The sequence below is a fragment of the Sceloporus occidentalis genome, unplaced genomic scaffold, assembly GCF_023333645.1.
Source record: "Sceloporus occidentalis isolate IW3139 unplaced genomic scaffold, rSceOcc1.0.p SCAF_1, whole genome shotgun sequence".
Classification (NCBI taxonomy): domain Eukaryota; kingdom Metazoa; phylum Chordata; class Lepidosauria; order Squamata; family Phrynosomatidae; genus Sceloporus; species Sceloporus occidentalis.
The window spans coordinates 22,051,172-22,195,350 of NW_028316981.1; the positions used below are offsets into that span (position 1 = coordinate 22,051,172).

Consider the following 144,179-nt stretch of genomic DNA (forward strand, 5'->3'; position numbering starts at 1 on the left):
GTTCCCCTTCTTTCTTATTTTTTTAAGGAGGAAGGCCATATATCTCATCTGTTAAGTCTCCTGAGCATCTTTGAGAGGAGGAGGAGTACTGTGGGTCATGGTTTCATGGATCTAATTGGCTTCTAAAGAATTTTCTAATTCAGGTTGTCTGAATTATTATTGTGCAATATTTACCACATATCTCTGCTACAGAAGAATGAATGAGACAGAGAACCAGTCACAGGGAATGAAATACCTGAGATATAATAGACCTGTTCTTGTTTTGATGTGTAGAATTGTCCAGGAGTATGTTAAAAATATGGTGTGAAATTAAAACAGTGCTCAGATGGCATTGACAATGCATGGTACCTGCTGAACAATATCCAGGCCACAGTCAAAGATGTGGAGAAGAATCCAAACATTCTTTGGTATCGTGTTGATCCCTCAGAATGGAAAGTGTGCTGTAGTACATCTGTATTACAAAGCATTGAAAGCGGTAAGTTTGTCTGTGTGTGTCTTTTGAACAGAGTTTTGGAAAGGTGCCCCATCTGGAAAGCCACACAAGTCCTTCAGAGTTTTCCTCCATAACATATTTATAGTTAGCATTTATCATTCATTGTACTGCCCAGTGCTTAGTCTTTGAGGGTGATGGAGCCAAATTGAAGATCTCAAATTCTGGGCAGCCGATATAAGAGGAAATGGTCTTTCAGATACTCTGTCCCCATGTGGCTTAGAATTTTTAGGCGAACGTCCGCACTTGAAATTTTGCTTAGAAGCAGACTGGAAGCTACTTCAGTTGGTCTGACCTAGAGATAATCAGCAAACCCTTAGACTCATAGAGTTGGTGGGAGGTCTTGTAGGTCAACTGATGCAACCCACTAGTGCCCTCTGTCTGGTCAGCTCAATGCTGAGAAGCACCACCATACTTTCAGAAACCTATCATTCTGTAGATGTGAGTCCAGATACACATTCTCATCTTATCTGCACACATTTGTCTGAATTCTACAAGAACAGGCCCATTGAATCAACTGTTTAATGGTGAATAAACACTTATGTAAATCCCATGAATTCAGCTTGGCATAATGGTTTGAGTGTTGGCCAATAACTCTGGAGACCAAGATTCGATTCCCCACTCGACTGTGAAACTCACTGGTTGACTTTGGGCAAGTTGCATGCTCTTAGTCTCAGGGGAAGGCAGTGGCAAACCTTCTCTGAACAAATCTTGCCAAGAAAACCCCACAATGGGTTCCTCTTAGGGTCACCCATAAGTCAGGAACAACTTGAAGGCAAACAACTACAACAAGTTTACTTGGGTTTATTTCAGGCCATTATGCCCAATGTAGAAAAGGTTCAGAATCTAGAAATCCTTATTCTTATGGGACTAGAGCACATAGTTTCCTTTCTTGTTTCGGCCTGTCAATTGTTAGACCCATGTTTGGTGGAATAATCCCATTTTGGAAAGGAAAGGCATAATCTGCCAGTGCAGTAACCTCAAATAACCATAGAAGATGACTTGGAGAGCTCAGACTGTAACTATGTGCTTGAAAAATACGATGCCTTTTCTGTCAAGGTACAGAACATTCCCGCCATTTTGTTATTATAAATGGGTGGTGCTTAGTAAGTAAATCATGGCATGTATTTACTTCTTGTTCTCTTTTGTACATAATTGCATCAGTTTCTGGGACTGAGTGCTAAATTTATTAATACATGCAAAACACAGAACTGCCACTGCTCTGAAATTTAATTTTTCAATTCATAAAATACCCTTTTGCTCACTCAGTACATGTTTATTTGTAGTCCTATTGCATTAGGCTTTGAAAGGAGAGAAAAAACTACACTATATAGAGTATAAATTCTGCATACTGTTATGCATCCCAAGAGAATTAATGGAGTTACTGTTGTCAGCATTTGCTTCGATTTTGTGTTCCTGCATGGCAGAGGGTTGGACTGCATGTCCCTTGTAGACTCTTCCATGTCTATGGACATTACTACATTTAAACTCCAATTATACCAGGAAAGAAGTGGCATTTGCCATACTTATCACACGACAACATCTCCAACTTGTAGCTGCTCTGTCCTTGGCCCATACCTTTTCATTGACAAGGAAAACCTGTCAATGACCCAGCAAGCCTGCAAGTCCCCCGGTGTGAAATGCTGCTCCCGGGGCAGTTGCGCAATTGTGAGTCATGTGGTGTCAGTGTCCCCTGGATTACTCAATTACCTTTATTTTTTTCTATGCCTTTAATTTCTTTCTTTTGACTTTAGTTGCAGTAGAGCTAAAACATGAGGGTGAATAAACATAAAGGCATGCTGGATAGGGCATAAGGCAGGGGGTGGGGTTAAAGGAGAGTCAGAAAAAGAGCCTCAGTTGTGCAAATGAGAGGAGAGGTGGTGATGGCTCCCTTGAAAGCAGTGTCTTCCCATTTTACTTTTAGTAGTATGGCTGCTGCAAGAACAGGGCTGATGCAGAAGACTCTTATGATTCTATGAAGAAGGATTCAACTGCTGGTCCATTTGTCAATGGAATAGGGAGGAGTTAATATCTTGTCATTTGCCCTACGGAGCAAAATGTTTTGGGCCAAGGCTTCCAGCCCTCTTACCATATGGAGTCAGCCCTCCATATCTATAGATTTTTTTAATCCATGGATTCAAGCATCCATGGATTGAAAATATTTTAAAAACATATAAATTCCAAAAAGGAAACCTTGATTTTGCCAATGTATATAAGGGACACCATTTTACTGTGCCACTATATTTAAAGGAACTTGAGATCCACAGAATTTCATATCCACTGGGGGTCCCGGAACCAAACCCCAGCGGATACTAAGGGCCCACTGTATATACCATAAACAGAACCAAGCCTTTTAAAGCTCTGGATTGGAGAGCACAATTAGTCAGGAAAAGTGTGAATTAATAGGTTTGCCTTTAATGGGCTCCTAAAACATGACACATTTGGCACCTACTCAATCCGGGGATGGGGGAGATATTTTTAAACAAGGGGCCACCACCGGGAAGGCTGGCTTCCATGTTGTTACCAGAATGCAATTGCAGCTGGCAGAACCACCAGCAAAGCTACTTCTGATTTTAGGGAAGGATTCTGAGCCTCCTTGCTATTTGCAGGTCAAATGTAGCAGAAATAGGATCCATTGGCAACTCTAAGATTTCCGACAAAGTTGTTGGGAAAGGTATAATAGAAGTGAATCACAAGAATAGGAGAATATCTCTCCAGTCTAAAGAATAGAAGAGTGGGAGCATCTTTGGTGATCATTTTGTAGAAATGCAACATTCTACAGCAGATTTCTAGTTCTGGCTAATAGAAAGAATTTATAATAACAAATAATATATTTTAAAGAAAAAAAGAGGTGGAATGGATTCTAAAATTAAAATCCCTGGTGCCTTCAGGTCTAAATGAAGATTTGGACCTTCAATCTTTAATTTGAACGTAATAGAGAAAGATTGTATTACAACATATGTATGAATATGATTGAAACATAATGACATGACTACTGAGTAATCACCTGGAGAGATTACATCAGATGTCCCTCTGTCTCATTCCAAGACATATTGGTTATGCCTTTTCAAGGTCCAGCTGGAATATATGCTGCAGTTTCTGTTCCCTTTAATCTTCATAGTCCCATATTTTGGAGAGTGTTCACAACTCCATTGATTTCTTTTAAAGGGTACAGTATGTATAATTCTGAAAAGAACAATATGGGTATTTTTATGTTATAGTTCACTAAGTGTTGTTCATTGAGTGTTGTTCTGTCTTTCTGTTTGCGGAGTCGCATCCAGCAGAGTTGTTCAGGGTAGTCAGGGAGCTAACTCAGCTCCCTCCTGCCCCGAACCAGATCCTTGAACCTTCTAAGGCCTGCTGTGACCAATTTAATAACTTCTTCGCGGATAAAATTTCTCGGATAAGCGAAGGTCTTAACGCTGACATTCAAGCAGAACCTAGGGTAGAGGCATCCAGAGCCTCCGTGGACTTTGTTAAACTGGATCGGTTTGAGTTGCTAAGTACCGATGATGTGGACAAGATCCTCGGAAGTGTTCGGAAAACGACCTGCTCTCTCGATCCCTGTCCCTCGTGGCTAGCGGCCCAGGGGGGACCGGCTGTGACTTTATTGTTACGCCGGATTATTAATACATCCTTGAGGGAAGGGCATTTCCCATCTGATCTTAAATTGGCCATTGTAAAACCTTTATTAAAAAAGCCCTCCCTCAACCCCCTGGTACATAATAATTATCGGCCAGTTTCACTGCTGCCATTTTTGGGGAAGGTGATCGAGAGGGCGGTTGCAATCCAGCTTCAGGCGGTCTTGGATGAAACGAATTATCTGGACCCATTTCAAACTGGCTTTCGGGCAGGTTACGGGGTTGAGACGGCCATGGTCGCCTTGGTCGATGACCTCCGTCTGGGCATCGACAGGGGAAGCGTGTCCCTGTTGGTGCTCTTGGACATCTCAGCGGCTTTCGATACCATAGACCATGGTATCCTTCTGGGGCGCCTGGCAGAGGTGGGAATCGGGGGCACTGCGCTCCAGTGGTTCCGGTCCTACCTCTCTGGGAGGTCCCAGATGGTGCAGCTGGGAGACGTGTGCTCTGATGAGAGGGCCCTTAAAACTGGGGTCCCTCAAGGAGCCATTTTGTCTCCCATGCTATTTAACATTTACATGAAACCGCTGGGAGAGATCATCCGGAGACATGGGGCGCGGGGTTATCAGTACGCTGATGACACCCAAATAATCTTCTCTATGTCTCCGACTGATGCAGTGACTGAGGATGGCGTCTCTCCTCTCGTGGCCTGTCTGGAGTCAGTAATGGGCTGGATGAGGGAAAACCGACTCAAGCTGAATCCATAGAAAACGGAGGTACTTGTGATAGGTTCCCCTGGTCCAGGAATGGCGGTGGTTCCACCTGTCCTGAATGGGGTCACGCTCCCTGTGAAGGACTCCGTGCGCAGTCTGGGGGTACTTCTTGACTCGTCCCTTCACCTGACTGCTCAGGTGAATGCGACGGTCAAGAACACCTGTCATCAGCTTCGGCTTATTCACCAGCTGCGTCCATACCTGGCCCAGAGGGACCTTGAAACTGTGGTACATGCTCTGGTAACCTCGAGACTGGATTTCTGCAACTCACTCTACATGGGGCAACCCTTATACCAAACCCGGAAGCTACAAATGGTACAAAACATGGTAGCCAGGCTGGTCACTGGTACCTCCAGGGCCAGCCACATTACACCGGTGTTAAAAGATCTGCATTGGCTGCCGATTCGCTTCCGGGCGCAATATAAGGTGTTGGTGATGACCTATAAAGCCCTAAATGGCTTGGCCCAGGATACCTGAAGGACCGCCTCTCCCCATACATTCCGTCCCGCACCCTCAGAACATCTGGGCAGCAACTACTTAGGGCCCCCGGGGCTAGGCTTGTCTCCACCACTAGGAAGACATTTTCCATCGCCGCCCCGGCCCTTTGGAATACGCTGCCCATAGAGCTCCGCTCGGCCACCTCCCTGGCCCAATTCAGGAGGGAGTTAAAGACCTTCCTTTTTAGAGTTGCATTCCCCGATTAAAGTCCAACGGGCCTCCCTCCTCTTCACTGGCAAGGGGATTGGCTAACTCGGGGCTTTTCTGTTTTTATTGAATTTGTATTGTACTGATGCTTTTATTGTTTTGTTTTAATGTGTTGTTAACCGCCCTGATCTGCTGGAAGGGCGGTATATAAATAAAAAAAAATTTTTTTTTTTTAATAATTATATTATATGTGTATTTATATTTATTTTCAGCCTCTGAAGAAGGCCTTTCGCATTGTGACCGAAAGGTGTTAGGCTTTTTAAACACTGAATAAACAGTTGACCATCCTAGAGCACGTGGAGCTTGCCTCTCCTTTGTTTCCTCCTTATATAAAATAGCAAAATCAAGGTTTGCTTTTCAGAACTTGTGGATTATTTTCAAGCTGTGGACAATTGAATCCATGGATAAAGAATCCATGGGTATGGATGGCCAACTGTACCTGCTATTGCTGATGTTATGATATTTGATGTTATGAATTTGATGTTTGATGTTACAAATGAGAACAATACCTGTATACATGTTTTTAAGGTTGTAGATATTTTGAATAAAGATATATTTTTTAAAAAAAACTGTAGCAGTAATAACCTATCTGATCTTTTCTTGACCTCTAGGTCCGATGAGATCATTAGGGGCTTTGATACATTGCTGAATGCTGTTCACCAGTCCCTGCCATCTGCTACCATGAGATTCAACAGCACTGTTGTGGAGATCCTCAGGGAAGGAGACATGGTTTCAGTGTTTCACCATCCTTTGGACTCCACAGACTCATCAAGCACCATCGTGGCTATTTATGTCATTATCACCTCCACAGCAGAATCCACATGTCTCATTCACTTCCACCCAGCCCTCTCACCTACCAAGAACCAGGTGCTGCGTTCACTGTGATCCATGGGGCAACCAAAGTGGCACTGGCCTGCACCAAAAAAAAAAAAAAAAAAAAATGGGAAGAAGAAGGGAAGGAGATCTATGGTGGAACTTCCATGAGTGATCTCCCTTCAAGAATCACCACCTACCGAAGCCAAAACTTCTCCAGTGACCTAGGGTCATAATAGGCTCCCAGACACATGGGGATGACTCTGAGGTTTTCACCCATCTTAGCCCACAAAAAAACTGTGGAGGTAGTCTTAAGGGATTTAGCTGACATCCATCAGTGCCCTTTGGAAGAGCTGAGACATAATTGCAGTCAATGGGTGGTCAAGAAGTGGAATCTGGATCCCCGTGCAATGGGGGCCTTCACCCTCTTCAGGCCCTACCAGCTGACTGAAAACACCAAGGCCCTAGCCTCAAAGGAAGGGAGGGTCTAGTTTGCTAGACAGCTTTGCCCCATGGGTGGATCAGTACTGCAATGAAATCTGCCTTGAAGGCAGTGAGGGCTGTTCATCAGCATGCAGGGACATAGGTCACCGTAGAGGCAATATTGGTGATGTAGGAGACTTCTGGGAAGCTGTTCATCTCCTTAAGGATACTCTGAGCTAGGGATGGACAAGAAGTAAATTTAGTTGTTCACTTCTGAAATGGACACTTATCAAATCTGCACTTCTTGAATGTATACATGACCCAGAACTCGAGTTATACGATAGTTGTATGAAAGTCATATGATAACTGATAGTCACTTTTCCAAATTCTGTGAGGCAGTTTTCAGATGAAAAATGTGGGAGATGGGTAGCATGTACTGAGGAACGTATGTACAAAAAAATGTAAATATTACAGAAAAATGCACACAAAAGGTTTGTTTTTGGGGGAGGAGTGGCTTGCAAGATATATGTACATTAACGAAAAGTGTGTAAAAATGTGTACATTTTGAGAAATGCACATGAAAATGCACACACTTAAAAATAGAACAAATTTGCAAAGTGATGTGGAAACAGAATGGAATGAATCTAGATTTTGGAAAGTGGGACACTGGGCAATACTGAGCTTGATAGACAGACTCCTCTCTTTACTCCCTTGCATTAAAACATTAGAAGAGCTGACCAAATAAGGGCAAGTCCACAAAGTAGAATCTGTGCATTTTAGCAAGCTAGAGTGGTACAATAAATAACCTGTCTCTCAAGGCCTTCAGACACTTAGTAATGAAAGCAAACTTGTCCTTTCAGTTTTAAAGAAGTTGCTTAGAGCTGTACCTTCATTCTACCAATAAAGTAGAGAAATGTTTCCAGTGTCATTTGCAGAATGTACTATTATGGTTAAAGCTCAAAGGATAAAATTACAATGAGGCTGAAATTGCATAAATTTTATTGTAAATATTTTCAGTTGGTTACAAAGATTCATCAAAGATTTTTCTAACCTGTTAGGAAACTGCCTATTAAAATTGTTCTCTCTTACTCTCACTTTGGGTATACAAAAGGCTCATTCCATCAGTTATGAAAGGAGGTGAATCAACACATGGAGTAGAGAGGATGTTGGCCCCACCATGTGCCATCTCCAGTTCTGTTGCTGTCCTCAGAGAACTATAGAGACCTGGGTCTGAATAAGAGAGCTTCCACTACAGATGAATACTCTGTGCAATTGGGAAACTCATTTATTCAATTTCTCTGTCTTGTGTTGAACATTCTCATGTTGGGAGAGGCCTACTCTTCAGACTAGTTACTCTCTGTGTGAGAAATGTGACAGAACGGGAGAGGGAGGAAAGCAAGGTTACCATTCCTTCCTATTTGTACATCGATTCATCACACATTGGAAACAAATGGATAAGGCTAGAATCTCTTAGCCCAAATGATTAAACTGATGCTATCAGGACCACATGTTCCTCATCCCAGCCCTAGAGGTTACTCCTTAACATGTGATCATTTTATCAACACCCTGCTATGGTTGACACAGTGGCACATGTTAACTGATTGTAGACCACGCTGGGCATAACTTCATGCATTTGCCATTTCATAGTGTGCAAGTAGGTATTATGGTAACCTAAGAATGTTAGCCTGAATCCTGTTGGTTAATCCCAACTAGAAGAGACCCATTGAATCTATTGTTGAATAATGAGCCAACACATAGATAGATTCATTTGATTCTCTGACTTTGCTCTAGTTGAGAGTATCTATTCTATAGGATACTTTCTTGGTTTTGATTTCTCTACAGTGATTAGCAGAGGCTTGAAACTACCGTATATACGCAACTATAAGTCAAGAAATTTTTGCCCCAAAATAGTCTCCAGAATCCTGGGTAGACTTATGCACAGGGCAATGGTCTTTTGACCATGCTTCTCCCCAGCTGGGCTGCCACCGCAGAGGAAGCCCAGCGAGGGACAGGCTTCCAAGGGCGCGTGTTCACCCTAGAGTCTCTCCTTTGTTGGGCTGCCTCCGTGGGGGAAAGCCTAGCTGGGGAAAGGCTTCCAAGGGCACACGTTTGCCAGCAGCCTTTCCCCAGCTGGACTGCCCCCTTAAGTCGGGCCCTTGACGTATCCATGGGGCATATAAATACCCACATTTTTGGCCCCAAAAGTTGACCTCGACTTATACATGAGGTCGACTTATAGATATACGGTATGTGGATGATGTCTGGATAGAGAAAGCTTAAGAAACCGGTTGAGTACACTTCGACATCAGCACCTAGGATTGCATTTGAAATTACCATCTTTATTGACCATCAATTAAAAGATGGCAACTCCTTACAGAGATGACGTAATAGAGAAAGCTTAATTTGATGGATTGCTAGCTACCCAGGAGTTAAAATGCATGCTAAAGTGTGTAATTTTATGTGCAGAGTTCAAGGTTTGTATAGAGTTTTTAACATGTTACATTTTAATACATAACTGTTTTAACTTTTAAAATGGTTTAATTGTTTTTTTAAAATATATATTTATACATTTTAGTGCTTTTGTACTGTTTTAAAATAGTATTATTTTAAATTTGCTGCTCGCTTCCTTGAGTCCCTATACTGGGAAAAATGTGGGATATAAGTAAACAAAATAATAATAATAATAATAATAATAATAATAAATAATGCCACATCAAATAGATAGTGTGGAGCTCAGAGTTAGTTTCTTTTTTATTCATAAGAAGGCAAGGGACAGATCCAGATCAGCCCAGAAGCGGAGGCTTAAATGCTCTTTGGACCTAAACCTAAATCTAAATTCAGCTCCTCTCCATTGATGCCAATGGGAGTTGTTTTAGTGTGTGGGGTGGCCATTAAAACTAAAAATGTTGTTGAGGGGAAAGTTTAAGTGTCCTTTAATCCGGGTCAGGAGCCTGTATGTGCTTAACTGTATATTTGAAGAAAAAAAAATTGAAGCTGCATGTAACACATTGAACATGGAGTGTGTCACCAAGGAATGACTAGCATAGGAATCTGGTATTCCAAGAAACCGAAGGGTGACTGCATGACCAAAGTATGCAAAGGGCTCGTGCAGCACCTTTGAGACTAGCATGACCAAAGGACTCTTTCAAGAGCAAGAATGTAGCTCCCATCAAAGTAATTTGACCTCTCATGAGTCATATGTAAACCAGAATAGATTGTTAATTAGCTTTAGCAAACCTCAGGTAAGAGCTCAGGAAGGCGTACACCCCTGGTTGCTCCAGATGAATTAGCACCCTTATTATCACACTAATTGTTCCTCCCCACACACAAGGCAGGTGTGTATACCCTTCCCAAGGCTTCAGCCTTATTAACTCACTGTATCAGAAATCAAACCGGGGGAGGAAGCCATGACTGGGCAATGGAATGTTTGCACCCTTTCAATTGCATTATTATGCAATTATGTAATTACATTCCAAAAGTGTAACTTTTCTGGTTCTTCCAGAATGGCCTAGACAAAACACACCTCTTGTAGAAGATCCAGTGAGAGTGTTTCAACCACTGGACAAAAAGGCCAGTATTAAGAAGGTGGTTGGGTCAGATTTATTTAATTTACATGGGATTGAAGGGAACATTGATGAAAACAAGCACGGCTAAAACAGCAATGATTATAATAAAATTATAGTGAAAGAATTCTCATACCAGGGATCAAATATTGATAGAAATGGAGACTGCAGTCAGGAAATCAAGAAGATTAAGAATGGGAAGGACAGCTATGAAAGAACTAGAGAAGATCCTAAAATGCAAGGATATACAACTGAGCACAAAAGTTAGAATCATACAAGCCATTGTATTTCTTATTGCCATGTATGGATGTGAGGCCTGGATAGTTAAGAAGGAGGATAGGAGGAAAATCAACTCATTTGCGATGTGGTGCTGGAGAAGAGTGCTGAGGATCCCATGGACAGTGAAAAAGACCAACAAATGGGCCCTGGAGCAGATCAAGCCAGAAATCTCCCTAGAAGCCAAGATGACAAAACTCAGGTTGTTGTACTTTGGACACATCATGAGAAGGCATGAATCACTGGTAAAAACAGTTATGCTAAGAAAAGTAGAGGGAAGTAGAAAGACAGGAAGGCCGCATGCAAGATAGATGGTTCTGTTAAAGAGATCATGAGTATGAGTTTGCAGGAGCTGAGCAGAGCAATGGAGGACAGAGGGTCTTGGAGATGTCTCATCAGCAGGGGCACCATGGGTCAAGATCGACTCGAGGGCAGTTAACAACAGCAAAAAAAAAAAAAATGGTTTAAAAAAATTAAACTTCAATTTTTTTTAAAAAAAGGAGTAATTTAAAATAGTTTAAAAGCATTTAAAACATACCTGAGTATAGCACACACAGACTATTAAAAGACCCTTTTGCAACAAGCAGTTAATTGACCAAAGCCAGTCTAAATTAAAAAGTCTTTTGTTCCTCTTTTGAGGGGAAAAAGGAGCCTGGAACCAAATGAGAAGAACAAATGCAAACATTACACCTGCGGGAAAGGTAGTTGTTGTGTCCCAGCTCAAACAGGAAGCCATTATAGCTTTTGCTGCACAAGGGATTGAGATGATAGCCTGGATGAACAATGAATCCCGTATGTGTTCAGGAAAATCCTCCCAAAGTGGAGCCCTACAGGTTCACCATAGGAAGTGGGGTGTTATGGCAGCTGCCTGTTACAGAACATGTCACTGCTGAGAAAGGGCTGGGGGCATCATTGCACACTGCTCTACTCTTCAGTGCCTAGGAACTGGCCACTCGGCCATGGAAACTTACTGGATGACATTGAGAAGGGTGATCAGGCCTTGTTTTGCAGGACATCACATACATTTCAGCTGTCTGTCCAGGAGGAATTCCAAAATGTCCTCCATTTTGGGTATGCCTAAGAAGCATGAATTTATATTTATATGAGTGTTTTTAGCTTTTATTTTGGAATGTCCTATATTTTTATGGAATGCCCTACATTTTGTGGTGCCTTATCCTCCTTTGCAGTTAGGGCATCTGGTCAACCTGACCTTGGAGAAGTCACACTCTCCCAGCCACAGAGGAACACAAAGGTAAAAGCCCTCTGAACAAATCTTGTCAAGAAAACCCCACAATAGGTTCTTCTGAGAGTCGCCATAAGTCGGGAACGACTTGAAGGCACACAGCAACTACAGAGATGCCCTGGCAGAGCTTTATGGTTTGCTGGATCACCAACAACCTAAGGTGCCAGAGGAACCTCTACTGCAACAAATTATGATCTCTTTCATACTATAGCACTTTGATACCACTTTAGCTGCCAAGGCTGTTAACCCATAGGAAGCAATGCTAAGACTCACGTTCTAATAGTAATTAATTGTCTCTTCTAATACTAACGCAAGCCTTCTCATACCTATAGAGCAAAAATGATCCATGTAATCCTTGGATTTGTAGTTTAGGGAGGCACGAGCTCTCTGGTGAATTAAAACATATATCTGGTGAATTAAAATATGTATGTATCATGAAAATATATATCCTGAAATTCCATAAAATGCAGCCACAGCAGTTAGAGTGGAATTATAGTGCTACTGTGGCATAGTGTGAAACAGACCTTTCACAGTCAACCCTCTTGAAATTTGCTCTTTCAAAGAACCCTATGCTATGAGTCACTGCTCTTTTCAAAATATTACTGAAACCATCCAGACTTCCTCTACCCAGAATTGTTGCTTCCATCTCCTGAGCCAACATCTGATATTCTGGCTGGGCTGGTTACTTCCTCCGCCATATAAAAAGTGCATAAAGCTATTGTCTGAGCATGGCAGATTAGCTAATTGGCTGGTATGCACACTGAGACAGAAATAGCTCTGGGTTATTATGGTTGCCTTCTCTCAAAGGAACTATGATGCTAAAGGACTGATCCCTTTTGTGGCATTTCAGGGATATGATACACAAGAAAACTATTTCTATCTCGGAAGGAAGTAACTTCAAGGAAGTTCAAAAGCCACCTCTTGGGCTCCTTGTAAAATGATGGGCTACACAAAGGGCTTTGACATGAACTAATCCAATGCTTATTATTAGATTTCTAAAGCAGAGACAGAAAGAGAAGGTAGGCCTATTTCAGGCATCTGCATACAGAGATAGATATTTTCTATTCATCAGCTGTGTCCCACACTGCAACCCAGAGGAGATGATGCTACGATTCAAGTTACAATAGTAATTAATTGTCTCTTCTAATACTAACTCAAGCCTTCCCATACCTATAGAGCTGAAACTGCATCACTCACATATAAGCGGGAGGTATCAGCAAACCTAATCTTTGCAGAAACCGCAAAAAATCCTGGAGGGAAAAAATCCAAAGGATGCAAAAGAAATCAAAAAGACCGTCAAAACATCTCAGTGGCAGAAAAATGTAATTGAGATGTTAGACTACACTCCCAGCATTCCTCACCACCATTCGCAATGTTGGCTAAGCCTGATGGAATTCAGTTCTGGGCACCACAATTCAAAAAGGATGTTGACAAGCTGGAGCATGTCCAGAAGAGGGCAGCCAAAATGGTGAAGGGTCTGGAAACCATGCCCTATGAGAGATGATTTAGGGAGCTAGGTTTGTTTAGCCTGGAGAACAGAAGGAGGTGATGGTAACCCTATTTAAATATTTGAAGGGTTGTCCTATTGAGTACAGAGCAAGCATGTTTTCTGCTGCTCCAAAGACTAGGACATGGAGCAATGGATGCAAACTACAGGAAAAGAGAATCCACCTCAACATTAGGAAGAACTTCCTGACAGTAAGGGCTGTTCGACAGTGGAACACACTCCCTTGGAGTGAGATGGAGCCTCCTTTGTAAGTTTTAAACAATAGCAAGTACATTTCTATACCCCTTACTGATGTACTAAGCAGTTTACAAAGTGTAAGCTAATTGCCCAAAACAAGCTGGGTCCTCATTTTAGCAACCTCGGAAGGATGCCAGGCTGAGTTGATCCAGAGCCCCTGGCTGGTATTGAATTCACAACCTTGTGGTTAGTGAGTGTGTGGGTGCAGTACAGGCATTTAACCACTGCGCCACCAGGGACTGGATGGCCATCTGTCAGGAATGCTTTGATTTTGTATTCCTGCATGGCAGGGGGGTTGGACGGGATGACCTTTGAAGTCTCTTCCAACTCCTGACTTCCCAACTCTCTGTGACAATGCACAAGCACATACGGTAGGCCTAGGTGCAGTTGGGAATGGGGATTAACTGTTCACCCAAAGAGTTTGTAGAAATTATGAAATCTGAGGAGTGAATTGAAGAAGAGAGACATGGCTCAAACCAAGCTTCTGTCTAGGCATAAGCATCAGAAAAGGAGAATGGCTGCAGCCATAAAAGGAATCAAAAGCCCTGGGGGAAGCTAACAATGAGTTTTAGCTGTGTCAATGAATGGAGAAAGGTGCACTTTAAAGAGTCTATAAAGATGGAACTAGAAGAGAAAAAGTGATAGACAAGCCCATCACAAGCAAAAAGATCGGGAAGAGGAGCAAATTGTGGAGAGCTTTGAAGGTGTAGATAAGGAGTTTATGTTGGATACAGAAGGTTTGAGAAGCAAATGAGATGTTTACCTGACCTATCTCTTTCTTATCTCTGATATTTTTCTCTGGATAATATCTAATGTTTTTAAAATGGAAGTTTGTAAAACTGAGTCTCTCTTCCATCCTTCCCCTTCTCCTCTTCTTTCTCTCTCTTTTTAAGCTAGTGGGCAATTCTACTGTTTCTTCTGCAATTCATAATCTCAAGTGCTATCATTAACTTTGAGTTGCCGCATCTTCTCACTTTCACCTGTTCACCCATTTCTCTCTGATGCTATTAAAGTTCACACTTTCATTCTCTCCCAGAAAACCTTTCCTTAAACTACCTATTTCTTCTCTCAAAACTCTTTCTTCTTCTCTCCCTCTTTTTCTCTGTGTATAAAACTAAGCTTTTGTAAGCAAAACATTTCCAACAGATGCTCCTATACCCTTTTAAAAAAAATCAGATTGATTCCTTTTTAAATGCAGAAGATCCCATTTGCAGATCCCCTGTGGCACTTCAACACAGTTTTGCCATTTGATTTGATTGTGTGTCTTAGGGCAGGGCTTGTGTGCTATTTTCATTTTCATCAAAAGCTTCTAGGTCCCGTCCACACCATGAGTCTCTAGAAATAATATTTAAATGCTGCAATACAAAGCCAGTGAAATTTGAGCAGGACAGTCATAGAGATGTCAGTATTTACTTTGTTCCACCCTCAATTATATTTAATAGGCAATCCAGCTACATTGTGACAGGCCCTGGAAATGGCTTTGATAAGTATTGACCATTGTTATGATAGCAAACTGACTGCTGTTATGATGAATGAAGTTTCTGTAGAAGGAAGGAGGCTGCAAATGCATGTATGGCATTTGTTGTTATTGTGTGCCTCCAGGTCTTTTTTTTTTTTTAATCTATGGCGGCTGTAAGGCAAACCTATCATATTTCTTGGCATGTTTCTCCAGCCGGCTTTGCCACTGCCATCTTCTGAGACTGAGAGAGTGTGACTTGCCCAAGGTCACCCAGTGGGCTTTTTTTATGCTCAAGCAGGGAATCGAACCCTGTATCTTAAGAATCATAGTCTAACACTCAAACCACTATGGAGTTTATCAAACGGGAGGAATTTCTCTTAAATTCGAATGAAAAGAAAGTGGGGCCAGAACACATTCACTTAAAGTTGCTAGTTTCGGGCAATTACGTGAATACGCATTGCTTTCAAACTGACTGCCCATTTCCCAAAATAGCATGCCATTGCCCGAATTTGCGTGTGGCAGTCTATCACACAATAACATGAAACCACATGATTGCATTCGGACTGACATCCCATTGCCCGAATTTGTGTGTAGTGGGTTATCATGCAATAACGTGAAACTTCATGATTGCGTTCAGATTGCCATCGGATTATACTTCCAATTCCCCTTGTCTGATAAACTCCTATGCCTTACACATCCAAATATACTGTCAGTCCCATCTTGAAACTGCAAAAAACTTCCTTATTTCCCCAATAATATATAAAACTACATGCTTTTCAAACTACAGTGGCCCCTTGGTATCCACTGGGGTTTGTTTCCAGGACCATCCCCTACCCTTGTGGATATTAAAATCCATGGATACTCAAGTCCCATTATATGCAATGAGGTAGTAAATGGTGTCCTTTATTTTAAAAATGGTAAAATCAAGGTTTGCTTTTTGGATTTTATTTTTATGGGAATATTTTCAAGCTGTGGATGGTGGAATTCATGGATGTAGAATCCATGAGTAGCGAGGGCTGCTTTATCTTCTTCCTGCATTAAAAATACTACTGTTGCTGCTGTTTAGCATCTAGCCTGCAGATACTGAGGAGAAACCAGGTCTTCTGAAAGCGTGCATACAATGTCATGAACCATGATCTAACAACATTTTAACTTTATGGCTTTTGGAATTTTTTCAGGATGTTAAATCCTGGCCCTGCTTCTAACAGAAGTAGAATATATGCCTTTGTGCTTACACTTTTTTGTTTGATCTGTACATTGTAAAAGCAGGTAATACCCACCTCAGCTGAAACAAGGCTGGGCCACTTGTACCCCATCAGCTGTTGTTGGACTGAAGCTCCCGTCAGACCTGAACAATGTAGCCAAAGGTGAAGGATGATGGGAAATGTTGCTGCAGTCCCAACAATCTCTGGAGCAGAACAAGGGAAAATAAAGCTTGCAAAAGCTCCTACTCAGCAGTCATGCTGTTGAAAGAATTCTGGGAGGTGTAGTCCAAACAATAACTTTGTCAAGCTTTGTCCTAGATGGCCATCACGGGTTCATGTTGTGTGCCTTCAAGTTGTTTCACAGGGTTTTCTTGGCAAGATGTAACTTCCACTGAAGCTGAGAGAGTGTGATTTGCTCAAGGTCACCCAGTGGGTTTCCATGGCCAAGTGAGCATTTGAACCCTGGTCTCCCGCTATCCTAGTCCAACACTCAAACCACTACACCATCCATCCATTAAAACTGTAATTAAATGAAACAGGGTGTATTCCACACATCTTGTGTGAATGTCTGCTTATGCTGCAGTACCCCTTTACTACTCCCTGGAAAAGGTGTTGACTTTTGGTCCTCCTAAGAAGGAAAACATCTGTCCTTCGAGCCGGAATCGAACCAGCGACCTAAGGATGACTCAAATAGCACTCTACAGTCCTCCGCTCTACCAGCTGAGCTATCGAAGGGATGAAGACAAGATTGTGAGTCATTCCTTTTCACTGCAAAGTTGTGGCTTGCCTAATGCCAACAGCTCATCTAGTTCTTATTTAAGTGCCTCCTTAGCTCATTTCCTATAATGTAGCAGCCTCTGTTAAAAGCAAGTGTTATCACCAAGAAAGGGATGCTGTAATCTGTACAAGGTTTGATTTATTGCCACTGTCTACATTGTGGGCATGTTCGATGGGGCAAAACACACAGGTTTCGAAGAAAATCTCAACAGCTGTCCAGGAAACATCAATGAGATCTGTGCTTGTGGATCTACTTCTGTGAAAGATACCTTAGACAAGACTGCTACTTTATTTAATGCATTGGGGTAATCTGGCACATTCTTGTATGCCTTCCTCATGCCTCTAGAGAAACAGACATTTTGAACATACACTTTAGTTGAAAACAGCTACCAGAGCAACTTACTTAAGAACGATAAAAGACTGCCTTTTCATATGTCTGCAATTTCAATGGCACAATACAAAACGAAAAAGGCATGGTGTTGATAGAAAGAACACTAATGTATGCACCAGTTCATAAAATTGAATTAGTTCTTATTACAACTGGCTGGAATGGACACATTGCTAGGGGAGGAGTATTATGAGGGGGTTTTTCCCCCCACCAGACCATGTTTCCTAACTCTCCATCTGCTGAAGCCTGCCAAAAAGTAGCCAATAGCAGAAAAAGATTAACATTCCTGTAGATCTAACACACCCTACACAGCATCTCAGCCCACTTAAACTGAGAGACAATATTTGCAATATTTGGTCTTGGCATTGCTTCTTGTTGCCCTATAGCCATCTGTCAGTGGGGAAGAGCTAAAATATCATGGTTTGCAGTTGTAACTTTACCATGGCTCCCAGTTGAGACTGGGACCACAGTGTGTTTACACCAGAACTCAGAAAGGTTCCCTATTTTGTCCAATGTCAGACAGTGTGGCTACTTGCGGCAGCATTCTAGGAGTTATACTCCAAAAGAAGAATTTTTCATGCTCCAGGATATACTTTGGCTACATATACACTTTAGAATGAATGCAGTCTGACACAGTTTTGTCCCCATCAGCATCACATTGCATTAACAAACTTGGGTGGCAGGGCAGCAAATTTAGTGCATAGGGTCAGTGAGAGTTCTAAAACCAGAAGGGCACTTCCGCCCCATAGATGAATGTTACCCACCACTGTCGTATGCAGTACTTAGAAAAATTACCTTTTCACATTACCACTCCCCAAATCCCCCAGCCAGCATGGACACTGGCAGTCCAAAAAAGTAACCACCCAAAGCTCTGATCCTGCATTATCCCCCAGTACATTCTTTTCATCCTGACCAATCTTGAAAACTAGGCAGGGTCAGTTAGCCCTGGTTATTACTTGGATAGAAAACTGCTAATGAATACCAGGTTCTGTAGGCTACGTTTCAGAGGAAGGCATTGGCAAACTACCTCTGAGTATTCCTTGTCTAGGAAAATCTTAAGAAGTCCATGCGGTCACCATAAGTTGACAGGCGGCATTCCTTTCAAAGATCCCAAAGGAAATGATACCACAAACTCTTTGAACTGAATTTCTGAGCAAATTCCAAAGAACCGAACTGCTGTCAACTAAAGTAACTGTATTGGGAGGTTCCTCATCCTCAGTGATTCCAAGGAATAGATCTGCTTATGGGTGAATTTGGGCAAGTCACACACTCTCAGCCTCAGAGAGAAGGCAAAGCAACCCTCCGCTGAACAAATCTTGCCAAGAAAACCCTGCGATAGCTTCACTTTAGGATCACTATAGGTCAAAAACGACTTAAATGCACGCAACAATAACAATGTAGGTTTGTGCCCATTCTTTGGTTCTTAAGAATCTGGGGTTATTGTGGGGTTAAAAATATTAACACCAACCCGCTCCTCTTTCTTTCAACACTTGCAAATTAACACTGAGAAGAGAGATGAGGACAAATTATGCCTTTGGGATAGAGTGGGCTATATATAGCACATAATAATGGCAATTTGCTAATCCCAAGCAAAGTGCTTAATTACTCCTGCACACGCTTTCTGCTAATTCACTGGAAAGGGCAATTTTCTAGAATTGCACAAATGTGAAAAGACAGTGTTTGCTTCCCATGAGGAGCCCAACAGAAAAGTGTAATTATAGAAGTCCTTATGAAGTAAACAAAATCTTCTCTGTTCCATTGCTCTGTTAATTCTTGGAAGCTAAGGGCACTTTCAGATATTACCAGAGCTTGGAGAAGTTGCATTTGGAATGAAATAATAATAATAATAATAATAATAATAATAATAACCCCACCTCTCCATTAAAATTAAGGTGGCTAACAACATTAAAATATATAAAATACAATGTCCCAGAAACCCACCCACCCATCATAACTAATAATCCCAGAACCTTCTAGGCAGCATGGGGGATTATGGGAGTTGTTATTCAATATCACTATCAAGCTCCACTGCATTATAATGAACCTTTTTTCCTTACTGTCCCTCTCTCCTTGCTTTCATACTTCTGGTTCACAAAATAATACAACATTCGGCTCAATTGTCTCCTCTGCTTCTGCTTGTTTTTCTTTTTCAACATATACATCAAAGCTTGAATTCTACTGGTTTGTCCCAACTCAAGTAGACCATTGAATTAACTGTTTAATGGTGAGTCAACACTTATATAAATCCTATTGATTCAATCGGGTGATTCTTGTTGGATCTAGAAACAAAGTTCAGGCTCAAGTCTGACTCAAGCAGAAAAATGCCATAGATTTCAACACAAAACTACTGAACTACAATTCACCAGAAATCTGAGTATTTTGATTATGAACAGAGTTTGTTTGTCACTTAGGTCCATGTATTCAAAGGGATATTGTAGCACTTTTCAGGCTAACTGAAATAAGTTGGCAGCATGAATTTTCGTAGACTTTAGCATCCAAACATGCATCTGAGGAAGTAGACTCAAGTTTACGAAAGCTCATGCTACCAACTTCTTCCTGTTAGTCTCAAACATGCTACAAGATCCCTTTGCATATTGATTTTCCAGACAAATACAGCTATGAAAAAGTGGTGAGAAAATAAAAATAAAAATAAAATAAAATAAAATAAAATAAAATAAAATAAAATAAAATAAAAACTTCCCTTAGGGCAGGGAAGGAGGGTTAAGAGAGATTCAGTAAGAGAGTAAAATGGGAACAGCAGCCCCAGTTGCACTACTGAGAAGACAAGCAGTTATGGCTGCTTTGAAAATAGTGCTGTTGCTGTATCCCTTCAAGTTGTTTCTGACTTAGGGACTGTACAGACAGCCTGTAAGAGGTGGCTGTATGCCGCCCCTGGAAGCGCTGGGTTGAGGATGCAGCAACCGCATGGCACACCCCCAACCCACTGCAAAAAGAACCCACAGACAGTGGGTTCTTTTCCGTCCCAGAAAGGGCGTCATAGGCACTGAGACACAGCATAATGATGCCTCTTTGGCACAGCATCATGTAGCTGCAGCGCCAGAGTAGCATCATCGTGGCACACACCTTTTAAATGGATGCACACCAAAATGGCGTCACGGAGACAGGGTCATGGCATTGAGCATGTGGACGCGCTGCCATGACTCTGCCTACAGGCCAGCACAAAGTGCCAGTATGTATCCCCCCCCCCCTTTATAGTAACTCTAAGGCGAACCTACACCTTATGTACTAGGCCAGAGGTGGACAAAGCATGGCTTATAACTTCTTGCCAAAGTAGGCAAGGCCAACCTTCTTTCCACTTTTCTTTGACTGGTAAGGAAACAGACCTTTTGAAGCAGATCAGACTTTAAGCTGGGTTACAGTTGGAAGATGGCTATAGCGTCTTTTCAGTCGTGTGTTTTAAATCTTTTTAATCTGTTTGCAACCATGGGGGAAAGCTGTAATTGTTTGAGTTAATAAAATGTTCTTTTATTATTAAATTATTATTATTATTTCAATATTATTATGAGTATAATATCAGTATCATCATTATTAAATTTACATTCCACCTCTCTGTCTCCTCAGACAGCACACAAGACAGTCAACAACTGTAAAATTCAAAATAAGCAATGCAATTAGAGTATTTATTTTTAATTGAGTTCTACTATTAGTAAACCTCCCTGTCCCTGACTGTTGTTTTTGGAAGGCAGAACAGTGGGTGTGTAATTCATTCATTAATGAGAGCCAACATGGTGTAGCAGTTTGAGCATTGAAATTTGACTCTGGAGACCAGGGTTCAAATCCATGCTTGAACATGGAAACATTAGTGCCCTTTGGCAAGTCCTATGCTCTCAGCTTCAGAGGAAGGCAAAGGCAAACCGCTTCTGAACAAATCTTGCTAAGACCCCCCCCCCCAGCTTCACCTTAGAGTTGCCAAAAATCAGGAATGACTTGAAAGACACACAACAACAATAACTGATTAATTAACCAACCAACCAACCAACCACCTATTGATCCAAATAGTGATACCTCATCCCCTGCGGTCATGTATTTCTCTCCACTGGCCCTCATTTCAGAAACATGAGTCAGAATACGAGCAGCATTTTTTGCTGAGGATGTCTTTCAGAACATATCAGGCTGGAGGACGTCAGAATGACGGCACCACATTCCCTACTTAAGGAAGGAGTCATGCTCTTCCCAGTCACCAGCACCGTGAAAGGCAGAAGAAGCTTCACCTCTATCATGTTATGAAAGTGTAATACTCATCTCACAGGAATGCTTAACAAGATTCCTGACGGAACCACAATCGCTTCCCATTCTGTCAAAGCCTGCTGGCCAAACTCCTTCATGCAAATCTTTTATTCAGCCTCTGTATAACCATATAGGGCAATATCATGGTCGGAAAAACCATGCTCTAGGGTCCGGTGGATGACTTCACCTTTGGATTACAACGCTCACCAGCCCTTTGTGACTGGGGATTCTGGGAATTGTCATTCAAAAAAGTAACTTCTTTAGGCTTTGGTTATCATGTCCACACTTGCTATCGTGACCACAGGAAACAAAACGTAGGTCTAATCTGCACAGCAGAAATAATGTAGTTTGACTCCGCTTTAATCGCCATGGCTCCGTCCAATGGAATTCTAGGTCTTGTAGTTTTGTGAGGTATTTAGCCTTCTCTGTCAGAAGCCTCTTGGTGTTACAACAAAACTAGAAATCCCAGGATTCCATAGCACTGAGCCATGGCAGTTAAAGCAGTGTCAAACTGCATTCATTCTGCAGCATGGAAACATGCATCATTGGAAAGTCCTGTTCTGTTCTAAAACTTCTCTCAACCCTCCAAGCTGACTATTTAACCACTTCAGCTCCCTCCATAGCCATTCATTTGCTAGTGGAGAGTTGGGAGAAGGAATCACAAAAATATCTGGTTATGTCCCCATAGCCAGATGTGGACAAATGGCAAGGGTACCCAAAGGTACCAGAGAGATTTGAAAGAGTGAACATGGTGAGAGAGCATCTCTGGAGGAAGTGATGCCATAAACACTCTGTGAAGTAGTAAAGCACTGGGGAATTTTAAAGTGCTCCCCTTCTTGAGAGAAAATTCCATTCTGTTGCATTCAGAACATAGTGTTGGCAGAACAAATAGTTTCACAGCTGCCAAATAGCTGAGGGGGGATGGAAGAATGTGACAAGAGGCAGGTATAAGAATACCCCACCTTGGGTGGGGTTTGTTTCCTAGCTATTGCTGTCAATTATTCATAGAATGGTGTCGGGTTGCAAATTAACCCTGTGAAATGCAACCTTAGTGATCACATCACTACGTACTTTCCTTTCTGTACAAGTTTTACCTTTCTGTCCAAGCTCAGCCATGAAGCCCACTGGGTAATCTTGGGCAAGTCACATTGGGCAATGGCAAACCTCCTCTGAACAAATCTTGCCAGGAATACCCAGTGATGGGGTCACTATGAGTCAGAAATGACTTGAAGTCACACAACAACAACAACAACAACAACAACAACCCCATTATAACAAATCCTCTGCCTGTTCCCTTTAACAAAGCCTAAAAAGCCTTTTTATGCCCCCAGCCATACCTCTCTTCCTTGTCCTTTGTCTTCTTGTTATTGTTGTGTTGCCTTCAAGTCTACCACAGTCAAGGGCCACAGAAATAGACTTGGAAGCTCCATGTGACATTGTCATACCATGATAAGGTAAACATTTCTCCTTTGACAAGGTTGTCAAGTCGTGTCCAACTGTGGTGCTCATCTTCATTACTGAGCGAAAGAGCCAGCATTGTCAAAGACAACTCTGTGGTCATGTGGCCAGCAGGACTGGCCAGAACGCTGTTACCTTCCCACCAAAGTGATACCTATTTATCGACCTGCACTTTTACATTCTTTCGTACCGCTAGGTTGGCAGAAGCTGGGATTAGTGACAGGAGCTCACCCTATCACACGGCACTTCGGCCTCAAAGTGCCAACCTGCAGATGTTGCAGTTGTCAGATTTAGTGTCTTAACCACTGAGCCACTGCGTCCCTTGAAATAGATTCTAATTTCTACCAAGCACTCTTGTTCCCAGTACCATCGACCTGAGTCTGCTGCCCAAAAAGTACTGTCCCTTACAAATCTCACTGGGTGTAAAAGCAAACCAGTCTGCCTCTTTCTGGTGCTACAGAGATGCCTGTTGGCTGATTAAGTTAATAATAAATGAGATGAGGATGATGATCTATAAATGATATATGTGTTGAACTACTGAGAAGATATCATGACATTTCCATTTAATGGTTTGCTTGACCAATATGAAAGAAATGGGCAATAAAATAATAGTATGTGTAGTATGCAATAATAGTATACATGCTTTGCTAATAAAATAAAAGTGCTTACAGGCAGACTAGTTCTGAGAAGAACTAAGACAATGCCTAACCACAAATAGGGTTAATTGGGGATTTGGGATGAGTTTCATTACCTAAAACACAAACAGACTTGCATGCAATAAACAGATTACTATTCAGATTAACGAATGAACCAGAACGGCAAGCAAAGATGGTTACTCACATTAACAAAACAAAGAAGTGGAAAATGAATAGAGAAACAAAAGCCATAACCACCACAGCCCTCACCACAGCTTTTTCAACTATCTGCTACTAACAGCTAAATCTTGCAAATGAATGAAGAGCTACATGAGATAACTGACTGTATAATTTTAATGATCTCACATAATCCTTCCCCATAAACACTGTGACTGAGGAGTGTTAGTACGATGTTTGCTCCAGATTGCATTATTAAACCTGTAAAGAAGAAAAACTCATCTCCTCTCTTCCCTCCCTCTATCATACTACCTTGGTACAGTATTTTCCTTGTATGGTCATGTTGGGAAAACATTGTTTTTGTTTCTCCCCACTTGGTTTTAACTCCTGAAACTCTCTGGGCTCTCTGCCTATCTCCTCTGGAACCAAATCTGCCCAGTCTGATCTGTTCCAAGTCCTTTGGCTCGATTCAGTTCAGGATTCAGCCAAATCAATTTCACAGCCCAAATATTATTTATTTAATTGATTGATTTATATCCTGTCTTTCTTCTGGGAGGAGCCCCAATGTGGCTTACAATAAATAAATAAAAGCAAAGTACAGTTAAAACCCATTGGATACAAAACATCAATGTAAAAAAATAAATCTATAAATTTCGCCAATGCAACAGGAATGTGCTCTGGAACGCCTTCATCTCTGACTTTGTATATGCTGCTATTATGCTTTTATGTATGTGCACACCTATTTGAGAAAAAGTTTGAGAGGTTCCAGACCTCCCCTAGGAAAGAAGTTGCAAGAAATGTCTAATATTTCTGTGATCATTTCTTGATAATATTTATTTATTACTTTTCTGCCCACCAGAGTTTCCAAAACAATGTACAATAAAACAGATAAAACATTATTTATATATGATTTACAGTGGGCCCTTCCATTGTGCGGGGGATACGTTCTGGACCCCCCACCTAAGGGAAATACTGCATATGGTGGAGACCCATTGAAAACTGAAAGCTGCGTATGGCGCACTCACATATGACACGGGTGCACTGTATTTAACATTTCTGTTTCAAATATGTTGTTCACATAGATATGCAGGTTAAACATGAGATAACACCCTTAACAGTTTCCTTCATCCCCATCTGATGTCTTCTTGTTATTGTGTGCCTTCAAGTAAGTTCTGATTTATCCCAACCCTAAGGTGAAACTATCATGAGGTTTCTGAGGCTGGCAATGTGTGACTTGTCCAAGGTCACCACCCAGTGAGTTTCCATGGCTGAGCATGGATTTGAACCCTGGTCTCTCGAGTAGTAATCCAATGCTCAAACCACTACACCACAATGTCTAAGGTATTCTACGATTACATATACCGTATATATGAGACATAATTCCACAAAGAGCAAACTCCGTTCTTCACCTTTTTCTTTGTCTCAATTCCAGCACGCACTGATTCATATTGTGCAGGGGAGCAGAAAGAGGAGTACTTTTTGCTCATCACTCATATCTTTTTAGGCCATCCCAACAGTTCACTGAAATTTTACCAACTAACAACTGTTTTTTCAGAGCTTAAGATCCATTGCCTCAAGGCAACTGCACTGATAGTTCCGTTTAATTATGGAAATCTCAGAGTCAAGAATTGCAGGTGTGGAAGAGATGCTGAATCTCTCTGGGGCCCTTTCACACCACACAATTATAGTGCTATGATTCATTTTAACTATTATGGCTGACTTCTTGTGAAGTCCTGGGATTTGTAATTTGGTGAGGTGAGGGACTAGAGCTCTATGGCTGAGAACTGTAAATATCACTCCCTTAACTGCAAATCCCAGAATTTCATAGGACATTGCTGTAGCACTTAAAGTGGAATTATACTGCTGTATATGAAAGGGCTTTTAGAATCAAGGCTGTATGAGATCCTGAGAGATATTTTAGAATAACCCCCAATGTATCACAATACATGGCGGAAGACTATGTACTGACTTCTGACTGGATATATTTGCTTTCCAGTAGCTCCATTCTCCAGATAGAGTTAAAAGCCTTGAAAGTGAGAGCTCTTTTGGAGAGCCAGTGTGGCTTAGTGCTTTTTGTATCGAACTATGACTCTGGAGACCAGGGTTAGATTCCCGCTGGGCCATGAAATCCACTGGTGATCTTGGGTCACATGCTTTAAGCCTCAGGGGAAGGCAATGGCCAACCTTCTCTAAACAAATCTTGTCAAGAAAACCCCATGATAGGTTTCCCTTAGGGCGACCATAAGTCAGAAATGACTTGAAGGCACACTTGAAAACATAAGACACCAGCAGCTGCAGTGCAAGACATGTAGAGCTGTATTCAAGAAGATTAACACTTTCCAAATTCTGATGAAATGGCAGGCATGCATTCATGACTTAGCAGTCATACAGTCAAGCCTTAGCATTTGTAAGGATGCATTCATTTATTTGAGTTGTCATGGTGTAGTGGTTTGAGAGTTGGACTACAACCCTGGAGACCAGGGTTTGATTCCCTGCTCAGCCACCATAAAAACCCACTGGGTGACTTTGCGCAACTCACAAACTCTCAGCCTCAGAAAACCCTGTGAGAGGTTCAACTGAGGATTGCCATAAGTTAGAAACGACTTGAAGGCACACAACAGCAACAAAATTCAGTTATCACAGCTCCTTATATCAGGGGCAGAAAATCCGTGACCCTCCAGTAGGGTTGCTGCCAAATCCCAGGATCTACTCTGAATCTCCAGTTTTCATGCATGGTCTCCAGGTGGGATATGAAGGTGTAAATTCTCCATTTTGAGGTTGGGGTGGGTTTCAGCTCCAAGCAAGAGGAAGGGGCTGTGTGCACATCTTCAGCTTGCTACAATTTTGCAAGGCAACTTTCTAAAACTTTCCAGGGAGGCCTATGTATTTACATAGTTGGCTTCCTCCTTTCTTCACAGGCCTTGTGGTGCAGCAATTCATCCTCCACTCTCCTCTGCATCTACCTTCTAGCAAGAATCAGGGTGGCCAGATTAAATGGTTCTTATGCCATCTCCCCAAATAAATGATGAGGAATAATACCTTCATTTCACTTTGATTTGGGAACAGCTCTTTTGCATGTGTATGTCACCTGTCAATTTAAGGTGACCCCATTAATTTCATAGGGTTTTCTTAGGCAAGGGATATGCAGAGGTGTTTTGTCTCTGAAATATATCCTACACAACCTGGTATTCATTAGTGGTCTCCAATCCAAGTATTAGTCAGAGCTGATCCTGCTTAGCTTCCAAGATCAGATGGGATCTGGTGTCTTCAGAATATTTAGGCTTGCAACACAGATTACTCTTAATTTCTAAAGTGGAAAATATGTTGGGTTTATATGAGTGTGTTTAAATGACAAGCTGTGGTATTTCATGCACAACACTTACCAGTAATGATATCACCAGCCAGGGGCTGTTCCTAGGACTCAGATTTTGCCTCAGAAACCTTGAGGTGTGGGGTGATCCTGAACTGGCAACCCTATTCTCCAGATCTTTCAAAACTCTAACTTCCATCAACCCCAGTCAGGGAAATACTGGGAAGTGAAATTCCACAACAACTGGTTCCTCACCCCTTTCTTGAATGTATTTTCTGTGTGGGGCAAATCTACAAATCTCAAGACGGAGAGTGACGCTGGGAATCTAGATTCCTGTCCCAATTTGGGGGGGGGGGGGGAATGGCACTTCAGCTCCCCTGCCTTCTTTAATTCCCTCTCATAACCAGTGTAACCTATCAGACTACAAAGCAGACTACAAAACAGAACAAGATCCATCCTCTATCCCTAGCTTTGCTGTTTTTGTGCCTTCAAGTCATTTCCAACTTATGGTGACACCAAGGCAACCCTATTACAGAGTTTTCTTGACAAGTATTGTTTAGAGGTGGCCTTGCTCCAAGGCTGAGGACATGTGACTGCCCAAGCTGGCAATCGAATCTTGGTACCCAGAGTTGTAGACCACTACGCCACGCTGATTCTCTCATTCCTAGGTAGCTCCAGTCATATTTTGGCTTGGGAAGCCAAGTGTTCAAGAGTGGAAAAACTGGCTGGTTATGCAAGTCTTGTTTACCTGTGGCTGGAGGGATGCTCCTCCCCTGTACCTCCACCCCTCCTATAAAGCTACTCATCTTAGCTGGCTGTCAAAGCACAGAATGCAGCATCTGACACACACACAGGCCATGGAAGGCAAAGGGCTGGTAGCTGAGCTCCAGAGGGCAGCTACTTGCCCTGCCTGCAGGGGACACTTCAAGGACCCAGTGATCCTGGATTGCGATCACAGCTACTGCAGGGCCTGTATCACCCGCTACTGGGATGAGGCATCAGCAGCTGGGAGGGTGCTGTCTTGTCCCCAGTGCAAAAAAGTTTTTGAGAGGAAGAACCTTCGGACCAATGTCAAACTGGCTGTTGAAGTCAAGATCACACAGCACCTCAATGCCAAGACAGCACAGGTGCCCCTCGTACCCAAGTCCAGGAGGCGCCGTGGAGGATGGACCCCAGCTGCCAGCATCCAGAAAGGAAAGGTAACAACTTAAGGGACAATTTTTAAATAAATAAATAAATATACACAAAAATGGTTATTGATCTATTGATAATAACATGGGGATTAATTCAAAGATATAGCCATGTTAGTCTGTAGAATCAGTATGCAGAAAAGTCTTGTAGTACCTTTGAGACTAACTAAAAAAAAGAAATTGGCAGCATGAGCTTTCCGTCTGAAGCCTAGTGACCAAATGCATCTGAGGAAGAAGACATGGGGGTTTAATGTGAGTCTCTTTAAAATAGGGAGTGAATTGCTTCAATTAACCAGGCAACAGTCATGTTCATGTTAAGTAATAATAAAGGAATCGGCATCTCTGAACATGTACAGAGTGCCTCTCATATTGAATAACAGCAAGCAATTCCTAAATATCTTCATCTCTACAAGCAACTCTTTCAGTGTAAAATGCGGAATTCCAAGCCAAGCATATGCACTGGCATTTTTTGTTTTAGGAAACCCAAAAGGGAGACAAATTGGCCCGTGTTTGACACCTTTTTCTTTCTGTGAAAATCCACTGCTATATCTGCATTTCATTTCTATTTTGAGTCTTTACCTTTTGTTAAATTTTAAAGTATAGACATCACAAGATATTTGTGTGTGAAAGAGAGTGTATGCATGGTGCATGAAGGTTCCCAGGGTGCCACCTTTTGCAGGGTGGAACAGGTAGAAATTCAGCAGGCAGAAATTAACCTGTAACAGTGGTGGAACAGGCAGAAACAAAACAGATGAAACTTCCCTCCAGCACTGGAATTTGCTCATGAAAGAGAGAACACTGCACGTTAAATTTTTGTCTCATATATCAGCACTGACAGGCAAAGGAAAAATGGACGGGGGAAATGGCAATATCTTCTCTTTGTCGGACTATGTATATCAGGCAGTTCAAGATCAAGGGAGTAGCTGCCATGAAGAGCTTCTATATGTTTCCTTCTTCTTCTGTATGGACTAAGGATCCGGTGAAGAAAGCACCAAGCAGCAGGTGGCTGAAATGGAAGACCTCTAAGATTCCTTCTGAATCTAAAATGCTAGGATGACAGGACATATGACAGGAATATATGCCTAATTGTCAACAACAGAGCTGGGGAACCTGTGGTTTTGCAGATGTTATTAGACTACATCACTCTGGCTAACAACCTCAAAGGTCAGGGTCAGGGATAATGAGAGTTAGAGTCATAGAACCATATAGTTTGAAGGGGCCATATGGGCCATTGAAGCCCTGCTCAGTATAGGATCACCAGGTGAAGTTTCCCCAGCCTCTTTTTAAAGACATCTAGAGAAGGAGACCCCACCATATCTCAAGACAATTAGTTCTGTTGCCAAACTGTTCTTCCTGTCAAGACGTTCCTTCAAATATTCCATTGAAATTTATTCTGCTGCAACCTCAAACCATGAGAACCTCTGGCGCAGCAGAAAACAAACATGCACCCTCCTCTCCTTGTCAGCCATCACTCTTCTCTTCACCAAGCTGCACATGCCCAGCTACTTCAACCTTTCTTCATATGTTTTGTTGTAGTTCAACTTGGGCTTAGTGAGATGATGGAGATCTTGGATAGGATCTTCTTCAGTTTTGGTGACTAACAGCAGAGCAATTTGACATATGCTTACTCAGAAATAGCATCCATTGACGCAGGCAGATCCTACTCCAAGGCAAGTGGACATAGGGTTGCAACTTAAAATTCACTCTGTGTCAGGTTACAATTAAGAGGCACTAAAAAAGGGTTCCTTTCCCTCTTTCTCAGTATTTTCCCACTCAAACAATGTGGTTTTTGATGGTGCACAATTATAGTGCTATGATACCTCTTTCATTACCATGGCTCTGTCTTATGGAATCCTGGGATTTATAGTTTGGTGGGTGTTTAGAATTGTCTGTCAGAGAGTTCTGTTTCTGTAGTACACTCCTCTGTACTTTATGGTTGTTAAGATTGGCTTTGTACTGTCCCTCACCAAACTATAAATCCCATGATTCAGTGGGAGAGAGCCATGACACTTAAACTGGCATCAAACTGCTGTAACTGTGCAGTATGGACACTCCTTAGAAGGCTCAACCGTTTTTGTTGTTCTGCTCTTCTTTCTCTGTTTTAGGTTAGTGTAGGGTTGCCATAATGGAGGACCTCCAAATCGGGACAAATGTAGGACCAGGTTTGAAAATGTAGGACTTTTTTTTTTATTTCCTGGCTAGGAAATTTTTAAAAAGTCCTACATTTTCAAACCCTGTCCTCCTCCTCCTCCTCCCGGCTTCGGAGGACGCCTAGGCCGGCTCCCAAGCCGGAAGGAGGAACGGGGGCCACTTGGAATCGCGGCGATTGCCGCGGTTCCAGCAGCCTCTTCCTCCTCCCCGGCCTCGCGGAGGCCTTGGAGGACCCCGCGATTGCGGAGCCGCCTCCAAGGCCTCGCTGTGGCCTGGGAGGGAGCGTCTCCACGGCCGAAGCGCCGACCGCGGAGAGCTCTCCCAGGCCTCAGCGAGGCCTTGGAGGACCCTGCGGAGCACGGAGGTGGCCGCGGGTGGTGCCATCCTGGTCTGGGCGCCAAACCGGACTGGGACCGGGACAGCACTGCCCAAACCGGGATTGTCCCGCCTACAGGCGGGATATGGCATCCCTAGGTTAGTGCTACTGCAAATACAAATGGTGGAGGGGTATAAAAGATATGCCCATTGCTGTTTCTGCTGGAGGAAATGTGTATTCCATATATGGAAATTCTGTGACCTTTCTGCCCAAGAGAGAAGACTTGAGAAGCTTTGGGGAATATTTTATGGCACATTTCTGCATCAGTTAGCTCTCCTCAGTCTTGGCGGCCTCCAGATGTGTTGAACTACAGCTCTCACTGGCCATGAAGTATGAAGATGGTAAGAGTTCTAGATCCTCACACCTGGAAGAAGCCAGATTGGGAGAAGGTACATCAGCAGTATAAGACATTCAAATGACACCATATCACTAGCAGAAAATGACAGAGTAAAACAACTAGTGAGGAAAGTCAAAGACGAAAGTGCTAGAGAAGGGTAATTTACAGCTGGATATTGAGAAAACATAAATAATTATCACAAGCCATTTACATAACTTTAAAAAGACCAATGAAGACATTGAAATATTTATTGTTGTTGTTGTTAACTGCCATCAAGTTGCCTTGGGCCTATGAACCTATGAATGAGGGCCCTCCAAGCCACACACCCATATCTTGGCTCAATCCTAAATCAAAATGGAGACTTTAGTCAAGAAATGAAAAGAAGACTAAAGATTTAGAAGGGTAGCTATGAAGGAACTACCAGTAGGTATGCTTCTCAAGAGTAGAGATATATTATTACATCGTAAAGTCAGAATCCTCTATGCCATAGTATTTACACTTTCTATGTTTGGTTGTGAAAGCTGGACAGTGAAGAAAGATGCCAAGAACAGGATCAAACCATTTGGATGCTGTCCGGTTGTAAGAGAGGTCTATGTATACCAGAACTGCTAAAAAAGAATGATTCCTAGAGCAAATCAAGGCTGGACTCTTTCTACAAACCAAGATAGCTTAACTGAAGCTGTTGTACTTTAGACACATCATGAAATAAAGGGACTCACTGGAAAAGACCATAACACAGGGAAAAGAGGAACGCAGTAGGGGAAAAGGAAGATTGCATTATAGATGGATTGATTTAATCAGGGAAGCCATGACTCAAAGTTTGCAAGACCTTAACAGGCTGTTCAGAAGAGAATGCCTAGGAAGTTTTCTATTCATAGGGTTGCCATAAGTCAAGGCTAACTTGATGGCAATGAACATGTGTTATAAACTAGCACTTTGCCTTCTTTTGCATGTGCAGGTGAAAGTTTCTAGCACAACTCTGTGAGTGTGTTTATGCAGAACTTGCTGTTGTTATTATACAGTAGTCTGGCGCAAGTGATCTATTTGCATCGGTAATGAATCTGATTTGATTGCAAACTCAGATCTGAGTTTCAACACCCTTGTTTTCTGCTTTACATTGTTATTTTCCCAGATGGGAAGCCTTGCCAGACTTAACGCTTGCACATTCTTGCAAAAAGGAAAAGGGAGAGATTATCTGACAAGATACAGCCTTCTTTAAAAACAGAACCCAGGAAGAAACATGTAGGGCTAGAACAGCCTAAAATCCCCCTGAGTTTGAATAGACGAAATCCTGTACTATGAAAATTGCATAAATCTGATTCACATTTGAACCTGTGGATGCTTTGCTCTCTGTTGCCACACACATTCTCTTCCATAGTAAAGAAGGAAACTATATCTTGACAGACAAGATATAAAGTGATACTGGTGGGGCAGGAAGATGGTAGATGTACATGAGTGATGTTGATGATGCTGAAATTGAACTGATTTGAACCTTTTGGGTAGGAACACCTGAAAGGCCTCCCTTGTGATTTTGTTTCTCAAGGCTACATGCTGACAACCTACAGAACAAAAAGGGTTGGGCTCAGGCCTTTCAGGAGATCTCCTGGATTAGAAATGGGTGGGTGCGCACTACATATCATCTGACTGTCGCGATTTGGCAGAGATGGTCTGGTCCCAATTAATCCTGTTTCTGTCTCCACCTCCCACTTTCCCCCTTTGCCCTCAGCCTACCTCAGTTGCTGCAAACTGAGTTCAAAGTGCAAAAGTAGCTTAAAGTGCAAAAGTAGCTTGCATTCAATTAACATGGAGGAGAGGGGGAAGAATCTTGCCCTTCCCAAAAGGCTCAAGCCAAAGCAAGCTGCTTCATCCTCTTCTAGTTTGTGTGTTTTTCATTAATAACATTAGCTGTCTTGACATCTGTTGTTACTTGGGCACATGTGCCCCAGGTTTCACCTGTGAAATGTTGAAGGATCTGGCACTATAGAGGGAAAGAAAGTGTGGGGTGTCTTGTGGCACCTTTAATACCAATGTTGGGAGTGCTCCTTGATTCGTCCCTCCAGCTAACATCTCAGGTGGATGCGACGGTCAGGAGTGCTTGCTATCAGCTTCGGCTGATACGCCAGCTGCGTCCCTACCTGGACCGACGGGACCTTGAAACTGTTGTACATGCTTTGGTAACCTCTCGGTTGGATTTCTGCAATGCGCTCTACATGGGGCAACCCTTGTACCAAACCCGGAAGCTACAATTGGTGCAGAATATGGCAGCCAGATTGGTCGCTGGTAGTTCCTGGACAGACCACATAACCCCTGTTTTAAAAGATCTACACTGGCTGCCTGTTCGCTTCCGAGCTCAGTACAAGGTGTTGGTTTTGACCTATAAAGCCCTAAATGGCTTGGGCCCAGGGTACTTGGAGGACCGCCTCTCCCCATATAATCCGCCCCGCACACTCCGATCATCTGGGACAAACTTGTTAGAGGTCCCTAAATTTCATCTGGCAAGGACCTCACAGAGGGCTTTTACCGCTGTTGCCCCCTTATTGTGGAACAAGCTTCCCATAGAGCTCCGCTCCTCTGCATCATTGGTTTCTTTTAAGAAACAATTAAAAACATACTTATTTCAGCTGGCTTTTTCACTTTAGCTAGTAGTGTTCTTCTCTTTCTGCCCCTGTTTTCTGTCCTTCTGTCCCCAGAGTACTGTAAATAGTGCTGCTTATTTTCCCCCTGATGAATGTGATTTGTATAGATTCCTGTTTATATCCCCCTGTAATGCTGTTTTAAATTTTATACTTTGATGTTTTAACTGTATTTTATTGTCCTTTAATTTTGCAAGCCGCCTTGATCGCACTTGTGGAAAGGCGGGGTAGAAATAAAAATTATTATCATTATTATTATTATTACTATTATATGCCTTCAAAACAACTCTTTATTCAGAGGAGGATTGCCCTTGCCTTCTCTAAGGCTGAGAGACTTGTCCAAGATCACTCAAGTGTTTTTTCCTACTGAGTAGGGATTCAAACCTTGGTCTCCCATAGTCTTAGTACAACATTCAACTCTGTACACCTCACTGGCTCTATTTTTTAATATAGATTTTTGTTGTTAGTACATTCACGTTCACTCTGACTTCATGGCAATCCTATCAAAAGGGTTTCTGAGCAAGATTTATTCAGAGGAGTTTTGCACTTGCCTTCCTCTGGGGCTGAAATAATGGATTCCTCAAGGTCCCCTAGAGGGTTCCCATGGCTGAGTTGGGATTTGAACCCTGGTCTCCTCAGGTTTTGAGTCCAACACTCAACCCCACGCTAGTTTTTCTGGTTAATACTAATCAATTTATTTTAACACAAACTTTTGTGGATTTCAATCTGTTTCCTTGGATGTATTGGCAGAGGGACCTCATCCGAGTTGAATGTAATCTTCTTAAATAAATAAATAAATAATAGATTTTATTTATATCCCACTGTTCCAGAAGGATCAAGGCAGTACCACAACATTCCTTTTTCTTAAGTCCTTTTTCTATCATAAATTCAATAGCCAGGCTGGTCAGTCTAACTTACCCCACAGAGGTACTGTTGTAAAACTAAAAAGTATCTGCACTCCCTTGAGCATCTGTCAGGGAAGGACAAGGTTAAAATGATGGTTTATGCCTCTGGTATGTTAATCTAATCTGTGCCAGATTTCCAGTACTTCACGGGAGCAGTGGGAAAAGCTGCTTGGATATTGTTCTGGTTTCAAGCTTAGCTCAACTGGCCCTTTCAACCATCTATAGGTCTTGCCCAAACCTCCCAGAGTCCCCAAGCCAGCATGGCCCGTGCTTCTATCAGCTTTTTCAATAACCTCTCTTGGGAACTCTGTATGCTCCCCAGCCTTTTGCTGTTGTAGCTTTAGTCTACTTTTCTTTAGTAGACTGTTATGTTTAATTTTGGACATGCACAGTTTGCTACCCTATGTGTTAATATCTTTTTTAATTAATGTAATGCTTTATGTAGTGAATAGTTTTTAAAGGGGTTGGTTATTCATTCTGTATTTTAAAGAATATTGTAATCAGCATTGTGAGGGCTAGTCACCTGAAAAATGGATAATATACCTCTAATACTTGGGAAACAATGGTATCTAACAAAGGCTAAGCAGGCCATTGCACAAGTAGGAAAACCAGCCTGGGATTAGGATTGCAGCCTATTCTGAATGGAGTTGCTCTCCCTTTGAAAGACCAGGTTTGTAGTGTGTGTCTGTGTGTGCTTTTGGACCCAGCAGTGCTCCTGGAAAACCAGATTCCTGCAGTGGCCAGGAGAGCTTTGGTTGGTGTGCCAGCTCTGCCCTTTCTTGAGGAAGGTAGATCTAGCCACAGTGGTTCATGCCTGAATTACCTCTAGATTAGACCACTGTAATGCGCTCGACATAGGGCTGCCCTTGAAAAGTGATGGGAAGCGGCAGCTAGTACAAAATGCAGCAGTCACACTAGTGTCAGGCATGCATTTTAGAGACACATGTGTGTGTTGTGTGCCTTCAAGTCATTTTCAATTTATGGTGACCCTAAAATGAACCTATCATGGGGTTTTCTTGGCAAGGTTTTTTTTCCAGAGGAGGCTGAAAGCATGTGACTTGCCCAAGGTCACCCAATGAGTTTCATGACCAAGCTGGGAACTGAACCCTGGCCTTCAAAGTCGGAGTCAATACTGGCTTCCAGTTTGCTTCTGAGCTAAATTCAAGGTGTTTGTTTTGATGTGCAAAGCCTTCAATAGCTTGGGGCCAGGATATTGGAAAGACTCCCACCTCCCATATGAGCCTGCCAGAAATCTGAGATCTTCAGAGAAGGACCTCTTGTATTTTCCAATACCTCATAATATTAGGTTGGTGGGTATGTGTAACAGGGCTTTCTCTGTAGCTGCGCATCAATTGTGGAACTCCCTCCCCAAGGAAGTTAGGCTGGCCCCATCTTTTTTAAATAAAATAGTGGTGTACTGCAGCAGACCACAAGTTGAACATGAGTCAACAGTGTGATGCGGCAACTAAAAAGGCCAATGTGATTCTAGGCTGCATCAATAAAAGTATAGAGTCTAGATTAAGAGAAGTAATAGTGCCACTCCATTCTGTTTTGGTCAGGTCTCACCTGGAATACTGTGTCCAGTTGTGGGCACCACAATTCGAAAAGGATGTTGAGAAGCTGGAGCATGCCCAGAGAAGGGCAACCAAAATGGTGAAGAGTCTGGAAACCATGCCCTATAAGGAACGCCTTAGGGAGCTGGGTATTTTTAGCCTGGAGAAGGTTAAAAGGTGATATGATAGCCTTGTTTCAGTATTTGAAGGGATGTCAAAGTGAGGATGGAGCAAGCTTGTTTTCTGCTGCTCTAGGGAATAGCACCTGGAACATTGGATGCAAGCTACAGGAAAAGAGATTCCACCTCAACATTCGGAGGAACTTCCAGACAGTAAGGGCTGTTCAACAGTGGAACACACTCCCTCAGGGAGTGGTGAAGTCTCCTACTTTGGAGGTCTTTAAACAGAGGCTGGATGGCCATCTGTCGGGTATGCTTTGATTGTGAGTTCCTGCATGGCAGGGGGTTGGGTTCGATGGCCCTTGGGTTCTCTTCCAGCTCTGTAATTCTATGAAAATGTTTATATCTTTGTATTGTTTTAATTGGTTTTTATTTGTTCATTGTCTCAGGAACCCTTGTGGGAGGCAATACAGAAAGACTATACATACATATATGCATACAGTATTTATTTATTTATTTATAGTATTTCTGTATCTGAGGTCCTTCAGTTGTGTTCAGCCACAACTCCCATCATTTCCAGCTAGTATGGTCATTGGGGATGTACTGCCTCAGGGGATAGTGGACTCTCCTTCATTGGAGCCCTTTAAACAGAATGCTTCAGTAGTCTATATAACCTGCAACATCTCAGAGATGGGAACCAGGAAACATGTAGCCAAGCAAGAACAAAGTATGGTCAAAATGGCAAAAAGTTATTAATGAGGAATAACAGAAAAGCTAGGAGCTGCAGTTTGCTTTTACCTGAGCCTGCTGTGCTTTGAATTCAGTTTGCAGCAATGGAAATGAGGACAAATGGAGAAAGCAGGACAAGGAGCTATAAACGGGGACCTTGTAAAAGCAGCTGCAAAAGTGATTTAAAGATTAATCAGAACTAGCCTTTCCAGTCTGGGACAACTGGAGAGTATGTGTCTATTCCTGTATAGCAGGGGGTTGGACTAGGTGGCTCTTGGGTCCCCTTCCAACTATATGATTCTGTGATTTGGGGTTATGAAGACTGTAGTTCCAGACACCTGGACAACACCAAAGTGGGGGAAGGTTTTCTTGGAAGGAAGATGCAAAAGGACTAAAAAAGATAAGAAAGGAGATATGTTTTAATAATTTAGATAGAAATTTGGGAACATTTGAGGTGACTCCGGGAATTTTTAATACCATAAAACAAGGGTGGGAATAATGCAACATACCAGCTGTTGTTGGACTGCAGTGCCCAACAGCCCCAACCAGCATCGCTAATGGTGAGAGCAATGAATTACAGTTCAAGAACATCTGGAAGGCTGCACAGTTCCCAACCCTGCATCATACTGACTGTGAGCAATATTATTAAATGCACTTCCTCACAACAATGCAATTTATGGCTTGGTGTACATGCCTGGTGCATAGGCCCATTTTAATTATCTATAATGAGAGTTGCTCTGGTGTACAAAACTAATAAGTGGGTTATACAAGAAGTTGGTGTTTCTGAGAAGTAAACACAGCTGTTTTGAAAGACAGGATGTGCATGTAAGTGCTGCTTCTCTCCTCTGTCATCCCTTTTTGAGCATTTAAGAGGTCTTTGTTAGTAATTCAGGTCTGAAGTAACGCTGGGACAACCGCTTCAGGGCAGAGCCAACCTTCTTGCTAGCAATGTTGGCTGATGGCATCAATGTCACTGGGGCTGGAGAATCCGCTCCAGGTTTTAGCTTGAAATATAAAGGCACTATCCAAGGAAAATAGCCCCAAAATGAGTTCATTACTGTGCACACTTATTTTAATATTTGGACTAAAACTCAGAATGGATCCACCATAATAATGATTGGATATCAGAGCCAGTGTACCCTCTTATGGTCCCCAGTCACTTAGTTCTGTGAGGCATAGATCCTGTGATACTGGAGGCAATATGTCACCATTATGGCCTGTCCATCTTCAGTGTCACTCTGACAGATCGCAGATCTGGAAAGAAGGAGGAGTGACTGTTTTGCATGCATAAGGAACTTCAATGTTCACCATTGGAAGTAAGAAATGCCAAGTGATAGGAAAAACCCCTGCCTGTGCAGGAGGTCCTGGAAAGTTGCTACCAAGAACATAAGATATTCTGTCCTGGCACAAAGCAGCAGCCAAGGTCCTTCTGTTGGCACCCCACACACACCTTCCAATAATTCCAAAAACCTGGCTGACCCATGTCTTACTATGAAAGACAAAGGACAAAATGGTGTCTCCTTATCATTCCATGTACAAAGATGGACTGAACTGGCAGATGAATCTTATTTCAGTGCTGGGGATGGGACCACACCATTTGAACCTGAGCCCACGACAGGCTAGTTTAGAGGATCTAGGACAGGCTGTGTGGCATCCAGAACTCTGTTCTTTAGCAGACAGGCATAAATGGGAATTTCCCACCATATTCCAGCATCTATCATTGAGGTGGTCACCTCACTTGGCCTAATGGTTGAGCCAGCCTTCATAACATATGCACATTGTTCAAGACATTTCGCTTAGTGTAATGGTGGCTTTTCTCTCATTGTTAAGGAGAGGAAGGACAGAAGAGTAAGTAAGCACAAAGAAACACACACCCAGTAGAAAAGAGGGAAAGTGCAGAGGAGTTGGAAGTCAATGAGGAAAAAGAACGTCTGGCAAAATGACAGATCTGTAGGAGGACGGAGACTGGGTTGGGATTTGGATCCCTTTGATTACAGCTAATTTCCTGAGCTTGTTGAGCCTGTCCAGAGCTGCTCTGCAAATCTAATGCTGGGAATGGATTAATTCTACAAATTATGATATCATATATTTGAAGACAGGTTGAATGGCCTTAGATCATTTGTTTGTCAAGGCAGAGAGAACATCTAATAAATGAGTCAACAAAAGCTTGTGGCAGATGGGACTCTGGGTCCACTTAAAGAAGGGGATTTGGGGCATCAATAATGAACAAAAACAGATGGCACACCCACTGTCCTCATGACAAGATGGCAAAACTGTGAAATGGCACAGAGGGCAACATGTGTGAATGTGTGCGGAAAACACTGTTTTATGTTCCACAAATATGTCAGATCTCAACCACTGTCATTTCCTAGATCAGAGATGTGGATTTCATGTGGTTCTCCAAGGCCATTTTTACAACACCCCAAAATGTAAGATTTTTTGGCCAGTGAAGTGGCATTAATGACTCCAGGGTATATAATCAGCCATTTGAGACAATCTTTGATGGCCACTTTGCTTTTAAGGCCTGAGGGGTCCCTGTTTGAGGAAGGAAAAAAGCTTCCCTGGGCCTAATATAGGTCCATCCACTCTCATGGTCAGGAAAGGCCAATTGTGCCTCCTTGTCCTTCAAGGTTTCAGGCTGTCAATTTTGGCTTGAGTTTTTTGTTTGTTTGTTTTGGAAGGGGAAATGTGGGATGCTTCAAGATCTGAAATCTACATACTTTTGTCTTGTATGCTTTTAATTGTATTGTTCTTTTAAACTGTGAGCCATTTTCAGTTCTGATTTCGGGAGAAAAAGTGGGATAAAGATGATGTTTTTATTGTTGTGTATTGTACAAACTTTGTTGTTACCTGCATGGAAGAGGAAGGATATAAAGAAACCCCATGCTCAGGAAGCTTGAGTGCTTGATTATTCAGTGATGCTACTACTGCACCTGTTCAGGATTGTGTCCATTTGCAAGTGATCAAAATGTGCAGATGTAAAGCTAGTTTCACAGGCCTAAATACCCCAAAGGCACCAGATCCCATCTGATCTTGGAACCAAAGGAGCATCAGCGCTGCTTAGTACTTGGATGGGAGACTGGCAATAAATTCTGGGTGCCCATAGGCTTTATTCAGAGGAAGGAACTGGCAAAACACTCGAAGGCAGATAGATAGATAGATAGATAGATAGATAGATAGATAGATAGATAGAGCTAGTGCCAGCCAGATTCTCAGCTGAATCTAGAATAAGCTGATGTCCCAACTCCCACAAGCCTCATGATAAGCTAAAGTAATGTATTTTCATTGACAAGAACACCCTCAGGCCAAGATTTGAAAAAGGGCATAGAGCTGTACAGAAGAGAACAGTGTATGCAGCCATAGGAGTACATTCTGTTTTTAATGAAGATATCCCCAGTACTCCCAAAGAGACCCACCCATGCTAAAACTGGAGAGCAGAAAGTTATATAGCTCAGGTAGATCATGTGGCAGAATATGGGATTCTTAATCTTCAGTTTGGGGACTCAAGCGCCATACTGGGTGTGGTACTGTATAGTTTTACTGCCCTTATTCTAATCCATGGAGCAACCACGTCTGGAAGATGGCATACAGATCTGGTCACCACACCCCAAAATGATATTGTAAAGCTGGAAAAGTTGCAGAAAAGGGCACCTAAAACAACTGGGAAGCTGGAGCAATTCTTCTGTGAGGGAAAGTTACAACATATGGGGCTATCTGTCTTAGACTACCAATAAGAGGAGACATAATAGAAATGTATACTACAAATGGTATATTATGGGGCCATTCAGACTACCTTTTACCCTGGTTCAGAAACTGGATTAACCACGGGAAGTTCATATTGGCCCTGATTCTTCCACAAGCAAAATCAAGGCTTTCACACCTGTTCAGGGGCAAATGCCCCTTGGCTCAGGTCTTTTGAAAGCAGAGTTTTACCTGTATCTTTTCAGAAAACCCGGGTCCTGGCAAATATGAACTTGGCCCTGGTCATGATCGGGTCAATTTCAGGGGAGGGATTAGGTCAGAGGGAGGGCAGAGGGCGGAACATGCCTCCCCTTCATCGGGGTGACGGAGGAGGAGGAGAAGATAGGAGCCAGGGGAAAGAAGGGTGTCATGGAGGGCAGCATCGGAAGGAGGAGGAGGAGAAGGAGGAGGAGGAGGAGGGAGCAGGGCGAAGGGTGCCATGGAGGGCAGCATCGGGGTGAAGGAGGAGGAGGGAGAGGAAGGAGAAGGATGAAGGGTCAAGTTCAGGGGAGGGATTAGGTCAGAGGGAGGGCAGAGAACGGAACATGCCTCCCTCTCGCAGACAGCTTTCTCTCTCTCTCTCTTTTTTGGTAATTTGCGAATGCTTTTTCTACAGGATGATATATTTTGATAGAATGTGTCTGTTTGTGCTATATTTCCCTTTCATTTCCTTGCTGCTGGAATGGCACCTCACTTTGCAAGAGGCTTTTTAAAAAAAAAATTAATATGCGAATGCTACAATGTGAATGTTACAAATGTTTCCCTTTCAATTTGGCAAATTGATACAGAATGCTTGTGCTACATATGTGTATGTGTATGTGAGGCATTCCGGGGTTGCAAGGAGGGAGGATGCAGAGATGGCATTCTGGGGTGAGGAATTATTATTATTATTATTATTATTATTATGACAGGAACGGGATGGCATGGGGGGAGGCAAGGGCTGTAGCATTTGGCTGGAAGCAAAGGGGAAGCTAGAGGTTGGAAGGCTGTGGAAACCCATGACTTTGGGGAAGGCAGGAGGCACACAACACACACACACACACACACACACACACACACACACCTGGAGGTTTTTAAATTTGACAGAATATGCGCACACTGCCACCATTTTTTCCAAAAAAAAGGAGGGGGGAAAGCACCATTTGGTTGGCCAATGGCTGTAGGATACGTCACCTTTGACGAAAGCAGAAGTAAATTTGATTGACAACAAGGAGGCTCCATTTTAAACCGGTACTGCAAATGTGAACTTTGGAGGGGTAAATTACCCCAATGGAAGTAATGGGTAGTACGAATTTGTTTCCGAGGAGATTTGAGATGGGGGGGGGGACCTGGATCTGCCCAGTTCTATCCAGGACAAATGAGCGAGTGGGAATGGAGCCTATACATAGTATAAGCCAGCGTATCATAGTGCTTCGAGCATTGATTGGACATTGACTTTGGAGACCAGGATATGAATCCCCGCTCATCCATGGAAACCCACTGGCTGACCTTGGGTAAGTCACACTCTCTCAGCTTCAGAAAATCCCATGATATGATTGCCTTAGGGTTGCCATAAGCCGGAAACGACTTAAAGGCACACAACAGCAGCAGCAGCAGCAGCAACAAGGTATGAAGAAAACAGGGAGAGGCTTTTCATCCTGTCTAATACTAGAACATGGTTTTATCTACTTAAATTAAACAAGACAAGTCTTGAATACAATCTAGCTATGTTCTGCTTTCATTCTCATATTGTTGATCTGTTTGGCAATGCAAATAAGAAAAAAAGATTTTCACATATGTTGAACTCTGCTGTTCTTTGAGCCACTACAGTTTGGATCAGAGCAGATCCTTACTATCTCTTGGGTACTATCCATCATCTTGCATTATATACAGCTCATGGATCATTTCCTTAGGGATGGTACTAAGAGCCATAAGGGTAATAATCAAAGTAACTTTTGCAGGAGCCGTGCTGCTGCATTAAAGTATAAGCCCTTCATAACAAACATGTTAATTAACCATAAATGAGAAAAGATGTATTATTTAAAATAGGAACAACGATAATTAAGGAGCTTAAAAAAACAGGAAACAAACTTATGGAAGCCAGATGGAAAGGTGTTGAAACATTAGAGTGCTGCTCTTTTTGCGCTGCACTCCAATCTTTACGTGGTAAATCTCACTATTCGCAGTATGACTTTTGTTGTTGTTGTTGTTGCTGTTGTTGTGTGCCTTCAAGTCATTTCAGACTTATGGCAATCCTAAGGTGAACCTATCATGGGTTTTTCTTGGCAAGAGTTTGTTCAGAGGAGGTTTTGCCATTGCTTTCCCCTGAGGCTGAGAGTATGTGACTTGCCCAGGGTCATCTAGTGGGTTTCCATGCCAGAACAGAGATTTGATCTCTGTTCTGCAGAGTCGTAGTCCAGCACTCAAACCACAGCGCCACATGCTGGCTTACTCTCTAGTAGATATTCATGTAACTCAGTATCACCTGAAAGAGAGGTTAGCAACCTTGCCCCCCAGATATTTTGGACTTCATCTGCCAGAATCCCTGACCTTTGTCCAAAAGTCCAAAAGAATCAGAAGCCCAAAAGCTAAGAACCACAACACAAGCTACCAACCATTGTCCAGAAGTGTTTCCCTGGCTGCATCTGCAAGCTTTGACACCGCTTTAACTGCCATGGCTTCATTATTTACTGTATTGCTTTCCTAGGCTGCTGCCACATTGCAGAATTAATGCAGTTTGACATCGTTTTAATTGCCATGGCTCTATCCTATGGCATCCTGAGATTTGTTCTTTATTGTGGCACAGAACACTGTGAGGAAAAAACAAAAATATCTCACAAACTTGGAAACCCCAGAATTCTATAGCATTGAGCCATGACAGTTAAGGCAGTATCAACCTGCATTATTTCTGCAGTGCAGATGCAGCCCTTCTCTTGGAGATCCTGGGAATTGAACTTGGTTGTGGGCTGTACTCCTTTCCAAGCAATTTTTGATCACAGCCTTAACAGCTGGGCAGAAAGGAAGAAAGATATAGATCTCTTGCTAGGATGTAAATAATTGGATTCCTCATTCTTCAATTTCCATGTAGACTCCTGTCAGGCCTAAATGCCCTGAAGGCACCAGTTCCTATCTTATCTTGGAAGCTGAGCAGGGTCAGCCTGGAGAGAGAGCCAAGGAACACCAGATGTTGTAGGCTAGATATTTCAGAGGAAGAAACTGTCAAAAACGACTCTGAGCATTTCTTGGCTAAGAAAGCACTATGGAATTCATGGGATCGCCATAAGTCGATAGGTGACTTGAAGGCATATACACACACACAGAAGGACTTCCATATACCATGTCAAGAAGGGCTGGGAAAACCAGTGAAATCACCTCTTCACAGCAGTTTTACCAGATGTAAATCTTCCTTTTCCTTTGGCCCAAGATAGAGATGGGCCAGTTTGTTGCTCCTTGATCCATTTTTGCTGGAGATGTCAGGGTTGAACTTGGGAACTTCTGCATCTAAAGCAAGAATAGGGAATGTACAGCACTTCTTTAAAATATATATATATAAATTTTATTGATATTGTTATTTAAAAACAACATTAAAAAGAAATCACACCACATTAGTAAAACATAGAAATCACATATATATTCACTATACAACTTACATAAATGTTACATTACACAAATCATCCGTACCCCATCCATTACTTCTTTGCTTGCACCTTTCAATAAGTTTTACTTGTCTGCACTTGTTCTTTTAAGAGGCTATCCTGATGTAGTGAAAATATCATGTTCTCTTTCCTTTCTTTTCCCAACTGTAATTATCACCAATGTATACATTTTATTCTTTCACTTCCAAATTGAGTCGACATTTTAATTTCCTTTTATATCTTATTCAGTTTGCACTTTCTGGGTTAAATAGCCTAGAATCTTTTTCCAGTCTTCAATATAACCTTTAGAATGTTCATTTCTTAATCCTTTGGTTATTTTATCCTTTTCCAATAAGTCTAATAACGTTAGTAGCCATTCTTCCTTCGTTCAAATATTCTCTTGTGCAGCCCTTCTGATTTGGGTCTGCAAATCCCAGCAGCCCTTCCCAGCATAGCCAATGGTAAGGAATGCTGGGAGCTGAAATCTAACAATATCTGGAAGGTTGGATGGTTACCCCTGCTGTAAAGTCATCTCTGCCACTTTGCTGTGGTCCCATAGAAATACGGACATCCTTTTGCCATCTGCTGTACTGAGCAGGCCTCGCCTGTGCTATCCAACAGATGGGTTTGCATAGCCACATAGCAATCCAAACATCAAAGATAAACTTTTGAAGATCTCATATACCAGAAATTGCAGATCTCCTCTCTGGTTCTGTCATCTATCCCCTCCAGACCTGCTGTGGAACAGGATTTCAGGTATGTTGCACAGGTGTGTTTTCAGGTGAGAGATGGCTGGCATCCTCAGCTCAGGGACGTAGACAGGATTTTAGGAAGGGGGGGTCCAGACTAAGCACCACCATTATAATGGGGCTTGGGCGCAGCGGCGCAGCAGCACGCACCATTCATTTTTTTAATGGAAGGGGGGGTCTGGACCCCAAGAACCCCCCCCTTGGCTACGTCCCTGCTCAGCTGCTGCCTCTCCTACTGCATTTTGGTGATTTGAAGGTATGTGCACCATGTCAGGTAAGAGATGACAAATCCTGTCAAGATTCAGTAAAAATAAGTGTGGGATCCTGGAAATTAATAATAATAATAATAATAATATATTTATTTATATCCCGCCTCTTCTGCTTTGAGGATCGAGGCGGGTAACAGCAGAGTTTATACAATATAGAACAATAAAAACAACAAGCCCCACAAGACCCCGGCCCAACCCTCCCTCCCAAGTATAAAATTAAACAATAAAACATGGTTAAAAATACATAACAATATGACAAAATTAATAAACAAACCACAAATAGGAAATATAATAAAACCCAGGACTTTACATCTCCCAAAACTTAGCTTCCCCCTTTCCTTTGTGATATTTCTCTTTTTAACTGTTCTATGTATTTATTTTATTTTATTGATAGTGTAATCATTTTTTAATGTTTGTATTTTGTGAGTTTTTAACTTTTTTTTTAAAGAAAAACTATTGCAAGCTGAGAGCCTGTGACTTGCCTAAGGTCACACAGTGGGTTTCATGGCCAAGCAGGGAATCAAACTCTGGTTTCCAGAGTTGCAGTCCAGCACTTAAGACTACTACACCTTGTTTATTCACAGTCATACTCTCTCAGCCTCAAGGGAAGGTAGTGGCAAACCTCTTCTGAATAAATCTTGCCAAGAAAACCCCATCATAGAGTCACCTTAGGGTTGCTATAAGTTGGAAATGATTTGAAGGCACACAACAACAACATTGTAAACTGCCTTGAGTTCCAAACATGGGGAAAACCAGGATTCAGGAGTAGCCTCACTGCAAGGATCTCTCTCCATGTCATCTTAACTGAGAGCAATAAGAACAGTAACATCTTCTCCTGTTTGATTTTTAACACCTTTGCCTGATGAAAACGTCAGTGAAGCTTCGAAAGCTTGCATCATGTATATATTGTACATTTTGATTAGTCCAGTAAAGATATTACTGATGTGGATTTTGGATGATGGTTCATGTGACAGAACAAAGAGCAAAAACCTTGGTCTTTGACATGACAAGCAAGTATATAACTGATGTGGGTCAGGCCTGAAACATTTAGTACTTCAGACTCAAGGAAGCAATAAAAAGACTTCCTCTCAGTTGTTGTATGTGATATCATGGCTAAGCAGTCAGAAACTGAATCCAGTTCAATACCCCTGGATGAAAGAACAATGTCATTTGCTCAGCAATGATCTCATGCATTATTACCTGGTAGTATAAACAAAACCAAGTGTTTCCCGGAACAAGGTCATTTAGTTTTGTTTTTTTTAAGCATCACCCAATATATGATGTTTAACTATCTACACAGCAAAGATATTATTACTTGCGGTTAATTATGTATAATTACAATAGGAGGAAAAACCAGAAGCACTCATGATGGGCAGTTTGGTGATGGCAGATTTCAGACCTTTAGTATCTAAAACAGGAGTGGGCAAAGTGCAGACCACATTACAGATGGATTGACTCAATCAGGGAAGCCACATCCCAAAGTTGGCAAGACCTGAACAGGGCTGTTGAAGACACCAGGGACTCCTGCAGGTCTCTCATTTACAGGACTGCCATAAGTGGAAGTCAACTTGATGGCAATCAATAACAATAAAGCCTCATATCCCCTTCCCCACCAGTTTAACATTCCAAATACTTTGGAGGCACTTTTTGGTATCTAAATATCAAAAGCAAGGTGAGTTTCCAGGTACCTACAGGTTTTGGTTAATTTGGCAGTTCATGTGGCCCCCAGTAGACCTTAGGGAGAAAAAATTGGCCCCAACCAACCATAACTGCAAACCCAACCTTGGGTTGCTCCCACCGCTCTCTATGTGGCACCCCTGGAGTTGCTCTTTCTCATTCCAAATACTCCATTCAGCCTTACATGGAAGCAAAGGAAATGTATCATTTCCTCAGTAGTACTCCTGCTTGCCTATTTCCTTTTGTGATCCTGTCATTCTCCCTGAACACTAGGCAAGAAGGAATCCAGGTATACTATAAAACAGGTAATGGAATGAAGCAGGTGACTGAGTCCATGGATAAAATCCAGTCTGGCCAGGAACTACAAACGTTGGGCAGCAACTTAAGCTTAGAAATCAGCACATGATATTGCATGGTACTCTTGGTGCTGGAATTTCAAGTTATATATGTACGTCAGTATGTAAATATGTATGTATGTCAGTATGTATGTGTATGAAGTTGGTTGTAACATTTGTTTATTGTTCTATTGTAATGTTTTAATCTTTTTATTAATAAAATTATTTTTTTAAAAAAGAAATCTTATATCCATGTTTTAATTGTTTTGGCTTGTATTTGAATGTTGCTACTGTTAACAACCATGCATATCAATCTTTTTTATAAGTACAGGTTTAGTCTCTCTTACCTGGAATTCCAAAATCCAAAATACTCTAAAAATCAAAACCTATTTGATGAGTGGCTGAGGTAGGGGCTCAACAGATTGCCCTGAAAGGGTGGGCTGGAGCCACCCGTTTTTGCTCCTGAGGGAGCCTGCAGCAACCAAACTATGCGGGCTCCCTCCGCACCAAAAAGAACCCACTAAAATCAGGTTCTTTTTGGCACGCATGGCCGCTGCCATCCATGCGTCTTTGGCGTACTGTCACACATCAATGACTTAAGCATGGCACCCCAACGTGCGGAGCTGCCACTGTGCTCTTCAGCTCCGGAGCATGCTGATTCTCTGCACTCCTGAGCTCTAATTTTGGCTCCAGGACTCCACAAAGCGCCCGTTTGTACCAAGCCATAGTTACACTTTTGTTTCCTGATGGTTCAGTGTACATAGGCTTTGTTTCATGAACAAAATTATTAAAAATATTGTTTAAAATTACCTTCAGGCTATGTGTATAAGGTTTATATGAAACATAAAAGAATTTTATGTTTAGAATTGGGCCCTATCTCCACAATATCTCATTATGCACATACTGTATGTACAAATATAGATATTCAAAATAATAATTAAACAACACCTCTGGTCTCAAGCATTTTGGATAAGGTAGACTCAACCTGTATAAAGGTGGGATGTGAGTTTAATTAATAAATATATGGCAATAAACCTTAGAATCAGTGTATTGTTGTGCATTAAAGGCTGGGCTATAATTCTAGGAGATCGGGGTTGGAATCCTCACTTGGCGATGGAAACCCAATGGGTGACCTGGGATAAGTCGCATTCTCTCAGCCTCGGAGGAAGACAAAGACAAAGCCCCTCTGAATAAAGCTTGCCAAGAAAACTCTGTGACACATTTGCCTTAGGACTGCTATAAATTGGAAAGGACTTGAAGGCACATAACAACAATAAATTAATTAGCACTTGCCATTTGCTGCCAATCCAGCTGCTGTTAAAGGCATTGCTACAGGGATCAAGTTCAAAAGTTGACAATTGTAGTTAAAGGAGCTGTATGGAGAATTGTAGTTACCATCCTCCTCCTTGTTTCAACTGGAGATTTCAAGTGAAACATCTATCAGTGGGTAGGCTAGCACTTTGGTCTCTATATACCCAGTTTCCAGGATGTATTGGACTGCCACACATAAAATTGTCAACCAGCATAGGAGTTGGAGTTCTCTAAATCTAGTGGAGCCAAAGTGGGGAAGGCTGACTTAAAGTAGAAGGAAGGAAGAATCACAGCATTTTATCTGACAAGTTGTATCAGGCCATCTTTCTCTTTCTAATTGGGTCACACTCTTTATTATCAGCATAACACCAAGAATTATATGCTGACAAAACCTGGATACATTTCTAATACCAGGAAAAGGAAAGGTACGTACATAATCAAATATGTAGATTTGTTTTAGAGAAGTTTGTTGTTGTGTGCCTTTGTTTCCGATTTATGGCAACCTTGAGATGAACCTATTGCCAGGTTTTCTTGGCAAGATTTATTCAGAGGGGATTTGCCTTTGCCTTCTCCTGAGTCTGACACAGTGTGACCTGCCCAAAGTCACCCAGTGGGTTTCCATGGCAAGCGGGGATTCAAACTTCAGAGTTGTAGTCCGATGCTCAAACCACTACACCAAGCTGGCTTTTTAGAGAAGATGCTCCAGTATAATAAGGTAAGCATCAAGCATGCAGCTGCAACTGGTACACATAGTGAGAAAATAGTTATTATACTCTCTGAAGATGCCAGCCATAGATGTTGGCGAAACGTCAGGAGAAACTTCTCTGGAACATGGCCACATAGCCCAAAAAACCCACAAACAGTTATTATAGTACTTGATTTACCAGGTATATTAGGTATGTGAGGTGGAAGTAGAACACCTAGTCTTACTACAAAGGTGCACACCCAGGCACGTAGCATTAATTAATTCTGGACAGCCATCATGGTGTTGAGAGTCTGCATGGTGTAGTAGTTTGAGCGTTGGAAGATCAGAATTCAAAGCCACACTCAGCCATGGAAACCCACTAAGTATCCTTGGACCAGTCACACGCTCTCAGCTTCTGGGGACAGCAGTGGCAAACCTCTGAATAAACCTGGCCAATAAACCCTATGAGGGAGGGCAGTCACTGTAAATTGGAGTTGTCTTGAAGGCACATAACACCAACATCTCCGCATCCTTGTTCTGTACTCCCTAAGATATGTTTCTTCCAGATTTTTATGCAGTAGCATCTTTTTCTAGTTGTGATATTTTCAGAAAAACTTTCAAGTATCAGACTTATATTAAATATGCAATATAAGTAGCACCTTTGAGGCTAACTGTGTGAAAGTAGTTGTAGCATAAGCTTCTGTGGACTTGTCTATTTCTTTAGATGCATGTCCCTTGATGACCATAGTTAAAATTGAACTTGTAAGTCATCACCACAAGTGTTGCATTTCCATGACTATTCATATAGTCTAATTATAAAGATCCTTCCTGGACACCACTTCACCCTATGCATCTGAGGAAGTAGAACGAGTCTACAAAAGCTTATGCTACAACATCTTTTGCACAGTTAGAGTGTGGTGTCTCTAAATTCTTGGTAAGGTGTGAAATAGTGACTCAACCAAAGTCATCCAGTCAGTAAATGCTGTATACAAATAGGATTTGAACCCAGATCTTCCTAGCTTTTGAGAGTTTATCACATGAGCCCCATTCTCACCCATTCTCTCGCTCTGGTCGCACCACTAAAGGGAACAGGATACATGTAAGTTTGAGAACATTCCATCTTACACCTTTTCTGAATAGTGCAACTGGGCCCTCACACTTTCTTTTGAATTCTATATATAATTCAGCCATGAAGGTTACTGAGTTGCTTTAGTCTACATATTCTCTCTCAGCCTAGCCTACCTCAGAGGTAAAATTATTTTTAAAAATGGGACCATAGCCATTCCCCTAGACGCTCTTAGGGGGAATAAATACGTGTGTGTGTGTGTGTGAACAGTACTGTACCAACTTTATTGTAGCATTTTCTTTCATGTACTGGATCAGGGTGGGAGGTACTGCAGATCTCAAGGACAAATGTCATCCTTTGGAACCCATCCAGGCAACATCCCCCTTGGTGCCACAAAATGTGCCACTAAAATTTAGCACCATGCCAGTGGACAAAATGCTGCATTTCCTTTTATGAACTTGTTGTTTTTACAGCACAACTTTCTGCTAGGAGGCTTCCAGAAAGGCAAGTATGCCTAAAAAGGTGGGTGGCTGGGTGGGAATTGTGTGGTTCTCCAGAAGTTGTTGGACTGCAAATGCTAGCATTCCTTCCCATTAGCTATTCAGGTCAGGCGGGTGTAGCTACTGGGGGGAGGCAAAATTATGCCATTGCTCTCACAAATAAGAATTCTGCCTCTCCCAAAATGTTTCTTCAGCCCCTACATTTCTAACATTGCAGTGACTTTAAACTGGAAATGAGCCTTTAGAAATACTGTTTAGGTATTCAAAGAAAAGAGGCTGGTAAAATAACCTAGGGAATGCAAACACAGCAAATACAGGTTCAGTCTCCCTTAACTGGAATCTGAAATCCAAAATATTCCAAAATACAAAACTGTCTGGCTGACACAGTGACACCTTTGCTTTCTGATGGGTCTGTGTTCACAAACTTTGTTTCATGCACAACATTATTTTAAAATATTATAGCTAAAATTACCTTCAGGCTATGCATGTGAGGTGTAAAGAAAACTTAAATGAATTTTGTGTTTAGACTTGGGTCTCATCTCCAAAATATCTTGTTATGCATATGTAAATACAGTCACCCCTCCGTTTTTGTGGACTTGAACTCCGCAGTCTTGATTATTCATGGAGGGGCAATTATTTGTGGCTCAAATGGCACGCACGCTAATTCAAACCAATGGGCCTTTAATATATGCTAGTTTCCATTTTCACTAAGGGGGGAGCAGAATGGAGGGGCGACTGTACACCAAAATCTGAAAATCTCTGAAATCCAAAACCACCAGGTCCCAAGCGTTTTGAGTAAGGGAGACTCAACCTACACAGTTATCTAAAGAAAAGACGCAGAGAAAGTGATCACAGGAATGCAAACACAGTAACTACAAGCTCTCTAGGTGGGAACTGTTTTCAAGGTTGCACTCTTTACAATGCTAGAAGTTTAGGGGATAAAGGAAAAATTCTGATTTCCTATTGCGGAGGCAATGCTTTCATCCGCCTATATAGCTACACCCCCAGTTAGAGCTACTGGGAAATGGAGTTCCTATGACATCTGAAGGGATGCACACCTAATCCCATTCCTGCCTTGAAGCAAAGGATGTGCTTCCCATGAGCCTGTATCTTAAAGAGGACAACCTTGTTTTTTGTAGCCCTCTCTAAGAACTATAGGTTGAGTCTCCCTTATCCAGAATTCTGGAATATTCCAAATACAAAATTGTCCACATGGGTGGCTGAGACTTTGCTTTCTGATGGTTCAGTGTACACAAACTTTGTTTTATGCACAAAATTATTTTTAAAATATAATGTATAAAATTACCTTGAGACTAGTGTATGAGGTATATACAAAACGTCTCCAAGATGTCTCATTATGTACATGAAAATATTCCAAAATCTGAAAAAAAAACCCAAACTCCCAGCACTTCTGGTCCCAAGCATAAGGGAGAGTCAACAAGATAAAGGAGAGTCAACAACCTGTAGTACTTTTTGCCTGGTTTCAGTAGTGTGGCAATTGGGTAGGGAGCCACATATGACCTATCTCTGGGCCAGATGTGTCCCAAGCAGTGGGGTCAGTAGGGTTGGCATCACGAGGTGCAGTAACTCATGGTGTCACACACATCCCATTGACCTCCTCCCATGGCACACCATACGGAATCCTTAGTAATGTTTTTGTACTAATGTTACTCATAAATCCTAATTCCCATATATCACTGAACGGGTGTGGTAATAGTTGTGACATAAACAACTAGCAAAATTAAAGTGATAACTTTAAATTACAGTATCATACACACAGCTTAAATGTATTTGCATGTACATAATTTCATGTGGTCGAAGTGAAAATTTGGTAAGATGTGATGTTTTTAAGGAAAATTTAATAAGAATATTTTTATAATAGAAATAATATTTCATTAAAAAATTAAAATTTAATTTTTAATTAAAAACATTAATCTCTTTTATTTTTTTAACTGAGCCTCACCACACTCACACCATCTCTGCATCATTTTAAAGGGAAGCAGGTGAACACTGTGGCCCATTTCTGCCAAAAGGGAGATGTTTTGGGGAGCAGTGGTGTCACCACCCTTTGGGTGTCACCTGGTGCCATCCGCACCTCCTGCACTCCCCTAGTGACGCCTCTGGACCCATGAAGTGGGTTCTAATTTGTGAAAGGCTTTCCTATAATAAAAAGTGTTGCAAGCCTCTTCATTGTTTTAGCTGCAATGGCTTAAGGCTCTTTTGAAAAGTGTTCATTTGAGTTTAAGAGGTTTCGTAGAGCAGCCTGAGGTGTTGGAACAAAACCTACGGCTTGGCCTGACACCTCTGCCCCAGACAGTTTACTAAGATGGGGCAGCTTGTAAATTCCTAGAGGCCTGAGCTGGCCAGGCATGGTGAACTGATCATGCACGTGGAATAGCTGGAGCATGTCAGGGAGCAGAGCTGTGAATGTGCAATTTAATTGGGATGGATGAGGCACAGGACGTGTGGAACTCATGGGGAGGCTTTCAGGTCTGCTTCCACCCTCCCTGCAGCTGACAACTTGCAAGGCTACAATTACGTAAGGAAGCCCAACTAGGCAATGGCAGCAGCTTTATGTTGCTCCATGTCTCAGCCAGGACTGAAGCCAGCCCCTCGTAATTCTAAGGATTAGGCAGCACATGGGATCTCAGCTGAGCAAGTGACAGGTTGTAGTCATGCAGGTTTGTGAGTGAAGTCCTCCCTTTCTTTCTGCTGCCCAACATTGCTCTTTAAAATGCTTTAAAGGCAGCTAATATTGTACTTATTCAAGTATGCAGCAACTATTACAAAAAAGATTGCAGTCTGTTTACACACTATGATACATACTATACATACTATACATACTATCATAGGACAGGGCCCTTTTGTAGCAACCAGAGTTCCTTCCTTTAAAAAAAGAACCCGTCTCAAAACTTGGAAATCTTACTTTGGAGACTACGGTTCCCAGAATCACACAAGAATCTTGGCCACTTGCCATGATGGCTTGGGGATTCAGGAAATTAATGTTTCCAGAAATAATTTTACTAGATTCTTGTTGTTCCCCCACGTGCCGACCCACCTTCCGCCACAATTTAGTGAAGAGGGAAGCTTGGGAGATTCAAGTCTAATCTGCACTGCAGAAATAATGCAGTTTGACATCACTTTAACTGCCATGGCTCAATGTTATGGAATTCTAGGGTTTGTAGCTTTGTGAGATATTTAGCCTTCTCTGTTAGAATGCTTTGGTGCTACTACAAATCCCAGAATTCCATAGCATGGAGCCATGGCAGTTAAAGCGATGTCAAAATGCATTATTTCTGCAGTGCAGATTAGACCTTTAGTCTCACGCCTTTGAAAGTTACAGAAGGCTTTTCGTCCTTTACATCTGTCTGTTCAGTGGCTGTCAGAGTGCAGCAATTTTCAAGACTATCATAAGCACCAGACTGGGTGGATAAAAATAATGTCTGTCTGTCTGTCTGTCTGTCTGTGCACACTGTTACAGTGTGTGTGATTAACAAACAGAATTTAATAAATTAGCAAAACATTTTGGTCTCTGTCTTCTTCAGATGCTGAAAACAAAAGTGAGCTGCATCCAAGGTGGCAGTTTAGGACACTCTATTGTCAATATGCTTAAGTGGACAATAGTGTTATGTATTATCCCCTAGGCTGAGACCATAAAGTGTCCTAAATCTGTGGATCCAGCAATTCTTCCTACCATTCAAAGTACTTGAAAGAAACGGCACCTCCATTCCTAATACAGAAAAGTTAAGGTGACCATGATGTTATGAACTAAAATGTCCGAGTGCTGGTTGCTCAAGCTTCCTGGTTAGGATTCCAGACTTGTTAGTCCTGGAACATATACATTAGTCTGTGGTTCTTTTCCCCACATACTGCAGATGTCATCCTGTATATCTGTAGCATTCAATCATGTAAATAAGATTACTGGACTGGCAGGTGATGTTTGCTTAATACAGGAGGCCCAACCAGTCACTGGGCTCCTAAACGTGACTGTCTTCTTAGGATATGCATAGATAATACAACACCTGGAATCACAAGGGTGTAATCTAGGACTTCTGATGGGTGTTTTAAGGGCAGCTTTTACCAGCAGTCCTCAGAAATAAGGTGGATAGAGGAAAACTATAATCGAGACTTGCTGATGGATCTAGCAAGACATTCAGAATTTGCTAACAATGGATAACAATAACAATGGATACACACATACCCTTATACACATACAAAGAGAGAGTTTTTCAAAATGTAAATATTAAGTTTATCTTAATAATAGGTACAGTACATTAAATGATAATAATATGTAATCTGGATAGCAGTGATTTCCCTTAAATCCCAAGAACAAACAACTTCTTTGGCATATACACAGGCCCTTGGTATCCGCTGGGGTTTGGTTCCAGGACCCCCTGTGGATCCCAAAATCCCTGGATGCTGAAGTCTTATTAAATGCAGTGGCATAGTAAAATGGTGACCCTTATATAAAATGGCAAAATCAAGGTTTGTTTTTTGGAATATATATATATATATATATGAATTTTTTAAAGCTGTGGATGCTTGACACTGTGGATAAAGAATCCATAGATATGGAGGGCTGACTGTACATCCTTGGAGGACATGCTATGAGAGAATGAAACTCAGCACCAGCTTCTCCCAACTTTTAGTCCAAATGTGTTAGACTTACTGCCATATATGGCAGGGAAACGTGGGACTTGTAGTCTAGCACAACTGGAGAGCACTGTTTTGGGAAAGCCACAGTGTAGAGTGAGGTGAAAATAGCCTTCAAGAATATGTCATAATGGCCAGCTTTGGGAAAGATGTGTGGGCATTTGAACAATGATCCTTGGCCTAAGAAAAATGAGTTACAGTATTAAAAACACGGCTGTATTTCCCACCTGTGAAATCTTGCAGGATGTCTGTTTACTCCAGTACCTTGGCTGAACCTGACTAGCTTGTAGTACTAACAGCTCTGCCCTTGTTGGGAAGAAGAAGGAATTGCTGGGATAATTGGGGAGCTGTAATAACATGTCTTGATAAGTATCTTGCGTAGATAGAAGCACTGATTTTTGAAGCAGCAGACTGAGGGATTTACTGTTTCCACCTTTGCAAGTCTAGTCCTCCAGTACTGTCATTTCTCAGCTTTGTTACCCATGCTGGTTTATATAAATTTTGGAATCAATGATAACCCTTGGATGACCCCTGGCCAGACTCCAAGCCTGTCCTCCATTACTGGCAAAGCGAGAGGACATGTGCACCTCCCCTGAGGGGAGAAGCCCCATTTACATCTCAGTAGGTCTGGGAAGTCGCATGAAGGGATTATCTTGAGTCAGGAAGAGTAAATGTTTGCCTTGCCTGAAGCTATCACCCCCTCCTCAAGTCTGTTGTCCGAACAACTTAAGTCAGTGATATTATCAGATCCAGACATCCAGGTGAAAGAAAGCAATTAAACGCCTTTGTTTCAATCACCAAAACTCTCTGCCCTCAGGCGAGATTTCGCCCTTAAAAGGTCCCAACTTTGGCTGCTCAGTGCGCCATTTGCAAGGTCTACTTACTCCACGTCAGTCAGACCTCTGTTCTGGTAGCCGGCATCTCTGCTCAAACCCAGGTTGCGGAGCAGACTGTCTCACTGTCCACCACCACTCCATTCGCTCCCCGGAGGGAATCTACATTCTGGTAAGCATCACCCTTAGTAACGCCTGAAATCTGTTCCTATTTTCCAACCCTGATTTTCCTGAGTCCTGAGTGTTTGTGTGAGTGTATGCGCAACGCATGTGTTTTTCCCCTATTTCAATAAATTAGACATCTAGTTATTAATATCCGTCTCAGCTTTATTTATTGGGATCCCCTGGTCTTCTCCGTATACACATCGGGAGACGATCTTGGTGGGCTCTTGTAGCCAGCCCCCTCTTGCAATATTTGGACTAAAAACAACATAATAAAATTCCCCTACGGACCCTTGGCTACAATTTGGTGGAGAAAGCTTGGGCATAGAACTCTCCCCCGAAATCTAGACTTTCCAAACTGATCACTTGGGCTGTCTAGATCTCGGAACGTAGAGAGAACAGGGATTCCAAAAAGGCCGCTGCAGACAGGAATAAATAGGGAGGTGTGTGTGTGTGTTCTTGTGCGCGTGGCCATAAGGGCAAAGGGCTATCTTGGGTTGGCTAATCCCGTTTCATCTCTTTGGTTAGGTGTCCTGCTCATTGGCTCCGGTACGCCGTCCAGTGGTGGGCCCTAATCACCCTTGGGCGTGTTTGTCGGAGTAGGCAGCCCGACGCCCTATTTTTATTTTCACTATCGTGGGTGGGAAAGCAGAGGAAGAGGTCCTCCCCATTCCCCGATCTTCAAACCCCCATATACTTTAGGTTCACCCCAGCAATTTTTAAGCGCCCTTGAACGGGTCAGGTAGGCAAAGGCAGGAAGACGTCCCTGACCGGAAGCCAAAGCCCGGGCACAAGGGTGGGAGAAGGCAGCTCTAGAGTAGGAGTGCCATCGGTGGACGCCAAGTGGGCGATTTCACCGGGAAATAAAGCTCAGGCAGAAGTCTAGCTGGGGGCCAAGGTTTGAGTGTTGTGAGCCGGGCCACACTGAGTGGGACTGCAACACCCAAACCCCCCAGTGAAAGGGAGGCAGGGCCAAACTGACTTCTGGCCGGGTCTAAGCGAAGGAGTACCCCTAAGCCGCTACCTGCAGGAGCGCCGGGCCCTTGCGCGAACTGGGGAGGCGAGTGTCCAACCCTGACCCCGAGTAGGTTATCGGAAAAGCCGAGTGGCAATTCCGGGAGCTAAGGGATTCCCTGGAGGCCTTGAGTAAGGTTCAGTCCACAATCCACCTTAGCAAAATGCAGGTAGGCGTTGAGGAATTTGTGAAGGCGGCAGAGCCTCAAGACCGCCTGAAGAAATGGATCTTAGGAAAGGGACCTAATCCCTGGAAGGCTAGAAGCCTCCTTACCGACGATCCATTTGAGACGCTGCTCATGGTGTACAATGCCCAGACAGCGAGGAAAGGTTTAAAAAGGGTGTCCAAATCAGAAAAGGACAGATGGGCATCGTGGGGGATTTGGATGTTAGCCCACGAAGCCACCGAAGCCTACAAAAGGCTTGCGGAGGGAGAAAAAGCATCGGCCGCCTTGGTAAAGAAGAAGGAAGCCGAAGCCTCGCTTGCTATCATAGCGAGGGAAGAAGCAGTCCGCCAGGCCGAGATGGCCCAGGCAGAGATTGAACTGCTGAAAGAATACAATCGGGATTTAGAAGGGAGGCTCAAGCAAGCTAAGCAGGCAGCTGATTATGTATTGGCCCATAAGTCTTTGGGGGAGACTAAAACTGATCACACTAAATGTGAACAGCACATCCAAAAGTTAGAGGCTGCCTTGGAACTCCGGCACTCAGTAATATCTACGGTGAGCCCCCAGTATCTAAGATCCGTGCCGTGGTACTCGGAAGAATCGCACCAAATGCCCCCCGAGGCCAGAACACCACCCCCATTCAATCCCCAGTGGGACGATAGCAGACGAGAGGATATGGTAACTTCTAGTCCTCCCGATCCCATGCCCATGCAACCCGTTAAAACCCGCAGCATGGTGGAAACCAAAGAGACAAATGATGATGGGACAGTAACAAAAACAGTAGTTGAGACTGTCTCATGGTCCCTCACGGAAGTCAAGGCCATAGCGGACCACCTAGGAAAACTCAATGCCCAGACTGGGGTCCAATGGATGACCAGCGCGTTCATCTCCTACCCCAAAGCCAAAGGACAGGATCTTACCCAAGTTGCTAGGATGTGCTTGGATCCCACCTATTCAGGAACCTTCGAGACCGCCGCCCTAACCTTTGATCTGGCAAATATAGAGATTAGCGAGTGGATGACTAAAGTGGCTAGGATCCTGTGGCCGGGGACCCGGCTGCGCACTAAATATCAGCTCGAAAAACAAGCAGCTGATGAAGCGCCGGACGCCTATGTGGCCCGAAAGAAAATGTTGGCCATCCTGGCAGGAGAGGTAAACCTCAATGCCGAAGGACAGCCTAACCTTAACAACCACGACTTCATAGCCGAAGTCTATGAAGGTCTCCATGCGACTACCAAAAATTTCCTGGGAACCTCAGCCATGAATTTACACACTCTCACATGGGCCCAATTTTCTGAAAGCATTAACTCTGCAACATTGGCCTACTGGAGTGCACGGGAGGACAAGGAGTTAGATCCAGAGCCCCCAAGACATCCCAGGGCAGGAAAAAGAGGAGGCCGAGAGGGGGAACCGATCCATGCGGTTACGTATCGCAACAATGGCCCCCACTCCCAGCCGCCTCCGAGAGACCAGAGAGGAGAAGGAAAGGAAAATGGAGGCCCCCCAGATCAGTACCGAAAAGAATACAGAGGGCCTCCGAACTATAGGAATTATAATAAGGGGCATCAGAATGGGCCACACCGGGAGGAAGATACCATGGCCAAAGTTAGGTCCACCCTATGGAGGAATCTCCTCCAGATGGGGATACCAAAAGACGAGATTGACCACAAATCCACTCCCGAACTGCTTCAGGTTCTGCTGCAAAGAGCCGTGGGGCCCACCCCACCGACTGCCCCCAAGAGAGAGGCCTCAGATTAGGACAGCCCGGGATCCCCTCTAACACCACAGACCTCGGCAGGGTCTCGGATCCCAAGGGCACAACCCCTGCCTGTGAAGCCAAAGCGCACCGGGCCCATTAAACCTACCCAATATACAGCCCCGGTAGCAACAGTGCGGGAGGGTCTCCCTACTACAATCCCCAAGGCTGATCCTTCTAAGCCACCCCCATGTCCCCAAATAGTCGCTAAACTTATCCCAGATCTATGGGGTCGCCCACAAGTAGATGCCAAAATAGGATCAGACCCTCCAACCCCCGCCCGGCTCCTGGTAGACTCCGGAGCCGCGGTTAACACGATGCATCCGGAGTTGGTCCAAACTGGGATAAAAACCCCAGAGCACATGGAATTATTGGGCTATGGAAAGGGCCGACAGCACACTACAATCTGGAAAGACATCCCTTTGCAGATTGGGCCCATCCTAGACCACATCAAGGCCTGTGAAAACCAAAAAGAGGACGACGGAATTCTAGGGATAGGCTACCTCAGACGCCACCGGCTAACCATTGATCTAGCCAATGGCTTCCTCTGGCAGCTAGAGGATGGACCCCTCCAAATTTCCGCCATACACCGATGTGCAGCTCTAAAAACCCCAATGCCCCTTTTTCCCATTGCTACAGACCCATGGGTACAAGCATTCCCTGAGGTTTGGATCACAGATAAAATGGAGTGCGGCACCGTTAAAGGAGCCTGTGTGCTCATTGAGGGAAAGGATCCCCCACCACAAAAACAGTACCGGTACCCCAGAGAGGCAGAAGAAGGTATTGCCAAGACCATAGAAGGGCTGCTCAAATGGGACGTAATTTTGCCTATGCAGTCCATATGCAACGCACCCCTATGGCCCGTGCTGAAAGCCGATGGCGTCACATGGAGGATGACTGTAGATTTTAGGGCCCTAAACGCAGTCACCCCTCCCGTTGCCCCGGTAGTGGCAAAATACAATGAGATCCTGGCCGCCATTGCCACTGGAGCCAGATTCTACAGCGTGATTGATTTGGCCAATGCATTTCACTCCATCCCTCTCCATGAAAGCTGTTATTATAAATTCGCATTCGAGTTCAGAGGAGAGCAAATGTGTTTTAAAAGGTGCCCCCAAGGCTTCCACTCGAGCCCTAGTATCTGCCACTCACATGTAGTTAAGATGTGGACTAGATTACGCCCCGAATCACGTCGCCACGTCTTGTCCTATGTGGACGACATTCTGGTCCACTCCAGTACCTCAGAAAAAACTGCCGAAGTAACCAGGGAGGTGCTAGATCTCATTAGGGAAACTGGGTTCAAGGCTAACCGAGAGAAGGCCCAGTTAGTTCAGACCCAAGTAAAATACCTTGGTCTAAATCTGCAAACGGATTGCAGGACCCCTGATTCACAGAGAGTTGAGACCATTGGAAAACTCCCTGCTCCCACCGATGTGTCCTCATTGCGGGCCCTACTGGGCACCTTCAACTTTTCAAGGGAATTCATTGAGGCATTCGCCCCTAAAGCCAAGCCGCTGTATGCTCTCCTAAAGAAAGGAGCCGCTTGGGAATGGGGGCCCACACAGGAAAAAGTGTTTGCCACCTTAAAACAGGACCTGGCCAAAGCCCCGGCCCTGGTACATCCAGATGTGAGCCAGCCCTTCTACATCCAGCTAGCAGTTTCGGATGGCCACATAGGAGCTATACTCTCTCAGCTCCGGAACGGCACCCAAAGAGCTGTAGCCTATGCTTCCCGCAACCTCTCCCCCACCGAAGTCAGATTTGGGCCGTGTGAGAAAACTTGCTTGGCCCTAGTGTGGGCCCTGACCAAATGGGAATTTATCATAGGAGGCGCCAGAGTGATAGTGCAGACACCTCATACCCCACTGAAATACATCTTGTCGGGAAAAATCCAGGACGGCCAGGTGCACAATGCCAGAATTGCAAAGTGGACTTTAGAGTTGGTAAAACGGGGAGTGAGCTACCAGCGACAAGCGAGCGAGCCTCCGGCCCCCTATGGGCTCATTGTCACTGGATCTGCCCACGAATGTCCACTGCCACCCATCGCTGACCACACATGGCCAGTCACCCCTGGGGAACCCTTATCCACAGCCCTAGAGAAAGGGTTCCACTGCTGGTTTTGTGATGGATCCTCATACTGCCTAGAGGGCACCCGCTACACGGGATATGGGGCCATCAGAGTCAATGACTCCCACATACTGCAAGGCACCGTCCGCCCCCATTCCAGCCAAGCAGCTGAAGTAACTGCGCTGCTGGCAATCTTGGCTTTTGAGCCCCATGACACCCCCATAGCCATTTACACAGACTCCCAGTGGTCTGTGAGCGCCGCCACAGATTGGCTTCCAATATGGATAAATAGGGAATGGAAGACCAATGACGACAAACCTGTAGCTCACACAGAGATCTGGAAACAGGTAGCAGACCTAATCCTAGACCGCACAGCGGACACCCAAGTTTCCTTCATAAAGGGACATCAGAAGGGGACACAAGAGGTGGCCAAATGGAATAACCAAGCCGACTCCTTAGCCAAGGAGGCAGCCCGGCTGCCAGAGACGGCTACCCCACTTCACCCAATCAACGTTAAACCAAAAAATCCGCTAATGCCCCCTACCCTTGACCTGGCCGAACTACAGAAGGGAGACCGAGAGATAAGGGAACTGAGCTGTATAGGCAGGGACCCCACGGGCCGGTACAAGATAGAGGAGAAAGAAAGAGTGTGGTGGGCAGTAGATAGTGAAGGAACCTACCATTGGATTGTGCCCCTAGACATCAGAGGGGATCTCATACAGTTCATACATGAGATCGGGCACAGAGGCAAACAAGGCACCTACGAACGTGTAAGGGAGGCAGGATGGTGGCCTAAAATGAGAGAGGAGGTAGACCAATGGGTGGATAACTGCCTGTCCTGCGCCATGGTTAACGCGGACCCTAGCGGTCCCAAGACCACTATGAGGCACCAGCGCATTAATGGCCCTTGGACCCGGCTCCAAATAGACTTTATTGGCCCTCTGCCCACTACCGCCAGGCACAACAAATACTGCCTCACCATAATTGACCCCTTCAGTAAATGGGTAGAAGCTTTCCCCACTAAGGATAACACCGCGGCAACCACAGCCAAAATCCTTTTCACCCAAGTCTTATCACGATTTGGGATGGTGCGCGAACTGGACCACTGCCGCGGCTCCACCAAGGATGCCGATCTAAGACGGCATGTCAGGCCTCCCTTCACGGGAAGCCCAGACAAGGGGAACCCAACTGCTCTCAAGGCCCGGGACCTAACCAGTCCCCGCTATCTTTTTAGTCATGGTGACACCGCCCCTCTTTCTAAACCCTGCCACCCAGACTGTTCCTCCGTTCTTGGGCTACCCAGGACTGGGTCTCTCAAAGCCGACAGATGGCTAATTAAGCTATAAAAGACACTGATAGCCCAAAGTTAAGACCTAATTTGCATATTTTCCCAGCATGCTAAACCCCTCTTTCTCATGGCCCCGTCAGCTTCATTGCCCAAACTTGGGCCAGCCAATCATCGCTCCCTTTTTCGCCCATGTGACCCAAATTAACCAATCCACTACTCAACCCGTCCCTGCATGATTCCCAGCCCTTCTGTCATGGGGAAGGTAAGCCCCCTACGCGTTTCAGGACCAGACCCCACAACTGCTGTCCCACCGATGCCATGGCACAAGGTGTGCCACACCGCCCTCCAGCCTCGGATGTCCCCTTCCCGGACGAGGACTCCCACACCAGCAGCCCCGCGCGGTGTCCTCCAGAGGCGCGCCCGAGACCCGGCCGGTGCTCTCACTCTTCATTCCCGATCCGGACGGCCCTCCACATTGCTGCCGGCCCCCGATGACAGCTCTCACTTGCTCGCCGCCGCCCGCTCCTTGATACGGTCTATCCAAAAGAACTTGGGCGAGACAGCCAGAGGTCCTGTCAAAGGGACCATCTGCCACTGGACTTAAACCGCCATTTCATGGACAGTAGCCCACTTCACCATGACCAATGCCCGCATACAGGATCTATGGCTCATCCTTTTGCCATATGGACATTGGCTGCAAAGAAATTGTTTCTTGCAGGACAACTATGCCTCATGCCCGCATTCTCATACCCATACTAAGCCATCTGGCTCCCACTGAATAAAACCTAACATGGACGTTGTCTTTCCATATACAAACCGCCAACCATAGAGACTTATGTCACACTCACAGCTTTGTGACTACAAATATTTCATGTGCATATTGATTGTTTATTGCTTTGCTTGCTGCCCATTGAAGGCATTTTCTTGTTGCTTATGTTTCCCCATTTGCTATTGACTTTATATGCTTATGTATGTGTGTGTGTGAGCTCCGAAAAGTCCCTATCCCTTGAGACAGGCCTTACAACTGAGATGCTTCCCCTAATAGGACGCCCTCCCCAACATTCACACCCCAAAATTTATATGGCAAAGAGTAATTCGGAAAATACCCATCCACTCGCCTGAGTGTCTGTGAAATTTCCGAGGGGGGGGGAGAATGTTACCCATGCTGGTTTATATAAATTTTGGAATCAATGATAACCCTTGGATGACCCCTGGCCAGACTCCAAGCCTGTCCTCCATTACTGGCAAAGCGAGAGGACATGTGCACCTCCCCTGAGGGGAGAAGCCCCATTTACATCTCAGTAGGTCTGGGAAGTCGCATGAAGGGATTATCTTGAGTCAGGAAGAGTAAATGTTTGCCTTGCCTGAAGCTATCACCCCCTCCTCAAGTCTGTTGTCCGAACAACTTAAGTCAGTGATATTATCAGATCCAGACATCCAGGTGAAAGAAAGCAATTAAACGCCTTTGTTTCAATCACCAAAACTCTCTGCCCTCAGGCGAGATTTCGCCCTTAAAAGGTCCCAACTTTGGCTGCTCAGTGCGCCATTTGCAAGGTCTACTTACTCCACGTCAGTCAGACCTCTGTTCTGGTAGCCGGCATCTCTGCTCAAACCCAGGTTGCGGAGCAGACTGTCTCACTGTCCACCACCACTCCATTCGCTCCCCGGAGGGAATCTACATTCTGGTAAGCATCACCCTTAGTAACGCCTGAAATCTGTTCCTATTTTCCAACCCTGATTTTCCTGAGTCCTGAGTGTTTGTGTGAGTGTATGCGCAACGCATGTGTTTTTCCCCTATTTCAATAAATTAGACATCTAGTTATTAATATCCGTCTCAGCTTTATTTATTGGGATCCCCTGGTCTTCTCCGTATACACATCGGGAGACGATCTTGGTGGGCTCTTGTAGCCAGCCCCCTCTTGCAATATTTGGACTAAAAACAACATAATAAAATTCCCCTACGGACCCTTGGCTACAGCTTTGCCAGTAAGCCTCCCGGTCAAGATTATGTGGCTGTAAGGGATGATTCTTACATTACTTACTCTATGGCCTTCCAGATTTTCAAGACAATGCTGCTCATAATCCCTTACCACTGGCCATGTTGGCTGCCGGTTTGGGAAGCTGGAAAAATCTGGAGAGCCAAGAGGAAAACTTAGAAGATTTGCTTTTTTGGAGAGCTCCCAGCATCCACCAGTCAGCCTGACTAAGTGCCTTATTGGCCGGGGGGATTCTAAGAGTTGTAGTCCCCCAAAGTAACTTTTCCTGGCTCTGGAAAGGTTCTGCATTGCTGTATTAAATGCACTCTGACCCTTCTTAGCGAACACTCTTGTAAGAATGTAAGTGCTGGATTGGATTCATCTTGTTCAGTCTTCTTCTTTCTATGGTCATCTCATCAACCAAATGCCACCAGGAAGTCACTATGAAAGTAAAAGCTCTCCCATAGTGCTTTATGTATCCAGCAATACAGAAGTCCCTGAGAATTTGGATATTGCATGTAGCCACTTGACCGTTGCCACTCAATCAAGTCAACAGACTCTCTCTTTTTTTAATGATTATGATCACTAAAGGGGCATGAACTTTGTATGTTAGTGGGTTCCACGGGTTAATAACTATGTTTGCGCAAAGCAATATTTTTAGATTTTCTGTGCTGAATCAGCTGCAAATCAGTGTGAATCTGAACCATCATTTTTTTTTAGTTTTCTTCTCACCTTTAATGTCATGAGAAACATCCATGTTAGCTGTCCAAAACCAAAGCTGAACTCTCACCTCTCAAAGCACACATACATTCCAACTTTGGATAGGCATCTGTGAGCGTACTGTCTTGTGACATAGGCTGCATCTACACTGCAGAATTAATGCAGCTTGACAGCACTTTAACTGTCATGGTTCAATATGAGGAAATTCTGAGATTTGTAGTTTTGTGAGCTATTTAGCCTTCTTTGTCAGAGAGCTCTGGTGCCATAACACATTAGAAATCCTAGGATTCCATAGGTTGGAGCCATGGCAGTTAATGCGGTGTCAAACTGCATTAGTTCTGCAGTGTGGCAGCAGCCTAAGAAAAAGCAAGGCATTGACTGGTTGGACTTCTGTTTATGATATATTCATGTGAAAGTTGCACTATGCATAACAGAGCAAATTATTCATCATAGCATAACAGATGTATTCAGCTGTCAGTTGTGGAAGCAAGAGTTGCATATACAGCAACACTGCATATTAAGCATTGCAGTTGTGCACTGTACACTGTGCGTTGTGTTTGTGCATTGAACAGTGTGCAATGCAGTTGTGCATATCACAACATCAGCCAGTCATTCACATGTTTTGCCCAATGGTGCTCTTCTGCCTGGAGGCCACTGTAGTACTGGCATAGCATCTCTTCACAGGCAGATATTTATGCTAAGTAGAGAGAAGGTTGAATTGCAGCTATGGTTTCGGAACTTGAGAAAGTTGTTTTATTTGGACTGTGACTCACAGAAGTGGACATGCTGGACTATTCTGGGAGCTAAGGTTCCCCAGCTCAGGCTTTGCGTTTAAGTGTGGCAATGCGCTTTGACATTTGCCAGACATTTAAAGCAGGTTAAACTAGCCATGGAGAGTCAGTGTGGCACAATGGAGCAGGGTTTGAATTCATCTGTCTCTTAAGTCCGAAAGGACCTGAAGCCAAATAACAACAACAAAAGCAACCTAACCATGATGAATGCTTTTCAAGTGTAGCCAGACCTTTTCTCTCTCAGTTCCTCTGTCAATACAATACAATACAATAAAAATAATGCTCTTGATCCCTTGATTTAATTATATTTTCTCTCTCTCTCTCTCTCTCTCTCCCCCCTCCCCTTTCTCCCTCCCCCTTTTCTCCAGGAAGGCATCAGAGAAGTCTGCAGATGGTAAGTTTACCTATGTTCTTCCTTCAGAATACTTTAAAACTGAAGCTACCAACAGAAATTGAATTTAGGACCTCATATATGCAAAGAGGGCAGGTGCCCTACCATGGATAGATGGTCTCAGAAGGACAATAATTGTGAGCTTACACATGTGAAATTTGCAAATAATTGTTAATAAGTACTTCACTACTCCTAATTAGTAAAAAAAAATGAGGTAATTTTTTTTCCAATCATCAAAATCATTGTAATAATTAATTCATTTGGGGGATGATTGGGCCACATCTGGCCATTTTTTAGTCAACTGATTTTTTAATGTTTCACAACTCACTGTTTTATTGACAGTTAACATAACGAATAAATTCAGTTAACACTTTTGCATCAACGTCAATTAATTTATTTCAGAAATCACAGTCCAATGCTAATGTTTTACCTTCAACCCCTAACATTTTCAACAAAGCTATCCAACATCGTGCTGCACCTCCCAGCGTTCCTCAGCATAGGCTATGCTGGGAGTTGGAGTCCAGCCACATCTGGAGTGGCTACAAGTTGTATACACTGGCAAAGTTTTTGATTTTGCATTCCTGAAAGCAGTGAGATATAAATGCAATCCCATTGTTGATTACTTAGAAGTAAGCTTCACTAAACTCAGTGCTGTTTACTTTTGAGTAGATATGCATAAGCTTCTGCAGTTAAAAGAGGAAACAAAGGCTTGAATTCTGTTGTTGTTAATCCTGGCTAGAGCTTATCCTTCAGTATTTCACAGCTAAAATCTTGGACACTTGTGCCCAAGCATTATCAGAGCACAGTCAAGATGGCAAAAGTTATGAATAAAAACACACCAGCTAGGAATATTTGCAGAAGTTTGCTTGTACCTGAGCTAGCATAGTGTAGTGGTTTGATGCAATTTTGAAGATCAGGGTTCAGTTCCCTGCTTGGCCATGAAAATCCACTGGGTGACCTTAGGTAACTCACACACTCTCAGCGCAGAAAATCCATTGATAGGTATGCCTTAGAGCAGTGGTGGTGAACCTATGGCACGCGTGCCAGAGATGGCACTCAGAACATGTGCCGTCGCCCCAGCACAGAGTTTGCCAGAGTTCATTATTAGAAAGCCAGAGGGACATGGCACTTTGTGATAAATAAGTAGGTTTGGGGTTGCAGTTTAGACACTCAGTCTCTAAAAGGTTCGCCATCACTGCCTTAGAGTCTCCATAAATCAGAAACAGTTTGAAGGCATTCAATGATAACACAACCAGGAAGACAAGATTCCGCCCCAACTGCTCTTTTCTCCCTCCTGCTGAGTGCAAACTACTTTTGGACTTTGAACTCAGCTTGCAGCAACTGAGGGCAAAGGGGGAAAGTGGATATGGTATCTGGCTTTACTTCGCAAACGAAGATTCAGGAAGGACTCATCCCGCGCTTTCTACAAGCGCGTTGATGACTAAAAAGCTTTGTCTTTGTTTGAACGCATCAGAAGATGCCCATTGACCACAGCTAGCCAACCAGGTAAATGGAGATGAGCTTTCTTTAGGCCACCTTTTCTAGGCCGCTCTCCATATGGAGCAAGCAATGCTTTCCTTTAAAAAGGCTGCTTGGTCATTCAGGATGCTGCCAAACAAGACTGTCATCCCCAGTCAGTCTCAAGTAATCAAAGTCCTGAACCACCTGCACGCAGGGTTGGGTCTGCAGCTTCCAGTGCATCTTTACACCTGCCGTTTCGTCCCTCACCTATTGTTACAGAGGATTAATCGAGGTTGTCCCTGCCAAACTGAGATAATTGGAAGCCATGATATTGCTACAGAAATCTGGAGGGAGAATAACTACTGTATATAAACATCTGAGGATGTTAAGAAAGGAGGAGAAACTGGGACATTTTAAAAGTGGCTGGAAAATGGGATGACAGAGGATAAATCAGCAATCTCCCTCCCACATTGGGACAGTTGGAGAGGGTTTGATGGGTCTGCTCTAGTTGGGCTTAACTAAAAGGATTCAGGCCTGAATGAGCATGCCACTGGGAGAGTTGGTACTTTTGATAACTTCATATTACCAAACTGGTAATATTACCAGCATATGGAGGAATTTCCACTTGGTGGTGGTGGTTGTTGCCATAGTTGTTTTGTGCCTTCAAGTCATTTCCGATTTATGACGACCCTATCATGGGTTTTTCTTGGCAAGATTTGTTCAGAGGAAGTTTGCCTCTGAAGCTGAGAGCTTGCCCAAGATCACTCCAGTAGGTTTCATGGCCAAGCACAGAATCCAAAATATATAAAATGCCATGATGCCAGAATAAAACTAGCATCAGTGCCAACCAGAATTCCAAGAAGAGGGTATTTCACCCACAACCCTAACCCTCAGTTACATGGGAAACCTTCTTTCAGTTATTCTATTGCTTCTGATGTAATCATAGCTATGGAGATACCTCACCATACTACAAATCTTAGAGTCCGTAGGGTTGAGCCATGATAGTTAAAGTGGTATCAACACACTGTATTTGTGTACTGTGGATATACCCCAGGTCAGACTGTCCATCTAGCACAGTCTTGTCCCAAACAGATGTCCCTGTATGTGTTTGGAGATGTCCCAAATGCTCTGTGAATAATGCACAACAAGGCAAACATTTAATGTTTGTGCATTTAATGTTTTGCCCTTTTGTCTCCCCACAGCTAATATGGTTCAAGCAGCTCCCACTACCCTTTCTCATGTCAGCACACCGGAAATTCAGCCTGGTCCCCCTCTGAGTTATCCCCGTTTTCCAGAGTCTTTACTGGAGCAGTGCCAACCAAATGGCCCAAGGAAGTGTCCTCCAGCTCCGGCAGCAGCACAGAAGCAACTGGATTCGGGGAGGGGGTGGCGTGGCTGAGATTGTGTTCCAGATTTAGCATCGAACCTGTAGGAGTTCAGAAGAATCCCATCCTATGGGGCTAATTTTAATTTTGAAGAGAGGTGAAGCGTTTGGACTTCATAGCTTCTCTCTGTGGATATTATTCCATGAAGAAAAAAATGTACTCTACACAAGCCCAGGGACCCTTGACTTACAGTCACATCTTTTGTTAATGAACCCTGATAACAGAATCCATCTGGAGAGTTGACGTTGCCCTTGGTTCAGATGACACCTTGTCCCCATAACTGGACAGAGCAGATTTGGGTTTGAACTATATCAGAAAAGAAGGACTGGATTTGCTTTCTTAAGCCAAGCCTTCAGAATCACTATGAAGCATCTCGAGAAAAAAATCATGCCCTGCTATCTCCAGATGTCTCCAACATGGGGAAAGAATCCAGCTGTAGTGAATGAATTTTGAGAGCGTTGCTGATTTTCTGTACTGTTAAATCCATGCACCAGCCTGTCTGTTTTTTCCTGCAGACATGGAACTAGGTGGATATTGGGAGTAAGATGTGAGTTGGGACATATAAACAGACAAAACAGTGTGTGCAACAACATCCCTTGACTGGTAGATCTCTAGTTTATTGTTAGTAGATCAGCAAGGGATTCTGATTTCCTATGATGATAGCAACAACAGCATGCTTTTCAACATTTACATGAAACTGCTGGGAGAGATCATCCGGAGGCGCGGGGTTATCAGTACGCTGATGACACCCAGATAGTCTTCTCTGTGTCTCCGACTGATGCAGTGACCAAGGATGGTATCTCTCCTCTTGATGCCTGTCTGGAGTCGGTAATGGGCTGGATGAAGGAAAACAGACTCAGTTTGAATCCAGAGAAAACGGAAGTGCTCTTGATAGGTTCTCCAGGCCCGGGGATGGTTATTTCTCCACCTGTCCTGAATGGGATCACGCTTCCCATGAAGGACTCTGTCCGCAGTCTGGGGATGCTCCTTGATTCATCGCTCCACCTTACATCTCAGGTGGATGCGACGGTCAAGAGCACCTGCTATCAACTTCGGTTGACATGCCAGCTGCGTCCCTACCTGGGCCGGGGGGACCTTGAAACAGTAGTACATGCTCTGGTAACCTCTCAATTGGATTTCTGCAATGCGCTCTACATGGGGCAACCCTTGTACCATACTCGGAAGCTGCAATTGGTGCAGAATATGGCAGCAAGATTGGTCACTGGTATTTCCAGGACCAGCCATATAACACCAGTCCTTAAAGACCTTCATTGGCTGCCTATTCGCTTCCGGGCGCAATACAAGGTGTTGGTTATTACCTATAAAGCCCTAAATGGCTTGGGCCCAGGGTACTTGGAGGACTGCCTCTCTCCATACAATCCGCCCCGCACACTCAGGTCTGCCGGGAAGCAATTACTAAGAGTCCCAGAAGCGAGATATTCCATCACTAATCAGAGGGCCTTCTCCATCTCGGCCCCTAGGCTCTGGAACTCGCTTCCCGGCGAGCTTCACTCGGCCACCTCACTGGACCAATTTAAAAAGGGGTTAAAAACACACCTGTTCCAGCAGGCATACCCCTAATGCTCCCAAAGTACTCCCCTCTCCCCTCTCAGCAGCACTATAATGCTAGCTGGTGTTATTTGTATTGTGTATTTGTGATTTTATTTTGATGTTTTATTGTGTATAATGTTGTTGTTGCATTTTAACATGTTGTTACCCGCCTTGATCACTGGAAAGGCGGGCTACAAATAAAATTTTATTATTATTATTATTAAAACCTTTTGCTTACACGCACTACTAAATTAGGCTCTCAAATCAAGAAAAGAGGAAAGTAGAAGGGAACTGGAGTAGATATGAGTGGGAAAGGATCTGTGGCAATTCTAGTACAGAGAACAAACTCCTGAGCTGAGCATGTACTTGGCGATATACCTTTCTCTGCAATTTAATATCCTCTTCCTGAGCTGCTGGTTCCATGATGTAGACCTCAAACTTCTCACAAACAGTAGATGGGAAAATACAGCACTGACACTGTGTTAAATGTTGGCTAGCCTTATACAGTACAACCAGATCTTCAACATGAACTGGCGTTCACTAAACAGCATTAAAATGCATAGAAGTGCACAGTGCTGACCTATCATAAACCATCATCAAGTGCTAAAGATATGGCTGGCAAAACCTACTGTTAGGATTCCGATCTTTTTAGATATAAATCTTGTGGATGATGGTATCTGGTCATTTCAGAGTTGTTGTTAGCTTAAGGCTGGAGAACAACTTTAAAAAAAACCATCTCTACTTTAAACCAGACTTTACCAGGACTGTGCACATTTTATGTGTCCACAATTTAAGAATATTGATAAACTGAAGCATGGAGTGGGGACTAGGATGTTAAAAGGTCTGGAAACCAAAATCTATGAGGAATGGCTTAGGGAGCTGGGTATGTGCAGTTTTGAGAAGAGACAACTGAAAGGTGACATGATAGACATATTTAAATTCCTGAAGGGATGTCACATCAGTGAAGCGGAGCTTGTTTTCTGGGGCTTCAGAGACCAGAACACAAACCTATATATTCAAATTACAAGAAAACAAATTCCAGCTAAACATTAGGAAGAACCTTGTGATGAGAAGAGCTGTTGGACAGTGGAACAGGCTGCCTGAGAAGGTGATGGAGTCTTCTTTGGAGGTTTTTAATAAAAGTTTGAGTGGCCATCTCTAAGTTTAGTTGTGTATTTAGTTGTGTATCACAGCTTTTGTTGTGTATTCCTGCCTCACCGGGGTTCAGACCTAGAGGTCCCTTCCAACTCCATGTTTCTGTAATTCTAGGATTCTGATTCTTATCCTTGGTCTCCCCATAGACACCAATTGGTGGAAGATGTTTTCTCTTCCCACAAATATATTGTCTTGTTGGTGGCATCCATGTATAGGAAAGAGACTGAATTATAATAGATTGAACATTATATTGTTTCAAATCTTTATTTTGTGAAGCAATAATTACATAATAATTTCTATAATAATATTAATTTTTGTGTATGCAGTGTAGATTTATTTGAGTCCTTCACTGGTGTGTATTGTAAGCCCATGGACAAATAAAAAATATAATCACAAAAGAAATCAGAGTCTTTTCCTTGAAAGGGGAGCTTAGAAGGTCTGAGCAGCCAGCCATCAGGTTAGTCCTACCTTAAAGATGTATAAGAAGTTCTTCTCTCCCCATTTCCATTAGAAATCTGAGTGACAATTCTGAACCATTTCTCCAAGATTAATTCAGTATGCTGACAACCTGAAGTCTTGACTGGGATTGTTGCTCTCTACAAATATTTGTCTGTTTTAGAGCAGCATGAAAGCCAAAAATGTAACAAGTGGATCTAGTGAATGAACCAAGCTGCATATAGCACAAAAAAGGATGACAAAGAAGGGCTCTTCAGTACTCTTTACAGAAGCCTTGTATATGAACTTGTATGTCTCATGTCACGTCAGGTTTTTTCAGTCCTCAAACATCGATTCTCCAAATGTCACCCACTCAGTATTCCTTTATAGCTACCTTACATGAAGCAATAAATGAACAGAAGCCCTTCTGGGAGGAAAAAGCCGGCAGCCCCTACAGGCACAGAATAAAAGGTTCTCAGTTCCACTTAGAAAAATCAGATAAAATATCCTCTAACTGGGAAACCTTGGAGCTATTTATAATCGCTCTTGTGCAAGAATGACATATAACAACCCAGTGACAGTCTTGCCATCTATTTATTGATCATGCTTCCTATACCTTTAATAACAATTGGTCAGGTAGAAAGTAAGCCAGTGGGTTTTTTCCCCCTTTCTGATCCTGCTTTTCTCCATAACCCCAAGAAAATCTTTGCTTATTTCTGCTTGCCAAGCTATTGTTAAAGACACAGGGGTGGCCCAGGAAAAGAATGTGACAACTGAGGCTTGGTGGGAACAACCCTAGATTTCTGTTATGACTCTTCTGTTCCAGTCTTGGCAGCTATGCACAATTTAAGTCTGAACTTTGGCTTAATTAAAATAGTTCACAAGTGAAAGCAAGACACTGAATTGAGATGATCTTGAGACACTCTTGAGACATAAATGGTGACAAAATCTGTGGGGAAAAGATGCCTGTGTAGAAGTAAGTGTCTGTCAGGAAACGATAAGTGGCAAACATTCCCCAAGCAGTTCTCAAAATTGGGCATTAATGTTTGTTTAAACCAGGGGCAGGAATCGTGCTGCTGTTCAGATGTTGCTGGACTGCAACTCCCAGCACTCCTTGCCAGCAGTGAATAGTGAAAGATGCTGGGACCCAGAGTGCAATGACACATGGAGGGCTGCATGGTGCCTGCCTATTTTTAAAACTACTCATTCCTGGTTGGATAGCATCTGACATTAGGGGCATTGCTGGATTTCAGTTCCCAATATTCCCGACCGTTGGCTATGCTGGCTAGATACATTAGGAGTTGCAGTAATGGAGAAACAGATGTTCCCTAGCTTCATTCCCCACAAAAGCAGCATGTCCATGCTGAGGGTTCGTGCTAGCCTTGTCCCTGAAGTTCAATAGAGCAGTGGAAGGTGGCTATCTCTCTTTGCAAATGTTGCTGGACATGGGATGATAAGAGTTTTGTGTGTGTGTGTGTGTATGTGTGTGAACTGTTCTACATTGTCTGAATAACTCAGCAGTCTTCAGGTGTACTGGAGGATGCTGCCCAGATGCTGGTGTTGAAATAAAAGATCCAACTGGTAGGCTGGTTAGTTTTTGTACAAGGAGTCCTAGGGTGGGGAAGACACCATCTTGTCCTTTAGGTGAGGCAGCAGATGCGCAAGTCAACATGAATGAGCCCCACACAAACATACACTCATTCTCTTATTATTATTTTTTCATACGTATTCTCTTTCACACATACCTGCAACTTGCAGCCTTTTGACATTACATAATTACAGCACTATGATTCCACTTTAACTGTCATGGCTGCATCCTAGGGAATTTGTAGTTTGGTGAGGCAGTAGAGCTCTGGCTGAGAATTCTAAATGGCCTTCCCCTAAACTGCAAATCCCAGGACCCCACAGGATGCAGCCATGGCAATTAAAATGGAATCAGAGTATTAAAATTGTACAGTGTGATGGGACCTCTGACAAGGTATGTCAAAGGCCAAGCTTTAGCACAGAGGTAGGCAAAAGAGGGCCTTCCAGGTCATGTAAGAGTGCAATTCCCATCAGTCAGCCCAACTAAGCACAGCCAATGGTAAAGAATACTGGGAGCTAGAGTCCGACATCTGGAGCAGTGCACTTTGCCCACTCTGAGCTTAACACTGGATGCTAGACATTTTGGCCTTTCTTATCCGGATATGCTGGACTACTACCGTTGCAACTCACATTCTGACTAGGATGATGGGGATTGTAGTGGCAGACTGAGGTTGACTATTTTTTAAAAAGATACACATTGAGATCAGGTAAGACAGATTTTCTTCATATTACTGTGAGAGGTGAGAAACTATACATAGTGTCTCACCTGCTCTGTACTACACCCCTTCTTCCTTCAAACATGATGCATCCTTCTAATGTTCTTCAGGCCAGATCTTGCCAAAGCAATTAACAGCTTTCCCTTGTAAGCACTGCTGTGCTGAAAGCCAAGATTTAACTGTTTCCCAGAGGTTGCTGTGTGTTCAGAAACTCCACCTGGATTCTTCCTACATTAGCACACTCTCTCTGCCCCAGCATGTTTACAGAAACGTATGTGTAGGGGGGAGACAGAGCAGTCTTTAAAAAGGATACAGCCCAATATGGGGCTAGACCCAAGTTCCAGCTTTTGTCATGAAGGCTGGCAAAAAATGCATAACTGGCTATGCATATCAATGCAGGTTTTCTTTAAAATATGGGTTGCCCCCTTGTACTGCAAAGGGAACCTGTGCTTTTTCACATCATTGTGAGAAAATGTCTTTTTTAAAAAAAGTGTGTTCCAGCACTGCTTGCATGACGATTTCAATCTCTGGCCTTTCTGGTGTTTTTTCACTTCAGTTCTCCAAACCCCAGACCAACGTGGCCAAATTTTCAGATTGTGGGAGATGAAGATCAGAACAGATCGGGTGGGGGTGAGAACTAATCTTCATTGTCATTTTACTTGTATAACCATTAGGGAGAGGAAGATGAAACAAACAATCTACCTTCTATGGGGCATTGTGACAGTAAGGGGGGGGAGGATCAGGCTGAATAAAAATGCCACTTAGGACACCTTAGGGGTGGACAACCTTTGATCCTTCAGATTTCTGGCTTGCAAAGATCATCAGTTTCACCTGCCATTGCCAATGGGAAGGGACTGGCAGGGTTGTAGTCCTAAGCATCTAATGCAGCAGTTCTCAACCTGTGGATCGTGACTCCTTTGGGGGTCAAATGACGCTTTCACAAGGGTCACCTAAGACAATCAGAAAACACATATTTCCAAGGGTCTTTGGAACCGATGCAATTTTTTGATTGGGGATCAACACAACATGAGGAACTGTATTAAAGGGTTGCGGCATTAGGAAGGTTGAGAACCACTGATCTAGTGAGTCAAGGGCTCTCTATTCATTTGGCTATCTAAATTTCTTTGAGCACCCAAGCCTTACAAGAAAGTCTGTAAATGGAATATATTAGGGAAAGTGCTCATATACTTTTAATAGATGTGGAGTAGTTATGGAGTACATGAGCCCTAGCCTCCTTGCCATTCTAAAAAACAGCTGTCATGTCTAGGGACAATTAATGGCCTCATCATTCATGAAATCAACCTGTCTTTTAAACCCATTTAAGATGGTGCCCATCACCATGTCTCAAACAAGCAAACCACAGAGTTTGATCATATACTACATTCCTTTCGCCTGTCCCAAACTTCCCATCGTTTGACCTCACTGAATAATTCTGAGGAAAGTGTGGGAACACAGACTTGTTCCTGAAACCTTTGGCACCTCAACTTCTATACAGTGGGCCCTTGGTATCTGCTGGGGTTTGGTTCCAGGACCCCCATGGGGACCAAAATCTGTAGATGCTCAAGTCCTTTTAAATACAATGGAATAGTGAAACAGTGTCCCATATATAAAATGATAAAACCAAGGTTTGCTTTTTGGAATTTTTAATTTTTTTAAAAATAATCTATGGATGAGGAAGGCCAACTGCACTTAAAATCTTTTCACTGAAGCACACAGCAGGGTCTAATTTTTAAGCTTTTTGACATGCAAGGCTAGTATACTACCACTGAGTTTCCATACTACCTTACCATTACTAGTGAGCATAAGGTGTCACTCTCTCAGCTAAATGAAGCACACAAACTGAGTAAGACCTCCTGCAGCTCTTAAAGCAGAAATGGGCAACTAGGGCCTCTCAGATGTATTTGGATCAGAATTCCCATCATCCCTCATTAAGGGCTGCTGGCTGTGGCTCCTAGGAGTGGAGAGACCAGGAAATCTGAAAATCGGGTGGGAAAAAATTACTCTCTAGAGGTTGTGGGGTTGAAACTCTGAAATGCTTGTAGGCAGCACAGCATAAGGAATCATGGGAGTTGTGTTCCAGCAACATCTAAACAAACCACACATTCCCTATCTCAGGATATTCATGCATCTCCTTAGGACATGCCTTTTAATGCTCTGGGGGAAAGAGTTGCAAAACACCAAATAAAGCTACTAGTTGTCAAAGGGATAATTACCTCACCGTGTATCCAGAATTCCCAAACACCCCAAATTCCAATACTGTCCACATGGATGGCTGAGATAGTGATACCTTTGCTTTCTGATCGTGCAATATACACAAACTTTGCTTCATGCACAAACGTATTAAAATATTGTGTATAAAATCACCTTCTGGCTATGTGTATATGGTGTATACACAACAAAAATGATGCTTTCATGTTTAGGCTTTGGTCCCATCTCCAAAATATCTCATTATCTATATGCAAATATTCCAGAATCTGAAAAAAATCCAAAAATCCTTCTGGTCCCAAGCATTTTGGATAAGGGAGACTCAACCTGTATTAGCAAGTCCCTTGTACTTTGCTGCTCTCCAGTGGTAAGTCCTTTTAACAGTTTTGTGTGCAACATACAAGAGAGAGGTTTAAGCATAGGACTGACTCTGGAGATCAGGTTTCAATTCCCCACTAGGCCACAGAAACCCACTGGGTGACCTTGGGTGAGTCACACTCTCTCAGCCCCAGAACACCCTGTGATAGATGCATCTCAGTGTCACCATAATCTGGAAATGACTTTACATACATACAGCAACATTACTGCCTCACTCCATGAAGAACAAGGTAGCATAGACAGAATGCAAGCCTTCCACCTTGGCAGTAACCATGCTCTGCTCTTCAGCAAGTTTGTTGCAACACATGCCTTACACACCATAAACTGGGTAGCTTCACCACCAGTTTAGGACATAGCAAACTGACATTTTAGCTAATCTCATTTTGCCCCTCCACCTACATACCCAACTACTCACATATATATCTGAACCACATAGTTTAGTGCATGGCCACTATCAAACTATGAAAGACCCACTGTATCATCCAGTGCAAAACACAGGTGTCAGATTCATAACACCTATCTTGATCTTTTAAAAACATGTTGCTAGTCTTCAGTGTTGCAAGAGATAAGGTTCATGTGGGGGACTGAAGCAGGTGTTAAGAGGCTCTCAAGCGGCTATGCTGAATGATTTCTTTATTCCTTCACCCAAGCATCTCCTTTACCAATTCTCCATCTGAAACATTTCTTCTATTACAGCCCCATTCAAGATCTGGGGCATCATTCCTCGTATGTTGTGAGCAGCAAGGCCTTGACCCAAGACATCCGCTGAATAGGATTTCTGTTTCGATGAACCAAAATTTAATTGGTGTATCAAATAATCACACAGCACTTGCATAATGTAGCCATTTGCAAAGACCTTGACAAAAGTTGGCACATCAGGTCACATTACATCGAGATTTTTTAACTGACAAGTTAAAACAGTGCAGGGTTGAGGCTAATGGAGTGACTTGGGAAGCTGAGACCCAAGTATGAATGCCCAGGCATTTGTATTCTAATTCTCAGGCACTTTTTAACAAGGTTTTAAACATGTTTTAAGGGCAGATAGAATGAGGCCATGTTGCCATGAAGCACTTTGCCTAATGTATTCTTGTCTGTATATAAGTAATTATTTATACAGCAAATCTGTGTTTAGAAGTAGTTGTTGTCCTGTTGGTTCCTCTTAACTACTGTCTTCTTTTTTTACCAATGAACACTGCTGACACCACCACAGGGGGTAAAAAACCACCCCTGGTTTATCACCCAGGAGCCCAATATGAAATGCCAAATTTAAATGTGCCATCTTATTGTTTTTGCTTATGCAGAATTGACTGATAATATAGCACCAGAACTACAAGGGCTGACTCACAGTTTCTGCCCATTGCCTGTAGCTTAGAAGCTGCGATTTGCCTGAGGATGGTCTCTTCCAGTGATCAGGTTGGAGGAGAAAAATTCCTAAAAGCATTTCTAAGATGGAATCCACAAGCCTCTCTCTGATTTTGCCCATTCACAATTTTTACCATATTTGGTCAATCTATTTGTAATCAAAAATGGTACCTAAGGAGGGCTATCACAAAAGTGGTGTGTGTGTGAAAGAAAACTATTGTTATCCTTTTGCTACCTTGTTAATTAAATCCTGCATAGCTGAAACACAAGCGTGATGTGATAATCCAAAACCTTTATGCAGTGGAGACTCCCCCACTCCATGCTTGCCTGCTCCCCCATATGATCCCCACTTGGAAATCGTGCTCAGAAAAATGACTAATGTAAAAAACTCAACAACAACAGGGAGTGGGAGGCACCACTGAGGGCAAAGTGATCACTTATTTTCGTACTCCTATGAATATTCTTTTCAGAACCATGCATACTTGCAATTGTGACTTGAACAAGAAATGTACCTCAGCCAGAAACCTGGGAAACACTATTAGGACTTGGCCTCAAAACCACACCCTCACCAAAAAAGATCTGTGCTTCTCTTGTTGAAAGTTACTTTTAATCAGAATCATACTGATTCAGGCACCAGAGGCCACAGGAAGAAAAAGAGATTCTAAAGACAGACAATTGTCTATCCCACAACATTAAACCTCAAGTAGGAAAAAGCAAGGAAGTGATCTGTGAGTCATGCAGGGGAAGATGGTGCCCTCACCCCCACATCACAGTAACAGGATCCTGTGGCATACATAAGTAACTGCAACAGGAGGCCTTACCCAAGATGAGGCCCCAGCCCAAAAATAGAATAGAGGTGGTTAGCTTCTGTTTCAGCATGGAATATCATGAAGCTTGTTTTTATCTGTTATGGACCATCTTCAAACTGGTCCCAACCTCCCTTCCTCCTTGAGGATTCAAGTGTAAGATACCAGATTCCAGCAGAGTATACAATTCTCAGCCCTTTTTCCCATCTCCCAGATCCTCCCCACTCACAAAACACCCAGTTACAGCTGAGACTCTCCTACACCCACTAGACTCCCCTCTTCCTGATTTCTCTACATCCCTCTCAAATAGGAAGAGCTTGCAACCTCCCACAGCATAATGAAAAACAGTCTTCCTGTCTTTCTTTTTAATAGTAGGAACAGAGAGGGGGATTCCTTTTAGAAAGGCTCATTTGAAGAGACCAAATGGAAGTAGCCAGTAGAAGTAGAAGTCTAGGGCCTGTTACAGACAGCCAAAATAAAGCTGCTTCGAGTCACAGTGGAGGTATGGTGTTTCAATGATGCATGCGTCCTAAGAGTCCAGAAGTTGCACCAAAGCCACACTCCAGCCCTAAAGACTGGAGCGTGGCTTTGGTGAGGCTTCTGGACTCTTAGGACACATGCATCATTGAAACACCATACCTCCACTGTGACTCGAAGCAGCTTTATTTTGGCTGTCTGTAACAGGCCAAAGTTGGAATCAAGGCTTACACTTTCCAGAGGACAGAAAGAGAAGGGTAATAGGAAGACCAAAAGGCTGCATTCTTAAAGCAGCTGTGTGGCAGAAGCAGTGGCCTTGCCATGGTGAATTAGAAGTCTGGGTACAAAAGGAGGTAGTGGAGTTGAGACTTCAAGGGATTAGTGAGTTCAGCCATAGGAAAGTGGGAGACAGTTCAAGGATTAACTGGCCAGGGCATGGAAGCAGAAAGGGATTTACATGGAACTCAGGAACAGCAAGAGAGAAGTGTATAAAGGTATAGTGACAGAAAGTACAACTGGAAAGGGGAAGGGGGAACAGGGGCAGAGAAAGAGGGCACGCTTGCCCAACAGAAGGGCCTTGGGTGCAGCTCTATCGCTGCCTTTTCCAAAGCAGAACCGATTGCCCACCTTGTTCATCAGTGATACAAATATTTAATTAAGAAGCAGGAGGGAAAAAATCAGCCAAGGAAGCCAGAAGGCTCTGTCAATACATTCCACGTTGGGTGGGGTGTGGATGGGTGGCCTCAGATGGACTCACCAGCCATGGATGGGTAGAGAGATGACAGTAGCAGCACTGGCACGAGACAGATGGGGAGCTGGATGCATGGGCCCCTCTTCTCCCTCCCTCCCCCTCCCCCACCCCGAGTCGAGGCAGTGTCAGCACCGGCACAAGACAGACGGGTAGCTGGATGCGTGGTGAGCCCTCCCCTCCCTCCCCCCTGCCCCAGAGTTGGAGCAGCATTAGTCCCTGGTTCCGGGTGGGAGAGGCGGACTCTTATCCCCCACTCCCTGGCAGCGTGGGTTCAGTGCTGCATAGCCCCAGCGTGGTTTTGGTCAGGTGGCTCTGATTTCTGGGAGCAACCTTCTGATGGGCCAGGGTCTCCCGATTTACCCTGCTCCTTCCCCCGCTGGCCTCTCTTGTGGCCCCGGATGCAGTGGGCATTGCCGCAGCCTTCGTCGTCCTCATCTTCACTCTCTGTCGAGCTCTCGCCAAAAGCCCGGGGCTTCTCATAGATGCAGCAACCTGAGGAGTGGGAGAGGAGGAGAAAAAAATATGAGGAAAGGAAAAATGGGGAGGGAAGGGGAGAAGAGGGAGGGTCAGATGCCACAAGGTGAGGATGTGAAGAGAAAGAGAAAATGAGAGGCAGGTTTGGGGAAAGCATCACCAATATGGAGGAACAAGAGTTGAGCTGGAAGATAGCAGAGTAATTCACCAAAGGCCAGGTGGGAAGGAATGACAGATAAAAGCATCATTGAGTCCAAGGGAAATGGGGATAAAAGGCAAGGGGAAGAGAAAGTGCTGATAAACTGGAAGAGACAGTCAGGGACTGTGAGGGAAGCAAGAAGGAGCAATCCAAAGATGGTAAATGGTTAAGGACAAGCAGTAAAGCAACAATGGAGGAAAGATATTTTTAAAAAACTATGCAAAACTGCATTAGTCACAATAAATTTATAGTAGAGTTTATTCTATTTTAAGTGTGCAATTTAGAAGCATTTTCACAGTATAAAAGGACTAAACATCAATGGCTTGAAACTCTAACATGATACATACTCCAATATTCAGCTCCAGCGCCTAATTACTAGATATTGTTACATTATAGTCATTATCAGAGCTTCAAAGGTTTAACAAAATTAAATTATTTTTTTAAAAAAATAATAATTTAAAATTCAAAAAATTAAAATAATTTAAAAAGGAAACAGAGGAATAAGATTGTAGGGTCGGAAAAGCCTGCCAAAACTTGTCTAATTTTTTTTCGCTATGTTGTAAGCTGCCTTGGGTCCTTTCTCAAGAAAAATGTGAGATGGCAACACAATACAATAACTCACATACACTGGAAGGCCGGGGTGTGTGTGTGTGTGAATGGAGTATAAGCTACTTGTCCCTAATATGTACCACAGATTCTCAGCCATTCTACAGTTACAGAACTTGAAAAAGCAACTTTTTTGCATAAACTCTTGGACTTCTCCAGCTAGCATGGTCAGTTGGAGGATTCTGGGAATTCTAGTCCAAAAAACTAACTTCTTCAATCTGTGCTTATGTCCAAAAAACCTTTTTAGTCTTTAATGTGCCTCAACTATACTTGGCAGGGAGATACTACAGTTATATTACATATAATATATTTTATGCACTCCACTGTATTTTTCTGAGAAACATTTTTGTTAAAATGCCTTATGGGCTTGCAATATACGGTACTGAATCTACATGTAAATTATTCCTTTCATTTGTCCATTGTGCTGAAATTACGGGGGGGGGGGGGGGGGGACTTTCAACATTTGCCTAATGTCCTCAAGTAGCCCATTGCCTAAAACATTGCTACCCTTTTCCACACTGAGAAACAAATGTGCCCTGACTTCTGGGGCAAGTCTTGTCTGCTGCTGTTCCTAGGAAAAAAGAATTTTAAAAGGATTCATCCTATTCCCTTATTTGCAGCAAGGACAGGCTGCCAGGTAGACCCATTTCAGAGGAACAGCAAACATGGTGCTACTCAATGGGCTTTTCAGTCATGCTCAAATTGGAGGAAATTTTGGAATTTTTTCTGGAGAGAAGGTTGAAATGTAGGGCATGTCCTGGAAAAGGAGGACATATGGTCACACTGCCTTAGGATCGCCATAGGTCGGAAATGACTTGCAGGCACAAAACAACAACAGAAGCAAATAACAAACCTCCACAGACTGGAGCTAGGAATTCAACCAGTTCTTTGTATGTCCTGGGACTTGAGGAACAGTAGCAGTTTGCTAATCTCTTAGTATACAGCCTAGCCTCCAGGCAGAAGCACAGACACTCTGACGCTGAAGAACTGAGTGGCAGTTAGAATCATAGAATCGTAGAGTTGGAAGAGACCACAAGGGCCATCCAGTCCAACCCCCTGCCATGCAGGAAATCACAATCAAAGCATCCCCGACAGATGGCCATCCAGCCTCTGCTTGAAGACCTCCAAGGAAGGAGACTCCACTACTTTCCTACCTCTCATGGGTACAACCAAGAGAAGATGCTGAAAGAGGGAATAAGCTCCAGATAGGCAGGGACAAAAAGATCCAGTCACCATAAAAGAAGAAGAAGGAAGGAAGGAAGGAAGGGAGGAAGGAAGGCTTTTTTCAGGAGGAAACAGGGGAGTGAGACTCTCCCTGCCTAAGGCCTCCAAGAGCCCTGGAACTTGAAGAGACTTCATAATATAGTCTCTAAGGAAGAAAGCCTCTTGATGAGCCCTACAACAGCAACACTTTTAGCCTCCACCTTAAGGATTTCAGTAGCATTCAAGTAGAACACTTACTGTAAGCCCATGGGGAGACAGAGAGAGACTGAAGCTCGTCTTTATAAGGAACTCTGCTGATGTTTTCCTGGAGGGTGGGGTATAAATGCTTTAAATAATTAATCACAAAGATAAATGCTTCCTCCCAGGTCTATATTCTGTTTGCCTTATTCCCCATCCTCACTGTTGTGGCAGATAAGAGTCCACAGATCTACCTCCTCTGTTTCATGATCTTCTTATCCCCTTCTGTGCTTGTCAAGCTTCAGAAATGGTATAGCATCACTGCTCCCCTCCACTGCCAGCATTTTTGATGTCTTTTGGCTTTTTCCCTTTCACATTTTGAGATACTGCCCAGGGTGGCAGGCGGAGGTTAGAATGCTAGATGAGAAATTGTGTCAAGTCCGTAATCAACTAAACCTTGGCCACTCCCTTTGAACCTTCCTCACAGGACTGTTATGAGGATAAAATCTGGGGGAGAGGATCATGCATGTTGCCCTGAACTCCTTGGAGAAAAGGCAAGATATAAGCATAACAAATTCACTTGGAGCATAGTCTTTGCATCTAACTCAGCGGTGGTTATCCAGATGTTGGACTATAGTTCCCATAATCCCCACAACTGGCTGCATTAGACAATGCTGATAGGACAGTGCTGACTGGATGTCCAATAACATCCAGAAGGCTACAGCCACGCCTTGATACGCCTTGATCTAACTCTCAAGGTGGCTGGCTGTGCTTCAATAACATACATAATATAGCACTGTAAGGTTTTTCCTTTCTAGTCTCTCCTTTTGCAAGCATTCCTCTTTTCAATCAATGCAGCTACTGCGACAGTAGAGTTTCTCCCACATCTTATTGCCGCTATCACATGATGCACTCTCTTCAAGCTTCTAGAGAGAACTGCTGAGTGACTAGGATTCCTGCTGGCAACCGCCCACAGTATAAAATGATAATGGCATAAGCAGCCTTTTGTCTCCAAAGCTGATCAATTCCAGTCGAAGTTCTGTCCTTGAGCTAGGTACAGTGAGCACACATTAGAAGACAGTTACAGGCCATTCCTATTCCAGGGAGCCACCAGCTATCCTGGGAACAAAGGACTGCAGGTGGGCCACAATGCAAGGCCATGCAGCAGGTCCTTACACATGCTGTCATCATCTGTACTAGTTTACAAGTCTCCTCCTCAAGTCAGGAATATAAGTGCACACCCTACACTCCCATTCTGAAACAAAGGAGCACAAATGGCGACAACATGAGGATAAAAAACCCTCCAAAGCCACTGGATACTAGCCTTGGAGCTAGAGATATGTGCATTGCCAACAAAACTGAACCAGTCTGTAGACAGCACCATCTAGCACCCAAACTTTTTGCAACTACTGCTCCCTTTCCTTTTGGGCGGCAACCCTAGCACCCCAGCACATATTTTTCATATCAGGTCTGCTGTGCTCCATGTAGTCATGCTGGCCACATCACCACAGAATCATTTCTGATAATACTGGCTCCCTCGGCTTAGTAACGGAAATGAGCACCATCCCCTATCCAAGCAGCTGGCTGAGGAGTGACCAAGAAACTTCCTGTTTGTGCCAGCCTTGCAGCTAAGGCCAACGCAGGTGAGAGGCTTCTTGGTTGCCATTTGACTGGCTGTTCAGTCATTGCTCCCTTTGTGCCATGTCATCCTGGGAGCAGCAACTGAGCAGCTGGCTGTAGCGACTGAAAAGCTTCTCACCCTTGCCAGCCTTGCAGCAAAGGCCAGTGCAGACAAGAGGCCTCCTGGCTGCTGCTCAATTGCTGCTCCCAGGATGACCAGGTGCAAGGGAGAAGCTTCTTCCTAGAGAAGAGGGACTTTCAACCCTTGATTGGGGCAGAGAAAGCTGCAGCCAGTGTGTGTGTAGCGGGCTTACAGAGGCCACATGCTCTAGACTGGAGACTGGTGTAGACTGAAAAGGGAGACGTTTTAACTACAGGAGCCACTCCAAGACAAAGGCTTCTTTCCCAGAGACAGTCTTCCCCACACAACTTAAAGTGTGCACTCTCCCACAAAAAAACTGTTTCTTCTGCTACCTCTTCTCTCAACCTGTCTGATGAAAGAAAGCGAAAGCATCAGTGCAACTCCTACTAGCAAAGTCCCAGCAAAGCTCACAAAGCTTAAGCAGGGTCGCAAATCTGAAAGCTAATTTTTGCCGTCACTTCTCCACTGCCAGCATGTGCTCTAACTCTTTGCTCCAGTCTGTCTCAATATGGTGCCACTCTGAGCCACAGAAGTGATGCCCTGTGCCCCAGCCTTGCACAGGTTTCCCAACTGCCACTACTAGTGAAAGACACCAGTAAGGAAGTGAGCTCATATGGGCAGGCAAAGTGTGGGAGACACTACCATACAAAATGAACAGCGAGGCCGTGTGGTGGTTTTCTGGGGCCGCAGAAAAGAAGTTTAATGTAATCCTCATCCCAACCATGGTCCTAAAGACTACTGGTTCCCCTTGTCTTTCCTGTATACTAATACTTTGACTGAAGGTGCTGCCCCCTTTTCCTCTCACCTCCCCCGGACCCTTTCTACTTCACTGCCCCCCTGGATTCTCTCCTCCACCCCAGGGGGGCTGTACCACCCATTTTGGGAATCACTGATCTAGCCACAAAGGCTTCACAGTATGGAACAAATCTACTCTGGCTGAATATTACAAATAAATATGAACACTGATATTTAACACTCATGTTAAACCTTGCTTTAATATACTGAAATATGAGAAATTTTGTTACTTAAAGGTTTGAATCATTTCCCCTTTCTTTACAACTGGAACTGTAGGTAAATCTTTAGACACTGGTATGACTACTGCGAAACAAATAATGTTGGCCCAGGAGTTATATCTGACTTTGAATCTGACACTTACAGTGTGGTATTGTTGTTAGGACATGGATTCAAGTCACTACTCAGATATCACAACTCATTATTCAGATAGCAAGCTCCTTAAGTGACCATATTCTAGTCACCATCCCTCATTTTGATCTACCACACAGGTTTGTTGTAATGAAACAAACTAGGGGCACAACCACATACGCTGTCTTAGATTCCTTAACAGTAATGTTATGATGCTGTACACTTGAGTCATGACAAATGTGACCAAGATGCTGCTGAGGATTGGGAAAATGTCAAAGTTGGGAAAAGATTTAGGACTACATCTCCACAATCCTCCTCCCCCAGCCAACCTGCTTGGTTATGCTAGCTGGAGAATTCTGGGAGTTGTAATTCTCCCAACTCAGATCAATGATGGCTCTTAGAAAACATGTAGGTTCATCTGCCATGCTCAACAATTTAACCAATGAACCAGAAAAACACATGAGGAAATAACCAAGGCATAGTGCAGTGGGAAATGCTTCAGAGTAATAGCTCACATTTGGAAGATCTCCGTCCCAAGTGTTCGTTGTCCACTGTGTCACTTGACCATTCGACTTTCTTGGCTGGTTTTCGTTTTCTCAATTTAATAGTAAGGCTGCGATTCTCCTAAGATGAGAGAGAGAGAAAATAAGATTCCATATATGAGGATCTGATTTTCCAGTGTTCTACCTTCAGGGAGCGCTTTCTATACAAACCTGTCTGCCTAGGAAGACTATACCTGTACAACAGCAGTTTCTCCTGTCTTTCCAAACACAATTCAAGGCTACAATATCCGAAAGCCAAGGAACTTCCCATAGAGATAAAAAAAAATCCACAGAGAACTAACTCATTGTGTATACAGGAAATTTCCAGCTTCTCATTAGAGAAGCCTTTTTCAGGAGAAATGGGAGCTGCCCTGTAGAAATCAATGGAGAAATCTAAGATTTACCTGTCTTGAGTAATATGAGTTGAGGATTTCTGGGTTCCATTTTCATTTCCTTAGATTTCTTCATTGATTTCTCCATTAGTAGAGCAGCAATTAAACATATAGCCTTGCTGTAATTTAATATAAGATGTGAATTTATATATATATATACTGTATCAATGCAATGGCTAATGCTCATACCAAGTTTCAGAACACTCCCTGATCTCACTCTAATGGGCTGCATAGTCATCCTCTCAAAATCAGACTGCAGAATATGATAATTGTGCAGCTCTCCATTTACATTGATACAATGCTTTCTGCGGCTACAACCTGTCAATAGCAACTGACTGCAGCTTCTGGGAGTTTTCTCCAGTATAATATTTATTTATTGGTGACCAGCTCCTAGCAGCTGTCTTCCTCGGTTCCCATTTCTGTGCTTGGGGTAACACAGTTTGTATTCTATTAACTGTCTTCTTCTCTAGTCTGTATGAAAAAAATTAATCCCATAGCCAGCAAATGCAGTGGGTTTGGGATTTAGGTCTAATTCAGCTTCCTAATCCAAGTTGCCATGGTGTCTACATCTTAGTAGCCAAGGAACAGAGAAGCACCTTCCATTGTTTCTATAGGCATCACTTGCTTTTCCATTTGCTGCTGCCTTCAAAGCCCTAATCACTCTTCCATACACTTGCATTGCTTTAATTTTCAAACCATGCATATATATAGCACAGCACATAGAAAAATCATAGGTCAATAAGACTGATAACTACAGGGGAAAGCAGCCCTTGGGTGCAGGGGAGAGCAATGGTGGCAGATAAGATGTTTTGACTTTTGAGTTTGTTTATTCTTCCCTGTATAGCAGAAGACGACCAAGTGGCACTTCTTAATATGGGGCTGGCTAAGGTTCTAGGACTTCACTGTGATATTCGAGTGCCTGCAAGAGGATCCCACCATTTATTCCAGTCCTGATTAACAAGACACACACAAACTTCTTCTTGCCACTGTTTTGTTCTATAGCAAACAGTTCTCTACTGCAGCAGCCAAAGTTCTCACTTCAGCAACCAGAGTGAATTCTACAAATGAGGAACTATTGCTGTCATCACAGAACTAATGTGGTGTGATTGCTAACAGTGTTAGGTATGGAGATAAATCCTCTCTAAGGCAAGGAATTCACTAGGTGATCTTGGGCCAGTTGCTACCTCCCTTACCTTCCTAATTGTTAAGATTACTGGGAGGATCATACGGGTCCAGCAAGTCCCTTAGAAAAGGTCAGAGCAAAAGAAGTCTGATCAATATATAGGTGGAGTCTCCTTATCTGGAATTCCAAAATTCAAAATAATTTTTTTCCATGGGTGACTGAGAAAGTGACACCTTTGCTTTCTGATCATTCATTGTACTCAGACTTAGTTTCACGCTCCAACTTATTCAAAATATTGTATAAAATGATCTTCAGTCTATGTGTATGAGGTATATATGGAACACAAATGGATTTTGTGTTTAGATTTGGGGCCAAAAGCGGATAGAAGAAAATAAACTCATTTGAGATGTGGTGCTGGAGAAGAGTGCTGCGGATACCATGGACAGCTACAAAGACAAACAAATGAATCCTCAAACAGATCAGAACTCTCCCTGGATGCTGGGATGATCCAATTGAAGCCCTCATACTTTGGCCACATCATGAGAAGTCATAGATCACTAGACAAGACAGTAATGCTAGGAAAGGTAAAGGGAAGTATAAAGAGAGGAAGGCTGCATGCCAGATGGCTAGACTCAGGGGGAGGTCATAGGCCTGAATCTACAAGACCTAAGCAGAGGAGTAGGATAGGGGGACTTGGAGATGTCTCATATCCAGAGGGTCGCCACGAGTTGAAGCTGGCTTGAGGGGAGTTAACAAAAATAACAACATATCCTACAACATTTCACAGATGGAAACCAGGTCATGTGTGGCCAAGCACCATCACAGTATGGTCAAGATGGCAAAAGTTATTAAAGAAGAAGAACAGAAAAGCCAAGAGAGGCTGCACAGTTTGCTTGGGCCTGAGGCTGACAGGAAGCCCACAGGCGAGGCACATATGGGTTAACAGATCTCCCCTCATTCCTCTCCTTCTCCTGCACTGAAATCCAGAGGTAGGCTGCATCCACACTGCAGAAATAATCTGGTTTGGCACCACTTTAACTTCCATGGCTCAATGCTATGGAATTCTGGGAAGTGTACTTTGTTGTGGCACCAGAGCTCTCTGACAGAGAAGGCTAAGTGTCTCACAAAATTACAATTCCCAGGATTCCATAGCATTGAGCCAGGGCAGTTAAAGCGGTCTCAAACTGGATCAGTTCTGCAATGTGGATGCAGCCTTAGCCTTGTTCTGGTTTCTAGACTACTGTCTCCATTTTGGTTAATGACTGAGCCAAGATATAATACAAGGCCTGTCCCTAGCACTAATGCGGGGCAGGTAAAGCGGTCTCAAAGTGGGTTATTTCTGTAGTGCGTTTTGGACCACACTTACCTTTCCATTCCCTTCTAAATCCAGACATTACAAATTTATCACCTAATTCGGTGTGACACACTCCTAAATCGTTGGCAAACAATGCAACAAAGTACAGTTCCCAGAATGCCACAGCCTTGTTGTTATTATTAAAGTACAAAATAATAATTAATATCATAAAAACCCTAAATAATGAAATAAAATAAAATAAATTATAATATAATTGTATTTTTATTCCTGTTGCCAATATAAATAAATCACATCATTATTATTTTATTTATTTTATTATTATATTATTCAAATACATTAAAATACAAAATAATGATGAATGTCATAAAAAACCCTAAATAATAATAATAACAATAATATATAACGAGGAAAGCCATGAGAGGCAGCAAAGGCTATCCATTGCCTGGCTATATCCCACTTCCTCCACTCCCCTCACAGGGAGACACGCGTGTCACCCGTTCCCACGAACACGCAGGTCCTGTGGTTGCCAGGGCAACCGCAGCAAGGCCTCCTCCATCATCATCTTCTTCTTCTTCTTCTCCGCCTCCTCCATCATCGTCACGGTTGCCATGGCAGCGGGAGCCCCGCCTCCCCCCCCTCTCCCTCGGCCTCCTCACCGGTTCAATCACCTCCGTCTCGGTCACTGTCGCCGTGGCTCCCACGTTGGCCGCGGACTCTGCCATGGTGGGGCGGATTGGGGGGGCCCTTCCCGCCGTGGCTCCGGTTGCAGGGGGGACTGTTATCGCTAGCACGCACGGTCCAGGTCCCTCTTCCTCGCCCACGGAGGGATCGCGCTCAGCCTCGCCCGGCCACACCGAGGACCCTACACGCCTCGGCTCTCACCTCCGGGCTCCACCGCCCTCGCAGGTGCAGCAGCCTTCTCCCTCCGCCCACTTCCGGCCCCACCGCTTCCTCCTTCCGCTGGCTGTCCCTCGCTGAAACGCGTCCCCCAGATAAGACACCAGAGTCACTTCCGCCGTACTGGAAACGCATGCGCACTAAAGAGACCAATCTCGAATAGGCCGGGTGCGCTTGCGCGGTGGTAAATCAGCTTTACAGCTGCAGAGGTACTCCAAACTGAAGACAGAGACGCATGCGCACTAAGAGGCCAAGCTGGGACAGACCCAGTGCGCTTGCGCGGTGGTGTATTATTGGATTTGCGGCTACAGGGGTCCGCACAAACTGAAGACGGGAGACGCATACGCACTAAGAGGCCAAGTTCGGACAGACCGAGTGCGCTTGCGCGGTGGCATAGTGGTCCCAAAACTGTGCCCTTTAAGTAGGGTTGCCACAAGTGAGGACCTCCAAACCGGGACAAATGTAGGACAAATGCAGGACAATATTTTCAAATGTAGGACACATTTTTTTAAAAATGGAGGACACTCAAAAAAATTGAGGCTTTTTTAGAAATGTTAATATAAATGCATGTTTCTTAGGCATGATCAAAATGGAGGACATTTTGACATAATTTCTAGACAGATCATGGAAATGTACTTCCCTTTCTGGCCACCCCCCTCTCCCCATTCCAAACAGCACATTTGAGCATTGAACATGGCTTTATTTTAACACTGCCTCTTGCATATTTCAGAGGCTTATTCCACAACCAAACCCTTTGGTCAAGGGACTTTGGTTTTTCTTCATTTTGACTTGTTTTGTCCGTATTCCTCCCCACTAAATAAAGGAGACATGAAATGGAGTTAATGGGTACAAGTTGTTAAACAAAAAAGTCTTGTGAGACTCTGTAGGTAAGAGGTGCACCATGTTAAGAACTGCATTAAGCACACTTAGGCTGCTGCCACACTGCTTTCACTCTCATCACTCCATCCTATGGAATCCTGGGATTTGTAGTTTGTTGTGGTGCCAAGGCTGGGCTTTGAAATCTCAGGCATAAGAGAGGCAAAAGGCTTGGGCTGCATCTACACTGGAGAAATAATCTGGTTTCAGACCACTTTAACTGTCTTGCCTGAATGCTATGGAATTCTGGGAATGGTGGTTTGTTCCAGCACCACAGCAGAATGGCAGTTAACCCCTGGAAAGCTCTCTGACCAAGGTGACCAATGCCCTCACCCCAAAATGTAGGGCACCCAAGCAAAAAAAATGTAGGACATGGCCAAAAATAAAAGCTAAAATCACCCATGTAATTATAAATCCATGCTTCTTAGCCATGATCCAAATGGAGGACATTTTGAAATGTGACAGAAGAGGACATGTCCTGGAAAAGGAGGAGGATGCCTGGTCACCTTGTCTCTGGTCCAAAATACACTGCAGAAATAAAACAATGCTGGACTGAAATGCCCAGAGTTCCTCACCAAAGCTGCATCCACACTGAGGAAATAATCCAGTTTGAGAGTGACTTAACTGTCCTGGGTTAGTGCTGGGGAATGCTGGGAACTGTAGTACATTGTGGCCCCAGAGCTATCTCTGACAGGGAGTCCCATAACCCTCCAAACGTAGTTGAACTGCAGTGCCCAGAATGCCTCCCCAGGTGCATCCACACTGAGGAAATGGTCCAGTTTGAGACTGCTCAGTGCTGGGGAATCCTGGGAATTGTAGTCTATTGTGGCCTCAGAGCCATCACTGACAGAGAAGTCTCAATGTCTCCCAAACACTAGCATTCCCAGGATTCCCTAGCACTGAGTTAAAGCAGTCTCAAAGTGGGTTATTATTATTCCTGCAGTGTGTGAGAAAGATATAAAAGCTAGGGACTGGATTCATTTGGAGGATCTCTGTGTCCAAAACACACTGCTTGGACTGCCAGGGCTCAGTGCTATGGAATCCTGGGAATGGTAGTTTATTGTGGCACCAGAGCTCTCTGACAGAGAAGGCCAAATGCCTCACAGACCCCAGAATTCCAGAGCATTGAACTTTGGCAGTTAAAGGGGTCTCAAAGTGCAGAGGGGGGGGGGGGGAGAGAAAAGCCAGGGAGTGTGAATGAGCTCTGAGAGGAGGAGGAGGAGGAGGAGGAGGAGGAGGAGGAGGGAGGGAGCCAAGGGAAGTGGCCAGGACCACCAGAGGAGCCCCTGCTTTTCCTCATCATCGCAGCCTTCTCACTGCTGGCAAGAGGCTCTGCCCCCAGCCAGGCAACGCCTCCATTCAGTCTCCTTTTGTCAAAAGAGCTCTGGTGCCACAAGAAACTACAATTCCCAGAATCCCATAGCACTGAGCCATGGATGTTTAAGGGGGGGGGGGTCAAACTATTTCTGCAGCCTTTGCTACCCCAAAGCCTTCTGTTATTTACCAGCAACTTGCAAGGCAAAATCTCTTCCTTCCAAGCCATTGAAAACCAACCCAAGGGGAGGGGGGCTGATTGCTTCTTTCCCATTGGTCAGCTTCGGGAGAAATTTGCATATTACAAGGAAAGGTGTTTAGGGCCTCAAAAACGACCCTGTGATAAAGAATTACAAGAATACTGAGTGGTAGACATTTAAAAGATGAGGAGGCATTTAGACTCCCAGGGAAACAGGAACGATTGATGGCCTGTTTTTCTTTGCTCACTGTAACCTGAAAGTAATGCCTCTTGCAGGGTATATATACCAAGTGGGCTGGCAATAGCTCTGAGTGGCAGATGTCTTTAAAACCTGCTCTCTAGGCTAAGCCAGGCAGGGAGGCGGGGAGGGTGGCACACAGCCATAGGGAGGGCTGGAGCTGCCTCCAGGGCCTTGCTGGGGGGGGGGGGGGGAAGGTTCTGGGGGAGGGGCCAAACTGGGGCAGGACTGTGTGGCCCCGCCCCAAACTGGGAAAGTCCCGCCCCCAGGCAGGATATGGCAAGCCTACCTTTAAGAGATTTTGGACTTCAGCTCCCAGAAGCCTCAGCCATGTTGGCCAATAGTCTGGGATTCTGGGAGTCCATAATTCCCCTTAAAGAGCACAGTTTGGGGGCTGCCATGCTAAATGGAGATCTGAGTTGTTGCTGTTGTTTTCAGATTACCATTAGCCTACTTTGTTATGCTCAAAATTCTGCAACCTTTGGCACCGCTTTAACTGCCCTGGCTCAAGGCTGTGGAATTCTGGGAGTTGGTTGTGGGCCCAGAGCGTCCTCTACAGTGCTATATAAATAAAGTATTATAATAATAAAAATAACAAAATGTATTTATATCCCGCCTCTCTCTTACGGGTCGAGGCGGGTTACAACAGCAGAAGTAAATCCATAAAATACATCAAGAGTATCAATAAAACGCATAAAGCCTGGAACAAAGAAAGATCAAGGAAGAAAGTGCAAAGGAGGCAGGCCTGTTGCTGAACGTAAAGAAAACACAAATAATGACCACAGGGAACCTACACAAATTTGAATTAACAACAACAAACTGTTGTTATTGTGTTGCTTCCGGTCGTTTCTGACTTATGGCGACCCTATCATGGGGTTTTCTTGGCAAGTTTCTTCAGAGGATGATTTGTCCTTCCCTTCCTCAGAGGCTGAGAGAGTGTGACTTGGCCAAGGTCACCCAGTGGGTTTCCATGGCTGAGCCAGGATTCAAACCCAGCACTCCAGCCCCTTCATCATACTGGCTCTCTAGCCTTGTTTAAGTCTCCAAATAAATTAATATTGGGAAAGCTATTTTCTTAAAGACTCCATCAGTTTAAAAGCAAGCCCTCCTAATACTGATAAGAACTGACTGTTATTTATCTTGGACCAAACGCTGTGGACAAGTTTTAAATATATATATTTATTTATTTTAAATTTATTTTTTTAAAATTTGAAAACCATTTTAAATTTTTATTTAGGCTGGTGTTTGGTGGATGAATTTTACATGTGTTGTGCTTGAAATGCTTTTTATTGGTTTTAACTATGGACCAAAACACACTGCAGGAATAATCCAATTTGAGACTACTTTAACTGCCCTGGTTCAGTGCTAGGGAATCCTGGGAATTGTAGTTCATTGTGGCACCAGAGCTCTCTGAGAGAGAAGGCTAAACGTCTCCACAAAACTACACTTCCCAGAATTCCCTAGCACTGAGCCAGGGCAATTAAAGCGGTTTCAGACTGGATTATTTCTGCAATGTGTTTTGGACCAAAGTGGTGTCAAACTGCTTTACAGGGAAGCCATTGAAACCCACAAGCACATGGGCAACTTCAACAGGAAAGAAGAAACTCTTGAAGTTAGCAAAGTTTGGCTACCAGTCCTGACTCCTGAAAAACACAAAAATCAAGACCCAGCAAAATGCAAATGAGAACCACCCAGGGTCAGAGGTTTTCCCAGCAGACACTGGATCTCTAGTTAAACAGACACTAATCCTCTTTGCATTGTCCTCCCACCCTGAGGCCTTGCCATTAACAACAGAACAATACACAGATTAACATGGAAAAGCACTCCTCCCTACCCAGGGAGAGAGAGAGAGTACCCCACTTTCTCCCATGCCAGCATTCCCTGAAGATGCCAGCCCCAGATGCTGGTGAAACGTCAGGAATAAACCCTTCTCTAGAACAGGGCCACATAGCCCGAAAAACCCACAAAACACTGTTTTATTTTTGCAGTGCAGACAAGGATAAGTCCTCTAGAGTAGCAGAAAACAAGCTTGCTCAGCCCATCCTCAATGTGACACCCTTTTAAATATTGAAACTTAGCTATCGTTTCTCCTTTCCCGGATCTGCTGGATATGTGTAGTAGGGTATTAAGTTCTCTTTAGGTGACTGGTTCTCACTCAAAAAAACAAGATGCTTTCAGTTAATTTATTATTGCACAATCTGCACACTACATTAATAGCTCTGCTTTTAAGATGGGTGAGTTTCCCTTTCCAGCTGTTAAGTAGGTCACCATCTCCTTCATTTTAACAAGGGCTGCTGGCTAAAAATTCAGACTGCTATCCCACAGGTTTCAAGCCCACAACAAACTTTCAGTTATTCCTCCAAGATGCACAAACCAGTGTGTGGTGCTAATCTTTTTCAAAAGGCAAATTCTATGTTGGATATAATTAGAAAAACAATTTGGAAAATAAAACTTCCAGTGTATCTTTCTGACTTTATACAAATACTCGGTGCAAGCACATCTAGAATACTCTGTACAGTCCTGCTGAAAAGAACTTCAGGAACAATACTGGAGAGCTGGAGAAGTTGCAGAAAAGCGGCTGGAACAGCTCTATGGGGAAATGTTATTCTCTTATGTAATTGTTCTGTCAGACAATTTGACGTGTGTGTGATATTTTGATGGGGGGAGGGAGGAAAGCAAGGGAAGGCATAGTAGAGATATATACAATTATGCAAAGTTTGGAGAAAGTAGGAAATACCCTTTCTCCCACAAGCATAGAATTACCATGTCTCATGGCTTGGCCTATACACTCTTCTCCAATCCTCAGTGCAAGTGGGAAGAATCTCAGGGCAAAATCATCTTGAAGAGTATACATAAGTGTATGTGTGTGTGCATTATCATTTGTGTGTATACCATATATACTGGACTATAAGTCAGCTTCATGTATAAATTGAGGGCAAGTTTATAGATTTTGCTATGACCCATGGATAAGTCAAGGATAAAACTTAGGAGCATATAACAAAGGAACTAAAGGATGAAGCAAAGCAAAACAATGTCATAGAACTTACAAAATCCCAGCAGACATAACTCTTTGTGCTTACTCTTAAGGCTGGATGGATGAAAGAGTAGAGGGGGTCAGTGCTTCCAGGACAGATTATACTTTTGCTTCTTACCAGGTGATGGTTCCTTCTTTTAAATAAGAGTTAAAATGCAATGCTTACATTGACCTGTGGATAAGCTGACTCAGGGGTGTGTGTTTTTGGTCAATTATCTGACTTAAATTTTTAGATGTATACATGAGTATATACAGTATTATCAGATGGGGAACTGGAGAAGAGTGCTGGCTGAGGATAACATAGCTGGCCAAAAAGACAAACAATTGGGCCCTAAAACAAATCAAGCCTGGAAGCCACAATGACTAAATTGAGGTTGAATTCAAAGATATAGCTGTGTCACTCTGTAGAATCAGTACATAGATCTTGTAGCACCTCTGAGACTAATTGAAAGAAAGAAATTGACAGCATGGGCTTTCGTAGACTGTAGACTGATGTCTACGAAAACTCATGCTGCTAATTTCTTTCTTTCATTTAGTCTCAAAGATGCTACAAGATCTCTCTGAATTGAGGTTGTCATACTTTGGCTTGAACATCCTCTCTCAGAGTAGGGTGTGGGGCATCTCCCCACCACATCTGTGTGCACAGACTAACACATATTTGTTTTAACCAGTAAACCAAAGGGGAAGAACACGCATATAGAAAGAAAAACACAAGACACTGTCTTTTATGTGCACAAATTACAAAAAAAATCTCATATCTATTGCTAAAGGAATATATGCCTGATCATTTCTCAAATTCCTTTCTCAGTCCCATTTTAAATGAAAGATACCTTGAATCTGCAAAGTGTGCCACCACCCCAAATACTGTAACAGCAATGTGTCAATGTGTAAAATGTTGAAGGGTCTGGAAACCATGCCCTATGAGGAATGACTTAGGGAGCTGGGAATGTTTAACCTGGAGAAAAGAAGATTAAGTTGTGATATGATAGTCCTGTTTAAATATCTGAAGGGATGTTATATTGGGGGCGCAAGCTTGTTTTCTGCTGCTCCAGAGAACAGGACCCGGAACAATGGATGCAAGCTCCAGGAAAAGAGATTCTACCTCATTAGGAGGACCTCCCTGACAGTAAGGGCTGTTTGACAGTGGAACCCACTCCCTCAGAGTGGAGTGGAGTCTCCTTCCTTGGAGGTCTTTAAACAGAGGCTGGATAGCCATCCATCAGGTATCCTTTGATTGAGTTACTGCATGGCACGGGGTTGGACTGGGTGGCCCTTGTGGTCTCTTCCACTGTACGATTCTATGAAATCCACAAATAACTAACTGACCACCTTAAGTCAAACTAACCAAGCTGGATTGTTTGTAGAACAGAACATGAAGTAACATTCACTGTTTTCAATCCTGTGGTTGACTGTGGGAGATTTCAAGGCTCTGAGACAGTTGGACTGTCATATGGACTGTTTTGCATTCATATCAAAGAAGTGAAACTGAAAAAGCACACAATCAAGGTTCCTCAAAAAGATACTGATTATATCCTGCCAGACAGAGGGATATCTTTTCACATTCCAAGTGAGAGTAGATGTGTAACACAACCACTTAGCTGGGAGTGCACATGCAATGGTGGCTGGAAGGGAATCTTCATCTTTGTGGCTTATAAATCTCTTGATATAAAAGATCCACAAAACAGTGACACATTTATTCAGTCAACCAAAATGCACAAAGCTCCACTGGCTTCATCAGACAAAGGTGTTAAAAATCATACAGGAGGGAAAGAATTAAAAATATGGCAATATTAGCCACAGGCCTGCATTTTGTCAAGATGTTATTTTGTTGTGTTGAGATGGTGTGGAAGGATATCTATGCAAGCAGGCCCCTCTTTCTGGCCATGTGGCACTGGGAACAAAGCATGCCAGAGTCCAGGAGATAAAATGTGAATTCTTTTAGCAATACAAAAAGGCACTTCCTCTGAGATCCAAAATGTCTTAGTCCCTTGTGGACCTCATTTGTTAGGCAGAGAACACTGAATTTCTCAACAGAAGCCTCCATGCTTTTTGCATTAGGAAAAATTTAAGTGCTGTTTTGTTAAAACATGCTAAATGTAGTCCCAATTTTTTAAAAAACGTTTTACATTGTAAAATATTTTACAAAGGGGTTTGTGACCGACCGCACAAGGAACTGAGACATCTTGTATCTCAGAGGGAGTCCTTTTTATATTGCTACTGAAGTTCTATGTTTATACTTCAGGATATTATCTATTTCCTTCATAGCTACCTTTCCAAGTTCTAGTCTGCTTCTGAATTCTTGATTACAGTTTCCACTTTGATGCCTTTGCTTTTCTGGTATGAGTAGGGTGTCATCCATATACACTCGGCCCCCGGGTTACGAAATTAATTCGTTCCGCCGCCATTTTCGTAACCCGGAAGGCTTCGTAAGCCGAAAAAGCCATAGGCGCTAATGGGGAAAAGCCGCGATTTGGAGCAAAATAGCGCCGAAAAGCACCAAAATTTTATTCGCAACCCGGAATAACCTTCGTAACCCGGAAATATTTTTTATTTTTTTTTTTTTTCGTAACCCGGAAATTTCGTATCGCGGCGCATTCGTATCCCGGGGTAAGAGTGTAATTCTCTTAGGGAACTGGAAGGGTCCTTTGCAACCCAGTTCATACTCACTTGCCAAGTTCCAACTCTCCATAGAGGCCAGCAACTTGTGGCCCTGAACTAAAAATGACCTAAAAGAGACTTATTCACCCCATGCTTTAGCTGCCACTGCAGCTTCATGGCACACAATCCCAGTAAAAAGAGCACTAAAGAAGGAGCAGTTAACTTTGCAGAAGGATGGGTGGGAGAGGCAATAAAGGGAATGTGTGAGTGGGTGCTATACTATGTAACATCCCACACAGATCTCCCACTTCCTTCCTTCCAAATGCCTTTAAATTGACATGTGATGACTATTAGGTCATAGCATGGCTGAGAAAAAAACCCTGAAGATTTCTCACATGTGCAAAATACAAATCGCAAATATTTATTTGTACAATTTATATTTTCAGTCCAATATAGGAATTGAAAGCAGCAATGTTATCCTTAGCTCTGGATTTGTTTAGCATTACTGTTCCCTCCTTTCCCTGGCCAAAGAAGAAAGCCACAAACTGAATAAGGAAAAAAGATTCTAGATGTCCAGCACGATCATAGTGTCATACATTTTGTTTAACTTGACTTCTATTTTCACTTGAAACATGTGGCTGCTGGTGTGACCCACTGCAGAAGACTATAGTCATCATCCAAAAATAATCCAGCTCAACCAAGAAGATACTTCCATAGCACCTGCAAGCATTATATTTGCAAAGTAACAATCAAAAGATCACTTTCTGAAGTATTTCTAGTTGTACTAGGAAGTGAGGCATTTCCCTTCAAATCTGGTCAAAGGTGATCAAGAATCTTCCTTTTCCTGGAACCTGAAATTAAAACAATAACACAAAAATGAATAATTAATATAATAACTCCTGCCAGTGAACCATGGAACTGTGACACTGAAGAAAAAACCCATAGGATCACTGGCATAAATAGAACAATTTCACAGAGAAAACCATCTCTGAGTATTCCTTGCCTATAAAACCCTATGACATTCATGGAGTCATTGTAATTCTACAGGCAACTTGAAGGCATACACACACACATGAAACCAAACTGTGTTCAACCTCTCCCTGCTTTCAAGTAGGCATAGTAAAAGATGAAGGATTGGTGTTTTCCAAGAGCTTGACATCCGTGGTAGAGGTTCCCCCCATGTACTGTATTCTAAGATCAACCCATCTGGAAGGATTGTAGCCATCTTAAAACAGTGCCTCCAATACTCAGGATATGTAGTTGACTCAGAAGGATGAAAAACCAGTGAGAGCTCCAGCAGAGCTGGGAAAGAAGCATCTAGCTCCTAGCACACACTGCCCACCAAGTCAAATACATTTTGTCCTGCACAAAGAAGGGAAATCAAGTCTCAGCAGAGACAGTAAATGAACAGCTGATGTTTTCTTACTTGCAATGGATGCAGGTATAGAATACTGTCTGCCCTTCATCTGCAGACCTCATCTGCCGAGTATGGTACACCATGCCTTCCTGCCCACACTGAGGACACTTCCGGTCAATCTGAAAGGATTGAAATAGTCATTCATTCAAGACAGTGCTGGAGTGGCAGTATCTTTACATAGTTATCTGTTATACAGATTGAAATGCTTGGGATCAGAAATGTTCTGTATTCTGGATTTTATTTATTTATTTATTTTAAATATGTTTTTATTAATTCTTCACAAAACCAACATACACATTTTTTTAAAAAAAACCCAAACCCCTTACATATGATACAAGATCAACAGTTTCATTCTACAAACTTCCACATACATTTTACCAAATTTCTTTCTAGAAACTTGTATCATCACTTTACTCATCCACCTGTCTTAACATCTCTAATCTTTAACTATAATATTCTGATCTATAAGAGGTATAAAATCTTTATCTATAGCATATTTTCTCCTTAACTTTGCACTCTTCTTACTTTCCCTTACATTCCCTTCTCCTCTCCACTTTCCTCTCCCTACTCTCTTTCTTTCTTCCTTATCCATTCCTACTATCCCCTATTCCTTCTTCCCTCTATATTTGTTATAGAGTTTGAGTATCCCTTATCTGAAATGCTTGGGACCAGAAGTGTTCTGTATTTTGGATTTTGGAATACAGTCATCCCTCCACATTTGTGACTTTGACTTTTGCGGATCTGATTATTCACAGTTTTGCTTCATGTGTCCTTTCTAAGAATTTCTAGGTCCTCCAGTGTGACTCGATGGCCAACGTCCACCAGAAGTTGTGCCGGAGGACTAGAGGTTCCTCGAGAGAACACCTCTCTAGGCATTTGTAGGTCCTCCAGTGCAATTCTATGGTTTACACATGGCAGATGTTGAGCACAGAGTTTCTCTGGAGGAAGTCGAGATTCCTAGAGAGGAATTATCTCAGGTTAAAAAAATAGTGGGGTTTTTTATTATTTGTGGTTTTTCCACTTTCACAGGGGTCCTGTGCCCGTAACTCCAGAGAATGTGGAGGGGCCACCGTACCTTTATTTGCATATACAGTGCACCCGCGCCATACGTTGGCGCGCCATATGCGGCCTTGAGCATACGCGCTTAAGCTGCGGCGCGCGCGTGGGGCGGAAGGGGCGGCGCGTCCCATTCAATTGAATGGGCGCGCGCGCCCATTGCACCCCGCGCGCGCCCACGCCGCCGCACACGACCCCATTGTTTCCAATGGGGCTCGAGCATAGGCGGAATTCGCCTTACGCGGAGGGATCCAGAATGGATCCCCCGCGTAAGGCAAGGACGGACTGTACAGTGGAGCCCTGCCTTATGCGGGGATCCGTTCCAGACACACACACCCCACATAAGGCAAATACCATGTAAGCTCAAGCCCCATTCAATAGAATGGGGCTCGTGTTTGTGGCGGTGCAGCACATGTGCGCCACAGGTGTGCTTGCCATTCAATACATTGCAGAGTGGCTTCCGCATAAACAGAAGCCACGTATGCATGTCCGTGTATGGAGCAGCCACACTCTATGTACATAATGAAATATCTTGGAGATGGGACCCAATGTGAACATGGAATTCATTTATGTTTCATATACACCTTATACATACATCACATATACAATATTTTTAGTAATTTTGTGCATGAAACAAAGTTTGTGCACACTGAACCATCAGAAAGCAAAGGTGTCACTATCTCAGCCACCCATGAAAAATGTTTTGGTTTCTGAGTATTTCAGATTTGGGCGTTCCAGATGTGGGAGGCTCAACCGATATTTATATACTGCTTTTCCTGCAGTGAGGTCAAGGTTTAAAGTCGGTATCTTCTTGCATAAGTTAGCCCAAATTTTTAAGATGCTCAACAGGCATACTTAGTGAGGACACAGAAGCAGGCCTTCTTGTGGCTGTTCCCATGTTGGACCTCTTCTCTTCTCTCTTCCCACTGGCAAGCCAAGATCTTTTGACTTAGAAAAACCTTCTGTTATTAACTAGATTTTACAAAAGAATATTTTAACGCGGTGTTGTACTTTCATTATCATGTTTTAAAGTATATGTGCTTTTTAAATTGTTTTAAATTAGTGGTCACAACTGGATTGCTTATTTGATTGCTTTTTAACTTTTGTAGTATAAACTGCTTTCATTCTACCTATCTTGTAAGCACCTTAGGTAATATATTGGGAGAAGGGTGGGATATAAATAAGGTGGCATACACAACAACCCTATGAAGTAAGTCAGGATCCTGCTATCTGTATGCCAAGAACTGCAAAAGTGTCTTAAATAGCATAAAGGCATTTGATGACTATATTAAGGCAATGTGCTAGATTCTGCTAATTTTTGTGCTGGTGTGTGTGTTTAATGATATACATTTAAATCTGGGGTGCATTCATACTATACAAATAATGCAATTTGACATCAATTTAACTACCATGGATCCATCCTACAGAATCCTGGGATTTGTACTTTTATGAGGCACCTGCATTATTTGGCAGAGAAGTCTGAAGACCTTATAAAACTATAAATCCCAGGATACCGTAGGATGGATCCACAACAGCTAAAGCACCGTCAAACAGCATTATTTCTACAGTGTGGATGCATCCCAGGTCTGAAATTTTTAATTATTTAATTTTGTTTTAACATTATGAATTTTTGACAATGTATTTTTTAACTTGTTATAAGATGCTTTGGAGCCCTAAGATGCTTTGGAGCCATAAGTGTAAAAGTGTAAAAAAGGTGTGAAAGAAATACTAATACTAATAATAGTAGCCGCGTGCATGCCACTCCACCCATTAAATCAGGAATGGGAAACTTGTAGCCTTCAAAATGTTAATCAAAAGCTACTCCAACCATCCATCACCACTGACCAGATTGGATAAGGCTAATGGGAACTACAATCCAACAATATGTGAAAGGCCATAGGTTCTCCAGCCTCTGATTAAAAGACACAAGTTAGAATTCCATAAAACTTTATTCAATGCTAAGTATTTTTATATACTTTGTAAATGACATTTGAAACGATCATTCACTCACCAATGGTCCTGTGATTGCTTTTCCTTCATCCACTGTCATTCTGGAATCTATCCTGTTAAAGGTGACTGATGTATTAATAATTCTCTTTTCAAATTCTGTGCAGATGACAAACAAATGAAGGATAACTGTTCATATAAGAAATGTATGCACTCTACCTCAGTGGTCTTTGGCTGTAACAATAGATATTACATTTGATATGGCATGCTTGGTATGCACCCTACCTCCAGTTATGGGATACTCTATGAAGCACATAGAAATACGGTGTGCCAAGGAAAGACTAGACTAAACCCTTCTTCCTAGTATTCGAGGCTGAGAGTTTTTATTTTATTTTATATGGGTTTAGTCATGTGAAATCTAATGGGGTCCAGTAAAGATCTGTAATTTCCTCTCCTCTTGTTAAGAATCAAGCCCAGTTGTGGCCAATATGCCCCATCTTCATATTTAAACAACAGAGGAAAATTCTGCATTATGCCAAACAGGTGAGATTGGGCGGACATGTCAAGAGACACCACTGACAGCAAGGGGGAAATAGTAATTAGAACAAAGAAAGCAAACAAAATGAAGGTAGGTGATGATGGACTGTTAGAAGGGATGAGTAGGGAAGGTGATTTAACTCTTGGCTATGTGCTGCAACTCTTGACTATATGTTGCCTTTCCCTTCCTATTCCTTTTTTCTTCTTTGTGTCATGTTCCACCCAGTAAGCCTGCAGATCAGGACTGCCTGGGTTTTACTGATTGCAAGCCACCTAGACAGCTTTTTTAGCTGATGAGGAGAGAAATAAATGAACAAATAAATAAATACAGTGGGCCCTTGACATCCGCTGGAGTTTGGTTCCAGGACCCCCCGCAGATACCAAAATTGTGGATGCTCAAGGCCCATTAAATACAATGATGTAATACAATGGTGTTCCTTATATAAAATGAGCAAATAAAGGTTTGCTTTTTGATTTTTTGGGGGGGGGTGGGAGGGTCTTAGTCAAACAGGATAACTGTTGAACAGCATGAATTTGAGTCTTGTCTGTGCTGTTTATCTTATCTGTTAAAGATAAGTACTCCAAGTACTGACCTTGGAAGGAGAGAAGAGGCAGGCACACCTCCACCATGCCTGGCCCCAGAGCACAGAGAAGAGGCAAGCATAGCTCCTAGAGGTAGATCAATCCCCCCTCCCCACATCTTAACTGCTATCACCTGGCCTTGGAGGGAGAGAAGAATCAACAGTATCTGCTGGACTTGATCCCCTTCCCTTCTCCTTTTGTGTCATGTCTTTTTAGATTGTAAACCTGAGGGTAAGTACATGTCAAATTAGCAATCTGTAAACCGCTCTGAGCCTCTGTGGCTGTGTAAATACTCTAAGTAAATAAAAATAAACACAAAATGAAATGGCAAACAAAGTCCTCACCTTTCACGTCAATGAGGAAATCGCAACAGTAACATGCCACCTTGTCAAGGACACCTGGCAGTGGAAGGACTGTACCACATTCAGGGCAGAAATCAAGTTCTGACTCAAAGCAGGAACTACCTTGCTCCATAATGACCAAGGAGAGTAGAGGCTGTAGGGGAGGCAAAATGCACAGATACATGATCATAAGAGCAGCTGACCCTAAAAAAAACAACACACAGGCCTGTTACAGACTACCAAAATGAAGCTGCTTCAGGTCTCTTTGGAAGTATGCTATTTAAATGATGCATGGGTCCTAAGAGTCCGGAGGTCGCACCAAAGCCACACTCCATTCCTAAGCACCGGAGTGCAGCTTTTGGTGCAGCTTCCAGATTCCTAGGATGCATGCATCATTTAAATAGCATACCTTCAAAGAGACCCAAAGCAGCTTTATTTTGGCAGTCTGTAACAGGCCACACTCTACTTTAAGAATGAGAGTCTGCGTGGTGTTGTGGTTTGAGCTAAGACTTACACTCTGGAGATCGGGGTTCAATTCCCCACTTGGCTATGGAAACCTGCTGTGTGACCTTGGCTGAGTCACACTCTCTCAGCCCCAGAAAACCCCATGATAGGTTCACTTTAGGGTTTCCGTAAGGAAGAAACGACTTGAAGGCACACAATAATCTCAAACCTTAAGAGCAAAAGCGTAGGGGTCATTTGTGCCACCTTGGCTTGCTGTTAAGAGGGATCTTTTCCCATGGGTAATTAATTTTCCTACATAAGTGTACTACTACACATGACATATCAAACTGAAAAGGGATTTCCCTAAGAAGCTATCACAGCAACTGCAAGGAGTCCTAATCAGAACCAAATAGGTCAATTTTATGGTTCCAGGAATGAATGAACTCAATAGGGATAATCCCTCAATCACCAAGAACAGGTGAGAATAAGTTTCTTCTTTGACTTAAATCCTCACCTCAGTGATGATAATGATACTATCCTCTTACAGATCAATGTAATCTATGTGCACAGTTTTCAGAAAGGCATTAGTCTCTTGGAGCATAAAAAGGAGGGGAGGAAAAATGTGTCAGCATCTTTAACACTAACTGTTTTAATATTTTAGCATAAGCTTTCAGGGCTATAAACCCATTTCTTCAGATATTAAAGTTTCAAGTTATGAAGCATACAGGTGTGGTTCTCAGATAGAAAGTAATAGGATGCAGAAATATGCAAATCATGCCTCTTGCCCTTTGAAAATTTAAGACAAGGGATGTAATTCTCATCTTTCTGGGAAACGCCATTTCCCCTTTTGTTGGTGTGAGGAAGAACCTCAAAATTTTAAAGTATATTTTTAATACAGTTCAATCACCAGAATGCTTGTTGTTGTTTATTGTGTGCCTTCCAAGTCATTCCACCAAGTTATGGTGACCTTAAGGCAAACCTATATTGGGGTTTTCTTGGCAAGATTTGTTCAGAGGGGTTTTGCCATGGCTTTCCTCTGAGGCTGAGAGAGTATGACTTGCCCAACAAATGTGGTTTTCATGGTTGAGCCACAATTCAAACCCTGGCCTCCCATTGTCGACTGCATTCACATTGGTTAAGTAATCTGGTGTAACACTGCTTTAACAGTAGTTAAAGAGGGTGCCCCAATAAACTGCCCTTCCCAGGATTCTATTGCAGGAAGACATGGCAGTTAAAGCGGTGTCAAACTAGATTATTTCTGAAGTACGGATGCAGCCTACGACTGGCTGTCACTGGGAGAATACTTAGAGAGATGTTTAGATATTTTATACTTAGAACATTTAGAGAGAGATCTAGATATTTAATATTTAGAGCGATATTTAATATTTTGAACATTTAGAGAGAAATTTAAATATTTTACATTTAAAACATTTAGAGAGAGATTTAGATATTTTATATTTAAAAATTTAGAGAGATATTTAGATATTCTATAAAACAGAGAGTTAGATATTTTATATTTAGAGATATTTAAATATTTAATATTTGGAACATTTAGAGAGATGTTTGGATATTTTATATTTAGAACATTTAGAGATATTTAGATATTAAATATTTTGAGAAATATTTAAATATTTAATATATATAACATTTAGAGAAATATTCAGATATTCAATCCTTAGAGCAATATTTAGATGTTTTATATTTAGAACATTTAGGGAGATATTTAGACGTTTAATATTTAGAGAGATATTTAAATATTTAATATTTAAAAAGATTTAGAGACATTTAGCTATTTTATGTTTAGAAAATTTAGAGGGGTATTTTAGATTTAGAATATTTAGGGAGATATTTAAATATTTTACATTTAGAGAGATATTTAGATGTTTTCTATTTAGAATATATTATATATTTAGAATCTCTGTCAAGAGAGCTCTGGTTCCCTCCCAAACAAACTACAAATCCCAGGATTCCATAGCAGGGAGTGTGGATGCAGCCTAGCCTAGCCCAAAGCCTCAGACCACTGCACCCACTTTTATTTTTCCCAAGAACACTGGCCAACACCATAAAGCCTTAAAGGGCAAAATATATAATGACATAGATATGCCCAAGCCCTGAGCAGCCAAATGGTGCCATCGGCCATCTCCTTTGAAAAGCAAAGCCCTACCTTGACTCTGGCCAAGGGACCCACGTGGCTTCTGCGCAGAGAAGAACCCCACTTCCGGGAAAGACAAGCTCAGAGGCACAGAGCGGCAGACCTCCGAGAGCAGTAGAGAAAAGGAGATAGACTGTCTCCACTCCTGGACTTCCGGGTTGTTTTAAAAGAGTCAATTCAAACAAAATGGAGCCCCCCCCCCACTTTTGTACCTTTTAAAAACTGTGTCAAAAGGGGGCGTCCCAGCATTGAAAGTCCCTCTTCTATTGCTCTTGTGTGCCTTCAAGTCTGTCCTGACTTATGGTGACCCTCAAACAACCCTGTCAAGGGGTTTTCTTGGCCAGATTTGTTCAGAGGGGGATTTGCCATTTGCCTTCCTCAGAGGCTGAGAGAGTGTGGCTTTGCCAAAGGCCACCCAGTGGTTTCCCGTGGCTGAGCCAGGATTCGAACCCAGGTCTCCAGAGTTGCAGCCCAGTTCTCAAATCACTACATCACACTAATTTTCACATGCATAATTACATGTGTCCCTCCATATTCGCTAGGGTTAGGGGCACGAGACCACCGTGAATATGGAAAAACTGCAAAAACACCATGTTTTTACCTGACAGGACATCTCGCTAAGAATCTCTAGGTCCTACAGTGCAACTCTGGTCAACGTCCGACAGACACTCACCATAGGACTGCCCTGGAGGAGCTACAAAGGCCTAGAAGTGTATTCTCTGCAGGAATCTCTAGGTCTTTCAGTGCAACATTTAGTTAAAGTTGACCATAGAGTTGCACTGGAGGACCTAGATGTTCCTAGAGAGAACATGTCAATCAAATCCATAAATAATCAAAGCTGCAAATATCAAAGTCGCAGATATGGAGGGATATGAGTGTATCTTAATATAATCTCTCCCACAAACATACTGCAGACTCTAATCATCTTTGCATAGCCTCCCACCCAGAGCCCTGGCCATGAACAACATACAGATTAACATGGAAATCATTCCTCCCTACCCAGGGTCACACAGTATACATATACCCTACTTACTTCCATGCCAGCATTCTCTGAAGATGCCAGCCACAGATGCTGGCAAAACATCAGGAGTAAACTCTTCTAGAACATGGCCACATAGCCCAAAAACCCCACAAAAATCTACACACACTTTTCTTTGGGGAAGCTGCTTTGGGGCACATGCACCATTTCTAGTGTCAACCATTCCCAGACTTTGGTCCTCCCAAGTCCTAGCCAGCTTGGCCAGCAGTCAGGAATTAAGGGAGCTGAAGTCCAAAACATCTGGAGGGCCAAGGTTTGGAAACCATTGTACTGTGGATGCATCCATAGCCTTGCTATTTGCTTGTTGCTGTGGGCCTTCAAGCCGTTAATGATTTATGACAACTCTAAGGCAACCCTATCATGGGGTTTTCTTGGCAAGATTTGTTCAGAGGGGGTATGCCATTGTCATGGCCTTCCTCTGAGGCTGAGGAAGTGTGACTTGCCCAAGGTTACCCACTAGGTTTGCATGGCAGAGCCAGGATTCAAACCCTGGTCTCCAGAGTTTTAGTCTTAACACTCAAATCCCTGCACCACATAGAGCTCTGTGCTCTATAATGGCTCCTCTTCTATACAACTACTAGAAGTACAGGCAATATTTTGTTGGGCTCAACGAGGTTTTCTAAGTTAGCATTACATTTGAAACAACAACAACAGCTTAAAATGTCTGCTGTCTTGAGTGCCATTATTGGGAGAAAGGTGGGATCTACATTAATATTAATAATAATATTAATCCCACCACCCTGTCCAGGCAATAGCTAACAGGGCAAAGTTAGCAGTTGTAGGTTTTCCTGGCACATATTATCATTTGGACACAAATAGCCTCCAATGTTTAAAATAAGAAATCTGGGACGTGGTGGAGCAACATCAAACATGTGATCAAGATGGCAAAGGAGGAAAACACAACTAGGAGTGGCTGCAGCAGTTTGCTTTTGCTTGAGTTTTCTGGGAAAGGTATGATTCCATCCCTTCTATCCCTCCTAATGAGTGGAAACTACTGTTGCATTTTAAACTCATTTTGCTGCAACTGAAATAATTAAATGTTGTTTGCACTCAACTCAGCAGGAGGAGAAAGGGAAGACAGAATCTTGCACTTCCCAGTAAACTCAGGAAAAAGCAAACTGCAGCAACTACTCCTGGCTTGTCTGTTATTCCTCATTTATGAGAAGAATTTTGTTTTATTTTAAAAAGTTAAAAGTTTTAAAGTTTTTAAAAAATTAAAGTGCTAAAAAACAGTTCGATTAAAACAGTGCAACACCTTCAGTCCATTCTTCAGAGTTCCTGTTTTAGGCCAAGTACTAATTGGCTTTCATTATACAGTACTGTTCTCTGTGTAACATGTAGCTTGGCACTAATCATTCTATCGGAGTCCTGGTTCCCTGAGGCTCTGTGGCAGTTTTCCAAACAACTTTTTTGCAACTTTTAATTAATGCTAGAGAGACAACAGTTGCAGCTCCTTCTTCAGGAAAACACCCATAAAAACTGCCGTTGTCCACAAAACAAAAGGAACGTATTGTTCCCGTGTTTTCAGAATTAAGAAGAAATTCTCAAAGATGGGGGGGGGGAGGTTGCAACCTGTGCTAGAAATTGGTCCAAAGTAGTCCAGGACATCAGAAACATTAGATATTTTTAAAAATCCTGACAACTACAGCAACAAATACAGCAGCCTCTCCACAAATTTGCCCCATCTGGAAGAGCCTGGGTTCTGCGGGAACATAACTAGTTATTCTGTCCCTCTTCTCTGTCTCTCTGTCCATCTCACCATTTCTTCTTCTGCTGCATTTTCTAGTTTATCCTCCCTTTCTCACATTACTCTGTTTCCCATCTTTTTATTTTCCTCCTTCCACTTTTCTGTTTGATTTTTCCTCTCTCTTCATCGTGCTTGCTCTCTATGGGTGAATTCTTGCCTTTTTCCTTGCAAGGTTCTCCTTACCAGTCTCCTTTTCTAGCCAATTTCCACTAAGCCCTCCTTCTCTTGATATCTCCCTCATTGCAGCCTCCGAATCATAGGTCTACATCTTGACATGCTTGAGGGATGAGCACCTGCTTCTGAGATACAAACTCCTGGCCAAACAAGGATGCGGCTCTTTCTGTGACAGGTGCATCCAACAAACCATGATCCAGCTCTAATAATTGGAAGAAGCGAAATTGCTTTACACTAAGGCAGTGAAGAGACCAGTGAGCATAATACACAGAAAAGCAATGCCATACTGGAGACTGAACATGCATGAAATGGAGTGTAGTGATTAAAAATTTAATACTAATATTCCAGTTCATGGGAAGCAGCATATGTATTGAAAGAGAGGTGAGTAATTTGCTTATTTTAATCCTTTCTCCCGAACTCATAGTCTTTCTCAGTTTTCAAACGCTTACAGAGAAAGTGGATGGGGTATACATTTGTAACAGAGAGGCGCGAAGTGCAAAAAGATGTTGTTCCTATAAACAATTCTAGTTCTGTTATGAACACTGCATTATTTTTTTAAAATTTAGGTATATGTTTATTACTAGTTATATTCCTATCATGACTTTCATACAGTAGGATTAAGGCAATATATTTGTCTCTTCTGCTTCCCTCTTTATCATTGTAACAACCCTGTGAGGTTGGTCAAGTGGAGACAGGGACTGATTCTGATCTCATGTATAGTCATCTTTTCTTTAAAAATCCATGTCTTACATACTTTCTCCAAAGGGAACTACTCCATCCACTGATTCATTTAGTTTCAAGTTGTCTTCTTGTCTATCGCTTTCAATTCTGATAAGCAGCAAAACTGATGGAGCTAAGATTATATATCGGATTTTAATACTTACTTTATTTTCTGTCCCTTTCCTCCCTAAACTAGTGCTATAATGCTGTAGTTGTGTACTATGAAAGGGTACCCTTATCAACTTATTTGTGATATGAGGTGCAGGTCCTAAGGTCACACTTTGCCTTCGTGCTGCAACTTTGCTCTCCTTTTGTTACTTGGTTAGTTTGGAAAGAACCTGGTGTGTGAACTCTTAACTCTTTGTCTAAGATTTTATTATTGTGAACAGCGTGTTGGAAGATCATCCCAAGATATGCTGCCACTTGATACCAATGACAAGATGTCACTCACGTCCTTTTTGACCAATTGTCAGTTTAATTTTACTTAAACACTGATGTCAGACTTCAGGCAGTAGTTAGCTTATGGGCTGGTAGACACATGAAGCTCTGTCTGCCCTCCAGTTCATAGTCTCTTGCCCCAGTCCCAGCATCTGCTCCCTGAGGAAATTGTATCATTCTGCCTAAAGACTTGGGCCTGTCCTCCTTTGCAAATTTGATTATGCCAGTCCTCATTGCTTATGAAAAAATTAAGTAAGTTGCCAGAAGGAAAACTGGAGAGACAGGGACATAGCGGGGGGGGGGGGGGGGGGGTTCTTGGGGTCTGGACCCCCCCTTCCATTAGAAAAATGAATGGTGTGTGCTGCTGCGCCGCCGCACCCAAGCCCCATTATAATGGTGGCACTTAGTCTGGACCGCCCCCCCCCTTCCTAAAATCCTAGCTACGTCCCTGGGAGAGAGCTCCAGTAGGCTTAATAAATGGGCAGAAGTGGAATTCAACTGGTGTTGCTGGTTAATTGGTTGCATGTCAAACAACACCTGCTGAAGTGAAATCCCCTCTCTAACACAGCCATTGATGGTATAGGAGCCCTCTCCAGTTTTCCTTCTTAAACCTTAAACCTATATGATTTCTTGAAGTGTTAAAAGACACAGAAACCTCCTTTGAGGCTATCTCATGAATCTCACAGCACTTTACGACAACGTAATTCATTCTGTCAATTTGCGGAGGAGGGAAGGAAACATAAAAATAATACTTTTTTTAAAATCTGCACATGACATTGAATACAGCATATTAAGATTTTGTGGACTGACTCTAAAACCCCCTCTGAAAAGACAAGAAATTATCCTGGATTCACTCACAGACAGTGTATAATACTCCTGAAGTTCTTCTGCACATTGAGTCCTAGTTTCTTTTTCATTTACAAATTTTTGTTGTTGTTAACTGCTGTCAAACCAACTCCTACTAATGGTAACCCTATGAATGAGAAACCTCCAAGTCTTTCATCATCAACCTGCTGAGTCTGCAAGCCTGCTCAAGTCTTGCAGACTCAGGGCCATAGCTTCCTTGATTGAGTCCATCCATCTGGAATGTGGTCTTCCTCTTTTATTACTGCCTTCTACCTTACCAAGCAAGATTGTCTTTTCTAGTGAGACATGTCTTCCAATATGGTTAAAGTATGACAGTCTAATTTTAGTCATCATGGATTCTAGGGAGAGGTCAGTTGGATTTGCTCTAGGATCCAATTAATTGTCTTTTTAGGAGTCCGTGGTATCTGTAGGACTCTTCTCCAGCACCACATTTCAAATGAGCTAATGTTCTTTTGATCAGGCAGCTTTCATCACTTTCCCTCAAATTTCAAATGAGTTAATTTTCTACCTATCAGCTTTATTCACTGTTCAGCTTTCACAAACATGCATAGAAAGGGGAAATACAATGGCATAAACAATCATAACTTTAGTATTAAATGATCTTTACACTTCAGGATCTCACTGAGTTCTTTCATAGCTGACTTTCCAAGGCCTGGCCTTTTTCTGTTATCTTGACTGTAGTCTCCATTCTGATTAATGATTGAGCCAAGGTACAGAAAATCTTGAACTATTTCAATGTCTTCATCATCTGCTTTAAAGTTACATAAATCTGTGATCATAACTTTTCTTTTTTAAGGTTCGGCTGTAGATCTGCCTTTGCACTTTCTTCCTTGACTTCAGTAATTATTCCAAGTCTTTCCTATTTTCTGCTAATAGTATGGTGTTATTTGCATATCTTAAATGGTTCCTTCCTCAAATTTTCACCCCGTATTTTTAATGGCTTAAATCCCATTGTTACTTCCAGTTGTTAAACAATGGCATAGTATCATGGTGAAAAAAAGCCAAAAATTTCTAGGCAGGAAGAAATGAATGAGGTGTGAATTATTTGTCCATGTTAAATGTTATTTTTAAAATTTTGTTAATGTCCAATGTCAAATGTTGATTATTTAAAATTAAATAGAATGTGAGGAAATGATATAACAATGAATTTTTTTTAGTGTAGTTTAAAAAAATCCAGTTTATACTTCCAACTAGAGAGCTATTGAATCAGTGGAAATTATATACATGTTTCCTTACCAAGTTCCCATTGAGTCAAATGAGTCTACTCTAGTTGGAGTAACAGTTGGATTTAGACCAGTATTTACACCTGACAATAATTATATTCAAGTTACTGTAAAAGTTACTTTCCCTTTTTTTCCCCTGGCAGCAGATTCAGATACATGATTATCATCAGGTAAGATCTCTTTCTGTAGAAGGAACTAGATGACGATGGCCATTGTGACTGACTCATTCTTGATGATGGCTGAAATTCTATATTGAAGTTATGAATTTTTCACCTAGTGATTTGTAACTGCTCCTTATTAAAAATGGAAAATCAAGGTTTGATATTTGAAATGTATACTTTTTTTGAACATTTTCAAACCATGGATGCTTGAATCCGTGTATAAAAAATCCATGTATAAGAAGGGCCAACTGTACTAGACCCCAACAATGCCATCTCTGTTCTTTCTCTCCCCCTTAATTTATAGCAATAGCAATAGCAAATACATTTCTATGTTGCTTATCAGTGTACTTAAGCACTCTCCAAGTGGTTTACAATGTGTAAGCTAATTGCCACCAACAAGCAGGGTACTCATTTTAGGGACCTACAGAAGGATGCAAGGCTGAGTGGACCCTGGAGCCCTGCCTGGGATTGAACTCACAACCTTGTGGCTGTGAGGGGCTTCAGTAGTGGCCTTTAACCACTGCGCCACCAGGGCTTTTTAAAGAAATTCGTATCCAGATTATTCTCAGTGTGGCTTCCATGATTTAAGTCCTGGATCTTTTCACAGGTGTAAACTTTCTTGACTTATAATGCTATTCCCTCTCCTTTTTTGTTTGGTATATTTATCTGAAACTCTTTTTTTAACTTACATAGTTCAGTTTCAGACACCCATATTAAAAAGCTTAACAATCTGATGGGAGAGAGAGATGGAAAATAGTGTGAAAGAGAGAAATCATTTCTGGAGAAATCACAGTCTTTCAAAAAAAGTGGTTACTGTTTCCATGTCAGCTTTTAAGCCAGTTTCCCTCTCCTGTAGATCATCTGTTATTCACTATTTTCCTTTATTTTACAGATGGTGTGCAAGGAAGCATCATGGGGAGGAGATAACCAAAGTGACCAAGAATTCATCTTACTGGGAGTGGCTGACCGCCCCCAGTTGGAAATGCTCCTCTTTACAATTATCTTGGTCTGTTACATGATGTCTCTTCTGGGCAATACAGCTATCATTGTGGTGTCATATACTGACCCCCGCCTACACACTCCCATGTATTTCTTCCTCAGCAACCTCTCCTTCCTTGACCTCTGTTACACCACCAGCCTTGGCCCCCACATGCTGCTGAACTTCTGGAGAAGAAGCAAGACCATCACCTACAATGGCTGTGCAGCTGAGTTGTACATTTCTCTTGCCCTGGGCTCTACAGAGTGTATTCTTCTGGCTGTCATGGCTTATGACCGCTATGCTGCAGTCTGTCATCCGTTGCATTACACTGCCATCATGAGCCACTCTGTATGTTTCAAAATGGCTGCCTTCTCCTGGGTGAGTGGCTTTAGCAACTCACTTGTGCAAACAGTGCTGACTCTTAGACTCCCACGGTGTGGACAGAACCAGATAGACCATTTTTTCTGTGAGGTGCCAGCCTTAATTAAACTGGCTTGTGTTGACACTACAGTCAATGAAACCGCACTCTTTCTTGCCACTGTGTTGTTCCTTCTTGTGCCCCTGGGCCTAATCATAGTCTCCTACATCTATATTGCAATTGCTGTGTTAAGAATCAGTTCAGCTGCAGGCAGGCGTAAAGCCTTCAACACTTGTGCCTCCCACTTGATTGTGGTGTCACTTTTCTATGGCACAGCCATTTCCAGTTATAGTCATCCCAGTTCCAACAACTCCCGTGATCAAGGCAAGATGATGGCTCTCTTCTATACATTTATAACTACCATGCTGAATCCACTCATTTATACTTTGAGGAACAAAGAAGTACACAGAGCTCTAGGAAGAGCAGTGAAGAGGAACTAAGTCCACTGGGTTCCCAGTTTTAGTCAGAGGGTCAGTCATGTTTTGTAATTTTTCAAATTATTATTGTTCATGTTATTGCTAACTGTATTTATAGCAATAGCAAGTACAAAGTGTAAGCTCATTGCCCCAGCAATCTGGGTACTCAATATTAGCGACCTTGGACGGATGCAAGCCTGAGTCGAGCTTGAGACTTATTGCTGGTATTGAACTCGCAACCATATGGTTTTGAATGAGTGGCTGCAGTACAGGCATTTACTGCGCCACCAGGGCTCCTTGAGTATTTATACCTTGTCTTTATACCTTGTCTTTCCCCATAAAAACTGGGACACAAGACAGCTTAGATTGTAAAATAAGTACAATGTAGTTAAAACCATACAAAAGTTGAACACTGAACATACAAAAAATGAACACTGAAATAGAATTAAACTGCTTATCAATTTTAGATCTCCTGAAAGAAAATTTTAAAGGATGCCTGTAGAGGAATGGAAAAATGATTAAACATTTGATCTGACAAGTCACATAAACTCATGTTTAATTGATATAAAGTTTTAATGAAAAAGTCATGGAAAGAACCAATGGAATTGCAGGCCACAAGTGCCATCCAGTCCAACCCCTGCCATGCAGGAACTCTCAATCAAAGTATCCCCGACAGATGGCCATTCAGCCTCTGTTTAAAGACCTCCAAGGAAGGAGACTCCACCACTCTTCAATGAGGGAGTGTGTTCCACTGTCGAACAGCCCTTACTGTCAGGAAGTTCCTCCTAATGTTGAAATGGAATCTCATTTCCTGTAACTTGCATCCATGGTTCCGGGTTCCGGGTTCTGTTCTCTGGAGCAGCAGAAAACAAGCTTGCTCCCTCCTCAATATGATATCCCTTCAAATATTTAAATAGGGCTATCATGTCACCTCTTAACCTTCTCTTCTCCAGGCTAAACATCCCCAGATCCCAAAGTCGTTCTTCACAGGGTATGGTTTCCAGAGCCTTCACCATTTTAGTCGCTCTCCTTTGGACACGCTCCAGTTTCTCAACATCCCTTTTGAATTGTGGTGCCCAGAACTGGACACAGCACTCCAGGTGGGGCCTGACCAAAGATTAATAGAGTGGCACTATTACTTCCCTTGATCTAGACACTATTGAAGCAAGGGGAGAGAAGGAAACAAAGGCAGTAGTAGGGACAAAACAAGGTGGGATAGAGAGAAGATGACAATAACAGGGATAGTTCTTTTCTTCCTGTATCAGCAAGTGGGAGAACTCTAACTGTTCCTCATAAAACATGCAAAAGAATCTTGCAGGACCTTTGGGACTAAGGATTTCATCACACAAAGCTAGCCAAACAGAATTTCAACAGGATAAAATCAAGGAACACGAGAGACACTGCAGACTGGGCCAGCCAGAAAAATCAGCAGTAGCAGAACATGCCACGAACCATCTTGGGCATAAAATACTGTTTGAAAACACTGAAATTCAGGACCATGCCAACCACTACCATGTCAATATGCACAGGGAAGCCAGTGAAATACACAAACATCTGGATAATTTCAACTGGAAAGAAGAAACCCTTATAGTGAACAAAATGTGGCTACCAGTCCTGAAGAGTAGCAAAATAAGGACTCAGCAAATGGGAAACCATTCAGAGTCAGGGGCTTTCCCAGCAGATAATTGATCACCAATTAGCAGACATTAATCCTCGTTTGCATTAGCCTCCCAGGCTGAGGCCTGCCATCAACGCAGAACAAGACACATGCAAATCACTCTTGCATTACCAGGCTCACACTGTGTGTGTGTCTGTGTGTGTGTACACACACACTTTTTCCAGGCAAGCATTCTCTGAAGGTGCCAGCCACAGATGCTGGCGAAACGTCAGGAAGAAACTCTTCTAGAACATGGCCACATCGCCCAAAAAACTCACAAAAAACTATAAAAGTTACTTTGATTGATTCTTATCACACAACATTGTGCCTGTCCTGCTGCTGGTTTTCATTCAATTTGTTAGTGGAGTACTAATATTACTGTTTTTCCATTGGTGCCTTCTGTGCAAATTTGCAATAGGTCCTTTCTGCTGCAGTTCCAGTATGGCGGCTGTCACATAACATCAGTTGGTGATTCTGCTCCTCTCCCCCCTCTTGCTACTCCCAAGCAGTATGTTTTGCTTTCCTTTCCTATTTCTTTTCTTTTCTTTTTTTTTTTTCTTTAAAAGTTCCATTGCATTGCCATAATTGCTAAAGTGTGGTAAAAATAAAAATTATAAAAACCCAAAACACCCTGGGTAGGGCATAGGGCAAGAAGGCAGGATTATAGAGACTGTGTGGAAGAGAGAGTGTGGGACCATAGATCACCAAAGCAGCACCTTAGCACTATTGCAAAAAAGTGAGATAATGAACGTTCCCCATCAGGTATGTTTCCATTTTCTTAAACTAACGTGACTGCAGTGAGATAGCAGGCTGCTATCCCAACTGAGAGAAGTCCTAACTGAGGAAAAGAAGTTGGTAGCATAATTTTTCCTAGACTTTAATTTGCTTCATCAGATGTATGGAATGAAGTGTAGGAACAAACCTTTATAACAATTAATGAATAGGTTGCATGTTTGAATAGCAATAGAAAGGCCAATTTGTTGGGGGACAAAGGCAAGAGGTTGCCTAAAGATGAGTAGATAACCATATGAATAATGGAGGGAATTGCTGGAATATAATATCATGCTGTCTGGAAACTAGAAAGGAGATGTGATGAACTAGTCAAGAGAGTCCTCATGAATCTGAAGTGTTCACTAGTGTTATAATATGTGTAGGGTGCCAGGAAACAATTGTATCTTTTCCTCAAAAAATGGAATGATTTTTTTTCTGGACATCTAATAAAAATGCATAATATTTCTACATCCAAACATCAGACTCCATGGAACCTTAAATACTAATTATGTTGCCGCTTATGTGAAATTTAATTCCCAGAATTCCACAGCATTGAGCCATAGCAGTTAAAGTGGTGTCAACCTGGATTATTTCTGCATTGTGAATACAGCCCTTGTCAGCTCTATCCTATGTTGAGCTTCTTTTTGACCAGAGATTGATATATTTCAGGGTTGCTGAGGTCACCTTCTCCTTCTCCTCTCTCTTCACACTATTTCTTCACCCCCTGAGAGGCTCCTTATATCTTCATCTTAGTTGGAATGAGGATTTCTTTTACCTTTGCTCCCTCAATGATATTGGTAGCTGGTGGTTCTAGTTAAACTGGAGTGATGAATCCACACTGACGGAGCTCTGGTGGTGCAGTGGTTAAATGCCACTACTGAAGCCCCTCACAGCCACAAGGTTGTGAGTTCGATCCCAGGCAGGGCTCCAGGGTCCACTCAGCCTTGCATCCTTCCGTAGGTCACTAAAATGAGTATCCAGCTTCCTGGGTGCAATTGGCTTACAAATTGTAAACCTCTTAGGGAGTGCTGAGTTCACTGATAAGTGGTATAAAAATGTACATGCTATTTAGTCCAAATTTTAAAGAAGCTAGCCAAGGTGCCAAGTCTACTTTGATAATACAGTTCAGAACTATGAGTAGATCCTTTTAGGTATGATCGCAAATCAGGATCAGATTCTCTGCACCAGTAGCATCAGAGCTGCCAAGAGTCCATTGCTCAATGTACTCAATATACCTCTTTTAATAAATGTTGATTTCTCTTCTTCGGGGGTTCCCAAGAAAGTCACCAACCATTTTAATATTCTGAACGGCAAAATACTAACATCTGTGCCATGTCCAGAGGGCTACTGGCTTTATGTAAATCAAGATTTCCCTAAGGTAGGTCCAGCACTGACTACAGAGATTATCACACTGCCTTTCCTCCCAGCCTTGGTGCGGGCTGAAACTTTTAAAAACGTTTTAAAAACGGTTGTTATCACATGCCTCTGTGTCCAGTCTGGAGGTATCCCATACTGATCTTGGCATCCCTGGCCTCACCTAATCCGTACTTCTCTGACACTTTGTGAAAGAACAGGAAAATCCCTGGGCAAAGCCCATGCCGAGGCTAGGAGGAAAGGCAGTGTGATAATCTCTTACTATACCGCACCATCTCTCCAAAGAATGTTTCTGCATATCACTGATAGCTTTCTTCTGGCAACTTTTGAAGTTTGCTTCAATGTTCTTCTAGTCTGAAGGATGGTATTAGTAACTATTCTCTCTCACACAGAGACATTTGCAATATTTAGAAAGTGTTCCATAGCTTTGCTCCTGTTTCTTGCCTCATTAAAGCTTTCCTTCGTGCCACCCCATGGGCACTTTTGAAAGAACCTAAGCCTTTGGGACTTAGCTACATTCAGTTGTGCAATGTGTAGTTTGCCCTTGGTTGTTTGGTCTGAGTTCTCCTTCTCTGGGGGCTCCGTGACTGTTTTTAGGCAACATTTTAATGACTTTCAATTGTACCTTTGAGAACAACAGTTCTGCCCTCCCCACTCTCCTGAAAAATGCCCACAAAAATAAATATTCGACAACCTTCCTTACAGATTCTTTGGTGTTGGCTACGCCCTACAGACATAATGCCAAGGCTGAAAGAAATGCAAGCAGAAGGTTGAACTAAACAGGTCAGTGGGATTAAGAGCTGAGGAGTACAGGTTCAGTGTCTCTCTTTTCTTTTACATTTGACTGCTATGTAGCCATCAGTAAACACTTGGCATTTCAATAGGCCTCTTCCCAACTTTTCCTGTTCCTAGTGCTCCTTATTTCCCTCTCCCTTTTAAATAGTTCTCTAGCTATAATGCTGCATTACATTATCTATGTGTAAAACCTAGGTGTTTGATTATGGATATTATTGCACGAAGCTTCCCTCACGATGCTGTTGTGGCTTTTTAAACACCCCAAACAACAACAATTCTTATCACACTACCATGCAATTGTGAATTGATAACAGGTTGCTGATGCATCTTATCACACTACCGCTCCTTTTACTCATCAGCTATCGGAGATTTAAGTTTTGCTTTCATTGAGAATAGGGTGTGTGTGTGTGTGCACGCAGCGACACCCGTTAAATCCCATTTTTCCTGCCTCAAATGAAATAGTTGCCTCCTCAGTACTAAGAAGTCTTGCTTTCGTTGAGAATGGAGGGTGTGTGCAGTGAAACCCTTTTAAATCCCCTTTCTTCTGCCCAAAACAGATTGCCTCTTCAGCAGTAAGAAGCCTTGCTTTCACTGGGAATGGGGAGGAGTGCACTGAAACCAGTTTAAATCCACTTCTCTCTGAATTACCCCTGAATATACTTCGATAACATACTTCAATAACAGGTTGACTGCAGGACTGACAGCTATTCATGGGATTTTCGCATTCATTAAAAGCAGCAGCAAAAGCACAGATTGATTCCAGGATACCTACTGCCTAGCCATGATATGATGTGATGATCCGTCGATTACAGTTTCAGTTCTGCTTCTATCTCACTATTTAAGAACTGTGCAATAATCTCCTTAATCATTTTATTGGTAAATCTGAGCCTGCAGTTGCCTTGCACTGCAATCCTTTACACATCTAATCAGAAGTAAGCCCTACTGAGTTCCACAGAGCTTATTCAAAAGTAAGTACTTGGAATTCACTTGTTGGAACTGAATGGCACTTTCTTCTAAGGGTCTATTCAGATGGTGAAAATAATCCTGGTAGAATCTGGGCTGAATCTTTGTTATTTACATCCAATTAAATTTGGGAGGGGCTGTCAAAACCCCATTTAACCTGGCATAATCAATCACAGGGGTTTTGTCAAGTTTTTCTAAAAGATTCATATTGTTGTCTGTGTGACTAACCAATTCGAACAGACCTGAGATAAACGGGGATAAAACTCTGCATGCCTTGAATGTGCTTCAAATATATCAAATATATCATCGACTCCATCTTTATTTGCTGTGTGAGCAACAGACCTTGTGGAGATACAGTTCCGATTTTAAAAAATAGTGCGAACAACAAACCCACAATGCTTAAGTGAGATTATGCAGACAGTCACGCTAAAAAAAACCAACTCTGAATAGGGCCTAAAACACTGGTTTTAGGAGTACAGTGTAGATCAGGCCAATTTATTTTTCTGATGAATGGGATCATTTCTCTTGCGGTCTTCGTTCTTCTCTTTTCTACATCCCTTCATGCCAGGGGAGGAATTAGAGCAATGCCCTACATATATGAATTCTGCCCCCCAGAAAAAAGGAAATTTCCTTCAAATCCCCAAATTTCTAGCATTGTAGTAATTTAGAACTTCAGCTGAATATTTAAGAAATGCAGCTTAAGCATCCAAAGAAAAGGAAGAGGAACAGGATGACCAGATGTCCTAACCACAAAGGAGAACAAGTCACAGCAAAATATAGGATATTCAAGAAAGATGTAAGACAATACAAAATAAAAGCTAAAAACAATAGAAAATATAATTTCATAAAAACAACAATAGAAATATAAATTCATAACAAATGTGCCCTGAGCTCTAGGAGCATGTTTTGTATGCTGCTGCTCTTGGGGGGGGGGGGGAACTTTAGAAGGATCCATCCTAACCCCATATTTGCAGTAAGGATAGGCAATGCCTTGAAGGAGGATAGCAGGTGGTGTTTCTCAATGAGCTTCTTAGCCATGCTCAAAATGTAGGACATTTTGTAATGTCCCCCAGCTAAAAGGTTGAAATGACAGAAGGTTGAAATATAAAGTATTTCCAGGAAAAGGAGAAGATCTGGTCACCCTGGGCAGGAAGCGTTACCAAAGGAATGAGAGCAATGTAAGCTATTTTCAATGTCTTATTCTTTGCAAAGCTGGACAATGGGGGGGGGGGGGGGGGTTGAAGCAAAGATTCATTTGAGGTTTGGCAGAATTGTTATTGGAGAAAATGCTCTCTTTTTGCCTTCCTTCTGCCTACACTGATGCCTTCATGCCTTGGCACTCTCCTTTTCTTTGCCTGCTTCTTGACTTTTTTGTATCTTTTTTTCTTCTTCTCTCCAGATGTTGTCTCTCCACCCGACCAGCAATTCTCTTTCTTCCACTTTCTTCTGTTGGGTTTTTTATTTTCCAGTATGATTTTAACACCTTTGTCTGATGAAGAAGTTAATGGAGCTTCAAAAATTTGTATGATGTATTTGGTGCATTTTTGGTTGACCCAATAAGGATATTGCTATTTTATGGGTATTGGGTGTTGTAGTAATTATTTTAACCATCTGTTTCTTTATCTTTTTTCTCCTCTATTTGTTTTTGAAAATACCCTTGTTGCCAAGCCCATCTTACCATTTGCTTAAAAAACTGTTTGTTTTTTTTTGCTGCACATTTTATTTTCATACTGCACAAAATGTGTCCAGCTGCACATCAGAATAATGCCTCTTTCACATTTGTGTGGTTCCCTCCTTTTCTTTTTGTTTTAATTTACCACTGGTTCCTGCAAGCTGAGGAAGACTCTGAGCTCTATAGGGTTGTTTACCTAGTAAAGAAAATTGAAAGAGGCCAAAAATATTAAAATCTGTGTAAGGAAGAGTAGTGTGGTGTAGTGCTTTGAATGTTGGACTGTGACTCTGGAGGCCAGGGTTCAATTCCGCTCTTGACCATGAAATTTACTGGGTGACCTTCAGCAAATCACACTCTCTCAGGCTCAGGGAATGGCAATGGGAAACGTCCTCTGAACAAAATCTTTCCAAGAAAATCCCATTATAGTGTCGCCTTAGGGTCACTATAAGTCGGAAAGAACTTGAAGGCACGCAACACACACAGCAAGGAGGAGTAGGTAAGTAATATTTCTTTATTCAAGCTAAAAGTAGAATTACAGCATAGACATTGCACTCTGGGTGTAGAATTCTGAGGAGATGAATTTGTAGTAATTTACATTTCTTTTTTGAATCTGTTATAGTTAAACAGGCTCCAATTAAATCTTATCAACCAGAAACTGTGGCTGGAACTATTTCCCCTAATGTTGGTACCACATATTATTTTTAACAGGACATACTGAGGACTGAAACTATCTGGGATCGTCTGCATGAAAAACATGCTCAGCAACCTGTAGAATATTTATATTATCCTGGCAATATGAGCATGCATCAATTGTAGCTTAAATCTAATGTCCTGCTAGCAGCCACCCATTAGCATGATGGGACTTTCTTTTCTTTCCTCTGTGCTGCCTGACAGTGTGCTATGATAGGGTTGCCAGATTGAAAACTGGAGAGGTCTCTTACACCTTTATTAACTTCTTGACGAGAAAACCCTTTGATAGGTTCAAGGCCTTTGGATCGTCTAATGTTGGAAATAACTTGAAGGCACATAACAGCAACAGAAGAGGGAATTTTAATAGACGTTGCTTGTTACACAACCAGATAACAGGCAACCCATGCTGAAATGCCCTCTTCTACAAAACCAGCAAAAGTACAGGAACTGTCTCCAGCTGTGGAAGGTTTCCAGGTATTATGTAGCAGATTTTGAGTGCACTGGGAGATGAGCAAAGGGAAGGGAGAAATTCCTGGTGCTACACAGAAGGGGAACATCCCTGTTGGTAGGGCTTCTTGATTTTTGAACTTGGCCTCTCTTCTCTAGTCCTTAAGGTGAGGGGGAGGAATCTCAGGGCATGAGCATTTTCATGAATGTGTCCATCACTGTGTGTTCTGGGCTCTTCACTGCTCTGGGTTGCTCTGGAGTGGCTTCTGTACTTTCTGTTGTTCAGGGTGGTGGTGGTTCCTTTGCCTTCCTCTAAGGCTGAGAGAGTATGATTTGCCCAAGGTCACCCAGTGAGGTTCCATGGCTGAGGATCTCCCGAGTCTGAGTCCAACACTCAAACCCAGGGTAACCAGATGTCCTATATTTCAGACAGAAGCCTGAAATATAGGACATATCCTGGAAGAGGATAATGTCTGGTCACCCTGCTCAAACCACTATGCCATACTGTCTCCAATTAGCATGATAGAGAGTAGAATCTCTAGAGCCTGGATCAAAATTTTTCAAGGCATAGAGACTCAAGTTGCAATCTGAGTATGGGAGTCAATGAAGGCTCTTGCACAAGTAAGTCACCCAGTCTAGAAAATAATGCTTCCCTTGCAACAATTTGTTTCACTTTCCATTTGTCCTCATCTGCATCTGAAGAAGTAGACTGAAGTCTACGAAAGCTCATGCTGTCAATTTTTCTTTCAGTTACTCTCAAAGGCGCTATAAGATCTCTCTATGTACTGATTCTACAGACTAACACAGCTATATCTTTGAATTCTACCATTTGTCATCATGTTTATCTCTTTGTTATTTCATTTGCATTTTATAGACAATGTACAGAGAGGCATCATGGGGAGAAGGTAACCAAAGCTACCAAGGAGAATTCATCTTATTGGGAGTGGCTGATCGACCACACTTGGAAACACTGCTCTTTACACTCATCTTGGTCTGCTATCTGATGACCCTGCTGGGCAATACAACTATCATTCTTGTGTCCAAACTGGACCTCCGTCTCCACACTCCCATGTACTTCTTCCTCAGCAATCTTTCTTTCCTTGACCTTTGTTTCACCACGAGTCTTGGCCCCTACATGTTGGTGAACTTCTGGAGGAAGAGCAAGACCATCACCTACGGTGCTTGTGTGGCCCAGCTGTACATCTCTCTTGCACTTGGTTCTACAGAATGTATTCTGTTGACTATCATGGCCTATGATCGTTATGCGGCTGTCTGTCACCCACTACGCTACACTGTCATTATGAGCCATTCCATATGTTTCAGTATGGCTGCTATCTCCTGGCTTAGTGGCTTTACTAACTCACTTGTGCAGACAATTATGACAGTTAGGCTTCCACTATGTGGCCAGAACAGGGTAGACCATTTTTTCTGTGAGGTTCCAGCCTTTCTCAAACTAGCTTGTGTTGACACGTCACTCAATGAGGCCATACTCTTTTCTTCTAGCGTTGTGTTCCTTCTAGCACCACTAAGCCTCATCACAGTCTCATATGGTTATATTGCAGCTGCTGTGCTGAAGATCCGATCAGTTGAAGGCAGGAGGAAAGCCTTCAATACCTGTGCTGCCCATTTGACTGTGGTGTCACTCTTTTATGGGACAGCCATTTTCAGCTACCTCCAGCCCCCATCCAACTATTCCAGTTACCGAGGCAAAATAATTTCCCTTTTCTATACATTCGTCACCACCATGCTGAATCCACTCATCTATACTCTCAGGAACAAAGAGGTGCACAGAGCTCTGTGGACAGCAATGAAAAGGAACCCTGCAACTGACGTCTAGAGATGTGAAGACCCAGAAAAAAACTGAAAAAAATCAGGAAAAAAACACATCCCTCCCATTTTAAATAAAATTTACAGGGCACCGCTGTTGTTTCAAGAGAATAAAAAGGTTTCATTTTTGTTTTTGCTTGTGAGTGGGTCTGTTTGGTTCTGTTCTCTCCACATAAACTAGCAAAACCAAAGAGGTTCCATACAGTTCAGGAGACTCTTAGGAAAAAACCCTCAAGAGTAAATTCCATTTGCAATCATTGTTTGAATACACTGTATTTTTAATATACCAATTGTGATAATTTTATACCAAATCAAATTGCACATAGGCATACTTTATGTTCCTAAAGTAACAGAGTGACTTTCAATCTGTAAAAAGTGATAAGGTTGCATTTTTTCAGTTTTTCCAAAAATTCCTATGGGGTGGGGTGGGGGGGGGGGGGAATTGGAAAAAAATTAGTTTTTTTTTCATGGCTGCAAAGTTTCTGGAAATTTTACATCTCTACATAAGCCGAATGGCTTCCCACTTAAATCAGCGGGTTACTGATTACCAGTGTCTTCCAAAAAGAACACTTCTAGTGTACTTTTCATTGTACTTTCCTTTTTTTATTATAAAAGTGCAGTTGGCCTTTCATATCCATAGATTCCTTATCCATGGATTCAAACATCCATGGCTTGAAATTTTTTTTAATAATATATAAATTCCAAAAGCAAACATTGATTTATTTGTTATAAGAGATACGATTTTACTACACCATTATAAATAATGGGACTTGAGCATCCACAGAGTTTGGTATCCACAAGAGGTCCTGGAACCAAACCTCAGTGGATACCAAAGGCCCACTGCAGTTAGGGATGCCATTTTGCATTTAGGAAACTAGTTTTGTAGTTTCCATGCTTCATGAATGTACTAACAGCTGAAGCCTCTAAAAACTCTGAAGTGGGAGAAGTTGTCTCAGCTCAAAGATTACAAGATGTTACATTCCCTTTGTATGCAGCTTAAGCAAACTGAATAAACATAATCAAAGAGTAATAAGCATGCTCTGTCAAGCTAAAAGCTCTATTGTGTAGTTTAGAGAATGCACAGTTAAAATAGCTGCAGTGTGACTTTTCCATTTTCTTTAAAGAGTGCCTGCTTTCAATAAACTTGGTCTGTCCCACTTTCTTGATGCATAGCAATTTGAATGGAGTGTTCCCATTGTTCAAAGTTTGTGTGTGTAATATCTTTCTGACAGCTTTAGGATTTCTTCTGCAGCTCTGTGCTCACATGGGAAGTGTGGCAAACCAGGTTTTCAGTTCTGCCCAACAAAATAAATGTCTTTAAACTAAGGCATATATTTTGTCCTCAAGAAATCAGTAAATAGAGAAGCCACTTTGTATGCTGCTTAAGCAACCTGAATAGACATAGGCAAAGAGTGACAAAGCATACTTTGTCAAGCTAAAAGCTCTATTGTGTAGTCTTTCCCCTCCTCCCATTTCTCAAACTGAAAAACATATATCCTCACACTACATTTTCTATTAGAGCTACTATCCATGTTTTGGAAGCAAGAGATTTGAGGGTAGGAGGCATTTGAGACTACTGTTTACTTGTGAGCACACTTTGCAGGATTAGAAAGGCAACAAGTCCTGCTCTTGATCTTGGTTTTCCCTGGTGTCTCTCCACGTACAACATGCATCACTGAATATCATGGAGGGAGTGTCAAGCAGATGGAACTCTCTCCTTAATGATTAAAAGGGATCTTAGGAACCAGCCCTGAGTCTTGGAGTTGGCCTTCTTTTCCCACCATCATAGCAAGGGGAAGAATCGCAGAACTGTTTTGAAATATGTCTAGATATGTGTTATCATTTATTAGACTGTGTGTGTGTATGCGTGCGCGCAATTTAACACACAATTTAAATGAATACTCTGAGCAACTGTGGTTGATGTTCAATGTATCTTGATGGTGACAGCACCAAGGGCCATCATTTGATCTCCGGTTTTGCCCCTGAAATCTCTGGGCCTGTCATTGTGCTAACCTGGCAACCATACATGAAGTCAAGTCTTCCCTTGTTGGCTATTGCCTGAGAAAGTGACTCTGAGCAACAAAGTCTTCCAGTATTAGAAAGGTGGGATTTGGGCAGCCCATGATGGACTACCAGTTCCCTGACAGTTTGCAGTAAAGTCCTCCAAGACAAGTTTAGGCTCCATGATAGGCCCTGTTTAGTCATCTTAGCAACTGGATACCATGAACAAATGGAGAGCTGGGCAACAATCATTGCTGCAGCTCTTGGGATGTGTGAACAATTTGTTTCATTGAATGGAGAAACCAAAATATCTATGTAATTGTTTGCTTGTTTAATATGCTGACTTTTTTCCCAATACAGGCTGAGTCTCCCTTATTCGGAATTCCAAAATCCAAAATATTCCAAAAATCAAAACTTTTTCATGAGTGGCTCAGATTGCTTTTTGATGATTCAGTGTACACAAAGCTTGTTTCATGCAAAAAGAAAACAATGAAAAATATTGTATACAATTACCTTCAAGCTTTATGTATAATGTGTATATGAAACATACATTAATTTTGTGTTTAGACTTGGGCCCCATCTCTAAGATATCTCATTAGTTACATATATACAAATACCATACAGGTATTCCAAAATCTGAAATATTCTAAAATCCAAAACACTTCTGGTCCCAAGCAATTCCAGTAAGGGGATACTCAACCTGAATGAGATGCATGATGACTTGTAATATGAATCAGAACAAAGGACAATTGAAACAATAGATAATACAAATGTTACCAAAAAAACCTCAGTCAGCTTTATAACCATGATGAAAACACAGTACACCCAAATTAAAATATATTCTGCATCAGACAGTGAAACATTCAAAGCCCTGAGTGACCAGAAAGGTTTTTGCCTATCAGTGGAAAGAGAGCAAAGAGAGGACCAAACTAGCTTCCTTTGGCAGAGAAATCCACAATTTGGGGGCAGCTACTGGTACCACAACAAACTCCAAAATCCCAGGATTCCATAGGTTGAAGCCATGACAGTTAAAGTGGTGTCAAGTTGCATTAATTCTGCAGTCTGGCAGCAGCCAAGGTTTTCCCCTGCCCTCTAGTTCAACTCCAGTATTCTAACTCCTCCATCATACTAACTTGACAATAACCAACTTCGGGTATTTGTTGGGGGGGGGGGCTATAAGCAATAAAATACTTGGCTTCTTTTAGCACATTTTTCAAATAGCCTCAATGTTTTTTGGTTTGGAGATTGGAGCTCTCCTCCTCTCTTCCTGCTCCTGAGGGTAAGCGAGGTTTTTCCATGTTATGTTTTCTCTTGATACCATTCATTTCACCCCAAAGGAAGAAAAATCCTGTGGGGCTTCATTACACATGGATGCAGTGTAACAGGTAGTTTGCCCTTCATTATTCAGTCTCAGTTCCAGTTCCCTGGAGCTCTCAATCAGTTCTTCAGAGAGCTACTGAAGACTGGAAAGTACCAGCTTCCTTTACATCCAAAATGATGCCCATAAAAACAGATCTCTTGCCCCTTCCCATTTCAAGGCATGCAGATACTATGGGACACAATGCAGAGCTAGACTTACCATGATGCGGGGCTGAATTAAACAGGCTGACCAGGGTAGGAGTCTACAGGAAGGTGGTTTCACCTCCCTTAAAAAAAATCTTTGAAGCCAATAGCTATGTGGCTCTCTCAGCTTTCTTAAAGTCTATGTTCCTGTCCTACTTCCACCTATCTTTCCTTCCTCTTTCCCCATGATCATTCCTTTTTCACATGCACTCCACATGCTGTATTCATGTGCTCAAATTATATGCTCTCTAGCCTGCTAGTCCTGCCCTCCTCTTGTTCATCAGTTATCCAGAAGGAAAGGTTTTGAAGAAGAGAACTCATTCCTTTCATGGATACTTTGGACATGATCAGTATTCCTGATTGCCTGAAAAGTCCCCAAAGATAAAGCAGGATCTTTTCTTCCAAAGTTGCTCTCTACTGGCAGAAAGTGGTAGGAGAAATAGCTTAGTGTCTTTATTGAACATGGAATTGGAATGACTGAGTGGGGCTTATCACTCTTCCTTCCATCTTTAAACAAAATGTCTTAATCCCGTTATATTCTTTGTGTGTAGTTAAACTTTTATCTCTGCCTATCGATTTGATCATTTACATATTATAAGTCATCAAGGGAACTTTATGTTATGGAGCAACATGCAAATGTCATTCATTCATGAAAATAAATATGTTGTCTCCCAGGGTGTCCTCTGGTCAGCCCTCCATTTCACACCACTCTTCATTCCTCTTTATTCTTGAACTTTCTCCTTCCCTCTCTCTTTCTCTCTGTCTTTATACTGTCCTGTGCTTTACCCTATTTATGGACTTCTTCCCCTCCACCCCATGTTCTTTTCCTTCAGTCACACTTGTGCTCAAGGTATTCCTGCATGCATTCTTATATCTGCTTGGCTGGATAAGGTAAGGGTAGATATGTGTGTGTTAAATACCATGTGTATGAGTGACCAAATGTGAGTTCCACCGGCTATACGTTACAAATTTCTGGCATTTCCCTCACTGTAGACTCAGCTAAATAAACCTGTTCAGCGTTGAGCCCTGATGCATCTATAACTTGTACCTGTGATTTTCTTCTTAAGTCACTGCACTGTCATTGCTGTCTTGTTGAGAAGCAACTACATATCTTTGCTACATCTCTGAATCTGCTACCAGTGGATTCAATTTAGAAGAAAAGAGATTCCATCTAATTATAGAAAGAACTTTTTTTCATGTAAGAGCTGTTTGAAAGTGGACTAGACTGCCCTGGAGGTGGTGAACTTTTTTTCTTTGGAGGTCTTTAAACAAGGGTTGGATGGGCATCTTTCAGTAGTACTTTAGCTGTATATTCCTGCCTGGCAGGGAGTAGCACTAGATGACCCTTGTGGCCCCTTCCAACTCTAAGATTCCACGTTTCTATAATCTGTGATCACAAGTGTAGCAAAGATACTTATAGTATAAAACTGCCTGATTAAAAGGAGCTAGCCTTCAACACAGGTGAGACGAAATGATATAGATAGATAGATGATAGTTTGGAAAAATTTAAAAGAAATCTATCTAAGAACAAAAATAACTTTTATGTATCTCTTGTTGGTAAGATCTTCACCCTACTGGTAATTTTATATTCATTCTGTTGCTCTTTTAATTCTTTCAGGTCTACTGAAATTTGGCAACCATAATAGTACATTATATTCAAAACGTGGGTGACCACTGCTTTATATAATGGCATACGATATAAGTACCTCTTGCCTTATTTCTTTCTCTTACTGATTTTTTTAACAGTGGATTTACATGCTTTCTCAACACTATAACTGAGTATCATTTTTTACTTTACTTTTAAAAATAATGTAAAAGCACTTTTAAAAATGATTTTAAAATCACTTTTAAAAATCTTTTTTCATCTTTATCACCCTCACGATATCCATTTAGAGCCAAATAAACTTTTTTCTTTTCCCATTATCCCTTTATCTATTTTAAAAGGGATCCCCCCCCCCCCCAAGAAAAGAATACAGTTGATGCAGTAGCTGCAGGAGGAAGAGTCCTTTTGCATGTGAAAAGTTTTGCCTTGGCTGTGTGTCTTTTTTGGCCTTTTTTGGTTTCCCTGTATTTTACAATTCTGAGCAGCTCACAGTTATCAGCTGCAAACTGTATGTTTACCAGATGTAAACAATAAATCCCTGACCCGCTAGGGTGTCACATACAGTGTGACACATATAATATAGCCCATTGCATGTTCAAATCAATTTCAGATATATAGTATAACATTATTCACTTTTAACCACCTGTTCAAGGAATTTAGAGATTAAGGTGAGTGGCTTTGAAAGGATTAGAGGAGAGATTTCAACCTAAACAGAAAGATGTTGGGGAAAGATGAAATGGAAGAGATGATGAGGGAAGTGAGAGATTTGAGAGTGCATCAGGATAGGAGGTAAGAAAAAAAGACAATAAACGGTTAGATTGGATAGCTGCAAGTTGGAAATCCACACGGACTCTTCTGGATTTTCAGTATGAAGACTGAGGTGCGTGGACTTTTCCTGTGTCTTAACAAATCAGAAACACAATACAAGGGCAATTAAGCATCACAAAAGAAGCAAAAACATTCTTATTTGAGCAAGCTTTTAATACTTAAGCAGGCAAGATTTTTCATATCGATGTATGTTTTATCTGTTTTTAACTTTTGTATGATTTTAATCAGTTTTATAGTGTTTTAATGTGGTGTTTTCAGCTTTTCGTAAATATTTTTCATTTGTTGTTTTAGAAGCCGGCTTGGGGTCTATCCTGGAGAAAGGTGGCATCTAAATAAAGTAAGTAAATAAGTAAATAAAACTCTTAAATTAGCCTTGAAGAAGAACAGTGAAAAATGCTAGCATAATAATCATAGCATCTAGTAGGGTAAAGGTAAAGTTATTTGCCTTTGACAAAGTTGTCAAGTCATGTCCATTTGTAGGGGGGTGGTGCTCATCTCCGTTACTAAGCTGAAGAGCCAGCATTCTCAAAGATAAAACTGTGATCATGTGGCCAGCATGACTGCACAGAACACTGTTCACCTTCCCACCAAAGTGGTACCTATTTATCTACTGGCATTTGCTTGCTTTCAAACTGCCAGGTTGGCAGAAGCTGGGACTAGTGATGGGAGGTCACCCCATCATGCAGCACCTGGGCCTTGAACTGCCAACCTGCCAATCTTGCAATCAACACAGTCAGCTCTTACCGGCTTGAGTCACAAGCATCTAGGCTGATGGAAAATTTAGATGAACTTGAAAGATCTCTGTTGCTCCTGTCGTTGCTTAGTTGGTCATCATATAAACTTAGGTTGTATCTGGAACCTTTCCAAGTGGCTAATAGGGGCTTCATTTTAGATTGTCTCATCACAAGGTTGAAAAGATGTTCAGAAGTAGTTTGCCATTGCCTTCTTCTGCACAGTACTAACAAGAGTTAGCTAACTGCTGTTGTCTGTGAGAGATTCATCTTTCGTCAGTGTCTTCCCCCCACTACTGCTGTCCAATAGCTTAACCCCAGTATCTGATCATGACACTATAAAATAGCAGGAGCAGAGGAAGACCATATTACATTACAGATGGATTACTTCAATGAAAGAAGACACAGCCCTAGATCTGTCAGAGCTGTTGATGTCTGGGGCTCTTTCAGAGCTCTCATTCATAAGGATGCCATAAACCAAAACTGACTTAATGGCAAATAACAACAACATGGACTATTAAAAAAAAACTGGTGTATGCCAGTCTTCCTGAACTGATGGTGCCATCTAAATGTGTTGGACTCTAATTCTCATCATCACAAATCAGCATGGGTTTTCAGTCTGTGGGTTATTCTTTTGTTTTCCATATTTGTTGACAGATTTCAATTAGAACTACGTAGTTTCTGTCTCTTGGGTTTAAGCAGCTCTATTGGTGATTCTATTCCTGGTGATTTATTTTTCCCAAGTGCTCGGAATGCAGCTTCCACTTCACTTTCTAAAATTGAAGGTTCATCTTCAAATGGTTCTTTCTTGAATAAATCTGTTGACACTTCATCTCTTTTATATAGTTCTTCAGTATATTATTGTTCCTGTCATCTTTCTGTTTCTACTTGGTCATGTAATGTGTTCCCCTTGTTCTGCTCTCAACTTGAAACAGAAATTCAGGGCATCAAGGTCAGAAGTGTGGAAGCAAGAGGTATCCAGTGTTAAAACAGTCCAAGGACAGGAAAGCAGTAAATCAGGGGTTTGCAGTAGCTGAGTTGATAAACAATCTAAGGATCATAAATCCATTAAACACATTTGCTAGAGCCGAGCAAGTAAGAGGAGAACTGAAATTGTATTCAGCAACTTTAGATTAGATAGCCCTTCAGTCTGACTCAGTGTGGGTCTTCTTAAATTCTGATTATGCCAGAATTTGTAAAGGTTTTATTTTGTAATATTTCCTGCTTCATATTCATTATGTGTGGTTTCAGCAGGATTATTGGGTGAGTGGCTCTCAGACGATGCCACTATCATCTGTGTGCCTGTTGTAAATCTCACTTTGTGCTGATGGCCTGTTTTTCACATGTTTTGTTTGGTTGCTTTTTAAAAATAGATGATAGAGAGCAAAGCATCATGGGAAGAAGGTAATCAAAGTGACCAAGGAGAATTCATCTTACTGGGAGTCTCTGATCAGCCCCGGTTGGAGATGTTGCTCTTTGCAATTATCTTGGTCTGCTACATGATGACCCTCCTGGGCAACACAGCTATCATAGTGGTGTCACGTTTGGACCCCCATCTACACACACCCATGTATTTCTTCCTAAACAACCTCTCCTTCATTGACCTATGTTACACCACCAGCCTTGGCCCTCACATGCTGCTGAACTTCTGGAGGAAAAGGAAAACCATCAGCTATGGTGGCTGTGCAGCTGAGTTGTACATTTCTCTTGGTTTGGGCTCTACAGAATGTATTCTTCTGACCATCATGGCCTATGACCGTTATGCTGCAGTCTGTCATCCACTGCGTTACACTGCCATCATGAACCACTCTGTATGTTTCAAAATGGCTGCCTTCTCCTGGGTGAGTGGCTTCAGCAACTCATTTGTGCAAACAGTGCTGACTCTTACACTCCCACGGCGTGGACAGAACCAGATCGACCATTTTTTCTGTGAGGTGCCAGCCTTAGTTAAACTGGCCTGTGCTGACGTCTCACTCGTTGAACCTCTCCGCTTTTTTTTCAGTTCACTAATACTTGTACTCCCATTGGGTCTCATTGTACTCTCTTACATCTACATTGCAGCTGCTGTGTTCAAGATCCGCTCAGCTGAGGGCAGGCAGAAGGCCTTCAAAACTTGTGCTTCTCACATGACTGTGGTGTTGCTCTTCTTTGGCACAGCCATTTTCAGCTACCTCCAGCCCCCATCCAACTACTCCCACGACCAAGGCAAACTGATGGCCCTTTTCTATACATTTGTTACCACCATGCTGAATCCACTCATCTATAGTCTGAGGAACAACGAGGTGCACAGAGCTCTAAGAAGAGCAATGAAATGCAATCCAGCAACATAAGCCAAGCAGCTCCCACTAATCCATTCAGAGCACAATCTTCTATTTAAAAAAATAATTCTTTTCACTTTATATCAAAGATCTAAAAATAGAGGTTGAGATTCTGCATGGGAGACATAGCTACAACAATGTAGCTTTGAGACTGAGTGAAAGAAGTTGTAGCATAAGCTTTTGTAGATTTGGTCTACTTCCTCAGATGCAATCTTTGTAATTATAGGTGCAATGTCACATACTTAATAGGGAACCTAAAGCCAACTAGTTATGTATCATCAAACAAGTGAAAGACTCATATCAATTAATGCTAAATTATATTTTTCCTTCCTGAACTCATTAAAGAGAGAAACTTTCTAAAACGTATGTTCCGTTCTTGTCATCTCTAAGACTTACTTACTGCATTTCCTAATTTCAGCTACTCTTCCTGTTTTAGTCAGCAAAGTTTTTTTAGTTGAGAGGTTTTTGAGATTACTGCTTACTTGCAACCAATATTTTTACAGCAGCTAAATAGTTGAAAACTAATTGAAGGAACTTTTGAAGGAGGCATTGGGACTGACCCCACCCGTTCTAGAGTCACATCTTCCCTTAATGACACTTTGAACTGAAGTCATGTGAGGTAAGTCCAGGCCAATAGATAGGCCCAATTCATCCCTGAGCAGTAGATACCATGGTTGTCCAGAAGACAGTTCCATGACAGGTTGTCTTCCCATCCTCCATACATCTGTTGTATCTCCTACAGAAAATCCAAGAACACTCCAAATGGTTGTATGACAGTGGACTGACTTAGTGCTGCTAGAACTACTTTATGGTGAGGCACCAGTGAAGATGTGACTATCAGAGTCAAGCACCCTTATCTCTGAGGTATTGACAGTCCTTTGCCATTTGTCAGCCAATCTGGATTCTGTCTTGGGTCCTGTCATCACCTTCTGGCTACCTAGGTGTCCAACTTGTGATGGTAGTGAAAACCAGACAGGCAGAATTAACATCAGCACTGCACTTAAAATGTCTTAAGTATTGGAATCTCAGGATTTTTATCTGGGAAAATGATCAAGCTTTTTGGTAACATTTTAGGCTATGTATTATATGAAGTCATAGGGGCCATTCACACTACGTTATAAACCGGTTTGCAAACCAGTTTAAAAGTGGGTAGTTCACACTTGAATTGGGTTTTTGCAACCTGAATTAGGGTGGGCCTGGTGCAAATCTCCCTTAACCTGGCTTTTTCAGTAAAAGGAATTTTAGCAGTTCTTTTCAAAAGAACCAGTTTTTTTACGGGAGCTGCCAACAGGAACTCAAAGTCGATCCATTTGGAGCATCCCGCCACCTCCACTCTTCCTCCTCTTCCTCCTGTCCCCCTACTGCTGCTGCTCTTTCTCTTCCTCCTACCTCCTCTTCCTCTTGTCCCCACTGTTGCACTTGCCCTCCTTCTCTTCCTTTCTTCTTTCTCCTCCTCTCTTCCTCCCCTTCCTTTGCCCCCATCACCATGTCCTCCTTCCTCCTCTTCTTCTAACTCCCTGCACCTGCCATTGGTCTGCCTTCCTTTTCTTCCTCCTCTTTCTCCAGAGGGGGTCAGAATGGATGACCTTTGAGGGTACCTCCCATCCCTGTCTCTCCTGCTGGGATTTTGAGGCAGAGTGGGTCTGTGCTCCTCCTCATCCTCCACCTTCCTCTCCTGGGGCTATAAATAGCTTGGCCCATGCCTTGGAACAGCAGTGGAGCTTTCAAACTCGCCTACTTGGCATACGGAAGCCGGAGAAGGTGAGAGTGGAGGGTTGGGTTGGACAGGGCTGAGGGATGGAAAGAAGGTAGGAAGGAAGGAAGGAAGGAAGGAAGGAAGGAAGGAAGACCCCCCCCACACACACACCTGCCTTTTCTGTGGGGTGCAAAGTAAGAGGAGTCGGGCTCATTTGTGATGCGGAGGCCCAACAGAATGGTGCCTTGGAGGACGAGAAAAGGCCAGAGAAGGGGGAGAAATTGCCCCATTGCTGGATCCTCCCCAGGCTGGTGGCTCTCCCTCAACAGGTCCATGGTTTCTCCAAAACAAGTCCCATGCACTTGGTTTGGGCATATTTACTAGTAAGTATATCCAGGACTACAGCCTGATTTCTTCTCAGATTTTGGCAACTGTTTGAAAGTTGCCACAAGGTGGCAGCAACCCTTGGCAGAAATAGCTATGGAAATCTATGCCCTAGCATAGAGCTCTCCTGACAGCATCCCACCTGTACTTTGCTGGTCTCAGGATAGGAGGTCAACTAAACATGCCTGGTCTCTCTTCAGACCAAGTATAACTCTTCGATAAATGCTGTGATCTACCAGAGGATTAAAAGGTCTACATACGTAAAAGCATCGGATCCCGTCTTATCATGGAAGCTAAGAAGGGTCAGCCCTAGTTATACTAATGGGAGACCACCAATAAATACCAGCTTGTGGCTGAGAGAGAGCGTGCGCACCCAAAAAATGAAATTAGTAAAAAGAAAACTGGGGTCTAAGCCATAGTTGATACACAAACTGCTTCCCTGACTGGACAGAAAGGACTTTGAAACAGTAGTACACGCACTGGTAACCTCTCGGTTAGATTTCTGTAATGCACTCTACATGGGGCTACCTTTGTACCAGGTTCAGAAGGTTCAGCTAGTTCAAAACACTGCAGCCAGATTGGTCACTAGAACTTCCAGGTCAGACCACATAACACCGGTATTAAGATCTCTTCACTGGCTGCCTATTAGCTTCCGGGCTCAATACAAAATGTTGGTTATTACCTATAAAGCCCTACGTGGCATGGGCCCGAGTTACTTGAGGGAGCGCCTCTCCCCACACAATCCGCCCCACACTCTCAGAACAACAGGGAAACATTTGTTAGAGTGCCCTAGGGTGAGACTGACAACAACTCACCGAAGGACATTTACGTTGACAGCTCCGGCTCTCTGGAATAAACTTCCAGATGAAATCCGGCTCTGTTCCCCCTTGGATGCCTTTAAGAAGGCCTTGAAGACTCATTTATTTCAGTTGGCATACCCTCCTAACCCCTTGTAGAATGCCTTTCCCTGATGGAAGTTCATTTTAGGATTTGACTGATAGATTCTGTGACTGATAGATTTTTTATCTTGCTGTTTGTATGTAGATTTTAAAAAATTTTAGTGAATGGAATGTCTATTTATGATTATTGTGTTATATTGTGTTGTATATTTTTGCATATTTTTTGAGAAACTGTAAACCGCTTTGATCTGTTGGAAAAGCGGTATAAAAATAAAGTTTTATTATTATTATTATTATTATTATTATTATTATTATTATTAGTTAGGGGACACTCCAAAGAGAAGTCAACAAGCCAAAAGATGCTGGATAATCAGTTACAGCTAAGGGAACACACTGAAGTGAACAATTTAAATTTCTATACTGCTTCATAGTGAAGTAAGCACTGTGGTTTGCAATGTGTAAGCCAATTGCCCCCAACAAGCTGGGTACTTATTTTAGTGACCTACAAAAGGATGGAAGGCTGAATCAACCTGCAGCCCTCTGGGATCGAACTCACAACACTGTGGCTGCAGTACCACCATTTAAGCACTATGCTACCAGGCCTCTCTTGCAAACCTTTGAGCTAAATAACATTCCTCAACATTTAAAGATACTTTGTCATTGCTAGCGGGATTTCACAAGCCCCCACCTCTGGGGGTAACAAAGTCCCTTCCACTGTCTGGCAGCTGTCTAGCTCTGGGAGGGGCTTCTGTTGTGGTCACGTACTGGTGGGGATGAGGAGGAGAAGGGAGATAATTCAGACCATAAAGATCTGGCTGCTCTAGGCTCCCTGAAGAAGGAGGGGAAGGTGCATTTCATTTGAAACACATCCTCATTTCTTCCCCTTGACTAGGCCAAGACCAGCTGTTTCTCCATGGTCTAGATCTCCTTCCCCTTCCCACCAGCATGGGGCAACAACAGTGGACTTGACAGATGTTGGGCAGTAGGAGGACACAGAGAGCTCTGCCCAGATGTATGATCTTGGTCAACGTTAGTATTGAGCAATACCCTCAGGACTCAGATTCAGATAGTAGGACAAAGGGGCAAAATAAGGGAGAGAGGTCAGAGAGTGGGACAGAGGGCCCTGCACTGAGACAGAAAGGCAAGAAAGCATGGCAGTGTTGGTGCAGCAAGACACAGAGCTCACTGACCTATGGAGACAGAGGCCATGTATAAGTTGGAGCTTTTCAATGCCAGACACTCATGAATCAGGGAACAGCTGAGTGCTTATAACCAGTCATAAGTTATGGCACCTCCCTCAGGCAACTGGTTGGTTGCAACAAGCCTTTCCTGATGGACGCCATGTTCTGGCTCATGTTCCTGATTTGTGTTTCCTGATAACATTAGACCTTGCTCCATAGGCTTTGTCGATTAGGTTGACTGCTAGACTTCAACTGACCTGACTACTCTACTACATCATCCTTGCTGGTTTACCAATATCAGAGACAATTTCTCAACCAGAATTATGTCATTTATTAACTTGTAAAATGTCTTTGTGGTATAAAACAGAGTTTAACACAGAATTTAAAAGACAGAAACTAAAACATACCTCAAGAATAAGGAGAGCTACAAGCATAGCACATTAGTTTCAAGCAACACTTTTTAGGAGTTTATCACACATTGGTAAAATCCTGTGCAGAAATGAGATTTTAAAATCTGGGTTTCGTTTGTCAGATCCATTGGCTTGAAAGAGAAATAACATGAAAATAATCCACAAACACGTACCAAAATCTGTATATTGGATTGTATATTGTATTTAGTGCTCTTGGTTTTATCTATTTTATGATGTTTTTGTAATTGATTTTAAACTCTATGTAAACTGCTTTGATCTTTTTGGAAAAGCGGTATATAAATAAAATTTATTATTATTATTATTATTATTATTATTAAAATCTGAGAAGACATCAGGCTGCAATCCTGGATATACTTAAAAGGAGCAGGTTTTGACAACCTTGCATTCAGGCTATTTTCGTATTATTTCTCTTTCACACAAACATCGTCTGAAAAACATCCCACAAATGCAGTTTTTTTCAGCTTTCTGTTTGGGTTAACCCTGATTGTCATCTGAAAAACAAGTGGTTTTCAGTTCAAATTTAGTTTCTGCAGGGGATTCGTTCCATGTAATGAACTTCTTAGGCCTGATTTTGATAGGCCTTTGCGGCGCCCCTGTCATGTGCTAGGGGTTGACCGAGGATGCACCATCCATATTGGCCTCACCCCTAGCACATGACGAGGGCATCAAAATGGCAGCGCCCTGTACACATGGGTGCCACCATTTTGATGCGATGGATGCATAGCATCCGCACATCCCGTTGCGCTTGCGACATCACGAGTGCACCATTTGGGAAGCTTCGCCGTTTAGCGGCTGAGGCTTCCCGCCGGTGGAAATGGAGGTGGCGACAGACCGCCCTTTTTGGGCGGTCTGTATCCCGCCTTTGTTACATTAAACTTTAAGTAACTTTAAAGGAGTATTTTAGCCCCCCTTTTTTATTCTGGGGCATTGGTACAGGAATTTTTCAAATTTTATGATATCCTCTTCTCCATGCTAACTTTCCATCAACCAAAAAAGTAATGAGCATTATTACAAGTTACCTTTTAATATTTCAATGAATGACTTGCAAAACATTTCCAGAAATAATGGGAACAAATTAATTTTTAAAATATCTCTTTAAAAGCTTCTGTTTTGCAGATTTTTCAAAGTGAGACAAAGTGCACACTTCAGCTCATAAGCTACAATCAGTTTCAAAATATCACATTGCAGAGGTCTCCCTGAGAACAGCACTCAACGCTTAATGTTTGGCCTCCTAAATTCCTCCTCATCCCACAGGGAAAGAAATCAGACATGAAGCAGCCATAGACACGGAAGTCCACTGTTTCTTCTGTGGGGAAAGATGGAGAAGAAACCCTTCGGATTCTGATGAAGTAGACTGCATCTGATGAAGCTGAGTCTACAAAAGCTTGCGCTACAGATAGTCTTAACGGTGCTACAAGATCCCCCTTTTTATACACTCTTACCTCGGGTTACGAAAATAATCCGTTCCGGCGCCATTTTCGTAACCCGGAAGTCTTCGTAAGCCGAGAAAGCCATAGGCGCTAATGGAGGGAAGCCGCGATTTGGTGCGAAATAGCGCCGAAAAGCACCAAAAGGTTATTCGTAACCCGGAATAACCTTCGTAACCCGGAAATATTTTTTATTTTTTTTTTTTTCGTAACCCGAAAAGTTCGTATCCCGGCGCGTTCGTAACCCGAGGTAAGAGTGTACTGATACAAAACATGTCTTTGAATATGCCATCAGATCTCTCTCTCTTTCCTTAAACATCTAGCTTCACTGTCTCCAACCACACCAAGTCCCCTCTGCCCTGGGAAAAAATGAAATCAGAAATAATGTCATGTCACTCTAGATTTTGGTGTGGTAGCAGTGGCATCACTAGGGTTGGCATCACCTGATGTGGCAATTCATGGTGTCAGCCCCCCCTACTGACATCCTCCCATACCACAACGTACAGAGTCCTCAGTAGTGTTTTTTGTACTTATAATACTCATAAATCATAATCCCTGCATGTCACAGAATGTAATGGCAATAATTGTGACATAAACAATTAGCAAATTTAAAATTATACCTTTAAATTACAGTGGTCTCTTGTTATCCCCCGTGAATAACAAAATCTGTGTATGCTAAGTCCCATTAAATATAATGGCAGAGCAAAATGGTGTCCCTTATAAAAAATGGAAAATCAAGGTTTGATATTTGAAATTTATATTTTTTAAAAACATTTTCAAACCATGGATGCTTGAATCTGTGTATAAAAAATCAGTGTATAAGAAGGGCCGACTTTACAACATCGTACACACAGCCTAAATATATTTACATGTATATAGTTTCATGTGGCCAAAGTATAAATTTGGTAAGATGTTTTTAAAGAAAAAATTGAGTGATTTTAAAAAAAAATTATTATTATTTTTAAAGAAAACTGTGAGGCCTCCATTTTCTTCTCCCACAGAGCCTCATCCCATTTATATGGAGAGGTCTTCTGCTGAGGTCCAGCATTTTAAAAGGATGCAGATGTACATAACAGTTGATTTCTGCCAAAAGACTGATGTCTGAGGAGCAGTGGTGTCATAGCGTCTTTAGGGTGTCACCTGGTGTGGCTTGCACAACCGTTAGTGATGGCTCTGTGTGGCAACACAGTGTAGCACACTGAGGATGCAGTGGGGTACAAGTGGTCCCATCCCCAGCACAATTGCTCCCTCTTGCCCCCCTAGAGTATGCAACGAGATGGCTACACTTATATGGATCATCCCTGAGCTTCCCTAAGACTACCAGTAGCTGGGAACTGGATCAGATTGACTTCCAGTGTGGAGAAGAACTTAACAAAAGCACAATGTTAACGTAATTACCATGGCCGAAAATGAAGGTCTTACAGGCATCCACAGCTTTGCAAAAGCCGACATCAAGGAGGCAGCCATCTTCATCTGTTTGCAAGAGGCACTCTCTGCAGTACAAACTCTCTAGAACAGGAAACAGTGTGACTGAAACCAGCTAGTCCAAGATTCTGGAGGTTGTAGTCCCTTTCTCCAAGCTCCAAGAAGTTGTATGTATATTCAACAGATCTCAGCATAGCAGGCAGAAACCAAAACTTTTGAGATTTTTATTATTATTATTATTATAAAATGATATTTTATTCTATTTAATTAAATCAACTTCAGTTCAACAGTATCCTTCTGAGGCTCAGGTTCTGTTAGTTGATATTTTCAACTTTTACATGCGCGCGCACACACAGATGATGATGATGATGATCAGATGAAGTTGGTTTATACTTAATTACCCAGTCATCTTGGTGGTGGGATTCTGCAAACTAAAAACTAACTCTTCCTGCTCACGTCATGCAGTACATCTAAATCAACTAGCAGATCTCTTGATGATTTATACAACATTCATAAGGATAATCACTATAGTAAATGGTTATAATGGAAGTTCTAACTTACCCACCACAAGTCCCAAGGAGAGTGAAGCCAAAGCAGCAAAGAAGAGAGCCTGAGCCATGTTGAATTATTCACTCTGGTTCAATATATGCACACCTTGGTTTTGCTTCATATGAGCACACCTTGCACACTTTCTGAAGCATGTCTTGCTTGCTACATTAATTTAGTATTAGTGGCTGCTGTAGGAAAACAGGTTGAACTCTGACTTGATCCTGTATATATCAGAGCTCTGAAAAAATCTGAGGTGCTCCTTCTTTTTTTTTTTAAAATTAACAAAAATACTACCATCATACTTGGTTCAATACCTAAAACCCAGAGTGGATTCATCAGCCACCACTGCCTCATACATTAACAGAGCAATAGAGAAAAGCTGCATCTGCACTGCAGAAATAATCAATGCTATGGAATTCTGGGGACTGCAGTTTTGTGAGACATTTAACTTTCCCTGTCAGAGAGTTCCGGTGCCACAACAAACTACAAATCACAGGATTCCATAGCACTGACCCATGCCAGTTAAAGTGCAGTCAAACTGGATTATTTCTGCAATACGGATGCAACGAGACAGAGTTCTTCACATTCGTGACTCTTACAGTTACTATTCATATCACTGACAAAAATGGAAACAGGAGCCAATTTCTGCAATAACACCTGAAAATTCATTTGGACGATTTTGTAAACATACTGATCCTATTGAATTGTCAGTTGAAGACATGCAAAACCTGTTTTTTCCTCCTGTTCCATTTATGACACCCCCATTTCCCCTTCCTTTCCATTTATGCATTGATATGGTTACCATCAGTTTTCAGTAAGAATACAAGGTCATGTTCCTAGCTGGAGGGAGGCCTCTTCAGACAAGGAAGGGAAAAAGAAGGGTCAAG

At 42.6% G+C, this 144,179-nt stretch overlaps 6 protein-coding genes and 1 non-coding gene across 9 annotated transcripts; 4 read left to right on the forward strand and 3 right to left on the reverse strand.

The window, feature by feature from the left end:
- Window positions 1–16,922: 16,922 nt before the first annotated feature.
- Window positions 16,923–17,010, reverse strand: TRNAY-GUA (transfer RNA tyrosine (anticodon GUA)). Its single transcript is given in 2 exon segments — window positions 16,923–16,958; window positions 16,974–17,010. It is a non-coding gene; the product is annotated as a tRNA-Tyr (tRNA).
- Window positions 17,011–28,098: 11,088 nt separating this feature from the next.
- Window positions 28,099–72,965, forward strand: LOC149321125 (RING finger protein 39-like). 2 transcript variants are annotated; one of them, XM_089516271.1, is made up of 3 exons: window positions 28,099–28,467; window positions 67,005–67,026; window positions 69,687–72,965. In XM_089516271.1, exons 1-3 carry the CDS (start codon window positions 28,099–28,101, stop codon window positions 69,881–69,883), a joined length of 588 nt encoding a protein of 195 aa, XP_089372397.1. In that variant the 3' UTR covers window positions 69,884–72,965. The 2 variants fall into 2 exon arrangements, with proteins under 2 accessions (XP_089372397.1, XP_089372408.1); XM_089516282.1 differs by having other exon boundaries at window positions 67,001–67,026; window positions 69,687–69,772.
- An 8,432-nt stretch (window positions 72,966–81,397) lies between these two features.
- PPP1R11 (protein phosphatase 1 regulatory inhibitor subunit 11) lies at window positions 81,398–91,198 on the reverse strand. Of its 2 annotated transcripts, none has more exons than XM_089516327.1 (3): window positions 90,915–91,198; window positions 87,390–87,498; window positions 81,398–81,781 (listed from the first exon to the last, which is right to left on the reverse strand). In XM_089516327.1, exons 1-3 carry the CDS (start codon window positions 90,966–90,968, stop codon window positions 81,561–81,563), a joined length of 384 nt encoding a protein of 127 aa, XP_089372453.1. In that variant the 5' UTR covers window positions 90,969–91,198; the 3' UTR covers window positions 81,398–81,560. The 2 variants fall into 2 exon arrangements, with proteins under 2 accessions (XP_089372453.1, XP_089372443.1); XM_089516317.1 differs by having other exon boundaries at window positions 81,409–81,781; window positions 90,903–91,194.
- Window positions 91,199–99,800: 8,602 nt separating this feature from the next.
- On the reverse strand, window positions 99,801–107,943 carry LOC149321127 (DNA-directed RNA polymerase I subunit RPA12-like). Its single transcript, XM_089516340.1, has 5 exons — window positions 107,891–107,943; window positions 105,286–105,436; window positions 103,887–103,981; window positions 100,829–100,938; window positions 99,801–100,253 (listed from the first exon to the last, which is right to left on the reverse strand). The coding sequence occupies exons 2-5, from the start codon at window positions 105,413–105,415 to the stop codon at window positions 100,229–100,231; spliced, it is 360 nt and encodes a 119-aa protein (XP_089372466.1). The 5' UTR covers window positions 105,416–105,436; window positions 107,891–107,943; the 3' UTR covers window positions 99,801–100,228.
- Window positions 107,944–114,285: 6,342 nt separating this feature from the next.
- Window positions 114,286–116,084, forward strand: LOC149321128 (olfactory receptor 2B8-like). The gene is made up of 2 exons (XM_089508463.1): window positions 114,286–114,318; window positions 115,185–116,084. Exons 1-2 carry the CDS (start codon window positions 114,286–114,288, stop codon window positions 116,082–116,084), a joined length of 933 nt encoding a protein of 310 aa, XP_089364589.1.
- A 9,222-nt stretch (window positions 116,085–125,306) lies between these two features.
- On the forward strand, window positions 125,307–126,266 carry LOC149321129 (olfactory receptor 2G3-like). The gene has a single exon (XM_089508571.1). It carries the CDS (start codon window positions 125,307–125,309, stop codon window positions 126,264–126,266), a length of 960 nt encoding a protein of 319 aa, XP_089364697.1.
- An 8,182-nt stretch (window positions 126,267–134,448) lies between these two features.
- LOC149321130 (putative olfactory receptor 2B3) lies at window positions 134,449–135,312 on the forward strand. The gene has a single exon (XM_089508705.1). It carries the CDS (start codon window positions 134,449–134,451, stop codon window positions 135,310–135,312), a length of 864 nt encoding a protein of 287 aa, XP_089364831.1.
- The last annotated feature ends 8,867 nt before the right edge of the window (window positions 135,313–144,179 follow it).

Coding starts and splice junctions, on each gene's coding strand:
- LOC149321125 (XM_089516271.1), top strand. CDS start 28,099: ATGCAGCATCTGACACACACACAGGCCATGGAAGGCAAAGGGCTGGTA. Junction 28,468..67,004: donor CCAGCATCCAGAAAGGAAAG/GTAACAACTTAA, acceptor TTCTCCAGGAAG/GCATCAGAGAAGTCTGCAGA. Junction 67,027..69,686: donor ATCAGAGAAGTCTGCAGATG/GTAAGTTTACCT, acceptor GTCTCCCCACAG/CTAATATGGTTCAAGCAGCT.
- LOC149321127 (XM_089516340.1), bottom strand. CDS start 105,415: ATGGAGCAAGGTAGTTCCTGCTTTGAGTCAGAACTTGATTTCTGCCCT. Junction 100,939..103,886: donor AAGCAATCACAGGACCATTG/GTGAGTGAATGA, acceptor CAATCCTTTCAG/ATTGACCGGAAGTGTCCTCA. Junction 100,254..100,828: donor TATACCTGCATCCATTGCAA/GTAAGAAAACAT, acceptor TTTTAATTTCAG/GTTCCAGGAAAAGGAAGATT.
- LOC149321129 (XM_089508571.1), top strand. CDS start 125,307: ATGTACAGAGAGGCATCATGGGGAGAAGGTAACCAAAGCTACCAAGGA.
- LOC149321128 (XM_089508463.1), top strand. CDS start 114,286: ATGACGATGGCCATTGTGACTGACTCATTCTTG. Junction 114,319..115,184: donor TTGTGACTGACTCATTCTTG/ATGATGGCTGAA, acceptor AACCAAAGTGAC/CAAGAATTCATCTTACTGGG.
- PPP1R11 (XM_089516317.1), bottom strand. CDS start 90,968: ATGGCAGAGTCCGCGGCCAACGTGGGAGCCACGGCGACAGTGACCGAG. Junction 87,499..90,902: donor AGACGGAGGTGATTGAACCG/GTGAGGAGGCCG, acceptor CTCTCATCTTAG/GAGAATCGCAGCCTTACTAT. Junction 81,782..87,389: donor GGGACGGAGATCTTCCAAAT/GTGAGCTATTAC, acceptor CCCACTCCTCAG/GTTGCTGCATCTATGAGAAG.
- LOC149321130 (XM_089508705.1), top strand. CDS start 134,449: ATGTTGCTCTTTGCAATTATCTTGGTCTGCTACATGATGACCCTCCTG.